This window comes from Phoca vitulina, unplaced genomic scaffold (assembly GCF_004348235.1).
Source record: "Phoca vitulina isolate PV1807 unplaced genomic scaffold, GSC_HSeal_1.0 scaffold38, whole genome shotgun sequence".
In the NCBI taxonomy this organism is placed as follows: Eukaryota; Metazoa; Chordata; class Mammalia; order Carnivora; family Phocidae; genus Phoca; species Phoca vitulina.
In genome coordinates this window covers 16,771,049-16,915,227 of record NW_022589741.1, presented here as the reverse complement: position 1 = coordinate 16,915,227, position 144,179 = coordinate 16,771,049, and the positions used below count along the sequence as shown (strand labels likewise).

At 43.6% G+C, this 144,179-nt stretch overlaps 1 protein-coding gene across 1 annotated transcript; it reads right to left on the bottom strand.

Moving 5' to 3' along the window:
• Window positions 1–76,216: 76,216 nt before the first annotated feature.
• TECTA (tectorin alpha) lies at window positions 76,217–143,745 on the bottom strand. The gene is made up of 23 exons (XM_032428027.1): window positions 143,682–143,745; window positions 140,347–140,480; window positions 137,393–137,680; window positions 133,481–133,618; window positions 132,966–133,131; window positions 128,982–129,394; window positions 122,864–123,434; window positions 120,302–120,894; window positions 118,376–118,949; window positions 111,866–112,467; window positions 103,832–104,393; window positions 96,164–96,363; window positions 92,034–92,417; window positions 89,833–90,119; window positions 88,101–88,396; window positions 85,264–85,374; window positions 83,895–84,097; window positions 82,723–82,886; window positions 82,022–82,270; window positions 78,559–78,721; window positions 77,314–77,401; window positions 76,923–77,039; window positions 76,217–76,317 (listed from the first exon to the last, which is right to left on the bottom strand). Exons 1-23 carry the CDS (start codon window positions 143,743–143,745, stop codon window positions 76,217–76,219), a joined length of 6,468 nt encoding a protein of 2,155 aa, XP_032283918.1.
• Between the last annotated feature and the right edge of the window lie 434 nt (window positions 143,746–144,179).

The window sequence follows — 144,179 nt, the reverse complement described above, 5'->3', positions numbered from 1 at the left end:
TGGCCTGCAAAATGTCTGCTAAAAAATCAGATGATAGCCTTAAGGAGTTTCCCTTGTATGTAACTGTTTTCTTTTCTATTTCTGATTAAAAACTCTCTTTATCATTATTTTTTGCTATTTTCATTACTCTGTGTCTTGGTGTGGACTTCCTTGGGTTGATTTTGTTGGGGGCACTCTGTTCCTCCTGGATCTGGATTTCTGTTTCCCTCCGGGTTTGGGAAATTTTCAGCTATTATTTCTTCAAATAAATTTTCTGCCCCCATTTTCTTTCTTCCTTCTAGGATCCCTCTAAGGCAAATGTTATTATGCTTGATGGTGTCACTGAGTTCTCTAAGGCTATTTTTGCTTTTTATAATTCTGTCTCCTCTCAACGTGATTTCTTCCATTGTTCTGTCTTCCATGTCACTCATCTGTTTTTCTGGCTCTAGTCTACTATTTATTCCACCTCATATATATATACATAATACATGTATTATGTATATATATGTATATATATACATTTTTGAAGATTTTATTTATTTGAGAGGGAGAGAGAGAAAGAGAATGTGAGTGGGGGAAGGAGCTGAGGGAGAGGGACAAGCAGACTGTGCTGAGCACAGAGCCCAGTGCAGGGCTTGATCTCACAACCCTAAGATCATGACCTGAGCCAAAACCAAGAGTTGGACACCTAGCTGACTGAGCCACCCAGGCGCCCCTCCACCTCATATATTTTTAATTTCATTTATTGAGTTCTTCATCTCTGATTGGTTCTTTTTTATGTTTTCGGTCTCTTTTCTCATGTCCAGTGCGTATCTTCATGATCATTACTTTAAATTCTTGATCAGGCATATTATGTGTGTCCATTTCACTTAGGTCTCTTGCTGTGATTTTGTCCTTTTCTTTCATTTGGGACATATGAAGATGTCTCCTCATTTTGTTTCTGTCTCTGTGTCATAGGAAAGTCAGCTATGTCTCCTGCTCTTGAAAGTTAGTGGCCTTATGAAGAAGAGGCCCTGTAGTGTCCTGTAGCCCAGTGCCCCCTGTTCACCAGAAACTGGTTCTTCAGGGGTGTCTCCTATGTGTGTTGCATGCACCTTACTCTTGTGGCTTGGCCACGTTTTCCTTCAGTCTACTCCTCTGTGATGGCTCTCTTTTCCTGTTGTGTGCAGCGTTTGGTCTCTGTGGTGTTAGTGGGCCAGACTACAACTGCCTTGAGCTTGAGTTGAGTCAGAGCAGGCGTTTGCCAGAGATGCAGTAGTACCAAAGTTCAGGGCACTTTCCATGTGTTGTCCCTTAAGAAGCTTTCACTGATGCGTGGGGCATGCAGCCAGACTAGATGTCTGCCTCCAACATAGTGCCGAGGCAACAGTCGGACTTTTGTGTGTGCTCATCTTCCCCTCTTTCCGGGGAAGGAGTCACTTTGGAGTGGTGCCAGCCGCTGTTGGGGCTGCTTGCACACTGCCAGGCCTATGGCATCACCCTGGATGGGCTCCAGGCAAACAGTATTGGAAGGCTCGGATTTGCCTTGTGGGCGGGGGAGCAGGGTGGCAAGTGTGGTGGTGTTAGCAAGGCTTGTGTGCTTCTTGTCCTCTGTAGGAAGGGCACTTGCAACACTGGGCCTGAGATAGGACTGGCTGCAGGGGTCACATCCACCAAACGGCAGGGGCAGTACACGTGGTGTTAGCAAATTAGGCTGCGAGTATAGGCATTGCACTGGTTCCCACAGGTGGCCCTGTGTTTATGCTGGGGGGTTGGGGAGGGAAATGATGCTTGCCAGCTCCTTTGTTCCCGGAGGAGCCTCCCAGCCATCTCTGTCTCTCTGGGGACATGCTCTGAGATTAGTAAGTAACCCTTCCGTATGTCCCAGGTGTTTTTGAAACTGCTGCTTATAATCTTCATCTCCATAGGGCTGTTTGTTGTGTTGTTTCTTTAAGGGTGGGGACTCAGTTTTCTATCCATTTTCCCAATCCTCCCAGAGCCAAGCCCACTGATTTTTAAAATTCCAGGGTTTGGGTGATGGGTATTAAGGAAGGCACTTGTTATAATGAACACTGGGTGTTGTTATCTAAGTGATGAATCACTAAATTCTACTCCTGAAACCAATATTACACTATATATTAACTAATTAGAATTTAAATAAAACTTTGGAAAGTTGGGGCGCCTGGGTGACTCAGTCGGTTAAGCATCTGCCTTCGGCTCAGGTCATGATCCCAGGGTCCTGGAATTGAGCCCCGAGTAGGGCTCCCTGCATAGCCGGGAGCCTGCTTCTCTCTCTGCCTGCAGCTCTCCCTGCTTGTGCTCTCTCTCTCTCTCTCTCTGACAAATAAATAAATAAAAATTTAAAAAAATTTGGAAAGAAAAAAATAAAATGAAATTCCCGGGTTTAAGTCCTACTGGTTGTAAGAACTCGTGAAAATTCATCCCCTCTTATTTTCAAAGCCAGATGTTATGGGGACTCATCTTCCTTGTGTGGGCTCCCCTGTGTAAGGATCTGTTTCTCTCCCCTCCCTGCCTGTGGGTCCCCCACTCCCAACAGACAGTCCTGTGGTCTGTTTAACTCCCCACTGCATCTCTGCCCTTCCTGCCTTCTTTGATGTGGCCTCTTCTGTCTTTAGTTGTGAAGTTTGTTCTGCCAATCTTCGGGTCATTTTCTGGGTTATTATACTGATGTGAGTGTTGATCTCTTTGTATCTGTGGGAGGAGGTGAGCTTAGTGTCCTCATACTCTGTCATCTTCCCTGGAAGTCCATTCCATAATCTTTTAAAGAAATGTAGCTATAAATGTATAATTCTCTCTTTAAAAAGATTAAATTTGTCTTTACTTACCCACATAATTTTCTTGTGTTCATTCCTTTCTTCAGCTCTGAGCTTCCATCTGGTATCATTTCCCTGTAGCCTGAATTACTCTTTTAGTGTTTATTGCAATGCAGCTCTTCTGGAGATGAAATCTCTCCTCTTTTGTCTATCTTAAAATGTATTTTTCATTTGTTTTTGAGTGATATATTTTGCTGCATATAGAATTCTAGGTTATCTTTTTTTCTTCTTCAAGCACTTAAACACTTTCCATTGTCTTCTGGACCACCTGGTCAGCAGTAATTCTCACTGTTGTTTCCCTGTATGTAATATATGTGGCTGCTTTTAAATTTTATCTTGGTTTTCAGCAGTTTGAGTCTGATGTGCCTAGGTGTACTGGGTACTCTGTGTGTGTGTGTGCGTGCATGTGTGTGTACACACACTTATGTTGCTTGGAGTTTGCTAATTAACATCCTTCAACAATTTTGGAAAACTCTCAGCCATTGTCTCTTCAACAATTTCTTCTACCCCATTCTCTCTTTTTCCTGGTATTTGAATTACATATATGTATCTCATAGATCTCAGATACTTCATTGCATTTTCTGTCTTTCTAATTTTTGTGTTTTGGTTTATATAATTTCTACTCTCTTTGTTATAGATCATTTTCTTCCTCTGTGCCCAGGCTGCTTCTGATCCTATTGAATGAATTCTTCACTTAGGATATTTTCCATTTCTAGCACTTCCATTTCCTCATTTTTATCATTTCAGTCTTTCTGCTGACATTCGCCATATGTTTGTGAATGTTGTCTAGCTTTCCTATTAGATCCTCTAACATTTTCATGGTTATTTTAGAGTCCCTGTCTCATAATTCCAATGGCCAATCCATCTCTTGGTCTGCTTCTTCCCTCTCATGATCATGAGTTGCATTTTCTTCTTTGTATGTCTCATAGTTTTAATTGTACATTGCACACAGTGTATAAAAGAATAGTAGAGGTTAAAGGAAATAGTATTTTCCCTGGAAAATTAATCAGCCCTTCTTCTGTCAGAATGCCTAGAATCCCTAGCTCTATAGAGGCACCAAGTAAGTACCAATAAGACCTCAGAAATTTCTTTGTTAATTTACAGACTAGACACCAGCTTTTTGAACCATGAGAGATCTCTCTCTGCTTCACAGCCTATTTTCTAGCTTTTTGAGTCACTAGAAATTTCTGTTGGCTCTTCAGTTCCATCCTTATGTTTATATACCCAAGGAGAGCTCTCTCTGTTCTACTATTCTGCTTTCAGTCTTTGGAATTTCCTGCTTTGCCCTCAGTAAAAGCCCAGAGTGCCTGAGAGAGATTTCTCTCCTCTTTCTGCCTTGCTCTTACACTTCACTGAGCATTATATTTACTTGGGAGAGGTCTGAGCACCTTATATGGGATCACTCTGAGCTCTTCTGCTCTTCTCTCAGCCTTTAGCATGTTATCCACGTGCCCTCTGTGAGGGCCTATGGTAAATAGCAGGCAGGTGCACACTCTGTGGTTGGGGCTCCTTGGGGTTCTAGTTCATCATGCTAGTTTACATGTAGTCATTAAGAATTCATTAAAACATGGCTGGCTTCTCCTTATCACCTACTATGATGATTCTTTCATCTTTCAGTGTCTCCACTAGGATGAAAACAACTATAGTTTTCTACTCTTAAAGGAAGGACTCTTTACTTTCTTTTCATTTAGTTAGATTTATTTTCTGTCCTCAGGTCTCTGTTGGGTTTAAAAACTATGGTTTTGTAGCTTATCTGGTTTGTAATAATTAGGGTAGCACCAGCAATCTTTCGTGATTCGAAGTTGGAAGGTCTGGATTTTGCATTTTAATGGCCTCTAATCGACAGGAGGCAAAGTCTGGATCCAAAGAAGGGTAGGAAGTAGAATCCAAGATTCTAGTATAAGCCAGAACTCTAGAAAGGGTTGATGTAGAAACTAACCACTCAAAGGGAAACTTATCTGTTTAGGTTGGTTCTAGAATGAGTAGGAAAAGAAAAAAAGAATCTACTTTGGAATTTTGAACCATAAGCCCACACTCATGCTGTTTTGGGGACAAAATTCATGCTAACTATGTGGTCTGAATACTATCAAGCCAGATTTCATTTTAAAGTAGCTATAGATTGGTATTGTCCCTATGCTCCTGGCCTGGCAGGAGCAAAGCAAATCTTCCCTGTATGATTGATGAGTGGGTTTCAGCTCTTTCTGTACCTAGAATAGTCATGACTCATGGTCCTGAAGCATATAGCAGCTCCAAAGCATTAGATACTAAACATACTAATGTTTTTGTCCTTTATGCATCCACTGGGCCCTCTCACTATTTTATTAAAGAACAGACTCAGGTGTGCTCTGAGAGGAGAGAAAGTAGATCTGCATCCAGTGATTCCTTAAGCTTGATGGCAGGCTGCATACCAAGATAGGATACCCTGCCAGTTTTATGAATGTCTTCAACATTGACAAGAGTGGTGAGGATTTCCATCTAATCTGTGACCCAAGGGTCACTTTGCTGTTCATCATTATGCCTGAGGAGGCCAAGTAGAAGTTCTGTGACATGAGAAAGATCTTTGTGGGCACCACCCAGATTGACAATCCTCTAGATTGATTTGGAGCTTGGCCAAATCAATTAGGCATTCCATCAAGTTTTGCTAGTCTGTGTATGTTGGCTGAATGTGCTAACGTGGGCCACAGAGAGAGAGCAAGACAAGCTGCTCTTGATGGGTCTCATGTGAAAGATGGCAGTAGCTTTGCCACCAGGCTTTCCAAAATACTCATCTTTGGAGAAGACGACAAACCATGGATTTCCCTGCCCAAAAGAAGGAGTAATTGCCCCACCATTGCTCAAGACAGACAGAGACTGTTATTCAGACAGAGCAATGGGTGAAATGATTTCCAGATCAGAGAAATTGAGATCTCCTTGCAGTTAATTAAGGATATACTAGCAGGGGTGGGGGTGGGGGTAGGGGGCACAAAACATTATTTTGAGAAAACTGCCGCCTAGGGAACAGGCACTCACAATTTTTTCTTAATTACTAAAGCACATGAAGAAACAAGCCCGAGTAAATGAAAATCAGCAGGAAAAACAAACAAAAAAACCCCTGAAGGGTCAGACTCCCAAGACTGATATTGGAATTATTAGATACAGATTACATATCAACAATGTTTAGTCTGTCTAAATTTTAGCTGCATAATGAAAATGAGAATCTTAAAAGTCACAGTACTGAATGAAAAACAAGTCTAAAATTGGTAACACAGATAAACAAATTTTAGTCTATTCGTACAGCACCATATCATAGAGCAGTTTGAAAAAAATGCACTGGGGCTATCTATACATACCAACGTGGATGAATCTCAGAAGTAGAATGAAGAGTGAGAAAAGCATTTGAAAATACATATAATAATTCTTTTAGATAAGTTTCAAAACCTAGAAAAATTAAACCTATTGTTTAGTGATACATCATATATTGTAAAACTATTAAAGGTATCTGCTAATTTATAATTCAGAATATTGGCCTCATATGGATGGAAGGAAAGGGAGAAGATCAGAAAGGGAGCTCAGTTAGCTTAAAAGATTTATTGGGTTAAGTTTTATTTCTTAAGACAGGAGGTTTAACACACAGGTGTTTGTTTTTATTAACATTATTTAAGTATGTGAGTATATTTTATTCATTATTTTGTATGAATGGTTTACTTTTTAAAACTCAAATCTTGTTTTAAGATCAGTGATCTAAATCTTTATTGGGACGATTTCACTGACTGTAGAACTGCTTTTTCTCTGAAGACAAAATATCAAATAGGTCCATCTAGTGGTGGATTGCAGAATCTCAAACAGGGACACTCCAGCTTACAGGAATACATGAGGATGTAAGGCTTTCGCTCAAAAATAGCACCTTCAACAAATAATTCAGTTAAAAAATGGGCAGAAGACATGAATAGACATTTCTGAAAAGAAGACATCCAGATGACTAACACACACATGAAAAATGCTTAACATCACTCATCAGGGAAATACAAATCAAAACTACAATGAGATATCACCTCACACCTGTCAGAATGGCTAAAATTAACAACACAGGAGACAACAGGTATTGGTGAGGATGCAGAGAAAGGGGAACCCTCCTACACTGTGGGTGGGAATGCAAACTGATGTAGCCACTCTAGAAAACAGCATAGATGTTCCTCAATAAGTTAAAAATAGAGCTACCCTACAATCCAGCAATTGCACTACTATGTATTTACCCAAAGAATACAAAATACTGATTCGAAGGGATACCTGGACCCTGATGTTTATAGCAGCATTATCAACAATAGCCAAATTATAGAAAGAGCCCAAATGTGCATCAACTGATAAATGGATAAAGAAGGTGTAGTAAATATATACAATGGAATATTACCCATCCATAAAAAATGAAATCTTGCCATTTGCAATGCCGTGGATGGAGTTGAGAGTATTATACCAAGTGAAATAAGTGAGAGAAAGATAGATACCAGATGATTTCACTCATATATGGAATTTAAGAAACAAAACAGATGAACATGGGGCAGGGGGAGAGAGAGGCAAATGGGAAAACAGTCTCTTAACTATAGGGAACAAACTGAGGTTTACTGGAGAGGAGGTGGCTGGGGGGTGGGCTAAACGGGTGATGTACCTTAAGGAGGGCACTTGTGATGAGCACTGGGTGTTGTATGGAAGTGATGAATCACTAGACTGTACATCTGTAACATACACTGTATGTTAACTACCTGGAATTTAAATAAAAACTTGAAAAAAATAGCCATGAGTACAAATAGAAAAAAAAAAAATCATGAATCAAGTGACGAACTCTTTGTTTTCAGAAGCATGGTAAAACTTTCAGTTTCTCTCTAACTTGTTGAAAGATTAAAAATCAACTTTAGGCAATTTGTGGGGCTCCATCCTCCCATCTGCATCACTTTTATCCCTCATTGGCAGATTTTTCCCCTTAGTTCCCAGTGCTGTGGCCCTTTCCTCCAGACCTTCTATTCTTTATTGCATCTTCCTTGCCTGAGCATTGGAGAACTCCTTCCCACCCCATTTTTTTGCCTAAGCTCAAATGCTGCCCTCACCTCTACTTTAAGGTCATGAGATATATTCCTGCAGCTATTCAAGATTCAGGACACTCTATATGTGTGAATAAATTCTCAAATGAAAATGCACAGAGGACAGAACTGTTTGCAGCACATGTTCCCATTTTTTAAAAGATTTATTTATTTATTTGAGAGAGAGAGAGAGAGTACACAAGCGGGTGGAGAGGCAGAGGGAGAGGGAAAAGCAGTCTCACCACTGAGCAGGGAGCCCAACGTGAGGCTGGATCCCACGATCCTGAGATCATGACCTGAGTCGAAGGCAGACGCTTAATGGACTGAGCCTCCCAGGCGATCCCCCCATTTGTATTTTTTAAAAAGATACGTATGTATTTTCATATATAGAAACTATCTGGGGAAGAACACACAAGAAACTGATAACCTAGGCCTTTGGGGTGGTGGGGGGAGGACTCTGGGGAAATTGAGAAAGAGACTTTGTTTTTCTTTTACTGTCTGTTGATGTTGATTGAGTTTTTTTGCAATGTGCATATATTACTTCCTCATACAAATTTTAAAGGGAGGAAATGCTATGTATTCTATACATGTAGATGCTATGACACTGATAAACTTCCTACAGATAAAATACATTGATACTGTCTAACAGATTTTATTTATATCTTCTGCACTGGATATATTTGTGTAAACATGTATATATTCATGCACTGTGGCTGGAGTGTAAGACAGACTTGGGTTGTGAGGGCAATGGCCTTGCCTGGATTGAAAGGCTCTCTCTTGTGTGTCTTTGGACATATTCATTGCATTTAATATTTAGCTGTGACTTTTAGCTTAGAATGATTTATCTTACAATCTTTTTTTTTTTTCCAATTAGGTCAAAAAAACTTAGTTTACACTTTTTATTTACGTTTGAGGCTTGATACTTTATCAACTGCGTGAGATCTAACAGCAAACTCAGACTGGCACATAATCTTTGCAAAGATCTTATTTTAGACACTAACTGGAAGACACACCATAATTCCTTTTATCTTCGCAAACTCCAAAATGAGTGTACAATCAAGTATCACCAGTGAAAATGCAAGTGTTTCTGAGCAAATATTTTGTAGTGGGTGGAGTGCTTGATTCTTCAACACTCAGTCTCCCCTTCCCATTGTATGGCAGCAGTAAGCTTTGAGGAACTTCCCTGAGCTCCACTGATAGGCCCGGTTAGGAAGCCAGTGATTGTCTCAAGGACCTAGCCCTACCATTGTTTGGGGGAAAGGTAAATTGGCCCCCAAAGACTGAAGATAAAGACCTCCTTTTGGTGGCTTAGGGAGAGGCAATTTCTCTCCTCTGCCGGCTGTAAACAAAGGCCTAAGGAGGCCTCACTTAACTGGCAACTGTCCTACAGCCTGGAGGGGAAACAGTCATGGATGGATACAGATCCTATGGTTATAGAGCAAAGAGAGGGAAAGAAGCTATATTCTTGATGACACGAGCCCCTCAACCAACCAACCCTGGAGCCTGCCCCATCTCTGGACTTCATGTAAAAGCCAGCTGGTCAGTTTTCTATTGTTTGAGTCAGATTGCTTTGGTTGTTTTTTCCTATTCCAATTGAAAGCATCCTGATGCGTATTTCAGTAGAACAGTTAAGAAAAACCCTCAGTAAGTAAATGACACAGTACCAAGGCTAGATTTTGAGTACCATTCTCCTGTTGAATTACTTGAATATTTTAATTATAAAAGCACAAATATATTTCAGAGCATGGGTATTTATATGAAGGATTGGATTGTACATTCTCCCACTAGCATGGTGGAGTGTCTTCCAGCCGCCAGAACCATGAGAACTAAAGGTCTGCTGTTGGAGCCGCCCAGCCTGTGGTATATTGTTAGAGCAGTCCGAACAGACTAAGACACCCCACCGTGCATGGGTGCCAGCAGGGTCAAGTTCTTGGTGAGGCCCTCTTCCTGGTTTACAATGGCCACCTTCGTTATTGCATCCTCACATGGCAGACAGACATCATTTCTTTCATGGCTCTTTTTATAAGAGCACTGATCTCCTTCACGAGGGCTCCACCCTCATGACCTTATTATTTCCCATGGTCCTACCTCCCAATCTCATTACGTTTGGGATTAGGACTTCAACATAGGAATTTTGGGTAGTCCTAGACTTCCAGTGCATAGCATGGAGTGTAACATGGATAGTATTAAACGTTAAACCAGATATTCTATCGTGAGAGAGAAAGAACCCTAGATTAACCATTTAAGCCAAATCAGCACATGCTTAGGTGTTCTAACAAAACAATTATAACATAATGCCATATTATTCTATAAAAAAATACCATAAACTGGATGGCTTATAAACAACAAATATTTATGCCTGACAGTTCTGGAGGCTAGGAAGTCCAAGGTCAAGGTACCGGCAGATTTAGTATCTGGTGAGTCCCCTCTTCCTGGTTCATAGGTGGCCATCGTTTTGGTTTTTGTTTGGTTTTCCCTATGTTCTCGTATGGAGAAAGAGGTAAGGGAGCTCTCTGGGGCCTCTTTTATAAGGGCACTAATTCCATTCACAAGAGCTCCACCCTCAAGACCTGTTCACCTCCCAAAGGCCCCTCCTTTTCATATCCTTACATTAGGGTTCAGCATATGAATTTTGGATGTATTTAGTCCGTAGCAGTAGGGCACTAGAGAAAGAAGGATGTCATGGAACTTTTCCAAATTGTAATAAAGTCCGTTTTAGATCAGGTTTTAGGAATTCAGTGTGTCCTGATGCTTAACCTAGAAATCAGCTCTGTGATTCAGAAGCTCCACATAAGTTGGCTGGTTTTTCATCCATTTATCTAGCCACTCAAGTGATTGTAGATTGTAAACTCCTAATTCAGCTGCTTTCATGGTTTTAGATACATTCAAACTTTCTGTTTGCCTTTGAGTCAGTTTTAACAAATACCATTTGTATCTGTAGGAAATGGTCCATTTTGTCTGCATTTTCTAACTTAATGGCAGAAAAGTTGTTCACAGTGTTCACTTATTTTTAAAATCTCCGCAGGACGTGTTATGACCCCTTTTCTCTTCTAACAATTTTGAATTTTTTCCTTGTCTTTTTCTTTACCAGTCATGTCAGGGCTTTTATTTTCTTCCATTTTAGTAGTCTTTCTAAGCAACTATCTTGATGGTGTTAAATAATCTTAAAAAAGAGTAAAGAAAAAGGAATATTTCTTCCACACATTAGAACGTATTTTAAACCTAGGACTGATACAAAAACAGAAACTTCCAAGAGTATGACAGTGTAGAAAATCTATTAATATATGAAATTACACATGAAATTTAATCTATAATGAGTGTCATAAATGAGATTAATGTGTGTACATGTTTGTGTACGTATATGCATATACTTTATAAACCTCATCAATAAAGTACACGAACAATTCATTCACACAGAAGGAATATCAACTCATAACATTTTAAAATCTAATATTGTTAATCATAACACAAATCCAAATGGTAATAAAATACCATTTACACCTAATGAGAGAAAAAGTAAAAAAGTAAGTGTAATATCCTAATTTACGTACGTCTTCAAGATAACAGGTTAGCTCAACATTTGTAAGAATGTTAATTCATTTTGGATCCCTGTTTGACAATATGCATTAGAACCCATAGAAATAATATCCACATCTATTGTTCTAATGAAGCACATAAGGATTTATCTTAAAATAATTCAAAAGATAAAACTATATTCATGGTGATGTTTAATGCAGCATTAATCATAAAATTGAAAATGGGGGGCAAAACCTCTAAATGTTCAATAGAGGGAGTGGTTAGGAAAAGCATCATCTATAAACCGGGTTAAACATGTGCTTCTTAAAAACTACAAATGTAGAGCTTGATGTGTATGTATCACCATTTATTGAGCACTTGCTATGAAGCAGGAAGCAGATAGTTGATATAGGTTACCTCTAAATCTCATAATCCCTCTGTAAATTAAGTACACTTCGTTCTCAGTTTAAAGGTTCTAGGCCCGGTGCTCTATGACATTAAGTCACTTGTTCAGGCTTGGTCCCATGCCAGTGTGGTGCCTGCCACTCCCAGGGCCCAGTGAAGGGGGAAGAGGCCCTGCTCACAGTCCCTACCATGTGATTTCTGCACCTGTACCCCAACCACCCTTCCTACTGCCATCAGGGTTCGGGTCTTGCCCAAGGGCAGCCAACCCGAGGTCAGGCTAGTATTTTGTGATATGGTCCATCACGGAATGTTCTGCTAGAGAGGAGAGGCATTATATCCGTTCTTGCTCTTTGTTTACTTTTAGGAATAATGAGCCAATCAGGCAGTTGTTGGGAACTGAAACTAGGAGAATGTGAGAAAGCTTAGAGGGCATTTGAAACTGGGTGCTACAGAACTAGACTGCTGGGTCACCCATGCCAGAAAGACTTGGTGGGTTCAAATGGTGCAGAAAAAAACTAATCAAAATATGAAGTAAAGAGAAATGGTCGTCAACCACACTAAATTCTGCAAACAGTGCCTACACCTATAAAATCACGCTCATTATGTAGTCTAGTCCCTTCACAATCTTGTCGCTTCTCCAGGCTCATCTCTTAACTCCAGCTAGGTCAGACAACTCATGCGTCTATAAGCACACTGTGCTGGTTATCAGGTTATTGCTTCTCAGCTCCAGATTCACCCTTTGCCTGAATTAGTAAGTACTCTGTGCAGTCCTCTCCCTAGAATGCATTTTCGTTTGCCTAGCTTATTCCTTTGCATCTTCCAAGACTTGGTTCAAGAGAAACTTACTCTAAAAAGTTTTCCATGATCTTCTCCATCACACTGAATCCACCTGAGCACAACTCCATGGAGACCCTCTTGGCTGTAAAGGCTTTATATCAGGAGAAGCTCATTTGAGTAATGATCAGATGTGCAATAAGCAGAAAACAGAAGAGAGGATTAAGTAGCAGCTGTTACAAGGACTGACTCAGGAATGAACATATCAGCCCCTAAAAGTGCTTCCTCAAGAGAGGGAGGCAGACATATGAGTTATAATGGTTTACACATCCTTATTTTACCTCCTGAGTTAAGGTAGATATATAGTATATATGGACATATGTATTGTATGATGTATATATAAAATACTAATTATTATACTTCAATATATATGTATATAATTGAAAGCCTTAAGTGGACAGACTTTTTTTTTTAAAATCCATTTGTAACTGGGGCAAAACTGATCTGGCTCTAAATTAATGAGAATGACACACTATAATAGCAATTTGTGTTACAAACTGTTCTTGAGGCAACCATCTGTACTACACAAATAAATTTGCCTCTGAAACTGCAAGACAACACTTTCTCAGAGTCCTACAGAGAATCCAGATGCAAATTTGCCTGGCTTGCTGCCTTTGCTATATCTCTTTGGCTCACCACTTTGTGAGCAAATTTATATAGAAAATTTACAAAGCTGGCTCAGGACTCTAGTGTGAGGCAGAAACATAATAACAGCAATTTGTATTTATGAAAGTAGAATATTTGTCCTAAATGATCATATCATTTCAAAATATGCTCTCATTCATTTACACCATATTATCAAAAGCTGAGAAGGCTTAAATAAATATTTTAAAGTGATTTAAAGTAAGGGGTCTTTTCAACAGTCTACAGTAGTTTGAACGAGACATGGGTGTTGTAATTTGTATGTTCCTTAGGGAATGTTCCTATGGAGTAGTTCTTTCAACCCAGAAATTTTCTCACCAACTGATTGTTTGAAGTCCCATAAGGTTTTATTTCTTCATCTATTATGCCTATGATCTACCAAACACTGAGCTCAGAACTAGAAATAAGCGAAATCATAAAACCCAAACTTTGGAACACATAAAACTTACAGCTTAATTATTCTTTTCTTCCCCCAACTTTATGGAGATATAATTACATAGAACATATATAAATTTAAGGTGTACAATTGTGATGGTTTGATAGGTATATCTATTGTGAACCACAGAAATGTTGGATGAACACATCCTTTACCTCACATAATTACCATTGTTGTTGTTAACCTAAGAACACTCCAAATCTACTCTTATGGCACCTTTTAATATTCAGTATGGTATTGTTAACCATGGTCACCATGCTGTGCATTAGGTTCCTGGAACGTATTCCTTGTATAACTTGGAAGTTTGCACTCTGACCATCATCTCCTCAATTCCCCACCTCCAGTCCCTGGCAACCAAGGTTCTACTCTTTGCTTCTGTGAGTTCACCTTTTTAAAATTCTACATTTAAGAGGAGATCATATAGTATTTGTCTTTCTCTTTCTGTCTGACTTAATTCATTTAGCATAATGCATCAAGGTCCATCCATGTTGTTACAATGGCAGGATTTCCTTCTTTTTAAAGGCTGAATAAACATTCTGTTGTGTGTTTGTGTGTGTATATGTGTGTGTATATATAGTATATATATAATTTATTAATCTGTCAATGGACACTTTGGTTGTTTTCATGTCCTGGCTATTGTGAATGCTACTGCAGTGAACACAGGGGTGCAGATACCTCTCGAGACAGTGATTTCATTTCCTTTGAATATATAGCCAGAAGTGAAATTGTTGGATCGTGTGATAGTTAGAGTTAAAAAAAATTTTTTCCCATTTTTGATTTTTGGAGTAATCTCTACAGTTTTCCACAGTGGTTGACACCAGGTTACATTCCCATCAACAATGCTTAAGGGCTCCCTCTTCTTCACATTCTTGCCAACACTTCTTATCTCTTGTCTTTTTGATGCTAGCCATTGTAACAGGTGTGAAGTGGTTTCTCATTGTGGTTTTGATTTGAATTTCCCTGATGACTAGTGAGGCTGAGCACCTTTTCATGTACCTGCTGGCCATTTGTATGTCGTCTGTGGAACAATGTCTATTCAGGTCCTTTGCCCATTTTTTAATTGGATTGTGTGTGTGTGTGTGTCTTTTGTTTTGCAATTAAGTTGTATGATGTTTTATATTTTAGATACTAACTCCTTGTTAGGTGGTTTGCAAATATTTTCTCCCATTCCATAGGTTTTCTGTTCATTTTATTCCTTGTTTCTTTTGCTGTGCAGAGCTATTTATTTTTATTTTTATCATTTTATTTTATCATAGTGTACTCTTAATCCCCATCCTCCCCACCCACCTCACCTCTGGTAGCCATCAGTTTGTTCTCTATAGTTAAGAGTCTGTTTCTTGGTTTGTGTCTGTCTCTTCTTTTTCTTTGCTCATTTGTTTTGTTTCTTAAACTCCACATATGAGTGAAATCATGTGGTATTTGTCTTTCTCTGCTGACTTATTTCACTCAGCATGATACTCTCTAGCTCCGTTCATGTTGTTGCAAATGACAAGATTTCATTCTTTTTTATGGCTGAGTAATATTCCATGGTGTGTGTGCGTGTATCACATCTTCCTTATCCATTCATTTATTGGTGGACAATAATGAATGTAGAAGTGTCCCCACCTCTTCAATTTCTTGGAAGAGTTTGATAGGGATTAATATTAATTCTTTAAATGTTTGATAGAATTCATCCATGAAGCCATCTGGTCATGGGTGTTTCTTTGTTGGGAGGTTTGTTTTGTTTTGTTTTGGTTTGGTTTTTTTAAGTACCATGCCCTTTGTGGAGCCCAACACAGGGCTTGAACCCACGACCCTGAGATCAAGACCTGAGCTGAAATCAAGAGTCAGACACTTAACCAACTGAGCCACCCAGGTGTCCCTGTTGGGAGGTTTTTGATTACTGATTCAATCTTGCTCAGTATTGGTATGTTCAGATTTTTGATTTCTTCCTGATTCAGTCTTGGTAGGTTGTATGTTTCTAGGAATTTATTTCTTCTAGGTTGTCCAGTTTGTTGGCATAATTGTTCATAATTGCTTCTTAGGATCTTTTGTGTTTCTTTGTATCTGCTGTAATGTCACCTCTTTCATTTATAGTATTATTTGAGTCCTTTTTTGTTGGTAAGTCTAGCCAAAGGTTTATCAATTTTACCATTTCATGACACCAATTCCTAATTTTGTTGATCTTTTCTATTTTTCTGTTTTTTATTTCTGCTCTGATCTTTGTTATTTCCTTTTTTCTGTTAATTTTGGACTCTGGGCTTAGTGTGTTCTTTTTCTGATTCCTTGATGTGTAAAGTTAGGTTGTTTATTTGAGATCTTTCTTTTTTCTTAATTTAGGCATTTATCACTATAAACTCTCAGAACTGTTTTTGCTACATCTCAAGTTTTGTTTCATTGTTTCCTTTTTTTGTTTGGAGATTTTTTTATTTCCCTTTTGATTTCTTCTTCACTAGCTGTTCAGAAGTGTGTTGTTTAACTTTCACATGTTTGTGAATTTCCTAGTCTTCCTTTTTTTATTGATTCATTACTTGGTATGATTTCAATATTCTTTAAATTGCTAAGGCTTGTTTTGTGGTCTAGCATATGATCCATCCTAGAGGATGTTCCATGTGCACTTGAGAAGAATGTGTGTTCTGCTGCTGTTGGATGGGATGTTTTGTATATTTGTATATTTCTGTTAGATCCATTTGGTCTAAAATATAGTTCAAGTCCAGTGTTTCCTTATTAATTTTCTGTCTGGATGCTCTTTCCATTGTTAAAAATGGGGTATTGAAGTTCCCTATCATAATTGTATTGTTGTCTATCTCCCTTTATATCTACTGGCATATACTTAATACATTTATATATAAGTTTATGTATATTAACTTTATAGGTTTACTATGTTCCTTTGGTGGTAGCATGTTTCCCTGATTTCTTCACCATCCCTCTAGCCTTGTATTAGATGTCTGTGCATTTGAAGACACAGTCATCTCTTCCAGACTTTATGGACTGATTTTGGTTGGGAAAGACCTTTACCCCTGTTGGTGGGGACATGCCAGAGCATGTTGGAACCCTGGGTCTAGCAGTATAGAGCACCACATGTGGGGACTTGTGATGGTCCAGCTCAGGCTTCTGGGGTCCATGACATCAACAGCTACATGGTTCTAGACAAGGACTGCAGAGGGATTGCAGTGACTACAAGGCATATTGGAGTCCTCAATGGTGCCTCCAGGTCCAGTGGCCAGGGACCAGGGTGAACAGAGCTGGTGACGTGCAGATGCTCGGTTTTGGGGACCAGCTGTAAATGCCTTGTAGCGGCAGGGGTTGGATCAGGCACAGAGGTGGTGGCCAGGGCCAGCGGCATAGTACTGCAGTTAACTGTGGGTGCGCTAGCAGCTGTAGGGGGTCCTGGCCGTCGGCGTGCACCCTGTACTTGCAGACTCACCCTACAGGCACAGGACAGCAGTCTAAGCCAAGGATGGGGGTCAGCCTGGGGGCATGCTCATGCATCATGGGAGGGGCTAGCTGCAGGGGAGCCCCGTGGTGCAGACCAGTGCCAGCGACAGGGCCGGATCCAGGCCCACAAACAGCTGTAAGGGCCCTGGCTTTTGGTGGTCACTGTTGTGGCTGCAGGATCTCTCCAGGGGTGTGCATGTGCTGGCGGAGGCTGGCAGTGGGAATCAGGCCAGGGGCATGTAGGTGCCCAGCTGGGGGGGCTAGTTAGCCCCAGATGTGCACGCAGGGGCAGGGTGTCAGCCACCAGCATCTCGGCTGGCATCTTGTACTCACGCAGCCACAGAGGCCAGGGCGGGCTCCCTACGTAGATCCTAGTTCCGGGAGGGGGGCCAGATTGGGCCCAGAGCAAGGAGGGCATCAGGTAGGTGTTGGCTGTGATGGGGAAAACCTTTGGGGGAAACCCTCAGTGGTGAACTCTGTAGGTTCCACATTGGCTGTGTTGGTCATTGGTTTCTTCAGTGGCAAAAGCTACTGCTGTCCCCTGTGGAACAGTTCACTGGGGACCACAGTCCCTCCTGCTGTGTGGCTGCTACTGGTAGCCCTACTCTTCTTCCTTGCTCCTAGCTACCGCTATATGTCACAGCCTTTTCCGCCTCTGGGTGTGTTGAGACCAAACTGGGTCCCTTGTGCAGTGCCCCCAAAAGCTAGGGGAGCTTGTCACTCTCCCTGCTCTCCCTTTGCCAGTGAGGGAACTCTTGGTACTGTGCAGTATTGGCCTGGGGGGGTGCCATGATGCAGGCAAAACAATCCTGTTCCTCCTTCCTCTTTTGTGTGGTGGTTCTCAGGTTTTTTTGTTCTGTTGTGGTGCTTGCTGAAGTTTAAGTGGACCCTGAACTCTATCGGAGCTATTTTTTGTTTGTGGATAGCTGTCTAATTGTTGATCTTTGTGGGTGGATGGAGGCTTGGGGTCCCCTACTCTGCCATAGCAGCGATGACACCCAGCTTAATTATTCTTAGCAGTAACTTGGCACCTCTTCTAAAAATCAGATGTTTGCTTTTAGCATGCTTTTTAAAGTATTATAGATTTAATACAGACTTATTTTAAAAATCTGAAAATATAAAAAAGCAAAAGGAAGAATATGAAGCCATCTGCAATCTTAACATTTAGGAATAGCTACTGTTAAAAATTTGGTACATCTTGGGCTGCCTGGGTGCCTCAGTCAGTTGAGCATTCCACTCTTAATTTTGGCTCAGGTCATGATCTCGGGGTCCTGGGATTGAGCCCCATGTCAGGCTCCCTGCTCAGCGGGGAGTCTGCTTGTCTCCCTCTCCCACTGCCCCTCCCCCTGCTCTCTCTCGAATATAAGTAGATAAATCTTTCTTTAATTTTATTTATTTTTAAAGATTTTATTTATTTGAGTGAGAGAGAGAGTATGAGCTGGGAGAGGGCAGAGGCAGAGAGAGAAGCAGACTCCCTGCTGAGCAGGGAACCTGATGTGAGGCTCGATTCCAGGACCCTGAGATCGTGACCTGAGCCGAAGGCAGATGCTTAACAGACTGAACCACCCAGGTGCCGTGGTAAATCTTTTTTTAAAAATTGGTACATCTTGTAGTCTTTTAAAGTACTCACATTAAAATATAAATTTTATGTAGTTTATACAGACCTTGTTTTCCAAATGAAACATAATGTGAATTTTCAAAAGTGGCAAAATACCCTTCACAAACTTTATTTTAATGACTGCATGGTCATTTACACAACCATTAAATATTTTTATACATCTTATTATGTCATTTCCTCATTTCTCGCAGGTTTAAGTACAAACTTGGCAACGCCTCCAAGACTATTATTAAACTTTGCCTTGCCTCATCTCATGCTTTCCTCCTTCACATTCTAGACTAGCTGTACTTAGTTTCCATGTATCATATTCTGTCTCATCTCCTGGACTCTATATATGTGTGTCATTCTAAGACATTTTTATTCTTTTTCCTCCTCATTCCCTCTCTCCACTTCTCCCACTCCTTTTTTCTAGTTAACACCTACCAATCTTTGATGGAGGGAGAGTGTGTGGATAGAAAAATAGAGGGAGGTCTAAGACTAAGTCCTTGATACCTCACTTATAAAAGCAGAGAACCAGGAGAAGGATGAAGAAAAAAAAGAATGAGAACTGGCCAAAGAGGAAAACCAGGAGAATACAGTATCACAGAAAGTAAGCAAGGAAAAGAAATGTCAAAATTTATAGGCCAACAGAACAGAATAGAGTCCATAAATAGACCCATGTCATATATCGCATATATTGTCAATTGATTTTGACAAAAGAAATAAGGTAACTAAATGAGGGACATAAATAGTCTTTTCAACAAAGAGGGCTGGAACAACCAGATATCCATATAGAAAGGAAGAACTTTAAACTTTACCTCACACCGTATACAAAATTAACTCAAAATAAATCATGTACCAAAATGTAAGGATTAAACTACAAAATTTCTAGATGAAAACATAAAATATAATCTTTGAGATTTTGGAGTAGGCAAATAATTCTTAGGACATAAAAGCATGAATCATAAGAAAAAATTTCATGAACATCAGAATTAAAATATTCTCAAACACCATTAAGAAAATGAAAAGACAAGTCATAAAGGGGAAAATGTATGAATGTGTGATTTATTTAGAATATAAAGAACACTTGCATCTCAGTAAGACAAATAGCCCATAAAAAAATAAGCCAAAGCTTTGAACACTTTATAAAAAAGATATGCAAATAGTTAATGAGCACACGAGATGTTCAGCATCATTAGTCATCAGGGAAATGTAAGTTATAACTACAAGATACCACAAAACATCTATTAGACCAATTAAAATTTTTAAAAGTGACCATGACAGGGCGCCTGGGTGGCTCAGTTGGTTAAGCGACTGCCTTCGGCTCAGGTCATGATCCTGGAGTCCCGGGATCGAGTCCCGCATCGGGCTACCTGCTCAGCAGGGAGTCGGCTTCTCCCTCTCCCGCTCCCCCCTCTTGTGCTCACTCTCTCTCACTCTCTTTCTCAAATAAATAAATAAATAAAATCTTAAAAAAAAAAAAAAAAAGTGACCATGACAAGTGTTGGTGAGGTGTGGAGTAACTGGAACTCTCATCATTGCTAGTGAGAATGTAAAATGGTACAACCACTTTGGAAATAGCTTGGTATTTCTTATAAATTAAAATATGCACTTATTTTATGACCCAGCAATTCCATCCTAAGTATTTATTCAAGTGGAATGAAAATATATGTCCACACAAATACTGATACATGAATGTTCATGACAGCTTTATTTGTAAAAGCCCCAGACCAGAAACATCCCAAATGTCTATCAATAGGTAGATAAACAAATTGTAGCTTGTCTATACAATCTCCATATTACTCACTAATAAAAAGGAATGAGCCACTAATACATGCAGTAACAGATAAATCTCAAAAATATACTGAGCAAAATAAGTCAAAACAAGAATACATCATGTATGATTCCATTAATAGGAAGCTCTAAGAAAAATCTAAAATACAGTAACAGCATTATCAGTTGTTTAGGGTCAGGATGATTGTGGGGATGGATTGGAATGGGCACAAGAGTCCCTTTTGTGGTAGTGGTTGGTACAGAGATGAATATATTTGTCAAAATTCATCAAATTGTACACTTAGTATGTGTACATTTTATTGGAAATTACACATCAATAAACTTGAGTTTAAAAAATTGTTTCAATTGCTCTTGAGACTTTAGGTAAATCAAGGACAGAGAAGGGGCTTTGGAAATGGCAATATTAGAAGTCATGGGTAATGTCATTAAGAAGACTTTAACCTGATTGAAGTGGGTTTATTTTGTTTAATATTGTTTTTTAATTTCAATATAGTTAATGTACAGTGTTATATTAGTTTCAGGTGTACAATATAGTCATTCAATTCTGTACATTTCTCAGTACTATTTAATCCCATCACCTGTATCACTTATCTCCCCCCCCACCCCGTAACCATCTGTTCTCTCTTGTTAAGTCTGTTTCTTGGTTTGTCTCTTTTTTCCCCCCTTTGCTCATTTGTTTTGTTTCTTAAATTCCACATATACATGAAATCATATGGTATTTGTCTTTCCTGACTTATTTCACTTAGCATTATTCGCTCTAGCTCCATCCACTTCTTTATCCGTTCATCTGTCGATAGACATTTGGGCTGCTTCCATAATTTACCTATTGTAAATAATGCTGAAATAAACATAGGGGTGCATGTATCCCTTTGAATTAATGTTTTTGTATTCTTTGGGTAAATACCCAGTAGTGCGATAATTGGATCGTAGGGTAGTTCTATTTTTAACTTTTTGAGGAACCCCCCCCCATACTGTGTTCCAGACTGGCTGCACCAGTTTGCATTTCCACCAACAGTGCAAGAGGGTTCCTTTTTCTCCACATCCTTGCCATCACCTGTTGTTTCTTGTGTTGTTGACTTTAGCCATTCTGACAGGTGGGAGGTGACAGCTCATTGTACTTTTAATTGCATTTCCCTGATGATGAGTGATGTTGAGCATCTTTTCATGTGCCTGTGGGCCATCTGTCTGCCTTCTTTGGAGAAATGTCTGTTCATGTCTTCTGCCCATTTTTTAATTGGATTAGTTGTTGTTTGGGTGTTAAGTTGTATTAACTCTTTATATTTCTTGGGTACTAACCCTTTGTTGGATATGTCATTTGCAAATCTCTCCTCCCACTCAGTAGGTTGCCTTTTAGTTGATTGTTTCCTTCACTGTGCAGAAGCTTTTTATTTTGATGTAGTTCCAGCAGATTATTTTTGCTTGTTTCCCTTGTCTCAGGAGACCTCTAGAAAAATGTTATGGCCAATGCCAGAGAAATTACTGCCTGTGCTCTCTTCTAGGATTTTTATATTTCAGGTCTCACATTTAGATCCCTAATCCATTTTGAGTTTCTGTGTATGGTATAAGAAAGTGGTCTAGTTTCATTCTTCTGTATGTAGCTGTCCAGTTTTCCCAACAACATTTGTTGAAGAGAACTGTCCCATTGCATATTCTTGCCTCCTTTTTTGTATAGTTTCAGATCTCACACTTAGGTCCTCAGTCTATCTTGAGGGTTTTTTTGTGTGTGTATGGTGTAAGAAAGTGGTCCAGTTTCATTCCTTTGCATGTAGCTGTCCAGTTATCCCAGCACCATTCGTTGAAGAGGCTTTTTCCCTTTGTATATTCTTGCCTCCTTTGTTGTAGATTAATTACCATGTAATTGTGGGTTTATTTTTGGGCTCTCTGTTCTGTTCCATTGATCTATGGGTCTATTTTTGTGTTAGTACCATACTGTTTTGGATTACTACAGTTTTGTAGTATATCTTGAAACCTGGAATTGTGATACCTCCAGTTTTGTTTTTCTTTTTCAAGATTGCTTTGGCTATTCAGGGTCTTTTGTGGTCCCATACAAATTCTAGGATTGTTTGTTCTAGTTCTGTGAAAAATGCTGTTGGTATTTTGCTAGGGATTGCATTATATCTGTAGATTGCTATAGGTAGCATGGACAAGTTAATATTTTTTCTCCCAATCCATGGGCATGGAATATCTTTCCATTTGTTACCTTCAGTTTCTTTCACCAGTATTTTATAGTTTTCAGACCACAGGTCTTTCACCTCTTTGGTTAAGTTTATTCCTAGGTATCTTACTGTTTTTTGGAGCAATTGAAAATGGGATTGCTTTCTTAATTCCACTTTCTGCTGCTTCATTATTAGTGTGCAGGAATACAACAGATGTCTGTATATTGATTTTGTATCCTGCAACTTTACTGAATTCATTTATCAGTTCTAGTAGTTTTTTTGGTGGAGTCTTTAGGGTTTTCTATATATAGTATGTCATCTGCAAATAGTGAAAAGTTTTACTTCTTCCTTACCAATTTGGGTGCCGTTTATTTCTTTTTGTTGTCTGATTGTTGTGGCTAGGACTTCAGGTAATAGGTTGAATAAAATTAGTGAGAGTGGCCATCCTTGTCTAGTTCCTGACCTTAGAGGAAAGGCTGTCAGTTTTTCTGCATTGTTAGATGTGAGTTTTTCCGTATAAGGCCTTTATTCAGACCTACTTTGTTGAGGGTTTTTATCATGAATGGATGTTATATTTTGTCAAATGCCTTTTCTACATCTACTGAAAGGATCAAATGTTGATTGACTTGCGAATATTGGACCATTCTTGCAGGCCAGGAATCTCTCTTGATTGTAGTGAGTGATTTTTTTTTTTTTAATGTGTTGTTGGATTCGATTTGCTAGTATTTTGTTGAGGATTTCTGCATCTATGTTCATCAGAGATATTGGCCTGTAGTTGTTTTTTTGTGGTGTCTTTATCTGGTTTTGGTATCAGGGTGTTACTGGCCTCATAGAATTAATTTGGAAGTGTTCCTTCCTCTTCTATTTTTTGCAATAGTTTGAGACAAATAGGTATTAACTCTTTTTTAAATGTTTGGTAGAATTTGCTTGTGAAGCCACCTGGTCCTAGACTTTTGTTTGTAGGGAGTTTTTGATTACGGATTCAATTTCATTGCTGGTTATCAGTCTGTTCAAATTTTCTATTTCTTCCTGTTTCAGTTTTAGTAGGTTATATGTCTCTGGGAATTTATCTGTTTCTTCTAGGTTGTCCAATTTGTTGGCATATGGTTTTTCATGATCTTCTCTTAGAATCCTTTGTATTTCCGTGGTGTTGGTTTTTTCTCCTCTCTCATCTGTGATTTTACTTGGGCCTTTTTTCTTTTGATGAGTCTGGCTAGCGGTTTATCAATTTTGTTGATCTTTTCAAAGAAAAAGCTCCTGGTTTAATTAATCTGTTCTATTGTTTTTTGTTTTTTGTTTCTATATCATTTATTTCTGCTCTAATCTTTATTATTTCCTTCCTTCTACTGGTTTGGGGCTTTGTTTGTTCCTTTTTACCTCCGTTAGGTGTAAGGTTAGGTTGTTTGAGATTTTTCTTCTTGACGTAGGCCTGTATTACTATAAAATTCCTCTTAGAACAGATTTTGTTGCATCCCAAAGATTTTGGACCATTGTATTTTCATCTCCATTTGTCTCCACATATTTTTTTTTATTCCTCTTTGATTTTTTGGTTGACCCATTCATTGTTTAATAGCATGTTATTTAACATTCATATATTTGTGCTCTTTCCAGACTTTTTTCTTGTGGTTGATTTCTAGTTTTACACCATTGTGATCAGAAAAGATGCATGGAGGACTTCAGCCTTTGAATTTGTTTAGACTTATTTTGTGGTCTAACCTGTGAACTCTTCTGGAGAATGTTTTATGTGCACTTAAAAAGAACGTGTGTTCTGCTGTTTGGGGATGGAATGTTCTGAATATATCTGTTAGATCCATCTGGTCCAGTGTGTCATTCAAAGTCATTGTTTCCTTGTTGATTTTGTTTGGAAGATTTATCCACTGATACATGTGGAGTGTTACAGCCCCCTGCTTTATTCTGTCAGTATCAGTTACCTTGGTACTGCTTTATGGATTTGGATGCTCCCATGTCCATGTTGTGTGTGTAAATATTTACAATTGATATATCTTCTTGTTCTCTCGCTCCCTTTGATTATGCAGTGTCCCTTATCTCTTGTTAGTCTTTTTTCTTTTTTTTTTAATTTTGTCTGATCTATTTCTATGCTGGCTTTCTTCTCACTTCCATTTGCATGATAAATGCTTTAACATCCCTTCACTTGTAATCTGCATGTGTCTTTAGGTCTGAAATTATAGATGGATCTTGCTTTTTTATCCATTCCATCATCCTATGTCTTTTGATTGGAGCCATTTAGTCCATTTACAGAAAAAATGGCATTTAAAATAACATAATGTAGCCATTCGGGAAAACAGATTCTCCTCACTCTTGGGGTTTGCTATATATCTAGGGTTTTTCTGAATTATGTAGTCTAATCTTTGTGTGGCTGAATTCTCTGATTAGCTTAGTGGTGAGCCAATAATTGGACACAGATTTCCTTAGATGCCTAGAACCATTGTCTTCCAGTCTTTGCAGAAGGGCTGTGTATGTGTATGGGGGCAGGTCTTCAACATCCAGCCAACCTGTTTACAACTGTTTTAGCCTTTACTTTCTGCTTGAGTGGAGCCTCAAGGGTACCCAGAAGTGAGTTCCTAGGACCGTCTCAGCTCTTTCCTGAGCATGCGCATGGTGCTGGCCTTGCACACAACTTTATGCATCCGTATTGCCTTCTAGAGTCCTAGGAACAGGTCACAGCATTTCAGAGACTGTCAATAGATATCTTATTCATTTTTCTTTTATCCCCCTGATTTTTGGTTATCCTGTTGTGTTTTGAACAAACAGCTCCTTTCTGTGTCTCTAGTAATTGCCAGGCTGCTGGCTTTAGCTGTGATTGTGGGCTCCTGGTTTTCATGGGCACCATAGAGCTGGAGGAGGGGGTGGTGGTGGAATGGGAATAGGGCAAGTTAAAATGCCACAAGGCTTATTGTTCTTGCCAAGATTTGGCCATTTTTTCTTGAAAATGTTTCCCGATTGCTTGACAGTTTCTGCCAGTGTTCTCATGGCTTTTATAGAGAACTTTTAGATGTCCTGACTCTGCCATTTTTAGTAATATCACCTGTGTCATCTTAAGTTTTTTTTTAAACTGAAAATATATTGTCAAATAGGTTTTAAATAAGAGGTCTATTTATACTGAAAAGAACAGTGATGTAGTCTTCTAATAGTCAACTTTTTGTTTATTTGACAGAGACACAGCAAGAGAGGGAACACAAGCAGGGGGAGTGGGAGAGGGAGAAGCAGGCTTCCTGCAGAGCAGGGAGCCCGATGCGGGGCTCGATTCCAGGACCCTGGGACCATGACCCGAGCTGAAGGCAGACGCTTAACGACTGAGCCACCCAGGTGCCCCATAATAGTCAAATGTTTTATTGTGGAAAGAGATGTTGGGAAAAAGGCAATGAGGAAAGGATGAATTTTACATCCTGATTCTGTAAGTGCTCTACCTGGTTAGGAGGTACATGTAAATATCAGCTTGGAGGGAGGGTTATGTATTAAATGAAGTGGAAATATCCATATTCCTCAAGATTCATTAATAATAAATTGGGAATGTTATTAGGAATTAAGGTGGTCTCTGGCTATGTTAAACATGGAGGAATATTTTACTCTGGAAAATTCAACCTCCCTAAGCGCTTGAAAAAGTAAAAGGGCTTCCTTTTTTCCAACAAATCACAAGTTAGAACAAAATCTCTCATACAGTGTCTCTTTAAGATTCTAAACTATCAGGCATTTAATCTTTAAAAGGTGTACTGGGTCACACCATTATCGGGCTGGTAGATAATAAGCACTGAAATGCAATGTCTACCCTCTAAAGCAGTGGTTAGTTCTGAGCCTTTTGCTGCCATGACATGCTTGATAAATGATGCTCTTATGTGGGAAACACTCTCAAGGGCACATTCATATTTTGACAAACATCTCCCAAATTTGGAAGTCATGCACTGTGATAATTTGTAATCATCAGAACAGTTAACTGCCCATCTGTAGTGGTGGCTCTTTGTGATCAATTGCAGAGATGAACTTGGGCTGTAGGGCAGGACCATTCTCAGCATTCTGTCTATAATGCCTTTCTCTTGTGTCCCGGAATTCATAGTTATGTATATATTTATAATTTCAGCACTTTGGGCTCCAAAGACAAGAAGATGACACCTACTCACCACACTCTTGCCTAGAAGACAATCAGAAATATTTGGTAGGTTTTAGATTATTTTGAAATATGAAAGTTAACCACAAGCATTCAGTTCTGTCTTTTTGTATTTACTATTCAAGAACTAAGACAAGTTTCTGGTGAAGCATGACCCTTTGTATAAGCAGATGTTGAAAGGGGAATTCTTGTTTTCCATGCTTGAGCAGCAAGAACGGTAATAGAAGTTCCTGTGAATGGTTTTCATTTCTGTTCCTTTTAAGGTGTAATTAGAATGACTGGTCTATCATGTAGGTTACAATATTTGCTGGTAAACAACTTATTCACATGTTTCTTCTGAAATGATAAGAGTGATTAAAATGCATGAGACCGTTTTCTGGAATGAATCATTCAAGCATCCTTTCTGATGGTGGGAACTGAATTAGAAAAGTGAGAGCTTATACAACTTAAATATACTTAAGTATCTTCATATGGTGTTTTTTATGTAAGAGGATTTTTCCCCACCTCAAACATTTGCTAACACCAATAATTTGTTTTATGTAACATCCATTTTGAAAAATAAAAGCCATTTCCTGACCAGTGCCTCATGGTCCTTGGTGTAGCATTGTATCCTGGGCTTTCTCCTACCTTTTCCTGATCTTTAATTTAGGTGGAAAAAAGAATGGAGGGTGAAGGATTTGGGAACTGTGGAGAAGGGAATTCTAATAGCTCGTGTGTACTGAGAATATTGCATGAAAAGTGAGGATTCCCTTTCTGCTTGGCAATGCAACAGAGCCTAGCTGACCTCCAGGTGTCTACCGTACAATATCTACTCTGTGGAGGGAAAGCACTTTACCACAGAATGACCAGACTATGTATCTTTCATCTTTACTGTGTAATAGATCAATGTTTTTAATTCCAAGGCCTCACAATATAAAAGTCTTACCCCTCTCAGATTGCAATGATTCCCAAGAGGAATGCACATTACATCCTTTGCAAATTTCTACCAGTCAAGATGTCAGTCTTTTGTATAGTCTATATTATAAAAGAAAAGATAAAATTATACATTTGGAAAACAAAAGTCATCTTAAATATGCTTTTATTCTATAAACAGTGCCCCTTCCCCAAAAGGACAAAATGCATTGGGGGATGATGTCTTATTATCCATGGATGAGAATTACTGCTACAAATGAGTGGTCCCCAAATTCACTGGGGGTGGGCAGAACCTGTTAAACTTGTATTAATATTTTCAGCTAACAAGGGAAACAAATTAGACTTTACTAATAGTGAAAGTTAACACTGATACCAATCAGTTGAGAGTAAGTCAACACCTGAGGGTTTTGAGGAAAGAAAGGGAATTTGAGTGTGGAAGGTTTAACAGTGGTACTTTCCTTCATTTGCTACTTTTTATCACATTGTGACTTAGGCAATTTACATGAATTTAAGTGGAATTTATAAGCCTGAGCACAACACAATAATTAGATTAAAATTAAGCATCTTTAATGTGAAAATACCTGTACCATTGAGTTTTAGAGCCATGGAGTATTTAAGGAAAAAAACTTAGGATCAAGCTAAAGCAGTTCTTAAAAACTTATGTTAGAAAAAAAGCATTAGCTAAGCCTACACTTTGAGGAGTTAGGAAAAATAACAAAGAATGTAATAAGAACAAGCCAAAGCTAATAAAATAGAACACAAATACAATTAGAAAAGCTTTACAAAATATTATTTGAAACAATTGACAAAACTGCCACGATGGATTTAAAAAAGTAGTCTAATAAACCTCAGGAATGAAAAGATTGCTGCAGATGCAGACATTTAAAAAGAGATAATCAACTTAATGCCAATATTTATTTGAGAGAGAGCACAAGCAGGGGGAGTGACAGGGAGAGGGAGAAGCAGGCTCCCCACTGAGCAGGGAGCCCGATGTGGGGCTCCATCCCAGGACCCTGGGATCATGACCTGAGCTGAAGGCAGATGCTTAACGACAGAGCCATCCAGGCGCCCCTAATGGCAATATTTAGAATTTAAATATGATGGAAAAATCTCTAGAAAAGTAACTGCTAGAAGTCAGTTCTATTAAAAGTAAAAATAGAGAACCAAAATAGTAAAAACTATTAAGGGAATTGAAACGATAGTTAAAAATTCTTCCACAAAGAAAACCCTGCGGCTATATGGTCTATAAAACAAAGGAAAATTTCTAATCTTCTAAAAATAATTGCAGAGAATTTTTAAAAATAGGAACTATCCTGGAACTCATGAAGATAGCATAATTTTGGTATACAATTCCAATGAGGACAGTGTAAGAAAACGTATAGGCCGTTATAAACTTAGCAATAGTGTTCAAAAAGATTAATATTTCACAAGTTTTATGTATCCAAGGAATGCAAAATTGGCATAATACTAGGAAATGCACAATAAGAAAACCCATATAGAATTCTATAGATGATGGGAAAGCATTGAGAAAATTCAACATCCAGATGTAAAACATAGTAAAAATAAGGGACCTTCCATAAACTAATAAAGAATATTCACAAAGTTTAGAAGCAAATTTCATAACTTAATGGAGACAAGAAAGTTTTCATTTGTATCAGCAAGAAGACAAAAGCACCTGCCATCACTCCTATTGAAGAGTGTCCTTGATATCCTACTTAACAGTAAAATAAAAAAGGACTGGAATGAAAAAAATTTTAATAGACAAAAGGCAATCGTATTTCAACATAGCACCAGTTAGAAGATCTATTTAGAAACAAATACTACTTACATTAAAAAAAAAAAATTAGGAAATTTTTTTTTTTTGAAGAACCTCAGGAAGGGAACGAAAAGTGCATTATTTGGAAAGATTTAAAACCTAAATAGAACATACTATGTTCATGGCTAGGAAATCTCAAAGATAGCAGTTTTCAAATGGATCTTTGGATTCAGTGCACCTCCAATCAAAAACCCAACAGAAATTTCCCAAACCACCACAACAAACCTAAGTTTTGTTTATATGAACGCCACACCTGTTATGGAACAGCAAATGCCAAAGAATGGCCAAGACACTCTTGATAGAAACTGTCGTCAGGAAACAAGAAGTCCTGTCCCCTTCAGGGTTCCAGGTGGACTAAGAATCAAAATGGACATGAGACAGATCAACAGGAAAAAAAAAAAAATTTAATAGTGTCCATATGGGGGAACCTACCCGGACATGGAAAGCCCAGAGACAGGCAAAATGGGGTGAACAGGTCATTTGAACTAAGGAGAAAAGGGTAGGGGGTCTGGGATTTCGGGGGAAAGGATTGTACTTCACAGGGTGATGAGAGAATTGTTTGGTAATTAGATGTTTACCCTGCCATACCGATGGCTCACTCGGATACACTTAATCTCTGCCAGTAACTCTTGTTCTGGGGAAGACTACCAATTTAGACTCTTACATGTAGTTAAGGGAGGAGCAAAAATTTCTCCTGATCTCATAGGGTCTTGATTGCCTTCAGCTCGGAATAACCTTTATGCCAAAGTGGTTCGTTTTGGGGCAGCCTGCCCCGGGCCCCTACAGTTACCTTCTTTGAAACTTCCATGAATTTTTAGACACGAAAGTTGAGCTGGTGCAGATATACCGAGGTAACTGCCACATCAGCATAACCCAGAAAATCATAGCGGCCACACTGAAAATGGGAGGAAGGCCAGAGGTGCCGTCAGCAACCAAACTAATCTGCGAGGCTAACCACCAATGGGAGGGACCCCACAAGCAAGGAGAGGAACAGACCCCTCAACCAGGCACCCCAGACAGAGGGGTATCTACGTGGGAAGACAAGTCCTCGTTTGGCTTTAAAAACCAGAGGGGCTTAACTTTGTGGGTGCTTAATAAGTGGGGCTTAACATCGGGAACCTTAAAAATCAGTGGGTTCAACTCAGAGCTGGAAAGCAATAGGAAATGAAGTCCCCACCCTTAAAGAGAACAGCATAACAAACCACCACCCCCAGGTACAGCATAGAAGCAGCAGTTTGAAAAGAGCCTAGGGTCTATGGGGAAGGAGTTGTATTCACTCATCTCAGAACTGGTGGTGAAGGGGCAGGGATCTTTAGGAGACATCTCAAGGACAAAGAGCTGATGGTGTCTCTTCTCTCCCCTGCCCCCTGCCCCCAGCCTAGATACACAGACACCAGCGGGAACCAGTGTGGAACACTCGCCACCTAGCTTTTGCTAACAGCATGCCTTGCTCCTGAGTTCTGAAGACTGTCCCATCCAACCTGCCTCACTCCAAAGGCCTCCCTCCAAAGCGATACCACAAGGGCCTCATTGCACAAACAGCCTCAACAGGGGTCAGCGCCACTCCGACGTGACTCTTGCCCTGGGGAGAGGAGGAGATACCCACACACACAGCAGTTCAATGGCAGCCCCAGCAAGGGGCGGCAGGCAGACGTCTGACTGCCTGCCCCACCCCCAACAGAAACCTCATAGGGTGGGGGCAGCACAAAGAGAACCCAGTAGTTCAGGGTCACTGCAGCCACCATAGAAGACTGGGGACAGACATCTGCTCTGACTCCTGACCTTGCCCACCAATGAAAGCCTCTTGGGGACAACAGAGGGAGAGAACCCTGTAGTTCGGTGCAGCCACAGTTCCAGCAAGTGGGCTGAAGGCAAGCATCTGGTCTGACCTAACTCGAGCCCAGAGTGGCCCCAGACTGGCACCTTAACAGCACAGGGACCAAACCCTGATGACAACAACTGGCCTAAAGACAAATGTGGCTCAAGCACAACAGTAGGGTGCATGTAACACCCATAGGAGACACCCCCAGAGCACCAGGTTCTAGTGAGGAGGGGACTGCACTACGGGGCATTTCAGGATCTCTTCATAAGGCCACTTCTTTCAAGATCAGGAGACAGAGCTTACTTTAATACATAGAAGCAGAATTAGGAATTATGCCCCAAATGAAACAACAGGACAAAAAAGACAATTTAATGTAATTGTCATAAAGATACTCACTGGACTTAAGCTTGAAAGATCTCCACGTGACCTTCAACAAAAATAGAAAATATAAAAAAGAGGGGCGCCTGGGTGGCTCAGTCGGTTAAGCGTCTGCCTTCGGCTCAGGTCATGATCCCGGGGTCCTGGGATCGAGCCCCACGTCAGGCTCCTTGCTCAGCAGGGGGCAAAGGGTTCTGAAACTAAAAATACGCTAGAGTGAATAAGTAGACTAGAGGAAGCAGAAAAACAGACAAGAAGCTAGAAGACCGTAATGGAGAGGAACCAAGCTGAACAGGAAAAAAAAAAAAAAGGTTAAGAGAACTCAGCAACATCATGTGTAATAACATTCACATTCTAGGGATCCCAGAAGGAGAAGAGAGAGAAAAGGGGGCAGAAATTTTGATTAAGTATCTGAAAACTTTCCTAATCTGGGGAAGTATCTAAAACTTTCCAAAATCTAGGTCCAGGAGGCACAGAGAGCCACCAAAAAGAAAAAAAAAAAAAAAATCAAGGAGGTCCACACCAAGACGCATAATTAAAATGGCAAAAAGTAGTGAGAAATTGGGCGCCTGGGTGGCTCAGTTGGTTAAGCGACTGCCTTCGGCTCAGGTCATGATCCTGGAGTCCCGGGATCGAGTCCTGCATTGGGCTCCCTGCTCAGCAGGGAGTCTGCTTCTCCCTCTCCCGCTCCCCCCTCTTGTGCTCTTTCTCTCTCTCACTCTCTCTCTCAAATAAATAAATAAAATCTTAAAAAAAAAAAAAAGAAAGTAGTGAGAAATTTAAAAGCAGCAAGAGAAAAAACAATTACATACATACAAGGGAACCTCCAGAAAGCTGTGAGCAGATTTTTCAGCAGAAACTTTGCAGTCCAGAGGGGAGTGGGATGGTATGTTCAAAGTGCTGAAAGAAGAAAAACCTGCAGCCAAGAATACTCTATCCAGCAAGACTATCATTCAGAATACAAGGAGAAATAGAGTTTTTCAGACAAATAAAAGCAAAAGGAGTGCATGGCCACTAAACCAGCCCAACAAGAAACACTAAAGGGAATTCTTTGAGTGGAAATGAAAGGCCATAATCAGGTATAAGAAAATTAGGGAAGGAAAAAATTTCTCAGGCACATGAAAACATAAAGTAGATTAACCAGTGTATAAAACCAGTACGGAGATTAAAGCACAAAAGCAGTAAAATCAATTAGATCTATAAAATAGTAAATAAAGGGACTCACAAAAGAAGGTAAAGTATGACATCATATACATAAGCGTGTGGGGGTGGGGAGAGTAAAAGTTAACTTGTCCGTGCTACCTATAGCAATCTACAGATACAATGCAATCCCTAGCAAAATACCAACAGCATTTTTCACAGAACTAGAACAATCCTAAAATTTGCATGGAACCACAAAAGATCCTGAGTAGCCAAAGCAATCTTGAAAAAGAAAAACAAAACTGGAGGCATCACAATTCCAGGTTTCAAGATATACTACAAAACTATAGTAATCCAAAACAGTATGGTACTAACACAAAAATAGACCCATAGATCAATGGAACAGAATAGAGAGCCCAAAAATAAACCCACAATTACATGGTTGGTTAATCTACAACAAAGGAGGCAAGAATATACAAAGGGAAAAAGCCTCTTCAACAAATGGTGCTGGGAAACCTGGACAGCTACATGCAAAGGAATGAAACTGGATCTTATACACCACACACACACACACACACACACACACACAACCTCAAAATGGATTGCGGACCTGTGTGAGATCTGAAACTATACAACAAAGGAGGCAAGAATATGCAGTGGGACAGTTCTCTTCAACAAATGTTGGGAAAACTGGACAGCTACATACAAAAGAATGAAACTAGACCACTTTCTTATACCATACACAAAAACTCAAAATGGATTAGGGATCTAAATGTGAGACCTGAAACATAAAAATCCTAGAAGAGAGCACATGCAGCAATTTCTCTGCCATTGGCCATAATATTTTTCTACAGGTCTTCTGAGGCAAGGGAAACAAAAGCAAAAATAATCTGTTGGAACTACATCAAAATAAAAAGATTCTGCACAGTGAAGGAAACGATCAACTAAAAGGCAACCTACCAAGTGGGAGGAGAGATTTGCAAAGGACATATCCCACAAAGGGTTAGTACCCAAGAAATATAAAGAGTTAATACAACTTAACACCCAAACAACAACTAATCTAATTAAAAAATGGGCAGAAGACATGAACAGACATTTCTCCAAAGGCGGCAGACAGAGGGCCCACAGGCACATGAAAAGATGCTCAACATCACTCATCATCAGGGAAATGCAATTAAAAGTACAATGAGCTGTCACCTCCCACCTGTCAGAATGGCTAAAGTCAACAAAACAAGAAACAACAGGTGATGGCAAGGATGTGGAGAAAAAGGAACCCTCTTGCACTGTTGGTGGAAATGCAAACTGGTGCAGCCAGTCTGGAACACAGTATGGGGGGTTCCTCAAAAAGTTAAAAATAGAATATCCTAAGATCCAGTAATCACACTACTGGGTATTTACCCACAGAAAACAAAAACACTAAATCAAAAAGATACAATCATCCCTAGGTTTATTGCAGCATTATTTACGATAGCCAAGATGTGGAAGCAGCCCAAATGTCCTTCCATAGATGATAAAGATGTGGTATAAATACAGAATGGAATATTACTCTGCCATAAAAAAGAAATTTTGACATTTGCAACATAGAAATATAATTATATCCTCTAGATCCATCTGAGTGAAATAAGTCAGAGAAAGACCTATCATAGGATTTCACTCATAAATGGAATTTCAGAAATAAGAGAAACCAAAAAACATACTCTTAACTATAGAGAACTGATGGTTATCAGAAGGGATGTGGGTGGGGATATGGGTGAAATAGGTGATGGGGGTTAAAAGTACACTTACTGAGCACTGAGTAATGTATAGAATTTTTGAATCATTGTATTGTACACTTGAAATATAATACTTTGTTACATTTGGATTAAAAATAAAGATATAATTTTCTTTAAAAATTGAGCTGGTAGTTTCACTGAATTGGTCTCTTGGTCATCCTGACAATAATCTCTTGGTCATCCTGAAAATAGTCAAACTCACTTTAGGAGGCAGTAAAGCAGGTGTATTCTGGTTCAAGTAATCAGGTATTAAATAGGAGGCATTTCTATTGTCTATACATGAGCTGCTGTTGTGATTTCTCTGAAGTTTACATCAAGTCATTTCTACTTCGTTCACAGGCCTTCAGGAAAAAGGGCAGTTTTAATTCTCAAGTTATTCCAAGTCAGCAAGTTGAGAGAAAAATAAAAATGTTTGGAAAGTTATAGCCAGACATTGGAGGATACTAGAAGAAATCAGGATCTAGTCCAGTTTATAATGGATAGCATTAAAATCCAATACCTACAAAGATGTAATCACCTGCATTTTTAAAAATGAAAGAGTTAAATTAACACGGTTTGTTTGCAAAATTAGTTTAAAAACAAACTTGGCCTGAATATTTATGTAAGTGTAGCAGGAATACTGTTGGGTTAGGTGGATCTGAGATCTGGTCTGCCTCCGACTCCTCCCCCAAGATTGCCTTTATGCCGAGAATGGGATTCCTCATCAGACACAGAGAAGTCTGGCTCCTTTTTTAAACCCTGCTTTTCTGGAACTTTTCATAAGGTACCTCTAGACTGAACTTCTAACAGCACCTCATGGCCTGAAACCAAGCTAAATACTTGACATCAGACTTTGCCTACAATACCTATGGATTTGAGTAAATTCATCTCTTTGAGGTTTCTGCAACTGCCAGGAAGGGACCTTCTTTACTCACCTGGTAAGGCTGCTGGGAACTCTGCAATGAAAGTGTCAGGCTGAGATTTCCAAGGGGCTTCACTTGCTCCATAAAGTCAATCTTAGTTTTTTTTTTTTTAAAGCTGTCTGGTCATAAATGAATCTATGTATGTCTCTTGCAAATATTAAATTACAGTCAAAGCCATATTTCTGGTGTGTCCTAAGGAAAACATACTCTTATTGAACTTATGCAAATAAATATTGCCATTAAATCTAAGAAAACTGAGAGACTGAATTCTCAAGGGTTCAGGTAGGGAGAAAAGATCAATATTTCAATTTGTTCAAGGGTATATTTTATCAAATTGCTGTAAGTTAGCTTAAGAGAAAAAGTTCACTTAAATCTGGAGAAAAAGATTGCTGGGAAGATGGCAGTGTAGGAGGACCCTAAGCTCACCTCGTTCCATGGATACAACTACTTAACTCTCACATTAGTGTAAATAACACAGAAATGACCTGAAGGCTGGGAGAACAGACTCTACAATTAAATATAGAGAAGCCACATTAAAGAAGGTATGAAGGGTGGAGTCATGGTGGGTTGCTAAAGGGACCGTGGGCCATCTATGGGAGGGAGGGACCCATAGGCACAGACAAGGGAGAGAAACAGACTATCACACTGGGGGGAGCCCACATGGGGAAGACAAATCACCATAACATTTGGCTTTGAAAACCAGAGGGATCAAATTCTGTGAGTTCTTACAACCAGCATGACTGAAGACCTGGAATTTAAAAAATGAGCAGGCTGAGTTCTGGGAGAGTCCAGAGGGTGATAGGAAGCTGAGTTCCTACCCTTAAAGAGACAGTACAACAAACAGCCCTGGGAGATACAGCATAGAAGCAGTTTTTGAAAATGGCCTGGGACATTTGGGAGGGAGTGTATTCATTTTGGAGCAGGTCCCAGAGGAGCAGGGATGGCTAAGAGAATTCTCCAGGAACAAAGTTGCTGGCAGCTGCCATCTCCCTTCCCCATGCCACACCCAGCATAAACATGCTGTCACCTGTGGGAACCACAGCAGTGTCAACATTTACTACCTAACTTGCTTACACCAAGCCCCATCCCCTACCCTTTGGCAGATCTGTCCTTTCCAGTCACACCTGTCTTAGTCCCAGTGCTGTGGGTCCCCTCCCCCAGGACACTGGTATAATCCCTGCCAACACCCCGTGCATTTTGTGGGGCCTCGGTCCTGACAGCGGGCCCTGCAGAAACTGGAGGTGCACCCTGTGAAAATTGCATGCCACACCCACGCACACTTTGCCGATATGCCCAGGCTGGTCCTCGTCCCTGCTGTGGCAGGTCTCATTGCGCAAGCAGGACCAGCACACCACACCCCAGCTGGGGACCAAACACAGCCCAAAAGTCAGAGAGCACTGATGCAGATGAGGGGACTGATAGAAAAAAAGGGCCAGGACACAACAGCAGGGCACAAATAACATAAATAGCAGACAGCCGCCAAAGTGCCAGGTTCTGAGGACCAGGGAACATTGCACTGCAGGGCACTGTGGGACCTCTTCTTCATACAGCCATTATTTTCAGGAGCAGGAAACATAGCCGACTTCCTTAGCACACAGAGTTAGACAAGAGGAGACAGAGGAATAGGTCCTAAATGAAAGAACAAGATAAAGCCACAGCAAGAGACCGAAGTGAAATGGGTATAAGAAATATGCCTGATAGAGAATTTACAGTAATGATTATAAAGATATGTACTGGACTTAAGAGTACAGGACATCAGTGAGACCCTTAAAAGAGATAAAAAAGAACCAACCAGAGATGAACACAATAAATGAAATTAAAACCCCACTAGATGGAAGTGTGCCTGGGTGGCTCAGTAGGTTAAACGTCCAGCTCAATCTCAGCTCAGGTCTTAATCTTGGGTCAGGAGTTCAAGCCCTATGTTGAGCTCCATGCTGGGCATGGAGCCTACTTAAAAAACAAAACAAACAACAAAAAAATCTCCCCACACTAGAAGGAATAAATAGCAGGCTAGAGGAAGCAGAGGAACCAATTAGTGCCCTGGAAGACAGAGTACTGAAAAGTAATAAAGCTGAGCAGGTGAGAGAAAAAAAAAATTTATGAATATGAGAACAGCTTTAGGGAACTCAGCAACCGCAACAAGCATTTTAACATTTGCATTGTAGGGATCCCAGAAGGAGAAGAGAGAAAAGGGGAAGGGGGCAGGAAATTTGAAGTAATAGCTGAAAACTTCCTTAATCTGGGGAAGGAAACAGATATCCAGATCCAGGAGGCACAGAATTTGCCCAAAAAAATCAACCCAGGGAGGTCTACACCAAGACATGTAATTAAAATAGCAAAGAGTAGTGATAAAGAGAATTTTAAAAGCAGCAAGAGAAAAGACGACCCTTACATACAAGGGGAACCCCATCCCCTCAACCCCTTGCCCGAGGCTGTGAGATTTTTCAGCATAAACTTTGCAGGCCAGAAAGGAATGGGATGATCTATTCAAATAGTTGAAAGGAAAAAAAAAAAAAAAAAAAAAAAACTGCAGCCAAGAATACTCTATCCAGCAATGCTATCATTCAGAATGGAAAGATAGTCACTCAGACAAACAAAAGGTACAGATCATGACCACTAAACCAGCCCTACAAAAAACATTAAAGGGGACTCGGAGTGGGAAGGAAAGACCAAGTAAGCAAGAAAAGTAGGAAACACAAAAGCAGTAAAAATAAGTATATCTGTACAAATCAGTCAAAGGACTCACAAAATAAAAGTACAGTATAGAACCACATACCTAAAATGTGGGGTTTGGAGGTAGGAAGAAAAGAACGGGTTCAAACTTAAGCAACCATCAACTTAATATAGACTGCTATATGCAGAAGATGTTATATACAAATCTAATGGTGACCACAAATCGAAAAACCAGTAATAGAGGTGCCAAGAATAAAGAAAAAGGATTCCAAGTATATCACTAAAAACAGCCAGCAAATCATGAAAGAGGAGAGCAAGAAAAAGAAAGGGTCAGAGAAAAACTATAAAACCCACCACAAATAGGGGAAAGATGGTGGAGTAGGGGACCCTATTTCAACTGGTCCCCGGAATTGAGCTGGATATCTACCAGACCACTCTGAGCACCCACGAAATCAGCATGAAATGTAAGATCTGGATCTCTACAAACAGAATATCGCAGGTGGTTGGTTTTGAGGTACGAAGTGGAGAGCCATGATTCTGCGGGCAGATATTGGAGGAAAAATGGCAGCGGGAGGGTGCCTGGACGTGGGGATCCTACACCGCCAGTGAGTGACAGCCTCCCGTGCTGCGGACGGGGCACAGACTCGCAGACCGGTAGTGGCGGGGAAAGGACTGTAGGGCAGCCCCCGGGGCGGAAACCTGGAGCTGCGGGGCCGTGTGCGCACACGAACTGGGAGCGGCTGGCGGTTTTAGAAGCACAAAGGGCAAAGACGGCCCCGACCTGGAGGCAGGACTGGGGGCGCTGCAGAGGGGCGCACAACCCAGGACGCTGCAGTTTATAGCAGCACGGACAGAGATGGAGACGGTGTGGCCTGGAGAGCTCACTGAAGAACAGACTGCGGTCTCTCTGCTCTGAGGCAGAGGGTTGGAAACGGTCTCTTCTGCTCTGACTCGCGGAAGAGACGCGAAAAGCCGCCAGGGAAAGGAGCCAGAGAACAAAAGCCCCAAAAACTGATTCCCACTGAGCCCATCCACCGCCACAGGGGCGCAGGGCAACTCCGCCCAAACAGGGTTGCCTGAGTAACAGCGCGGCAGGCCCCTCCTGCAGAAGACAGGCTGGGAAAACAAGAGGCCAGCAACCCTAAGGTCCCTAGAAAACAGGTGCATCTTGCTTGGGTTGTGGTCAATAATTTGGACTCTGTACATTCCCTCAACCACCCCTCAACAGAATGACTAGGAGGAGGAACCCCCAAAATAGAAAAGACTCAGAGATTATGACTTATGCTGCAGATTTACAAATGGATGCAGATATAACCAAGATGTCGGAGATGGAATTCAGGCTAGCAATTGTGAAGACAATGGCTAGAATGGAGAAATCAATTAATGGCAACATAGAGTCTCTAAGGGCAGAAATAAAAGGTGAATTGGCAGAACTTAAAAATGCTATCAATGAGATCCAATCCAATCTAGATAATCTAACAGCTAGGGTAACTGAGGCAGAAGAGCCAATAAGCCACCTGGAAGACAATATAATAGATAAAAAGGGAAAAGAGGAGGCCAGGGAAAAACAACTCAGAATCCATGAAAATAGAATCAGAGAAATAAGTGACACCATGAAGCGTTCCAATGTCAGAATAATTGGACTCCCAGAGGGAGTGGAGAGAGAGAGAGGACTAGAAGGTGTATTTGAGCAAACTGTAGCTGAGAACTTCCCTAATCTGGGGAATGAAACAAACATTCCAGTCCTAGAGGCAGAGAGGACCCCTCCTAAGATCAAGGAAAACAGGCCAACACCCCAGCATGTAATAGTAAAACTCGCAAATCTTAGAACCAAGGAAACCACCTTAAGGGCAGTTAGGGTGAAGAGATTCCTTACGTACAGAGGGAGGAACATCAGACCTATCCACAGAGACCTGGCAAGCCAGAAAGGCCTGACAAGACATATTCAGGGTAATAAACGAGAAGAACATGCAGCCAAGAATACTTTATCTGGCAAGGCTTTCATTTAGAATGGATGGAGAGATGCAGAGCTTCCAAGACCGGCAGAAAGAATATGTGACCACTAAGCCGGCCCTGCAAGAAATATTAAGGGGGGGGGGGTTCTATAAAAGGAGAAAGACCCCAAGAGTGATATACAACAGAAATTTACAGGGACAATCTATAAAAACGTCTTCACAGGCAACATGATGACAATCAATTGATATCTTTCAATAATCTCTCTCAACGTGAATGGCCTAAATGCTCCCATAAAATGGCACAGGGTTGCAGATTGGATAAAAAGACAGGACCCATCCATATGCTGTCTACAAGAGACTCATTTTGAACCTAAAGATACATCCAGACTGAAAGTGAAGGGATGGAGATCCATCTTCTATGCCAGTGGACCTCAAAAGAAAGCTGGGGTAGCAATTCTTATATCAGACAAATTAGATTTTAAACTAAAGTCTGTAATAAGAGACACAGAAGGACACTATATCATTCTTAAAGGGTCTATCCAACAAGAAGATCCAACAATTGTAAATATCTATGCCCCCAACATGGGAGCAGCCATCTACATAAGCCACTGTTAACCAAAATAAACAGTCATATTGATAACAATACGTTAATTGTAGGAGACCTCAATACTCCACTCTCAGCAATGGACAGATCATCTAAGCAGAAAATCAACAAGGAAACAAGAGCTTTGAATGATACACTGGACCAGATGGACCTCATAGATATTTACAGAACATTCCACCCTAAAACAACAGAATACTCATTCTTCTTGAGCACACATGGAACCTTCTCCAGAATAGACCACATACTGGGTCATAAATCAGGTCTCAACCACTACCAAAAGATTGAGATTATTCCCTGCATGTTCTCAGACCACAATGCTCTAAAACTGGAACTCAATCACAAGAAAAAATTTGGAAGAAATTCAAACACTTGGAAGCTAAAGACCACTCTGCTCAAGAATGTTTGGGTCAACCAGGAAATCAAAGAAGAACTTAATTCATGGAAATCAATGAGAATGAAAACACATCGGTCCAAAACCTATGGGATACTGCAAAGGTGGTCCTAAGGGGGAAATACATAGCCATCCAAGCCTCACTCAAAAAAATAGAAAAATCCCGAATTCACCAACTAAGTCTACACCTTAAAGAACTAGAGAAAAAGCAACAAACGATGCCTAAGCCACGCATTAGAAGAGAAAAAATTAAAATTAGAGCAGAAATCAATGAATTAGAAACCAGAAACACAGTAGATCAGATCAACGAAACTAGAAGTTGGTTCTTTGAAAGAATTAATAAGATTGATAAACCACTGGCCAGACTTACCCAAAAGAAAAGAGAAAGGACCCAAATTAATAAAATTATGAATGAAAGGGGAGAGATCACGACTAACACCAAGGAAATAGAAACAATTATTAGAAATTATTATCAACAACTATATGCCAATAAACTGAGCAATCTGGATGAAATGGAGGCCTTCCTGGAAACCTATAAGCTGCCAAGACTGAAACAGGAAGAAATTGACAACCTGAATAGGCCAATAACCACTAACGAGATTGAAGCAGTGATCAAAAACCTCCCAAAAAACAGAGTCCAGGGCCTGATGGATTCCCTGGGGAATTCTACCAAACATTCAAAGAAGAAATAATACCTATTCTACTGAAGCTGTTTCAAAAAATAGAAACAGAAGGAAAACTTCCAAACTCATTCTATGAGGCCAGCATTACCTTAATCCCCAAACCAGGCAAAGACCCCATCAAAAAGGAGAATTTCAGACCGATATCCCTGATGAATATGGATTCCAAAATCCTCAACAAAATCCTAGCTAATAGGATCCAACAATACATTAAAAGGATCATCCACCACGACCAAGTGGGATTTATCCCCAGGATGCAAGGGTGGTTCAACATTCGCAAATCACTCAATGTGATAGAACACATTAATAAGAGGAGGGAGAACCATATGGTCCTCTCAATTGATGCAGAAAAAGCATTTGACAAAATACAGCATCCTTTCCTGATTAAAACTCTTCAGAGTATAGGGATAGAGGGAACATTCCTCAAGTTCATAAAATCCATCTACGAAAAACCCACAGCAAATATCATCCTCAATGGGGAAAAGCTGAGAGCCTTTCCCTTAAGATCAGGAACACGTCAAGGATGCCCACTCTCGCCACTATTGTTCAACATAGTACTAGAAGTCCTAGCCACAGCAATCAGACAACAAAAAGAAATAAAAGGTATTCAAATTGGCAAAGAAGAAGTCAAACTCTCTCTTTTCCCAGACGACATGATACTTTATGTGGAAAACCCAAAAGACTCCACCCCCAAATTACTAGAACTCATACAGCAATTCAGTAATGTGGCAGGATACAAAATCAATGCACAGAAATCAGTTGCTTTCTTATACACTAACAATGCAACTGTAGAAAGAGAAATTAGAGAAACGATTCCATTTACAATAGCACCAAAACCCATAAGATACCTCGGAATAAACCTAATCAAAGAGGTAGAGGATCTTTAGGAACTACAAAACACTCATGAAAGAAATTGAAGAAGACACGAAAAGATGGAAAAATATTCCATGCTCATGGATCGAAAGAATAAACATTGTTAAAATGTCTATGCTACCCAGAGCAATCTATACCTTCAATGCCATCCCAATCAAAATTCCAATGACATTTTTCAAAGTGCTGGAACAAACAATCCTAAAATTTGCATGGAATCAGAAAAGACCCCGAATCGCCAAGGAAATGTTGAAAAAGAAAATATGGGGGCATCACGTTGCCCGATTTCAAGCTATGTTACAAAGCTGTGATCACCAAGACAGCATGGTACTGGCACAAAAACAGACATATAGACCAATGGAACAGAATAGAGAGCCCAGATATGGATCCTCAACTCTATGGTCAAATAATCTTTGACAAAGCAGGAAAAAACATGCAATGGAAAAAAGACAGTCTCTTCAATAAATGGTGCTGGGAAAATTGGACAGCCACATGCAGAAGAATGAAACTCGACCATTCTCTAACACCATTCACAAAGATAAACTCAAAGGGGATGAAAGACCACAATGTGAGACAGGAATCCATCAAAATCCTAGAGGAGAACATAGGCACTAACCTCTTTGACATAGCCCACAGCAACTTCTTTCAAGACACATCTCCAAAAGCTAGTGAAACAAAAGCAAAAATGAACTTTTGGGACTTCATCAAGATTAAAAGCTTCTGCACAGCAAAGGAAACAGTCAACAAAACAAAGAGGCAACCCACAGAATGGGAGAAGATATTTGCAAATGACACTACAGATAAAGGGCTGGTATCCAAGATCTATAAAGAACTTCTCAAACTCAACACCCAAAAAACAAAGTCAAAAAGTGGGAAGATATGAAAAGACACTTCTCTGAAGAAGACATACAAATGGCTAACAGACACATGAAAAAATGTTCATCATCATTAGCCATCAGGGAAATCCAAATCAAAATCACACTGAGATACCACCTTACACCAGTTAGAATGGCAAAAATGGACAGGGAAAGAAACAACAAATGTTGAGGAGGTTGTGGAGAGAGGGGAACCCTCTTACACTGTTGGTGGGAATGCAAGTTGGTATAGCCACTTTGGAAAACAGTGTGGAGGTTCCTCAAAAATTTAAAGATAGAGCTACCCTATGCCCCAGCAATTGCACTACTGGGTATGAACCCCAAAGGCACAGATGTAGTGAAAAGAAGGGCCATATGCACCCCAATGTTCATAGCAGCAATGTCCGCAATAGCCAAACTGTGGAAAGAGCCGAGATGCCCTTCAACAGATGAATGGATAAAGAAGATGTGGTCCATATATACAATGGAATATTACTCAGCCATCAGAAAGGATGAATACCCAACTTTTACATCAACATGGATGGGACTGGAGATTATGCTAAGTGAAATAAGTCAGGGAGAGAAAGTCAATTATCATACAGTTTCACTTATTTGTGGAACATAAGGAATAGCATGGAGGACATAAGGAGAAGGAAGAGAAAAATGGGGGGGCGGAATTGGAGGGAGAGATGAACCATGAGAGACTATGGACTCTGAGAAACAAACAGGGTTTTAGAGGGGAGGGGGGAGGGGGGATTGGTTAGCCCGGTGATGGGTATTAAGGAGGGCACATACTGCATGGAGCACTGGGTTTTATATGAAAACAATGGATCGTGGATCACCACATCAAAAACCAATGATGTATTGTATGGTGACTAACATAATAAAATTAAAAAAAAAATAAAAATAAATAAAAATAAGTCAATCAGAAAAAAATGAGGGGTAAAATATCAAAATTTTAAATAAAGACGTTTACTAAGTTAAAGAAGTAAATAAAACCCACCAAACAACAAACAAAATGCTTATAATATATATCAATAATTACCTTGAATGTAAATGGACTAAATGCTTCCATCAAAAGACATCTGGTGATGGAATGGATTAAGAAACAAATCCCATTTATATTCTGACTCCAAGAGACTCATTTCAGACCAAAGACACCTGCAGATTGAAAGTGAGGAGACAGAGAAACATCTATCATGCAAATGGATGTCAAGAGAAAGCTGGGCTAGCAACACTTATATCGAACAAAATACGCTTTAAAACAAAGACTGTAATGAGACAAAGGACACTTTAATAATAAAGGGGATGATCCAACAAGATAGAACAATTGTAAATATTTATGCACTCAAACCTGGGAGTACCCAAACACATTAAACAGGTAATGACAGAAAGGGACTAATCAGTCATAATGCAGTAATAGTAGGGAACTTGAACACCCCATGTACATCAATGGACAGATCATCCAAACATAAAATCAACAAGGAAACAGTGGCTTTCAGTGACACCCTGGATTAGATAGATTTAACCTATACATTCAGAACATTCCATCCTAAAACAGTGGAATACACATTCGTCTCAAGAACACATGGAACATTCTCCAGAAGAGATCACATATTAGGCCACAAAACAAGTCTCAACCAATTCAAAAAGACTGAAGTCATACCATGCATCTTCTCTGACCACAATACCATGAAACCAGAAATCAACCACAAGAAAAAATCTGGAATAACACAAATACATGGAGGTTAAATAACACGTTACTAAACAATGAATGGGTCAACCAAGAAATCAAAGAAGAAATAAAAAATTACATGGATAGAAATGAAAATGAAAACAGTCTAAAATCTTTGGAATGCAGCAAAGGCAGTTTATAGCAATTTATAGCAATACAAGCCTACTCAAGAAGACAAAAAAAAAATCTCAAAGCACCTAACTTTACACCTAAAGGAGCTAGAAAAAACAAAAAAACCCTAAGATCAGCAGAAGGAAGGAAATAAAGAGTAGAGCAGAAATGAATGATATAGTAACCAAAACAACAACAAAAACAAACAGATCAATGAAACCAGGACTAACACCACAGAAATATGAACAATTATCAGAGATTATGAAAAACTACATGCCAACAAATTGGACAACCTAGAAAAAAATGGATAAAATCCTAGAAACATATCAACTACCAAAACAATCAGTAAGAAATAGGAAATTTGAACAGACTGATTACCAGTAATGAAATGGAATCAGTAATAAAAAAACTCCCAACAAACAGAAGTCCAGGACCAGATGACTGCATGGGTGAATCCAACCAAATATCTAAAGAGTTAATACCTATTCTTCTCAAATTATTCCAAAAAAAATAATAATAATAAATAGAAGAGGAAGGAATACTTCCAAATTCATTCTATGAGGCCAGTAACACCCTGATACCAAAACCAGATAAAGACAACATGAAAGAAGAACCATAGGCCAATATCTCTGATGAACACAGATGCAAAAATCCTTAACCAAATACCAGCAAACCAAATCCACAACACATTAAAAAAAAAAAAAATCACTCACCACTCACCACAATCAAGTTGGATTTATTCCCAACATGCAAGGGTGGTTCAGTATTTGCAAGTCAATCAACGTCCTACATCACATCAATAAGAGAAAGGATAAAAACCATATGATCCTTTCAGTAGATGTAGAAAAAGCATTTGACAAAATACAACATCCATTCATGATAAAAAACCCTGAACAAAGTAGGTCTAGAGGGAACATACCTCAATACAATAAAGGCCTCATATGAAAAACCCACAGTGAACATCATAGTCAGGAAAAATAGAGCTTTTCCCCTAAGGTCAGGAACAAGACAGGTATGTCCACTTCTCACTTCTATTCAACGTAGTACTGGAAGTCCAAGCCACAGCAATCAGACAACAAAAAGAAATAAAAGGCATCCAAATTGGTAAGGAAGGAGTAAAACTTCCACTTATTTGCAAATGACATGATACTCTATATCTAGAAAACCCAAGACTACACCAATAAACTGCTAGAACTGACAAATTCAGTAAAGTTGCTGGATAGAAAAATCAATGTACAGAAATCTGTTGCATTCCTATACGCTAATAACAAAGCAGAAGGGAAATTAAGAAAACAATCCCATTTATAAGTGCAACAAAAATAACTAGGCATAGACTTAACCAAAAAGGTGAAAAACCTGTACTCTGAAAACTATAACACACTGGTGAAAGAAATTGAAGATAATACAAACAAATGGAAAGATATTCCATGCTCATGGATTGGGAGAATATTGTTAAGAGGTCTATAATACTCAAAGCAACCTACAAACTTAATGCAATTCCTATCAAAATACCAACAGTATCTTTTCCACAGAACTGGAATAATCCTAAAATCTGAATGGAACCACGAGAGACCCTGAATAGTCAAAGCAGTCTTGAAAAAGAAAAAACTGGAGGGATCACAATTCCAGACTTTAAGTTATATTACAAAGCTATAGTCATCAAGACAATATGGTACTGGCACAAACATAGACACATAGATCAATGGAACAGAAAACCCAGAAATAAACCTACGATTATAGGGTCAGTTAGTCTTCCACCAAGGAGGCAAGAATATGCAGTGGGAGAAAGACAATTTCTTCAGCAAATGGTGTTAGGGAAACTGGAGAGAACATGCAAAAGAATGAAACTAGATCACTTTCTTATACCAGACACAAAAATAAAACAGATTAGGGACCTCAATAGGAGACCTGAAATCAGGAAAATCCTTGAAGAGAGCACAGGCAGTAATTTTTCTAACACTGGTTATAGCAACATTTTTCTAGGTAGGTCTCCTGAGGCAAGGGAAACAAAAGCAGAAATAAATCAACTATTGGGACTACATCAAAATAAAAAGTCTTTGCACAGTAAAGGAAATGAAACTGAAAGGCAACCTACTGAATGGGAGAAGATATTTGCAAAAGACATATTTCATAAAGGGTTAGTATCCAAAACATATAGGGAGTTTATACAACACCCAAAAAACAATCTAAAAATGGTCAGAAGACATGAATAGACATTTAGCCAAAGAAGACATCCAGATGGTCAAGACACATACATGAAAAGATGCTCAACAGCACTCATCAGGGAAATGCAAATTAAAAGTACAACGAGCTATCACCTCACACCTGTCAGAATGGCAAAATACAAGAAACAACAGATGATGGCAAGGATATGGGGAAAAAGGAACCCTCTTGCACTGTTGGTGGGAATTCCAACTGGTGCAGCCACTTTGGAAAACAGTATGGGCGTTCTTCAAAAAGTTAAAACTAGAACTACCCTACGATCCAATTATCACACTACTGGGTATTTACCCGAAGAATACAAAAACACTAATTCAAAGGGATACATGCACCCTTATGTTTATTGCAACTTCACAACAGCCAAATTTCCTAGTGTCCATTGATAGATGAATGGATAAAGAAGGTGTGGAATATATATACAACAGAATATTATTCATCCATAAGAATGAAATCCTGCCATTTACAACAACATGGATGGATCTAGAGAGTATAATGCTACACCATATAAGTCAAAGAGAAATACCATATGATTTCATTCCTATGTGAAATTTAAGAAACAAAGAGACAAATAAAAAACCAGACTCAACTATAGAGAATCAAGTGAGGGTTAACAGAGGGGAGGTGGGGGGAGCAAAACAGGTGAATGGGGTTAAGAGTACCCTTGATGAGCACTTAGTAATGTATGGAACTGTTGAGTCACTATACTGTACCTGAAACTAATATAACACTGTAAGTTAACTACACTGGAATTAAAATATAAGTATCTGGAGAAAAAACTTCAAAGAGTGTTTCAAACAAAAAGTCATAAAAAGTATGATGAGGGAACAGAAGGCAAGCTGAGGACAAAGCAGAACCTGACACCCTACACGTCCCCCTCCACCCGCTTTGGGATACAGGTGACATTCCTCAGGCATTCCTGGCCGCCCTAAAAGAAAAACAAATGGTTAACTGATAGAGATCCCAGTCCTGCAGGACAGAAGTCTCCCTCAGTTTACAAATGTCCTGGTGATTTACAAGGAAGAAGCTTTCTTATCAATAGCCTAACTTTCAGAGACCCATAACTCAGTTCCTGAAGCCCCAACATCACCCTCCCCTCCATAAAATTAAGGGAGGCTGAGGTGGAAGGAAATGTAAATAAAATTGAATTTCTTCTAAACCTAAACCCCATTGGCAAGGACGTGTGATAGGAGGAATGCAACATTCCTCCAGGAAACTCCCAACTGTCTTCATGTTAGTGCCTCATTAGAGGGGAAAACAGCCTTGGCTTGACAAACAACCAGGCCTCCAGTATCCAGAGAGTCTTTAGCATAGTTCAGTCCTTCTGGACACCCCCTTTTTCCTCACCTCCCCAGCTCCTGAGTATATAATCGGCCACCCCTCACAACCCCGGGGCAGCAGGTCTTTCTGCCCACGGGTCCTGTCCCTGTGCTTTAATAAAATCACCTTTTTGCCCCTGTAAAAGAGACGTCTTAAGAATTCTTTCTTGGTCGTCAGCTCCGGACCTCACTTATATTCTAAAACTTCAAGTATAATCATCTTTCTTTATTCAGTCCCATATTATTAATTCTTGTTCTGCCTGAATCCAGTTTTTCTACTAGTTCTGGAAATTTTTACCTAAGTTCAGTTTTAGGATTTTGAGGTTATTGGAAACCTGTATGCTGTTTCCCCCCCCCTCCATGAGTCCCACTGAAGATGAAGCACATTTGTAGGAATATTTTTATTCCTTTATAGGTCTGTAAATAATAAGACAAAATGGCTATGGCTAAAGATCTGATTAGAGTTCATTACAAGGTAACTGACAAGGAAATTGGTAACTTTTGTTACATACAACACTTCAAGATACCATACGAGAACATCAGATTCCTAGACAAGTTAGAACACTGAACATTGTAATCTACAATGTAATCTAAGAGGGTTTAATGTCATTTCACAATGCTTCCCATGTAATTTAACATATCAGATAAACCTAATTAGCTTAATTTCTCACAATTCTTTTTTCCTTGAAATGTGCCAGGGAAATTTCAGTTAGACTGGTCAAAACCCTTCTGTTTAGAGTTTGATTTGAGGAAGTAGAGACAGACACACAGACACACAACCCTTCCCCCAAAAATGGTTTGGACATTTAATAGGATCACCAATCATTATGAAACAATAATTCTACACTGAAAGCTTACGGTCACTTTGGTTAAATGGCAAATACAGAAAGTTATATATTTGTGAGCAAAATTTAGTGATTTTACTCTTAAGACTCCATTTTCTTAAGTAGTCAAAGATCTGATAAGTATAGCAAATTATTACGGGAAACAGAATCATTTTTTTAGGTAGATAACTTAAAAAGAAAAACTTGTTTACAATTTCTTATGAAGAGCAGACCAATAGTTCAAGAAAACTAAAGATTTGCGAGAGAGAGAGAGAGAGAGCGCGCACACAAGAAAGCAGGAGGAGAGGCAGAGAGAGAGGAGAATCCTCAAGCAGACTCCCCACAGAGCGTAGAGCTCAACTCCGGGTTTGATTTCACGACCCTGAGATCATGACCTGAGCCGAAATCAAGAGTTGGACGCTTAACTGACTTAGCCATCCAGGTACCCCAAGAAAACTTTATTAAAGAGAAAACAAAAACTTTCCATCAGTATGATGAGGGAACAGAAGGCAAGCTGAGGACAAAGCAGAAGCTGACACCCCACGACCTCCCCCGCCCCATGGGATATATGTGACATTCCTCAGGCACTCCTGGCTGTCCTAAAGGATAGGAAAAACAACTTCTAGAGATCACAATCCTGCAAGACATGAGTCTCCTTCGGTTTACAAATGTCTTAGCAATCTACAAGAACAAAACATTTTTATCAATAACCTAGCTTCCAGAAGGAAATGTAGATACAATTAAATGTCCTTATAATTTGCTGCCCATTGACAGATACTTGAAATGGGCAAAGTGCAATGTTCCTCCAGGAAGTTCCCAACTATCTTCATGTTAATGCCTCACTAGAGGGGTAAACAACCTTAACCTGACAATGGCAAGGCCTCCGGTATCCTGTAGGTCTTAACATATGAAAATCCTTTTGAAAACCTCCCTTTTCCCTCACCTCCCCTAATCCCATAGTATATAATCAGCCACCCTTCACAACCCTGGGGCAGCAGCTCTTTCTGCCCGTGGGTCCTGTCCCCGTGCTTTAATAAACCACCATTTTTGCACCAAAGACATCTCAAGAATTCTTCCTTGGTCGTCGGCTCTGGACTCCACCCCACTGAACCTCACTTATATTCCAAAACCACATCAAGTATACTTTTGATATTAAAACTCATTTACTTCCATTTATCCTAATCTTAGCTAGTACTGACTATACACAAAATTTCTTTCCAAAGATTCTTTCTGGATAAACCTCTTCGCTACTTACATTTAAACTTTGTCCTAAGTTTTCCCTCTTTCAAAATTGAGGCAAAATTTTCTTTTCCCCAACAAATATGTATTTTTATTCCTCAGACTTTCTCTCAAAAAACCACCTAAAAAACCACATCTTACTTTCCAGAGTTGTTTCCCTTATTATTTCCAGTAGTCTTATTAGAATTCTTAATACTTCGAAGCCTCAATTTCCAGTGAAAGCTAAGTAGTAAGTAATTGTGAACTATTACACCAGAACTCTTTACATTGGCAAATTTATGAATATATTTCACAATTTTTAGAAACATTTTTTCATTGTATAGTCTTGATGGGAGAAGCAAAGGCAAAATTAATTAAATGTCCTTACTGCCTACAGCCTACTGACAAGTCCTTGAAATAGGCAAAGTGACCTTCCTCTAGGGACTCAGCTGCCTCGATGTTAATTAATACTTTGCTAAGGGCAAAAGGCAATCTTAGCCTGACTCCCAGGGTCCTGTGAATCTACTGTAAATAAAATTTAATTAAAAATAAAAATTCCTTTAGAAACTTCCTTCATCTCTACCCACCGAGATACATGTTTGCAATCATCCCAAGCATATGGCCCATCGATGCACATCTGAAGGGTCTCATGACTAGGGTTTTATTAGACGGTAATAAATGACCTTTTTCTAACAATAGCCAGCCCCCTCAAGGTCCTGGAAACCTTGCTTCCAAAATTCCTTAGGGACTTACACTATCCCTAACCCCCTCCCAACTTGAAAGTATATAATGGGCCACTCCTCATGATCCCAGTGCATCTCTTTTGCCCATGGGTCCTGTCCCTGTGCTTTAATAAAATCACCTTTTTGCATCAAAGACGTCTCAAGAATTCTTTCTTGGCTGTCGGCTCCGAACCCTGACTTCTTTCCTACATGAGTCTTTCAGTAAAGCATAGGCTTAGTAACAAACCCAAATTTATCTTTAGATTCTCTGTAGCAAGACAAAGGGAGATAAAATAATGCAACATTAAGTACTGAACATAGTTTATCTTATTTAGAAAGGATCTGGATGATCGATGAAATTAACTCATTTAACTTAGCAAAACTTAAAAATCTTAGTTACCAAAGGCTATTTAAAAGATTATACAGTTTTCTTATTTACGTCTAATTCACTTGTTCTTAACAATTATGCTTAGACTACCCATAAAACTTCATGAGGCATTAGATAGTCAACCATTATTTTAACATTTTCTGACAAATTTTGCAAGAGATACCATGAGCTTTGACTTTTAGTAAACACAAGCAGAATATAAGTTTTATATTTAATGCTAACTCCCAAATACAGGTCTAATTAAACCAACAACCTTAAATTAGTTTTAATACCAAATATTTTCCCAAATCACATGAAATTGAGAAACATTTGGGTTAGTTTCTATCCTTCTGAGTTTTAGGATGCCCAATCCTTATAAGTGCTTGCTTTCAAACCAACTAAAGCTCTTTTATGAATTAATTTTAGCAGTACTATCTGGAGGTAGAGAAAATCTCCTATTTACAACATACATGAACATACAAAAAAATACAGACAAGATGCAAACAAAATCTTAATTTTGTTTCTACTAATATTTATGGAGAGGTCATTACAGGTGCAATTTTTGAATACTTCCCTCTTTTTCTTCAGTCTCAGGAGACTGTGGGCTGTGTTTACATTCCAAAGACATAAAATTTATCATTTCAATGGACAAAGAAAAAAAAAAGAATTTTTAGAGTTTCAGGGTAATTTTTATTTAAAATTTACTTTTAAGTTCAGAACAATTTTGTAACAGCATCCTGATCTTTCATAACATTTATAAGCATTTTGAGAGGTTGGCAGACATAGGTGGGCTTTAACTTGTTTCCAGCGTTTTAGTTCTGGTTTTGTCAAGATTCGTAAAATAAAGACAACTGTTCCTAATTCCCCAATGACCTGGATTGCAGCCTGAATATCAAAGGATTGGCTCATCCTTTTAACTAAATTTGCCTGTTTCTATCAGGAAGAATGTTAACTAAAATGGGAACCAGAAGATTTATGCCTCTATGAAGTCCGTATAAAGCATTTTAACAAAAGCCTTTTTTCCTGGGTGCATAACTTAATCTTGGCTTCTATTAGCCCCGGAGTGTCAGCCTTTTGCACATCTATGGGAGGGTTTAGGAGGGATTTGGGCCTTTCGTTTCTTGTGCAAAGGGAAGGTTGTAAATATAGTCAGATAATTTTTCTAGTTACTCTCTAAATTCAGAAGAATCTTTTGAAAGTAGAGGTAAAAGGCTTTATAACTTAAAAACTCCGCTGCTGTCTAGGGATGTGAATTCTTGCCCAGCGAGGAGGTGGGCGGGGGGTGGGGGGGTGAGGAGGCTAGGATACGCCTGCAAAGGATGTGGTGTGGAAATGCCCAAGGCCTGACAGAGCCCGATTCCAGCGCCCGGGGAAAGTAGGAGCAAAGCCAGCCTTCTTGCCAGTCTCAGGCACTTTTGTTAAATTCATTTTCTGGCTTCTAGCATTTCCACATGCAACCTATTACCTCAAACCTAGAGATTCAGGCCAGAGTGATCTGTCAATCTTGTAGGGAAAGGGAAGTTAAAACAGGCAGAGATGAGGGCAGATTTTTAAGAGGGGGACTTTACCTTGGATGGGGACATTTCTTTCTGTTTCAGGTCTAATTTGTTCTTTTATCTGATCAAAGGAGTCCCTAAGGCTAGCTGTTATACTAATAAGACAATGGAGAACTTTCCATTTTAAATATAACCAATTTAAAGGATTCATCATCTGGCCATTGAGGAGTAATATCTATTAATAGCGACCCATGCCAACAAGCCTTTTAATGGCTTAACCAAAGATGCAAGAGGCATCCAGAGGCACGGAGGATGCAGACCCACGATCTGCAAGTTTACTCCCGGAAATTAGTTTAAGAAAGCAAAGACCTTTATTTCACAGGCTACAAGGATCATGTAGTGAAAATGGGGTCTCCGATCTCCCATGAAAACGTGAGACACCCCTTGTCACATGGGAAGATACTTCTGGAATGGAATTTTCCCTGCACTAACGAGCAGTGAAGGCGGAGATGACAAGGGTTGCGCTGGGCTGAAACCTCTCATGATAAACACCCCTAAGAACGGGCACAGCCAGACAGACAGCCTCAGGTCCCCGGTCTATTCAACTGGCCACCAAGGTACATCCCAGTCAGCGCACCCTCCGGATGGGGGAGACCAAAGAGGATATTCTCACTGGTCAAAAAGCCAAGCTCTCAGGACATAGAAGAATATCGAAGAAAAAAAAAAATGTAAGTGCTTTCTCTAAGCCTTGGGTCTTTTGCAGCCACACTAATCGCAGGGAGGGCTGTGTGGGAGGGCTGGGGACTATGTGAGTTCTACAACGGACCCCAGCACGCATGTTTTCTTGAGGTTGGTGGCTGACCTAGAGTCCATCTAACCCCATCCTGCAACCAACGTACCCTGTCACTGGGGTCTTCTCGGGTTGGTGAGCACGCTTATAGCTTTCAAGTGCTCAACCCGTGCCCACCAATTTTGCAGCTTTGGCTTGTCAACATGTCCCCTTAGCGACAGAGGACAGACAACCTACGACACAGACAAAGGAAAAACCATCCATCTCTGGGAGGAAGTGGATCAGTAACCAAAGAGCACGCTACCCAATTTAACCAAAGAGGAACCAGTTCCACAATTATGTTCTCCTGCTAATCTAAGTTTAGAAAGAGAACAAAGGACTCTCACCCCTCTCTCTCCATCGGACTCTGCAGACAGATATTCTGGGAAGCTTACCTCCTGCTGGCCGTAAGTCAGATTTCCCAAGGACTGTTCAGCGGCAGCAGCGTCTGGGTGTGTGCAGGGAGTTAAAGTGTTCTGACGAGGCCACCTGTCGGGAAGAAAGGATTCCTGTGGCCTCACAGGTCCTTCTAGCTGGACTAGGAAGTGACAGGAGACAGATTAACAGGGGAAAATAAAATTTAATAGCGTACAAATGGGGAATCCACACAGACATGAAAATTCCAAAGGCAGTCAAGCAAAATGAAGTATATAGGTCATCCTGAACGAAGGAGAAGGGGGTACGCGTCTGACACCCAGAGGAAAGGAATCCAATTCACAGGGCGTTAAGAAGAGCTGTTGCCCTGCCATACAGATGGGTCACTCAGATAAAATTTCTACTAATAATGCTTACTCAGGGGAAACCCACCAATTTAGATTCTTCTATGCAGGTAAGGGCAAAAGTTTCTCTTGAGCCTTAAGGTCTCGATTGCCTTCAGTGCAGAATAACCTTTGTGCCAAAGTGGTTCATCTTGGGGCAGCCTGCCTTCAGCCCTTACAAAGGAGAACGGGGTGTCCTTCTAGGTATCAAGATTATAAAGCCATGGTAATTAAGACAATGTGGTTTTTAGGGCAGGGATGAAGAAATAGGCCAAAGGGTAAAACAGAGCTCGGAAGTAACCCACACATACAAAGCGGGCATTGCCAATGCTTTTGGAAGGTGGAGGTGGTCAGTGAGCTATCCTCCAACTCGAGAGGTCACCTTAAGACAGAAAAACAAAGCAAGCTGCTCCATACCATTTACAGAGCTTTATTCAGGGTAACTTAATGATAGGGCATTGGGCAGACGGACAATCCAGGTGGTAACCAGCCATTCTCTGCCCAGTCCAGATCTTAGTCCCCAGGTTTTATGGAGCGAGGGGCATGGTGGTCTGTGCACCAGTCAGCTCTACCAGTTACCAAAAGGGACACCTTCTGTGTGCCAATTTAGGGAAAATCAGAACAAGCCTTCCCTCATTCTGATCAGGGCCTACATTAACCTCCACAGGGCCAGGGACACGTAACCCCGAGGGAAGTCTTCTCTTGGGCATGAACAAGATGGAGGACCGAAGATGGAGTCCGTGTTGTCAGCCATCCTACCCTCCACCCCTGAACTCTTTATGGCCTGTATAATCTTTTACATACCATTTTTCTGGGATGACCCTAGAGCCAGAGGGAGGGGACTTGCATCCCTATGCCACGGTGGTAATGGAACACCAACAGGAGACTAACCAGTACCACCCCCGGCTTTTCACCGTTCCTCCTCCTTGAGAGAGAGGGGCGACGATCACTCTAGCTACTTCCTGCTGAAAGGGGGCGTAGATGGGGATTTGAGGAATGAAACTGCCTTGCAGCCCATTGCAAATGTTCCCCAGTACGAAGCTGAGCTCCCATCCTTCGTGGAGCCATCATGTTGGTGCTCTCGTGTATAGTCTTAGCATCTTATTCCACATTTCGTGACGAGGTCCATTAGGTCTGTTCAGTTAAACAGTGGCCCCATTTCAGGAGGTGGTCCAGCCAGTGGGCTTTCAAAGTCAGGCCTGTTGTGGTCAAAAATTAGCCAGATATACAAGGAAACCAGAAGAATGCAGGATCCAGCCTGGTTTTATAGGTAAACAAATATATGAAGGATAATTATCAGAACTAGAATCTAACAACAACTATAATGGTGTGTTACTGAAATAATTTTTCCCCCTCTCTAAAATCATCCTGATTTCTGGTTTTTCGTAAAACAAGTCCAGTTTTAACAAACTTGGCTTATTTATATAAGTGCAGCAAGAATAGCAAGTTGAGTTCTTTTAAAACTCATAAGGAATTTGAGATCAAGCCCCTAACAGCCTTTCAAGGCCAAGAGCCAAGCCAAACACATGCCATCAGACTCGCCTTCAATATCTATAGATTTGAGTTACTTCCTCTCTTCTCAAAGTCCCTAACGTGTCCTGAGGTTGCCAGGACGTGACCTTCCTAACTCACCTGATAATGCTCCTCGGAACTCTGTGAGCAAGGTACCAGGGTGAGATTTTTCCCAAGGGGCTTCATTGGCTCCATAAAAAAAAGTAATAATCAACCTTAGTTCCTTAAAGCCATCTGGTCATCTGAGCCTATGCAGGTCTCTCTTAAATAGGACATTCCAGCCACAGCCTGGGTAATATAACCAGTGTTTCCAGTGGTGTCCTATTGTAAGAATACATTCTTATTGAATTTATGCAAATAACCAGAATTTATTTCCCATTTAGCCACTATCACAAGCCCCAGCCAAACCCTCCTGGATATGAGCTTACATCCAATTCACAACTCACATCTGGCATTAACGCCCCCAGGGACTACACTTGATTTACTACCATTTTTAACTTTAAGAGAGCCTCTTGTTGGTTAGCACCCCAATCCCACTGGCTTCCTTTTCTTTCTTTTTTTTAAAGGCTTTCTTTATTTGAGAGAGCAGGAGAGAGCATGAGTGGGGGAGGGGCAGAGGGAGACGCAGACTCGCCGCTGAGCAAGGAGCCCGATGCAGGGCTGGATCCCAGGACCCCAGGATCATGACCTGAGCCAAAGGGAGACGCTTAACCGACTGAGCCACCCAGGTGCTCCCCCCCCCCCATTGGCTTCCTTTCTTAGCCAAGGTTTATAAAGGTCTTGCTATCTGTGCTAGATAGTGAAAAAAGGTCTCCAGTAACCCAAAACACCAACAAAGGCCTGTAATTCCTTTATCAAGTTAGGGATTGGGGAAGGCTTGTATTTTCTCATCGACCAACCCCAGCATCACTTCTGTCTTACCTGCCCAGATGAACACCCAGGATCTTTCCTGACTAACCTGGTCCTTGGATCTTGTTGGTATTTACCTCCCATCCTCAGGACTCAGTACGCTTGTAATGGTACGGCTGCCTGAGACAGGGAGGATAAATCACAAGGTAACATCATCTATAGAAGGATAAAGCACCATCTCCACTGGCAACATTTTTTTCCAAATCTGGCTACCATCCTGTGACAAATTGTGGGACTATGGGGCAGTGCCTGGAAGGTCCATGGTCTCCCATTCCACAGAAAGGTGAATTGGTCTTGGGATTCAAGTCCTAGTGGAATGCTGAAAAAGGCAGTACTCAGGCCCAGTATGAAAGGATGGGTCTTAATGGATGCCGTGGTGTTTTGTTTTCCCCTAACAATAAGGCTACATTAGGTGGCATGGGCAGGTGGGGTAAATTTGTGGAGTTTCCTATAATCTGTTGTCCTTCACCAGGTCCCATTAGATTTCTTTATAGGACAAACTGAACTACTGAATGGGCTTTGAGCAGGTCTGATCCCCCCCCCCCACCTTTGTAATTCTCTTGTGGTGGTAATCTCGTTATGCGTGCCAATCTGTAGGTACAGACTAATTGGTCTCACCTAGATAGTTTGTCCCCCATAACCATCAAAAGCCTGTATGTCTCCCTCAAATTTCGAGGGGTCCCCATAGATAAGTGTGCATTCAGCTCCAGTGTTTATTAGAGCCAATACAGCCTGTTAGCATGAGATCAATACACGGTTAATTCCACATGGGGCCCCTGGTGGCCCCCTACTGCACGCACTCGAGGGCAAAATTGGCCAAACCCCTAGCCTGCAGGGCACGGGCGTATCCAGGCCTGAAACTCCTCTGCGAGCCCTCTTCCAGGGAATGAGCTGCCTTCCTTCAGGCAAAGCCTTTCCACAGTCTTGGCAAGACCAAACTGGGTTGTCTGTCTAGATTTTCTCTCGGGGTCCCAGATGATATTAGATCTCACCACAACTGCTTAAAAGACACCTCGATGGGCCCCCTTTCTGCCATTTTATTGTTGGCAGGATCCTTTCTTTTTCCTTTTTCAATCCCTCTCTTTCCCTTAGGCTGGATTCCTTCTGTTCCACTTAAATCAGCCCCTGTAGAGGCCACTGTAACCATGGGCCAATTAGCCACGGGCAAGGACAGATTAGAGAAGTCCCGAACCATGCCCCAGGGCTGGCTCTGAGATTGGTCTTTCCTACCAGAGGAAAACAATTCTTTGGGCTTCTAAAATGCTGGGCATGCAAGGCAAGTTTCAATCCCAGTTCACACACAATTCCATGAAGTTCTTCCACAGAAGTCCAGCGTAACGATAGAGGGGAGGGCACATGCCCTTCCTCGGGCCAGGGTATCTTACTGCAGCGTTTACCCAATTGATCAAATCAGTTAAGCGCCCGCGATTCTCACCCACGCCGGCGCACACCATCTCCACCACAGGGCAGGTGGAACAGCGGCTGAGGCCATCCCCGACATCCCAAACCCATCCAACACAACCCCATGTCCCCCAGTACCCCCCAACCTCAACAACCAAGCTGCCACCCCTCGCTGGCCCCCCACCCCCACTTAAAGCAGCTGGTTAGCTCCACCAGCCCTGCGGCAGAACATTCCCCACCCAGAGCCAACCCTCCTCTCCTCTGTCCGGTTCGTTCTTTACTCAACGGCTCCCCCGCCGTGGGGACTCACAATGCACACAGCAATGGCCAGGCTACTGCAAGACTTCATTCATTGATCCCCTGGGTGTTCTCTGGGTGTCCTCTACTCACACGCCAATCCCCAAAGCTCCAGAGACCTGGCTGTCTTCCCATGTGGCGGTGGCTGGCCAGTGTGGGACTCCCCCCGACAGTGACCTCTCCCCCCAGTGGCCCCTCTACCCACACTGGTTCCCTTTTCGCTCTCCTGCCTGGCCTGCCAGGGGTTAGAAAGTGGAGGAGAGCCAGTAAAGTATCCTCCAGCCTGAGGAGTCACTTGAAAAACTGAAGAACGAAGCCAGCCACTCCCCGCCACCCGCACAGTATTATGCAGGGTAACTCACCGACCAGGACTCGGGAGGGCGAGGACCCAGCCTGCAACCCGCCGTTCTCCACAACTCCTCGCCCTGTCTGGCCCTCAATCCCCAGCTTTATGGAGCAGGGGCGTGGTGGTGAGGTCACGGGGTAGTTATCCAAATGGGCGCCATCTGTGGGCCAGAGGGTCTATACTCATTACCTAAAGTGGGGCCTTCTGTGCGCCACTTCAGAGCGGATCAGAACAAGCTTTCCCCCCATTCCAGTGAGGGCATACATTAACCTCCACGGGGCCTGGAACACGTAGTCCCAAGGGAGGTCGGCACGGAGGGCCACAGACGGAGTCCGTGTTGTCAGCCCTCCCACAGCTGGAGCAAGGACAATTCGATAAACGGTGCTTGGGCTATTTGTTACCAACTGGAAAGAAAAAGTGAACTTATCCCAATCTCACACAAAAAATAAAACCTAGTAAATTAAAGACTTAAATATATAACTTGAAATTTTAAAACCTTTAGCAGAGCTTCATGAACTTGAGGTAAGAAAGGATTTCTTACTACTAACCATTGATTGGTAAATCAATTATATTAAAATTAAGAATGTGGGGCACCTGGGTGGTTCAGCTGGTTAAGCGTCTGCCTTCGGCTCAGGTCATGATCCCGGGGTCCTGGGATTGAGTCCCGCATCGGGCTCCCTGCTCAGCGGAGAGCCTGCTTCCCCCTCTCCCACTCCCCCTGCTTGTGCTCTCTCTCTCTGTCAAATAAATAAATAAAATCTTTAAAAAAAAATAAAATTAAGAATTTATATTGCTTGCAAAAAAATAGAGGGAGGGTAAAAACAGTTCACAAATTGGGAGAAGATTTTTTTTTAAGTAGTTAACATGCCCAGTATGGAGCCCAACACGGTGCTTGAACTCACGACCCTGAGATCAAGACCTGAGCTGGGATCAAGAGTTGGGACGCTTAACAGACTGAGCCAGCCAGGTGCCCCAGAAGGTATTTTCAACATATGTAATCATAGAGATTACAGTCCAGAATATAAAAGAACTCTATGAATCCATAAAATGACAGTTTATTAGAAAAATGAGCAAAAGACATCAACAGATGGCACAGAAGAAGAAACAAAACTGAGTCATAAATTCATGTAAAGATACTTAACCTTAATAGTAATCAAGAAAATTTAAATTAGAGACACAAGATACTATTTCACACTCAACAGATTGGCAAAAATAAAAAAGCTTTCCAAAACCAGGTGTGGGCAAGGAGTCCAGTCGATGGCTTCTCTCATGCATTTTCCTCAAGGGAACAGTGGGATACAATCACTTTGGAAAACTGTTGGCATCACGTTGTAGAGCTGGACATCCCCTATGAGCCGGCACATCCACTCCTGGATATATACCTGCAGAAACAAAAATGTGCATGGTGGCACTGTTCGTAATAATAGTAATAGAAACCTGGATGCAATGAAAATGTCCTTTTGTAACAGAACGGTTCCTAAGTTGTGGGTTGTTCCTCTAATGAAGTACTATACGGAAGTAGAATGAATGAACTAGAGCTATGCACGTGAACACGGATTGCTCTCCAATGACGGTGCTGAGTGAAAAAAAGCAAGTCAGAAAACGCATATGGTATGATCCATCTTATATGTAGTTTGAACACAGGAAAAAGGAAGTGTTGCATTGTTTGGGGATACATATATAGTGGTAAAAATATAAGGAAAAAAGAATGAATGATTAAAAAGATAACGGGTATGTGCGGAGGAGGAGGGTTAGGTGCATAGGTTTGCTGGGGAGAGCCAGGCGAAGAGGTTTCAAGGTACTGGTAATATTCTATTTTGTGACCTGTATAGTTGGTTCATGAGCCTTTAGTTTATTATAATTCTTTATTTATCGTTATTCACTCTCGTATATAGATGACATATTTCACAACAAAAAGTTTAATTAAAAGTTTACAATTCTGCAAAGTGCGTATTTGGACACTTTCTTTGATTATTTACCAACATGCATCTCAAAGCTTTTTAATAAATTAGAAGTCACATTCATAAGCAAAAATAACATTAACACTAGAAAATCTTATTAATTTGCTGGTATTTGCCTGATGATTACAGAATTCCTGGATAAGTATTTAAAATCTTCAAAAATAATGAAGCCTATTCTATCACTTTGTTCTACTCAGATACTACTACATAATAATCATTTAAAACCTCATCCTTTAAAAATTTATGTATGCTTTATAATATACATAATAGTAAACTAGTACGGAGATCTAATTTTTTCACTAAATCACCAATACTAAATGGAGGCCCGCCTAAAAAATGTCTTACTGCATAGGCAATCAAAACATTTAGAGACCATTGCTCAAGAAACAGGCAGTGTGGGTGCCTGGGTGGCTCAGTCGGTTAAGTGTCTGCCTTCGGCTCAGATCATGATCCCAGGGTCCTGGGATCGAGCCCCGCATCGGGCTCCCTGCTCAGCGGGAAGCCTGCTTCTTCCTCTCCCGCTCCCCCTGCTTGTGCTCCCTCACGCTCTCTCTCTGTGTCAAATAAATTAAAAAAATCTTAAAAAAATATACACAGGCAGTGTTTCTCTGACTGAAGATGCCCACGAGTCTCCTGAGCACCTGTTTATTTATTTATTTTTTAAAAAGATTTTTATTTGAGAGAGAGAATGAGAGGGGGGAGGGGCAGAGGGAGAGGGAGGAGTAAACTCCCCACTGAGCAGGGAGCCCGATGCGGGGCTCCATCCCAGGACCCGGAGATCATGACCTGAGCCAAAAGCAGATACTCAACCAACTGAGCCACCCAGGTGCCTCTCCTGAGCACCTGTTTAAAATGCTGTCTCCTGGACATAACCTCCAGGATTCTGATTAAGTCGGTATGGAGAGAGACCCTGGGTCATGTATTTTTAATACACACCCCGGGCTATTCTGATGCTTGTGGCTCACTGGCCCCAATTTTGCAAGTCAAGCCACATCTTTACAGAGCTAGGTCCCCAGACTGTGCAGAATCGCTTTTCCTGAATGGAACTTTGACATGATGCCACTGACTTTCACGGAGGGGCTCTGTAAGAACGGAATGGCCCTTCTAAATTCATACTAGCACCTAGAATAAAGATGTAATTGATGATATAATATATGTAGAGGGCAGATCATGGAGCCTAGTACAGAGTGCATTTTCAATAAATGGTGGCTTCTTATTGTTATAATTCTGTTTTATGTATTAATTCTTCTTATGAGAGCACTTAAGAGCAAGTTCTTTCTCTTAGTAGAGGGAAGAATTATGCTGTTCTTTATACCATGGCAATTTGACAGTCTGGTTCTTAGTTCAATTTATTTTGATACTTGGTTTAAACGGCTATCAAAGCTGACAAAATGTATCTCCCACGGATATGTAGATCTCAACAGAAGAAGTGACTCATTGGTTGGACTTACTAAATGATTATACCTATTTTTCCTACCTCACTAGTTATTCTAAGCAATTTGTGTGTGTGTGTGTGTGTGTGTGTGTGTGTGTGTGTGTGTTTACAATAGACACTCAACCGAGTGACGTTTGCATTATTTTCTAGGGAGCTTGGAACCAAATCAGTGGCTCTTAGCACCCAGGTAGAATTTTATGACGTGCAAAAAAGCATCTAATTTTTCATACTGTTTTATATTCTTACCCTTCTCACCTACTTCTAAATAATGCTATTTTTTGGTTATTTCTGTATTCCTTTTATTGCTGAAAGAGTCGTTGGAAGGCAGTGAGAGGAAAGAAAGGGAGAGAGGAGTGGTGGGGAGGAACATGGCTGAGCGTGGCGGAGAGCAGGCATGGGTAGGCAGGAGGGAGCGAAGTGTCTTGGTCAGCCGGTTCCTACATTGTCCTGGTACCGTAATCAGAAGTCGGGGTCAGATATCCCATCCATATTACAGTCTTTTGTGGCTATTTTGCTTCTTCTCTCATGGGTATTTATCTACCAATTCTATATTCATTACATAAATACTACCAAATTAAGAAGCTCTTTTGTGGAGAATTATCTGTGATTTTTGCTTATGAAGTGGTCTCCATTGCATCCTGAAAGGTTTGAGATGCAGCTTTTCAACTGCTTGGGGAAAATTTCCAAGTGTTCAATTCAGACAGTAACAGGAGGGGCAGTCCTTTGCCCGTTTCTCTTGGATTCTTTTCCTGAACCTAGAAAATTTATTTTAATTAGTCTTTAAGTTTTCGTTGGTTGAATTTTCGTAGGTTAAACTATACTGTTACCATTCCAACTAGTCCTAATAGAACTTTGTGAGGATAGACGGTTTTGAAAAGAAGTTTCTATTTTTAAATGCTAGTTCAGAGCAGATTTTCATCTTACATTTCTACCTGCTGGTAACATTTAGCAAAAAAAATATCCAAGTGCAATAATAATGGGTCTGAAATGAGTGTGTTTACATAATTTTTAATAAATGAAAGCTACTCATTTTCTTTTCATCAATGCTTCACTGTTTTTAATGGCTTTTAATTTCTCATGCCTTTTTGGAAAGCCTGCATGCTTGATAATTTTCCTTTTTAAATAGTACTTCATTATTCAGAAACACCAGCCAGCTGTAGAGAGTATTCCCATAAGAGCTATGTATGAACGCTTTTACAGTAAGTGGGCTAGTATTTTTAAGATGTTAATAACTTTGCTGAATTGGTCCCTCCTCAGGTTGCAGCTAAAATTAATGGGGGGAAAAAACCCAAACAATCATCGACTTTACAGGACAGCCAAATAGTATAAGGAATGGTGAACAAGCAAAACAGGTGTGAAATAATAATGGTATACTCTCTTGCTGACAATGAAAAGTAGTTTTACAAGAAGAAATTTATTCTTATACCTTTTTAATAGTTGATAATGTCACTAAGGAAAGAGAACTTGTAAAATGCCAGTTTTATTGGCATTCTTCTTTTTTTTTTTTAAGATTTTATTTATTTATTTGACAGAGAGAGACACAGCGAGAGAGGGAACACAAGCAGGGGGAGTGGGAGAGGGAGAAGCAGGCTTCCCGTGGAGCAGGGAGCCCGATGCGGGGCTTGATCCCAGGACCCTGGGGATCATGACCTGAGCCAAAAGCAGATGCTTAATGACTGAGCCACCCAGGCGCCCCTACTGGCATCCTTCTAAACACAATTCTCTACTAGCTTCTGGGCACGTCTATCGTACAAGGCTAATTGATGACATTGAGATAATAATAAAGATTGGAAAAAACCCTACTATCCACTTATTATATACAAAGCCCATGTTAGGTGGCTTAGATTTGTCACTTCACTAAACACTCTGAACAACCACAGGGGACAATGGTATTATCCCTACTTGGTAGAATTTATGGGTTCTCAGAAAGATTAAAAAACTTGCCCAAGATCTTCTTGTACTCAACATAGTTGGCGACTCTGTTCTGCTTGAAATACCCTCTTTCCTGGGTACAGTCACGTTTCCTCTTGGGCTCTCCTTGGCTTTTTCTGGCCATTCCTCAGTTTCTCTTCAGTCATTTCTCCCTCTCTTCCTAACCTCTCAATGTTGATCCTGTAGATTCTCAGGCCCCTTGAGATTGAGGCTCCATCTAGTCTCTCTCTCAACTCTGTCTTCAACGTAAAATGCTATCTAGATGTACATGATTCCTATATTTGGTTTATCACCATCCCAGACTAGTCTGACGAGTTCCTGGCATATCTCTTACTGCCTACTTGACACCTCTACTTGGATCTCTTACAGACATCTCATGCTCAACATGTACAAAATTGAACACTTGATTTCTCCCTGAAACTATTTCTCACTAAGTTTCTCCATCTCGGTAAGTGACATCATCATCCACCCAGTGGTACAAATCAGAAACATTTTTGATTTCTATCTTTCTCCTATCTTCAAATCCAATACATGACCTAGTCCCATAGCTTGTTCCTCCAAAATAGAGCTCAAAGCCGTCCCTTTCTTTTCATATCCTTGGTCCTTGGGCTTTTGCCAATACTCCAGCCCTACACAAATATAGTAGTCACTGTACTTTCTGCTTCCTCCTCTCTCCAAATCCATCCTCCATATAGTATTTGGAATTGTTTTTAAATTGTAAATGGGGGGGATAAGTAGGCGGAGCATGGAGGATTTTTAAGATTAGAGGATTTTCTATATGCTACTCTAGTGGCAGGTACATGTCATTCTCTATGCTTCAAATCTGCACCTTGTCAAAACCCATCGGATCTACAACCCCCACAGTGAATCCTAATGTAAACTATGAACTCTGGGTGATGATGTGTCACTTAAGGTCATTGACTGTAACAAATGAACCACTCTGGTGGGGGATATTGATAGTGGGGAGGCTGTGCAAAGGTGTGGGCAGGGGGTATTTGGGAAATCTGTCTTCTGCTCAGTTTTGCTGTGAACCTAAAACTACTCTAAAAAATAAAGTATTTTTTAAAAAGATTTATTCATTTATTTTAGAGAGAGAGAGAGAGCATGTGCAAGCAGGGGGAGAGGCAGAGGGAGAGGGAGAGACAGAATCTCAAGCACACTCCCTGCTGAGCATGCAGCCCGACGCAGGACTTGATCTCATGACCCCAAGATCATGACCTGAGCTGAAATCAAGAGTCACAAGCTCAACTGACAGAGCCACCCAGGTGCCCCCAAAGTAAAGTATTTTTTAAAAAGTAAACTGGATGATACCACTCTCCTGCTGCTTATAATCTTCTAGTGGCTTATAATTTGCCTTTGAAATAAAATCCAGGTGCCTTTTCGTGGCTGCCAAAACCCCTGCCTATCTCTCCAGCCCCAGCTATGCCAGTCTAGAACTTTCCGCCCATGCGGGCTCCTTCTCATCTCTGTGAACATGCCACTCGAGTCTCCCGGCCTTGCCTTTGCTCCAGCCTCTGTCTGAAATGCCTCCTCGGATGTGCCCTCCTTCATCCTTGCTTGTTTCCTTCTTTTTTCTCAAATCTCAGCTGAAGCAAGGCCATCTCCGAGGGCCTGCCTGACCGCTGTATCTAAATGAGAACTCCACCCCCATTTCTTCTCGAAACGTCCTCTTTGTTTTCTTCACAAGACTCTTCTCCACCAAACTCTAAATTCTATTGAGGGCAAGGACTATATCTGTTCTCATTTACCAACTGTAGACCTGACGTCTGGCACAAAGTGGGCCATCAGTAAATATTTGATGAATCAATGAATGAAGGAATGAATGAATGAATGAAGTGCATCTGGCTAGCAAGTGGTGAAAGTAGGGTTCAAACCCAGAAACTGTATGACTCTATAATCTGTGTTCTGTACCATTATGCTGTGAGTAAAATTAATTCATCTTCGGTGGCATTGTAGTGGGAAATGAATTTTATTATAAAAATCTAAAATTCTTTTGACATGGGATAATCCATCTGATAACCCTTCAGTGACAACAGAATGCTTGGCTAGCCTCTATCCTCCAAATGAACGGTGCTGTTGGATAATGTAAAGTATGCCATATTTGGCATTTTGTTTATTAAGATGCCTAGACAAGGTCCCCCGCCGTGATTCTTTCAACTCGACCAAATCCTCTGTGAAATCAGATAAAATGACTTTGGGAAAGTTATTTAACCTCTTCCGACCGCCGGTCCTTCGTCTATAAGATAGCGAAACAATGACTTCGTGGGATCGCTTAGGAGGACTAAAGGAAATCATAGATGAAATGTCCTCACCACGGGGTTCGTCTAAGGTGAGCAAATAATAACTGTGGTTCTCTTTTTTAGAAAAAAAAGTCTTAATTCTTCAGTTGATTGAAAAACTCTAATAATCCTACTTTAAGGCTAACTAACCAGGGTTCCTTTTTAAAGCTATTTCTAAGCTCTGACATGGTTCAGATGCACTGGATTGACATGCCAAGTCATCAAAAACTAACAATGACATAGGGAGAAGACAGGCGGGAGGGCTGCCCTCGCAGGGGACCTTCGAAATCCGCAGGCAGGCTCTAAATCTGGACCAACCAGATTCTCAATCTCCTCTGAGTTCACACTTTATTCCACAGGTAGCAACCGCCCTGGGTTTGAAGTCGGTACCATTCCTGCAGTTTGTGTTTGGCTCCTAAGTTTACATTCCCACCAAGGCACAGCTTTGAGGAATGTACAAGAAAAATAGGGCAACATACCTGCTCTTTGCTAAGTTACTTTTCAAGAGAAGTTTGGTTCTGTTCATTGATTCTGCCTGGAAGAACAATAACAACAAAGTAAAGCAAAAACTGATATTTAGGGATGGGAAATTGTCTTTCTTTTTTTTCCTTTTGCCTCACAGAACATTGCTGTCCAGGATTTGCCAAGCGCTCTACTTCATGTGCTTAATGAAAGTCGTGGGTCCCATTTTTCTTGAGATCAGTTGGAAAGGGATATTTCTTTCCTAGGAAAAAATGTCAGAATTTCTTTTCTCTCTCTCAGGTTTGGGATGTTATCGTGACAAAACCAGACAAGCTGGTGGAAGAAGCCACAGAGTTTTTAGAGAATGTGGAAATGTAAAAAACGGAATTGAATGGATTTAAAAAATTTAAATTTGTCATTGAAGTATAGCTGACATATAACATTAGATCAGTTTCCCGTGTACAACATGGGCAATCCAAAAGTTCTATACCTTACGAAATGCTCACTACCATTAGTGTATTACCATGTCATTGACTATACTCCCCATGCTGCACTTTTCATCCTTGTGACTTATTTATTTTATAATTGGAAATTTGTACCTCTTAACCCCCCTTCACCCACTTTGCCCATGCTCCCACACCCTCCCCTTTGGCACCCACCAGTTTGTTCTCTGAATTTATGAGTCTGTTTCTCTCTTTGTTGCCATTGTTGCTATTTGTTCCTTGGTTTTGTTTTTCGGATTCCACATAAAAGGGAAATCATATGATATTTGTCTTTTTCTGTCTGGCTTATTTCACTTAGCATAACACTCTCTAGGTCCATCCATGTCATTGCAAATGGCAAGATCTCATTCCTTTTATGGCTGAGTAATATTCCTACTGTGTGTGTGTATATATATATATCCTTTATCCATTCATCTATGGATGGACACTTGGGCTGCTTCCATATTTTGGTGATTGTAAATCCTGCTGCAATAAACATAGGGGTACAATCTATGTTTCCAAATTGGTGTTTTCATTTTCTTCAGGTAAATATCTAGAAGTGAAATTACTGGATCGGATGGTACTTCTATTTATAGTTTTTTTTATTTTATTTATAGTTTTTTGAGGAAACTTTATACTGCTTTCCAGTGGCGTGATAAATTCCTAGTGCCTTCTAACTCCAGAAAAATTAAATAGACCTTTTGCTAAGTACTTACTTGTTTTGGAGAAGAAAAACGTAGAGCCACGTACTGCCAATTTTAAGATTTATCATAATGATATTATTTCTTACAACTCACCCTGAGGCCTTATGTTGCTGAATACACACCCACACCCACACCCACACCCACACCCACACACAGAAACTGTAAAATTAATGATACCTTAGCTGCCCCTGATGACTGGAACTTGGGCAAAAGGGGATGGCCAAGGAAATAGTTTAACAACATCCTGGGGGAAAACTATTGGTGTTGCTATGTCTCTTATGGATTGGCTTTAATATTTATTTACTTACTGTTCAAGGTAATCAGTTTAATTTCTTCATTTATAAAATCAGTGAAGTCTATTCAAAGATAATTGTATCAAGACCCTTTGTTCTTCTCTTCACATGAGTTTAGTGTCTACAAGGAATATTTTATTAAATTCAAACTTTCTTCCTTAGGGTAATCCTGTCTTTACATTTCATTTCTCGGTTCTGGGCTCCATTCGATTTTTACTCACAGCATTAAATCTGAGAGAGTCATTGTTCTGCTTCGTACAGTATTTCCAAATATCTCAGAAAGACAATTAAGATTATTTTCTTCTACCTTTTAATAAAGTCTACTTAGGGGTTTTGTAGTAAAAGTGAACTTTCTTTTTTTGACATTTTTGGAAAGGGAAGATATTTGGATGCCATCTGCTCAGTCTGGCTCCCTCCAGTTCCCATGGGAAGTCAGGACCAGCCCTGCCCCCTGCGTGCTCTCTACCATCCCCAGCTGCGCTTTGTTACGCACCAGAATGAAATGTTTCTTGGCCTTGTTACCTACAGGAATGAAATGTTTCTTGGCCCACCTTCACAAAACTGAAAGGTTATGCCAACCATGTACATTTACACCCTTCTGGTGAGAGGGAAAAACCCAGAATGGGATTGGAATAGATAACGTGGGAATTGGTGAAAATGCTTACAATTATTTACACCAATAAAATAGCCATAGAAAGACTTTGCCAGTGATCAGTGACTCAAGGTCATGGTTTGGGGTGGCATTTAAAGAACCCATGTCTAAGAGTAGACTCAAAGAGAAGGCATTTTATTGTTTTTGTTGTCATTTCTTTAACAGAGCACTTCAGAATGATGCTTCTTGGTAGAAGACTTAGAAATTCACCCACACAGCTTACGACATTTTATTATGAAATTTTAAAAATCGCCATCCAGTTTTAAGTTCTATAGTTTCATCCTCCCATCAAAGTATAGAAAACTCTAAAGCAGAGGAAGTAGAAACAGTTCACATTGATGTCGCTGTGAGGTTCTTTGGTGTCTATGAGTCACGGGTGCCTCTTTGGAGGTCTACCAGGAGAGTTGATTTGTGATGAATTTGTGTTTCTAGAGCATAATGCCTAGAAATACCATGAGGTCCTCATGTGTTGTGACTGTTGGAAACCGCTTTTCCTAAAATAAAAAATATTTAGATCCGTATAATGATGTGTTTCCCAATGATTTAGGCAGCCTGGGCTTTTCAGGGTGATTTGCCTAAATAGCATGCATTTAAACTGATTGCAGTCATTGGGTAAATTGTTCACTGTGGTCCAGGGCTAAGATTTCTCTCCCTCTCTTGACTCAGTCCTTGGATTCCACTTAAAGTTAATTAACAAAAGTCATGGTTAATGAGAAGGACGAGGCTAAAAGTATGATTCAAAAATGCCAGCACTTGGGAGATGGGAATAAAGTCTACAGTGGCCGAGCATCTCCGGGCTCTGCTGACCTTGACTTAATATTCAGAATATTCTCACAGCTCTTCTTCGCTTCATTTTCTGCCTTGAATATTCCGATACGACACTTAGACATTTTCACATTATGTGTTCAATCATTTTCCCCTTGTCGAATTAGTTTGCCAAATTGCTTTCTGATCAGGATTCTGCAGGAGAGCAGGCTCCCTCCTTTGTGTGGACGCAGCTATTCCTTATAGCAGTTTGTGGTCATGGACACAGAGACTCATGGACAGCGTGATTGAATATACACTTTGTACCTCTTTGATTTGAATGGTCCATGTAGATATGTAGAATACGTTTAAAGACCAGGACAGCCGGTTGCATTAAGAATGTTTATGGCAGTTCAGAGGAAAATACTGGGAACCATATATTTTCTGCCTTTGCTTAACATATAATTAATAGCATATTTCTATGTGAATATAGTCTTTAAATCAAAAACTTCCATAAGTTCTGGATAGATCCAATGCAAAGACTTTCAAGACCTAAAGTAATGAAATATGTTCTCCCTTTTGATAGATTTTTGCCCAACTAGAAAAGGGTAATATCTGTGGATTTTGCTAAACTATCCCAGGAAGAAATTCAAGAGTAAGGGGGAAAATTTCAGACTTGTGTGTCTAGGTTTTTGGTTCCTAAAAGACTTAAAAGGCTACTATCATCCTCATTGTCTCATGACCAGTTGGAAATTATGAGATAAAGCTACAGGCATGAGCACACATACATGGGTGGGTGGGGCTTTCTTCTTCAGTTAGTACTTTATGCCGGTGTATGTGAAATACCATTTCGAGTTAACACCCTTCCTCTAATTTCCCTGTCAAAATGCAGCATGATTTAGTATTGAACAATATTAAATATAGGTAGGATAGCACTGAAAGTTATGAAAGATGCTACATGAACATAAGGTACTGTGATTTCATCTAATGAGAACACATCTTAGTTTTGAAACTATTTCACAATCAGTGTCATACGCTAACGGATAAAACAGTGGCTACCCCAGAGGCTACATGCAAACAGAAACAACGAAACGTACAGTGAATGCTCTCCCTTCATTTGTTTCCTTAGCAAATAGAATTTGATTGCCGAGTTCTTCACGGAACGATGAGTCTTTTTGTGTTTTATTTCTATCTATAGACACAGAGCCCTGTCCCTCTGCCATGGAGTTGTCTTATATGAGAATCGTATTTCAGCAAACATAATTAAACCATCACAAACAGAGAGTTCCATTAGTCAGACCAGAGTTATTGCTGTTGTGCTTTGGATGCATTTGCAAGTATTTCACATTCTGCTGGGGGAAAAGAAAGACCGCTAAATATTTCATGGGCTTTTCTTGATCACATTGTTTATTTCTCAATGTTTTAAAGAGATACTTAATTTTTCCCGACAGCTATTTTTGTCAACACGTTGGAGATATAGATATTAAGGGCAAAATTTGCATTGGATGCTAAAAGCTGGTATTTTCCTGGAATGATGCGTACTGCGTGCATTAAAATAAATCTCACACTGTTCCCCCAGAAAATATCCTTGGCATTTGATGTGTTCTCTAAAGCTATATTCTGGTAATGCTCTGCATCTAAGGTTTCGAGGAGGGGGAGAAATCATATTTTGATTGGTGTGGTTCAATAGACATTTGGGTTTCATGCAAAAAATAAAAAGAGGACACTAGAGGGCGCTGTTTGATTTTCTTTTTTCCCTCTCTTGTGCCTCAGATACCAGTGCATCAGGGCACTGAAAAATGCCATCGTGTTCTCCTAACCAGGGCCAAACTGCAATGAAATACAGGGTGTAGAAATCCCCTGAGTTCCAAGAGGGAGGCTGGAAGCTTCAAAATGGGGTAGATGCTAAATTAATTCAGCAATAGTAAACAAGTAATTCTTTATTACACTAAACCTGCTTGATTGTCATCTTTTGAGAATTACTTAATTCCTTTGGTTGAAAGAAATTTTATTAGATTTCAAGCTCTCACTAAATGTCAAATGGTACTAAAAATAGCTAGAATATTAGACAATGTAAAACAATTAGTGCTCTCAAGTTTTGCCATCAGGACTTTGAGTAGCTCACATACCTACTACTGGTTAAGAAACTAATTATAGAATTCCCAATTGTCAGAAATGCCAGACCTCAAGATGTTGTTTCTTTTGATATCAGACAAATACCAAGTTAATAAGATTCCCAATTAACTTCCTTTTTAACCTTTGCTCAGCAAGCGCCTTATTTTTCCTCCCCTTCCTTGAGGCAAATCCCTTTGAGTGGCAGGAAAAGGCAATGTTCTGGAGTTAATCTAAATATATACTGTCGTATGATTTACATTTGTATAGTGTCACTTTCTAACATAAGAATATTTGAAAAGAAGCTTAATATTCTCCTTTTCCAGAAGGAAAGTTTAGGTATCACGCTGTGGAGTGATTTGTTTCAAGCAGAGAATTAGTAGAAGGGTCAGGATCATCTTCCAGTTCTGCCTTCCCGATAGTCAGCTAAGGGGCCTGTTTGGTTTTAGTTCTGTAAAAATATTTCCTTTGAATACAGATAGGAGTGATTGACTCAAAGATCACATGACAGCTGTCCCCAGGATTTCCAGTTCTTCTGCCTTCCAGGCTCACCGGAAGCTCGTTCTTCCCTGCTCTCATTACAGCCATGCAACTTGCTTCGGACAATGAAATGCGAACAGAAGTGATATGGCGTCCCTTCCCGGGTGTGATTCTCCCCTGGCCTAGGTGAACCCCCAAGCCTGGTGTTGAGCCGGCAGCATCACTAGCTAATGAAGTGTCAAGAGATAACAAGTGTTGGCAAGGATGTGGAGAAAGGGGAACCCGGGTGCACAGTTGGTGGGAATGCAAATTGGTGCCGCCGCCGGGGAAAACAGCATGGAGGTTCCTCAAAAAACTAAAAGTAGGACTAGTGTACAATCCAGCAATTCCACTTCTGGGTAATTATGCAAAGGAAACAAAAACACTAACTTGGAACGATATCTGCACCCCAGGTTCACTGTGGTGTTACTTACAATAGCCAACCTCCGGAAACAACTAGAGTCCATCGAGGGACAAATGGATCAAGAACTGGTGATACACACACACACACACACACACACACACACACACAATTATTCAGCCACAAAATAAAGAAGGAAATCCTGCCATTTGTGACAATATGGATGGACTTAGCATTATGCTAAGTGAAATAAGTCAGAGAAAGACAAATCCCACATAATCTCACTTAGACATGGATTCTTAAGAAAAAGAGAAAAGAAGAAGAGTTCATAGATAAGGAGAATTGCCAGAGGTGGGGGGGGGCAGTGGGTAAAATGAGTGAAGGGGGTCAAAAATGTACAAATTTCCAGTTATCAAATAAATAAGTCTTGAGGATGTAATGGATGACTATAGTTAACATCTTGAGGATGTAACGACTATAGTTAATAATACCGTGTTGCATATTCTAAAGTCAGTAAGAGAGGAGATCTTAAAAGTTCTCATCACAAGAAAAATATTTGTAACCATGTAAGGTAACAGATGTTAACTAGACTTATCATGATGATCATTTTACAGGACCAGAGCCCACTGGCATAGGCAAGAAAGAAACCTTAGTGGTTTTTTTTAAAAAAGATTTTACTTTTTCATTTGAGAGAGAGAGAGAGAGTGCACACAAGCAGGGGGAGTGGCAGAGGGAAAGGGAGAAGCAGACTCCCCACTGAGCAGGGAGCCCAACGTGGGGCTCGATCCCAGGACCCTGGGATCATGACCTGAGCTGAAGGCAGACGCTTAACCATCTGAGCCCCCCAGGTGCCCCAGAAACCTAGTGTTTAAGTCACTGAGATTCTGGGGCATTCTATTACGGCACCACAACCTAACTTCTCCTAATGATAGACACACTAAGGATGTCAACCAAGTGACAAAACCAAAGGCCAAGAATAAAAGTGTGGCAAGAACAGGTTTAATTAAAAGAGTTAAAAAAAAAAAAACCCAAAACTCAACAAACTATAGTCTTTTATTTAGAACTTTCTAATGACTTTGATAAGAAAATCAACAAAGGGAAGTTGTTAAATATGAAAACACTTCCTCCTTATGTGTTTTTAGTTGAGATTCATTTCAGGAAATCAAGTAAAATAATCGATGAGATATTCTTGTGTTCAACTCAGAATCTGTCTGATTGTGAACACCTAAACCTTCAACTGTGTCAACGAGACGGTTTTTCATGTGAAAATAGGACATGCACGGAACATTGATTTCTCTCTTGGTGAGAAAGCAGCATTGTGTCTCACTTGCAATAGACAGTTGGGTTCCTTAACCCCTCCCAATGCTCAGCATTTGCCCAGATCTCAAAATGTTCAAGCTGAAGTAGACACATCTTTTTTCTCCAACACCACCAGCTACTCTCTTAGCCACCATGTGTAACTGGCAAGACACGCTAGAATTTGTTGACCCTCCCAGACGACTGGGAAGTCAAAGGACCTCAGCACAGACTCAGTCTACACCCTAACTTCTTCAGCCCAGTGCCAGTGCGGTGTGGTGCCCATTACATGCAAGACAGCACCAATCGTGTCCATACCCACGGTTAAGGACGCAAGGATTTATGCTCAGCTTTTCACAGAGTTCCCAGAAAAATGCAAAAATACCATCAGCTTAAATCCAAAACAACTTCAAAATAAACTTGAAGTGGGTTTTACTTTGTTTTGAACCTGAAAAAGAGAGGCAGTCCAGGGATTATATTTAGCAGGCCTCCGGTTTGCAGTTAATCACAGCGAATGCGTGTTTACATACTATATACAAAAGAGGATGCTGTCTCTCTTCTGTCCTGCACCTTCATGTCCTGCTAACTCTCTGTAAGTACACACGACAAAACACATTCAAGCTCTGGCCAGTGGGGTCTACCTGGTCCAACAGCCGCTGCTTTTTTTGAAATCAGAGCATGCTATGTAGTATGCAAAGCTTAATATCAGTAAGAAAGATTCCAGTCACCAAGTACTGAGAGTACTTGAACATGAAGTTTATTTAAGCATAAAACACATTAAAAATTATTTGGTTGATTTGTCAGAGAGAAGGGTCTGGGTCTGGGATGGGAGGTGGGGTTCCCCAGGTCTGCAAACAGTATCCCAAGTGGCCAAGCTGCCGTGGCAAGGTTGAGGGACGTGAGGGTAGGGAAGGAGCTCATCACAAACAGGAGTGAGCAACACATGCATATCGTAGATCAGACACTTCCAAACATCATAAAGATTCCTTAAACCTTCCAGTCATTGCTTCTCAATATTGTTCCCACAGGCCCTTTCTCGGTAAAAAACTATGATCCAGAAACAGCACCGGTTGGACAGATTTCCCTGGTTAGACTTCTCTAACCAGAAGTTTTTTTTCCTTTACTGGTTTTTCATGGGAACCAAAGTTTCTAGTGACAACTGTTTGGACATTTTAGGCAAGATACCTGCTTTTGGGAGCCCCGTTGTGTACTTTGAAACAGGAGCTGGGAATTTCACACATTTCTGGGACTCTGACTATTGGAGGCAGGTGGTATCACTTTGAGATGCTGGACACTTTCAATCAGGCTTTGACTTAAGGGCACACACCTTTTATCCTACAGGGAATTGAAGTGAGTAAATTACAGTACTTTATATAGCAACCTTGAGTTAATTATGAGGTCGTGCCTGATTTATAGACAAAATGCCATAGTGAAATCTGGGTCATGATGAGAAGCAGCGTCCAGACTTGAAGTTCAATGGAAGAATTAGAGGCTGTGAACAGAGAGGAACATAGTAAGTCCTATGAAGAAAGATAGCTCTCTGACAGGAATCAGAACTCTGTGGTACTCAGCTAAATGAATGAGCCCACTTTCTTCATTGCCAAGAACTCACTTTATCCAAAAGGCGCTGACCGAGGCAGGAAAGAAGCAGAATTAACTCAACCTTTAGCAGAGTCCCGCTAACCTCAGGGAAACCCATGTGCTAAGGCAACTGCAAGAAATATCATTTGTTGGATCAACCATCCCAGTCCCAGCCACAGCCCAGGTAGACTTGGTGACCAGATTTAAGGCCAATATTTGGTCCTTAAATAGTTGGATAACTTTTTTTTTTTTTTAAATCACCTTCATCTTTTAGATAAAAGAACAGGGACCCAAAGGTTAAAAACATTATTATCTGTATCTATATCAATATCTATATCTATATCTCCAAGATGGTGCTAGAATTCCTTGGCATTCCCGTCATCTTTCCATCTTAATTTCTGGAATTTTCATAGGTCAATTGCTGACTGAGTGGGCTTCACGAATGAACGTCTCCTCCTCAGGGGAGAGGGCTCCCTGCACCCCCAGCTGCCTGCCCAGAACAGGGGGTGCATCTACCTCTACAGCTCTGGCCATCCGCCTGCAGGGTCCCCGTCACACAGCTGCACAGGGGCCCATCGACCCGGCTGGTGCAGATCTGCTCACACCCTCCGTTGTCCTCACACCAGTCCAGCCCTGAAAAAGAGCAGCTGGTCGGAACAAGGGCAGGCAGGTCAAATCTTCGACGCCGCTCTCGGGGCAATGCTTTAAAACAGAGGACAGCAAGAAGAAAAGCCCAGCGCCGCTGTGGTGTTTTCAGAATCAAGGTAAAGATTTCATCGGGGTGTCCCTCCACCTCTGGTCGGTCACCAGATTCACGTCGCAGTTGAAACACACCCAAGAGTTAGTCCGAGCCCTCAAATCCCATTGTTTTAATAATTTATAACGTGTTTCGGGGGGACATACATACTTTTTCTCCTAATAGGTCCCACTGAAATGATCTGTTCTTTAGGTTCTTTGGTATAATCTGTGGCAATCCTGGAATTTTGTGGGCAAGTCTGAAAGACAGAACACCAGAGGGAAAATTTCACACAATTAAGCTGATAACTTATTCTTCACCATGTTTCCAACCTCCAAAAGAGGCAGTCGTTCCAGCCTCGAGCGCTATCACTACTCCAATTAATTAGAACCAATGCATTCTTGATCCTGGAGCCCACCGGGACTCTGGGCTTTATGTTGAACAGAATTAAATATATTCTCCACATAAGACTTCGATTCAAAGAGGCTCCCTTCCCAAGGATGAGGACTGTTGGATTGCATCCGGCAACAGGGTAGACAGCCGCATGTGTAAGTGGCTTGACCACAATTCACAGCTTGATTCTGCAAACGCCGGGGAAGCACAAAGCTGGAATGTTAAAGGTTAGGGAGCAGATCCCGGGGCAGTAAAATCTTAGGGACACTGGAGTCTGTGGAGGGGATGTAAGCCTGGCACGGAAGAGAGGACTGGTTTGTCACCTCATTCCAGCAGCCCCTCCAGGAGCCCCTGCGGAGCCTCAGGCCCCGGCGTGGATCTGGATGAGCTGTAGGAGAGTCACTGTCTAAAGAACTCCTGGATAAAGTACCCTGAACCCAGGAGTTTGCTTCGATTGTGCGGTGGAGCTTGGCCTCCACTCTCCCCTTCAGATTCAGGTGGCCTGGCTCCTTGAGACTTGGGTGCGGGTGTGGTGGTCCTCAAACAGGGCCAGTTTTGCCCCTCCCTCCCCCGGGGCAGTTGGCAATGCTGGGAGGCATTTTGGGATGTGACAACCAGGGAGGAGGTGCTCTTTGCCTCTAGTGGGTAGAGGCCAGAGATGCTGCTACACATCCTACAAGGCACAGAACAGTCCCTACAACCAAGAACAATTGGGTCCAAAAGGTCAATAGTGCTGAGGTTTCAGAAACCCTGGTCTAGTGCTATGCCCACGACAGACTGACATTTCAGAGACAGAGAAGAGGAGGACATCATTCTACTGCATTCTCTCTCTCCTGTCTGACCAAAGAGGATTGCCGCTCCTAAGCATCTAGGGAGGATTTCGACTTAGCCACTTCCAGGGGCCGCGAGAGCCACAGAACTCCCAGGAGCCAGCCAGATCCTGGCGATCGTGATCCCCGTGCTGGGCAAACCGGGGGCAGTGAGAAATAGGGCGATGCATTTCATTATCACGCCCTCACTTACTATTTTACAGGAGTACTTTTCGGAATCACACAGTGACACCGCGCAATGAAGATGAACTTCATCGTAATCCCCAATGAACTTGAAGACAGTGACGTGAAAGCGACAGGTTAAGGAGACGCCGTTCTCCTCGATGCCAATGGTGTTATCTTTAATGTTCTGACACCTATTCAGGAGAAAACGGAATCTTTGCTTCACACATTGGCTTCTATTTCATCTAAAGCCGTCATGATAGGTAAGAATGTCTTTGCATTTGAGAGTGACCTCTGGACTGTGTGGGTTTCTCATTTACTCCCACTCCCGTCTGTTTTCATAGTTTGTTTTAAAAGCATCGAATAACACCTCAAATTAATATCCTAACTGCAACTAAAAGCAGGATGACTGCAGGGACTGCCCCCAGTCTCCCCACGGCTTCGGTTTCTCATTCTGCCCCTCACGGAGCCCTGGTTTACTGACACCAACTCAGCAAACGCCATCAGTCCTCACCTCGGCTGTACTTTCTCTGGTTAATTATCAGTGTGTGTATGTGTGTGGGGGGGGGTCCACTGATGAAAACCTTATTGGTCCATGTTAAAATAGGTGGGAGCTGGAGAAGGCAGAGCAGTCCCGGGTGAGCTAAGACGTGTGCGGCAGGCGGCCACCTCTCCTCCCCCCGCCGCCCCCCCTCGTGGTGCAGTGACAGCCACCAGCCTCCCTCAGGCACACGTAGAGTTCCCCAAATGCATCACAGCCCCTTCTGCCCCACTGTCCTTCCGTATGAAGTTTCCCTAATCTGGAAGTCTTCCCACGCATGCACACTCCTGCTCTTTCCCCAGAGCCAGTCTGCGGCTCCCGCTTCTCAGCAGACACGCTCCTACCACGGACCTGACCAGGCGGGAACAGGTGGCCTTTTCTGGATTCCCGGAGCGCGAGAACCCGGATGTCGCCCTCACTGGGTCTCGAACACACTGTAGGGTCTACAGGACGGATCTAAATATCTTTGTGGATGAATGCATGAGTGAACGCATGAACTGTGCCACCGTGGCCAAGGTTGGCCTATAGGGGCTGAGAAGTTATCTAAAAATGATGAAGATAAAGAGTGACTCTTTTTTTTTTTTTAAATCTTTCCTTCCCGTACCCACAGGATTAAATACCTTAGTGATAAGGAAAATTAAAAACCGGAGTTATCCTCCAGCATCCCCACACCTATTAGGTTTTGCAATTAGTCTTCAAGGCGATCGTTTCTTAAATGTTTTGAAGTTAAAGCTTACTTGCTGTACTTTTCCTTGTCACTGTTATTCATTTGAATAATCTAAATGGGTTCAAAGTTTCTAAAATGTTCACAACTCTCCAATCTTCACACAGGCCTTCCCCCTTAACCAGACCACCCCCTCCCAGACCGATGACTTGATATTCAGGTACCGGAAACGCATGGAGCAGAAGGAAGGGGTTGGGGAAGGAGCGACAGGCTCTGTGGATGCCTGCCTCCATGTGAGCACACAAGCCAAGCACTAGAACCCTTTGTCTACCATCAGAGGAACAACTGTCCTTTCCTCTGTCCAGGTGCACGAAGAGGAGACAACAGCGACGGGCATGGTGGGACTTCTGAGTCACTGGGAGATGGTGGTAGCATTGCTGCCCTCCACCGAGCTGACCCCCCAAAATTCTGAAGTGAAGCCATTTTGCTGCTCACACGTTCGTCACTGTGCATCAGTTTTCCCACTGGACAAGTTCACTGGGAACACAATAACCACAGCCCTCCAAGAAAGGTCAGAAGGACTCATGAACTAAAATTCCCCCATAGGACGAAAGCAAACAACAGTTTCATCTGGAAGGCCTTTGTTCAGACCCGGGGGAGGCTGCGATTTATGAACACGCGCACTCACTCACTCACTCTCCTCTCTGGGTCAAGTCTATCAAGCACTATTTAAAAACTGCTAAATGCCACTGCGTCCTCCAAAGGAGACACAGGCCCTCCAACCGGGCTGGTATCTGAGCTCTTTCACTTTAGGAAAGGACTTCGATGGGAAGGAGAGGCATCCAGGCTGCGAGCCACCGAGGAGTCACCACGTCCTTCCCTTTGCCTCTGAAAAGCCCAAGAAGCTCAGGAAGTCAAAAGCCTCCGCACCCCGTGCCACCAGTCCTGTCCGGCCGGTTAGGGAGGCTGTGTGTCACGATACTTGAAAGGGTTCCTCTCTGCCGCTGGCTAATTGAGTCCCCCTGGCTGAACCGTGTACCCAACTTCTCTGCAAAGCCATGGATATCCAGTTTGCCCAGAACCATACCTTCTTTTGAGAAACTATTCCTTTTCAACCTTGAAGCTAATTGTAGTATCCACAGAGCTCCCTGACCACCTCAGGGTAGGTGTCGACCCAGGCTAGTCATGGGGGTCAGGACACGGTACTCCCCAAAATCGGGCCCCTTGGCATACTGAGTATTTTAAGGTGAAGGAGTTTGAGAAAACAGCAGAGGCAGAAAGGTCACGGTGACCTTCCCCTGACTCTACTCTCCTGAAACAGGTCAAAAAGCCCTCAGGTGCCAGGGGCCCTCCCTCCTTCACAAAAGAAGCATCCTTACCTCCAAAGACAGAGGGACATCAGGAAGAATCCTAACCAAGAGGCTCTGCTAAGCTTCCCCCAGTTTACTACACTTACCACATACCCTTTGACCTCTCATACTTCTCCATGGTCCCTTCTTGGTCTAACCTAGCAGAAAGTTCTCAGGTTCGACCACTTCCTTTCTCCTCATTTCCTTATGGAGGCTTCTGTGTCACCTAAAACCCATATTAAATAAACGTGTATGCTTTTCTCCTGTTAGTCTGTCTTTGTTTAATTTTCACAGCTGGCCAGAACTACTGTTACTTGACATAACCAGTTTTTAAAAAATAAAAATAATTCTCATTATTGTGGTTTGGTCTATAGTCTTTTCTTCTGATTCATTCCTTCTGTAAATTTTGTTATATAACCACCGCGTTTCAGGAAACATAGTAGGTGCCAGGCATTTAGCAGTGAATAAGAAGAAACTCCTTGATTTTATAGGCTATTGTAGTTTCTTCCACTTACTCTCTTATTCTGTTCTATTATTCTAGTTCTTTTCAAATTTTGACAGGTGTCCTGTTCACCAACCTTTCCTTCTCACAATATGCTTTTGTGCAGGTGATCCACATTTCTCTCAAGCTGAAACTCGAAGTCGGCAGGACACAATCCCCTCTTGGATCACATTGCAAACAAAGCATTTTGTAGTTAATGCCACAAGGACTCGGGGATCTGCTACTAAGTTGCTCTGTGACTTTAAGCAAGTTGCTTGGCCTCCCTGAGCCTCAGCCTGCTCATTGCTCATCCAATGTGTACCTCACAGGCTGTTAAGAGCATTCTGGTTCATGGATGCAGAATACAACATTAGCTCCCACTCTCTTCTTTAAAACCTGACGTGGACCAGTATTTATCTGAAAGGCTCTGAGGCTGTCCTCTGATAAGAGGCCACTCACCCTCCTTCAATGATGAAGTATCGGAGTTTGTCATTGCTGTCGCGGGAGGGGGTAGCATAGCATTTGTTCAGTGTCAGGAGCAAGTGTGTGGAGTCAGCTCCAACCACAAAGACCCCTACGTACAGCACATCTCGAGTTGTCAACACCACCTCACCCTGGCGGTAAGGATGTTTGTAGGAAGCATTTTTGTAGAGCGCCATCTTGGTGGTGAAGCTGCCTTCTTGGGTTGGAACTGTGAGATTAATGACACTAAAAGGGAAACAATCATGAGGCAAGGGACCCCAAACAATTATATGTATTCAATTGCTACTATTTTCAAGCCAAAAACGCAGAGGGAAGGCAAAGCAGATGATAGCAAAGCGTAAGTCCAAAATGGTACCCAAAATGGCAAGCCACATGTGGCAATTAAAATGAAAATTAAATAAAATTTAAAAAAAAATCAATTCCTCAGCACCCCTAACCACATTTCAATTGCTCAATTTTGACATACAGCTATTGTATTGGATAGTAATACAGTACATTTCCATCATTGTAGAAAGTTCTATTGCACAGTGCTGGTCTGAGGCATTTAGGTGCAGAAAATATGAACTGTTTCTTCCCTAGTGTTTCAAAGACAAATGCTAGCAAACAATTTTGATTATGCTAACCTTGACTGTCAAGGAAAAGACAAAGCAATGCACACAGCCCATGAGATTCTTTACCTTAGCATAGGCTTCACAACAGAATCTAAAGAGATCTTGATATCCAGCTCATAAGCGCACGAAAATTCCACATTGATCGTCCGGTCCCTAGTGATGATATTGCCAGTGTTGTTGGCACTTTCTATCCAGACTGTGTTTTTATACATGATATGAGTGCCATTGGACTGCAGAGCAAAGGAAGGTCAGAAATCATTAAATGTGGGAGTATGTGGCTTGCATTTCAAATCCACAGCCCTGAAAGTGGGGAAATGGCTTCATTCCATACATAACCCAGAGGCTGGTATAAGTCAGGATGGAGCAAGCTTCAGCATTTACTAACAGTAATAACGAAAGTATTGCAATAGATGTCAACAGCACCCTTCAGTCTGATAACCTTGAGTGTCCACGGAGGCTGAATCCATGTACCCTGAATTCTAACTACAACCAGCCCTAGTTATCTGTGGGAACCCAAGCTGGGGACAGCATGAAGTATTGCCATCCCAGGGTAATATAAATCTTCTTTTTCAAGTCCTAATCCAAAATCTCTCCTGCACCAAATCTTCTACCAGACTTTCCCACAAGGACCACAATGAACAAAGGCAAGTTGCACCTGCTCACTCCTTTCATTCCCTGATAAAGTGCTAATGAACATGGTTATATATATATAAAATATATATACATATACATACATATATATTTTATAGGAAGGAACAGGAGGATAAGAAGGATAAGAAGGGTAACAGGAGGATAAGAAGCAAGATGCTTTGCCAACCTATACATTGGATAATCTGACATGAAAAGTTGGGACCTTGATGTATTTCTGCAGCCAACCGTTACATGGTGTCTGGGACACCCTTCCCCCCAAAAACTCTTCCTTTACCTGGAAGAACAAGAGAAGCATGAACAAGGTAACAAAAATTTGTCAACATGCAGGGCAAAGGATGACAGCGGACAGCGCAAACCGAGGACAGGAGCCTGTCACTTATCCTGATCTTTCAGTTCAATTAACCACTCAGCACCCGATGATTCTTCTCTCCTTGATGTCTTTCATGTCGGATATGTCTTGTGTTGTTTTCCACGGAGGATATTTTTAAGTAAACCACCCTGAAGTTGGCTTTAAAGATACCCAACGTGCAAACCCTCGGGGCTGTCACTACCTCAGCCGGATGTCCTTTCCGGCCCCAGGTTCTCACCTGCACGATGTTGCCACAATTCCCTTTGGTGTTGTTGATCTGAAAGGAGATGAAATCTTCCCCCTCGATGTGGGAACACTGTCTGTCGTTGATCCTCACACCCTCCCTCTCAAAGCCGAGCTGGAAGAGTCTGCACTTCGATATGGACACTTCCATCTGGGCCGCCTTGCAGGTCACCTCCGCATCAATGATGTCATGGGAGTCTGCAGGGAACAGTTAGTATGAAAGGCAAGTCGGGGGGGGGCTGGTGGCGCTGCAGGGGTGGGGGTGAGGCGTCCCACGACTGGATCCTTGAGAAGAGGCTAGTGATCTTCACACAAAGGCTGGGCGTTTCTAATTAAGCTTTGATCCAACCAAAAGAGCACATGAAGTTATTCAAAGCAATAACCAGGATGTTGTTAAGCTTTTTAAAAAAGATTAACATGCTAGTAAAGTGTGTTTTGTCTTTTCTTCACAAACCTAGGACCTTGCCACACTTTGGTTGGAGCTACTTTCCCCTAAGCTGTGTACCGCATCTGGATTATCCTAGAGAGGCTAAAAGATGTGCCCCGGGGTGAGAGCAGCTCCGGGCAGGCCACTCCTGGAGCCCCCACTAGGAGATTTTTGACACTATTAGGCCAATTGACATTTTCTAGGAGTACATAAAACACAAGCTAACGAGCACTAGAGAAACAGAGAGAAGGATTTTATCTGCTCAGGTGAAGCCCTTGAACAGCAGCCCTCCTAGGGAATCTTTCAGTCAAGTAGAATGCTGCAATTTAGCACATGCCTTCTGAGTTATTTGGTTCCAGCAAGGGCACGGGGCTGGGGGGGGGGGGCAAAGCAGCACCCCCTTCAGGCCGACATCATGGGTGTGCCCGGTGGGGACAAGGCCTTTCCTACCTTATGGGCACTGAGGTTAGGAGTGGGACATGGGGTCCTAGGTGTTTACTGTTTGCTTCAAACCCCGCAGTCTCCTTCAGGACCAATTAATCTGGCTTTCAACCAGTCTTAAAGCACCTGGCACTCTCGCTCTGAGGGTTTCATGTTTGCGTCAAACTGCCTGACTTCCCTGTGAGACTAAAACATCAATTTGGATCTCTCTGATGTTGAATGGGGCCTCAGATGGAATTGGCTGATTCTATTCATGTACAAATTTAGGTGTTATCATTTATTGAAGAAAAGGCTGTAGCTACGAGGAAGCGAACATTAGCCTACTTTGAAGAAGTCAGATTGCTTCCTCGTTCTGCTTCAACGCTCACGAAAGCTTCACAGGGTGGGTCTCTAACTAGGGCGGCTGCATGGGCTCCACCCTTGGAGTCCTTCTGCGCGGCCGCCAGGCCTCCGCATCAGGCCCAGTCTGGGTGGGGAGGCAGCAGGTGTCACTCACTGTTACCGTAGGGGGGCGGCTCCACGCAGCCACACAGCTCTCCTCCGTTTTCCAGCTCACAGGTCCGGTTGGGACAGTCCGCCCCCACACAGGGATCTTCAACCACTCCTGCTAAAAAGGAAAACAAACACAAACACGCACGACTTGATTTTCACACCCATGCTCGGCAGCAGGTGGCTGCACTCTGGACTTGCCACTTTCATGGAATTGGCCGTGGTCAGATGGCAGCTGAGGATGAACAGACAAGGCAACTTTCCAGAACACGATGACAACACTAGTGATCGGGGCCCTGGCACTGGGCTTTGGTATCTCCTCCAACCCTCACGATCGCTCTGCATGCGAACGAAGTACCATTTCACAGCTGCAACATGCCCAAGGTCCACACAGTGGAAGGTGAGTGGTGAGAATGGAATACAGAGACACAGCGAACTGCCAAGATCTACCCCGATCCCTGTTCTTACCACACTGGTCTACCATTACACGCATTTGTATCTTTGCACTTACACAGAGTGGGGTCCAACCATTTATCTCCATCCTCCCTTGCAGCCAGCCTCCTCATAGTTGCTGCTCAATAAATATTTGTTAAGAATGAAAATTTTAGGGCCAGTAAAGTCCCAGAGAGGTCCTTCAGATAGGACTTGCTGGTCTGTTTTGATTCATGGTCTACTTTCCCCATAAACTTCTATGTACTTAATTTTATAAAAATAGACACACCCAAACCTACACACAACTCGCCGGCACTGACTTAGATTAATTGTACTGTTTTGCCAACAAGGGTAAAACTGTAAGTAAAAAACAAATGTATGTGGAGTGCCATCATCATCATATTATAAACAATTATTTCTGTAGCAGATGAGTCCACAGACCACCTGCAAGATCGTCAACTCCCCAGTTTAAGAAACACTAATTGAGAGCATTTTCTTTTAGATGCTCGTTTCTTTATTTAAAGAAACTTTCTCCCTATCAGATGTAATAATCCTCCTATTCATCATGGCATGGGATGGTGAGTGCTAAAGAAACAACAACTGTTCAATCCCAGCATGAGCCAAGTTAGCTTCAAGAATTTAAAAACAAAGCAAAACCCCGTGCTGTCTCAGATACTTCTCCTGACTCAGCTGCCACGCCCCTCTGCTAAGTAACTCACTGTGATACGTGGGAGTTTCGGGATGGCTTGGCATCACCCTGTCTTAATTCCCAGAAAGACCACTAACGGAGAGCCATCAGCATAATTTAAATACATTTATTTTTAAAGGCTTCCTTTTATAAAGATCCTTTCATTTGACCAGTGTGTCCAGTGCCTACACAGTGCACACAACGGCCACTCAGCGAATGTTACGGCTGATTAACACGACATGAAAACAGCCCAAGAGAATAGCAAAGTGGGGAGGCTATAGCCCACAGAAGGAAAAAAGCACTTCCCTTACCAATATGGTGGTCCATATACCAATTGGCAAATAAGACATGCCCTTATACAGAGAGAAGTTCTTAAAGGTTCAAAACAGTTAATTTTAAAATTATTGAAACTATTGCTTATTAACACAACAGGATAAAATATTAAAGTTATCAAAAAATGTATGTTGATTTCCAAGAGAGACTAGTAATTTGCTTGTTAAGAGTTTCTGAAATCAAGGGCGCCTGGGTGGCTCAGTTGGTTAAGCGACTGCCTTCAGCTCAGGTCATGATCCTGGAGTCCCGGGATCGAGCCCCGCATCGGGCTCCCTGCTCAGCAGGGAGTCTGCTTCTCCCTCTGACCTTCCCCCGTCTCATGCTCTCTCTCTATCTCATTCTCTCTCTCAAATAAATAAATAAAATCTTAAAAAAAAAAAGTTTCTGAAATCATTGGATACATATTCTAATCAACTACATTGTTTTTAGGTTCTGAATTAAGTGCATCCCTACTCCTGGTCAGGTTTAGTCTGCAAATTTACTGACATGCATGCAGTCTTGCAATGTGCCAGTTTTTGTGTTGGTACCTGGATGCACACCGGGTTGGCAAAATACACACACTGTTGGCCACAATTTCATACTGCATTAAAAAGACAGGTGATGACACATTTATATATGTTTATATACATATTTGCTCCATCTGTTTGATTAACTTAGTAAGAAAATGACCAAATAATATAATGGATCTACACATCAAAATGATTTTCTTACTACAGAAAAAAATATAAGAATCTATAGATCTACTGGGTGACGGGCATTAAGGAGGGCACGTGATGTGAGGAGCACTGGGTGTTCTATGCAACTGATGAATTACTGAACTCTACATCTGAAACTAATGATGTACTCTATGTTGGCTAATTGAATTTAAATTAAAAAAAGGAGTCTATAGATCATTGGTTTATCAGCTAATTTAATATATGTACAATCCCTTTATAAATCCAACCACAGCTTCCTTTCAAGGCAGGCAGATAGAGTTGGTGCAATTCCAACTCAGCTTGCCACTTGCCACATGCCTTCCCTTTCTGAGCTGGGCTCTGACCCATGTTCAAGGAGGCGAGAAGAGCTGGATTCGAGATCTGAAGGCAGTCAGTATGTTCGTCCCTCTACCTCATCAGTTACTAAACGGGTGCTCCTCCAACCCAAAGAACCTCATCTGCCCAAGCTGGTGTCCCAAATTCCATAGCTGGAGTGGAACCACAGGCGAGTGAGGCTCCCCTGAAATGCCCCCGTCCCCATAGAATCTCTGCTGTAGCTCTCAACTCTTTAAGCCTGGGGACAGACCTATGGCTAAAGGTGGAGGCCAGCCAGCCAGGCCTAGCCCAAGCGGTGTTGCCTGCAAGGCTGTTCTCTTAGCTCGAAAAGAACACGCAGAAATAAAATAATTCTCTTACAGCAATTCTCCTTCTCGATCCACTCAGTGCTGAGGATCCCGAAGGAGCGACAGGACTCCCCATAGGCTGCCAGGGAGCCACAGACCTGGAACTTGTGGTGGTTGTAGCAGCCGTCCAGGTAGCAGGACTCGTAGAAGGGGAGGGGGTCGAGAAGCCCGTAGCAGGGCTGGAAGAAGCCCTTCATGTCCGTGAGCTTCAGGCAGTAGCCGTCGCCCTGCATCTTCTGGATGTGCACATTATCACACATGGCCGTGTACTGAGAGAACTGCAGCTCGTTGCAGCTAGGAGCGAGACGTCTGGTCAGACGAAGCGAGACCCAAACAGCCCCCCGAGATCCCCGCTGGGAGGGAAGACCCCACCTGTTACCTCGTCTGCTAATCCGGAAGTCAGTGAAGTATGTGGATTCCAAATGCTAATTAGCTATGTGATCTTAGGTAAATCAGGGCTACTGGCCTCAATCTATCCATCTAAGAAAGCGGCACAGTAATTCCTATTGTTGCTATCGCCGGGAGAAGTGAGGGTAAACTAAAATAATGGGTCGGAGGCCAACGTGTCAGATGAAAGGCAGATACCGATATGAAAACTGTTAACCTTCGATAGGATTGATACCATAACCATGAACAGGTATTGATATAATAACCAATAACAACCATAATAATAATGAGAGTTACTATTATTATTAATCAATAATAGTAATAATGATAGTTGGTATAATAGTTGTCTAGAAGCCTTCTAAACTACCTCCCATATAGCTATCAGAGACCAAAAGCAAAACCGTCACAAGAAAATTGGTATCCAGCTGAAATAGTTTATAAAGCAAGAAAAGGAAGGGAGGAAGGAAGAAAGAGAGGAAGGGAGGAAAGAAGAAAGGGAAGAAGGGAGAAGCTCAAACAGAATCGTAACTCCTCAGGAGGAGATTCTGGACTTTGCCACTTAACAGGGCCCCTCATGTAATTCATTCTGCTCTAGCTTCCATTTCACCTAGAAAAGGAAGAGATTGGACTAGATATTGCCTGAGGTTTTTTCGGCTCTGGGTCCTATAATTCAGGATCGTCTAATTTATGAGATAGTATTCTGTTTATACCCGCGTCATTTCCCCATCTGGGCATTTAGCTGATGCTAAAGTACAAGGGATGGAACCTTTATAAAAGCAAAGAATTAGCATGAAAAAGAAGCATATCTATAGATCCAGAAATGTATTACAAAATTCAGCAGCTCAGAGGTAATCTGAATTAAGTACCTTTGGAATAACTTGTTTAACTCATTCTATCTCAACTGGCAAGAGAGGGGCCTCATAATAACTTTGGTGACTTCCATTTTTGAAAAGGCTTTCCTGATCTCTGCCAAACTCTACCTGCATTCTGGTGAGAGTCACGGACACATAATTAGACCCAGCCCTGGGAAGCAAGGGACTTTTTCTCCTAAGTCCCAGCAGGTGGGCAGCTGGTCAAGACCTCAGGGGTTAATCCTGGGCACCCTCTTCTGTTTGGCCAAGGGCTAGATGACATGAAGACTTGGAATCATATCATCTAAGCCCAGTTCCTTCCTCTGCCATTCAAGAAATTACTTAGGCCTCTGCTGTGCCTATTTGTCTCATGAAAACTCCCAAGACCTAGGGCTCAGCTCTTTGCAGGAGAGGAGTGGTGCTACTCTAGAGAGTGCATTCCTCATTAACACCTGTCATGGACACGGGGGGACGTGGGACACTGAGTCTAGCAGCTGGAACTCTCACCTCTTCTGCATGCCATTGGTTTTCCAGCTCTGGGCCAGCACCACGCTGCTCACCACTGGCTTCCCCCGCAAGGTCACATAGTCATCAGTTAAGTCCCCATTGAAGTTGCCACAGAGACCACACACTTTGTTCTGCAGCCTCTCGCTGATGCTGATTTTTATGACGTTGAAACCATTGTAGTAGATCTGGATGTCGGGGCTGGTGTCTATCACCAGGAACCCCTCACTGCTGTAGATTTTGGTTGCCAGCCCAGTTATAAATGGAACATTCACTTGTGTGCCATTCACCTGTGGGAGATGGGGGAGAGAAAGTAGATTATAGTAGGGGTTGGCAGTTGTTCCTATAAAGGGCCACTATAGATGTTTATAGGCTTTGTGGGCTATATGATCGCTATTGCTACTCAACTCTGCCCTCAGGGCATGAAAACAGCCCTAGACAATATGTAATTAAATTAAGGAGGCTGCATTCCAATAAAGCTTTATTTAAAAAAAAAAAAAGGCAGCAAGTGGATTTGGTCAAATTCTGTAGCTTGCTGAACACTGCCTTAGAGTTTAAAGGCATTTACTCATCATACTGTCCACAGTTCCCCCCAAAGCTGCAAAACATGGAGGCAGAAAGATAAGAAAACATTATAAAAGTACAACCCACTACAAATGGCTGGATTTTTGTATAAAACTTTCCCCAGCATAAACCAATTACTGAAATGAAATCCCAATCCTGTGCTAAGGAATGTCAAACACGGTTGAAATGAATCTGGGGATCACTGCCATGTTTATTGTTTTCTTGTGTATAAGGTCCAAACTGGAGGTCTCCCCCACCCCAAAGGTCCTATGGGCACAGTATTTTCTGCATTCATCATTCACCTACTTTCTAACAGTTTCTTTTCTTAGCCCTTAGGACAGAACATAATGTGCTTTTCCTGTACTTACCAAATAAATTGATTCCCCCCCGCCCCCGGTTATTAGTAACTTTTGTTTCTTAAAAAAAAGCAGAACCCTTTTGCAAAATATGATTCTTTACCATTTTGGCCAGCTTGGAGTATTTTATTCAGCAATAATGTCAGTTTTGCTCTCTCGGGTGGTCATTTTGACTTTCTAGCTCCCGTATTCGGGAGCAATGCAGTTGTGTCTATGTGGGCCAATTTGTAAGAAGAGCTGGAGTGAGTGTCAAAACCAGTAGCAGCTTTCACTGAAGTTAAAAACCAGTATTAAAATCCAGACTCTTCCTTTTAAGCTTGCAAAATACCGCCAGTCTTTTGCCTAACGCTGCACACTAAGCTATCTGATGATTTTCCAAACAAAGATATGCTCAATGCAATGAGCCAGTGGCGGAAAGCAGAATACACACAATAAGCTTAATTCTGGAAAACGTTAATGTGTGTGTCCTGGCTCTCTACCTGCCCCTCCCCAGCTGGACTCACAGCACTGGGGACTGGCGCCATCTTTCAGGTCTGCCGGCTTGTGAGCAGCCTGGTTTAGCTGAGAGGCTGGAGGTGGCTTTCAGGAGTTTATCAGAGCAGATTATATCTTACATGGAAGGGGCGGGAGGAATCCAAGTTGGGGAGCCGTATCAGTTATGGGGGTTGGTTGGAGATTCACATTTATTTAATATGCCAGTCTAAGATTCACCAGAGACCAGCCAGCCAGGCTAAGGGAGGGCCAACCTAAGAGAAATCCACCGTATTCAGCCTCCCATTTTCTTTCGCTTGCTCTGTCATCATGGAGCCCTCTGATAGTGGGGGATGCTCCATCAGGTTTTTAGCGAGGTCATTATTTTTATAGGCAAATGCTTGCCTTCTCCTGGCTTTTAGAAAGGATAGCGGAAATGAAAGAGCTCGGCTTGGTACAGCTGAGCAGAGCCAAGAATACTTTTAAGGGCTCTGAAAAACAAACAAGATGCTTTTTGGAAATTAATCCAGAGTCAAAGCTGACTTATCTACCGTTTTATCACCTGAGACTCTATTAGCAGCCACGCTGTCATTAGTGGCCCCAGAAGGGTCAGCAAAGGACAAAACAGGGCCGGTTCTCATGCCTGCAGAATCTTTAGACTTTCATTCCTGAAAATCTGGTCATCTGTGTAGGGCACATGCAGAGGAACAACCTACTATCCTCCAACTGGGTTATCCGGAAAAACCGCAAGGTCCCCTAGCCAGGCCCTTGTTCCGGGGCACGTGTCTGAAGAATCGACCACAGGCTTGTCACCTTGACGGTGTTCCGGTCGTTGATGAGAATCTGCTCTTCGTTAATGTAGAAGTAGACGGGCGAGATGATGGTGAGGTTGGGCGCCGACCACTTGTCGAAGTTGATGATGAGCTGGAAGGAGATGTCGGGCAGCTTCTGGCAGATGGTGGAGAGCACAAAGGCGCAGTTGGCGGGGAAGCGGAGGAAGGCGCCGTCGAAGGTGCGGAAGACGCCGCCGCCGGCCGCCAGGCAGTAGGAGGTCTTGGTGCTGAAGCAGCCGCGCACCCCGTTGCGCAGCGCGCACTCCTCGTCCGACTTGCACTGGCGCGGGTCGCACTGGATCAGGTTGCGGCGGAAGCAGCGGCAGCGCCGCGTGCAGTCGCTGTTCCAGAACAGCTGCTTGGGCTGCAAGAGAGGTGGCGGGGGTTAAATGCTGGCTGTGGGCAGTCCCGGGGGACCCCTTCCCCCCTGTGTCCCGGGGGGCGCCTCCATGTGGACCCTGTTCCGGGCTGGGGGCTGGGCTAGCCTCCCGCCAAGGGGGCTGGAATCTGCAACAGGGAGCAGGAGGGGGTTTGCTGCCGTGTAAACGTGACATCGGTTCCACGCCACTCGGATGCCAGACGACATGCAGTTTAGTCTTTATTGGTTTCGGTCCAGAACTTGGGACCCTTATACAACTGGATTGTAGACCTAATCACAGCCAACCTGTGAATGTCTAGCTGTTAGAGGAAGTAGGTGGAGCGGAAAAATATTTGGTAGGAAAGTACCAGCTCCACCTCGAGGATGAAATTTCAATTTGCTCAAGAATGATAAAAGTGGCCCTTCAGATCTTAACTAGGTTAAAAGAAAGTTATAACCACTTCCTGTGATGAGTCATTTCAACATTCCGTGAGTACAGCCATTCCAAACTTTGTCTTTACTTATCTACTTGGAATTTCCTGTGGTGGCAAGGACCTCCATTCCTACGTGTTCTGAAGGGAGGGATCTAGAGAACAGAGAGGTTCTGGGCTTCAGTTCCAGCCCTGGACCCTATGTGTCCACCCTGAGGAACACTACCAACCTCCCAGAGCCTCCGTTTGCTCAGATCTCAATTGGAGGTAACAATACAGTCTTGCAGGGCAGCCCTGAAGATTAAATTAAGTAAGACCTTATAAGGCATGTTTCCTGGCGTAGCATAAGCACTCAATAAATTGTAGATGCTATTCTTACTGGAGAAGAGCCACTCATGCTCTTTGAGAAGGTGAGAAATTACATAGTTACATAAAATACCTGTAGCAAAGTCTATATTCCATGGTGGCAGCCTATAATTTCCTATTCTTCCCCAAACAAGCAATCATCTGTAGACCCAGTTGTACTTGGTGGAGTTTGTGCTCTTGAACTTGCCCTTGTTCTAGATTGAGAACTCCAGGGAATAGTTGGAAATTGGTCATGATCGTCCAGGTGGGGTGTGGTCTCAACAAGTAGACCGCTTCGAAAGACCCGTGATGTAGGCACTAATTCAATTGACCAGAACAGCACTCCCCAGAGATGTGCCAACTAGGCACAGGAAGGCCTCTGCTTCTGTCTGGTCACTGTTTCCGGCTTCATGGATAGACTTATCAAAATCCCAGCTATCACATATGAGTAATGATCGGATTCGAAGGTAAATAGATAGAGAACGAGATCTCCAGGACAAGTTTTCTCAGTGCAGTGCACGTCAAGATGCCACTGCTGATTCTTTCGTCCTCAAAGTGAAGTTATTCCTGGAACCAAGGCTTTCCTCCTTCCAGACCTGAAAAATATTCCTGGTGCCAGCCGCCTCGCAAATTGACTTCATTTCTCTTATCAGATTTGCAGAATAATTGAGTGGATGGTCTGGCCTCTCTCTGATAAGAAGTCAGACATTACATGGGCAGAAAGAGAAAAATAACCTGGCATATGTGGATATGATAAAGGGTAAATAACTCATCCCCCAGGAGAACTTGATCATGAAGCTAGCTTCACAGGGAAGTCACTGGGCCCAGCGTGGCTTTCTTTACCTTAGTTAGACCTGGCAATGACAGCTGGGTGAGTACCCTACATGCTAATGGCTAGATGTGTTCTCCCTTTATTTCCAAAGAAATTTGTTGTATAACCAAACCCCCAAGCTTGTTTGAATAGTGGCAAGGAGATGTGGATTATTTGTTCTGTAAGTTTGCTACTTCCCAGATAGAAGCCGTTGTCAAAACCCACTGACTTTCTGATAAAAATCGGATAATCATGTTTATAGTGCTAATAGCCGCGGAGAGCTCTCTCTACCTGCGTTTCCTGAGAGTTCCAAGGGCTTTTATATGCATCATTTCATTAACACGCCTGGATTTTTTTATTGACAAAATGCTATTCAAGGGAATAAAAACAACAAACACAATAGCATCTCCCAACTATTGAGCTGCTAGGTGCCAGGCACCTGGTGGAGGTTATTTCTACAACAACCGTACGGAGCTGGTATTAGAGCCACATTTCATGGAGAGGGCACCCGAAGCTCAGGGAGATGACACAGCTTGCTCAGTGTCCCTCCACCAGCGGTGTGGTTCAGCGAGGCTCAAACCCGGCTCCGTTCCATGATGCCATGGACACCTGGCAACCCTGTTGAGGGGTGCATGACACCCCTAATGGATGCAGACTCTTCAGTAAGTCTCCGGACCCGGGAGCAGAGATTGCAAGAGTGCTTTTTCAGCTTTGAGTCTGGTTATCTCTCCTCCGAGACTGTGAGAAAAATAGTTATTTTGTTATTTTTTTCTCACAAGTTCTGCCTTTGCCTTTCAAATAAGCAGTAAGAGCTATTTGAAGGTTCTAAGAGCTAAACCCACCTCTCCCCGGAAGTCTTCCTTGATTACTTTTCTAATCTTCTGCCCCACTTCTGTCTCCCTACACTGAAGCAGATTTCCCATTGAACATGAATCTAAAGCAACCCCCATATTCCCTTTCTTTTATTTACTCTCAGAATAAAGTCAACCTGATGGTTCTAGAACGAGGCGATGCATTTTTACAAAAAGGAGACATTCTTTATTTTTTGCCTAATTTATTTCTAATCCAGACGGTTCAATTAGATTTTTTTTTAAGTGCTGCTGTTCTTTTTCATTTAAAATTGATTAGTTCTGTAGGGTATTATTTTTTACTCGTTGATATGTTATTTTGTAATCGTTCTCTTGTTCTTTAACGTGCACGTTTCTCTCTCCTGAATAGACTTTTAAGTTCCTCAAGGCAGGGGACATGCTTTATCATCCCCGGCAGCACCTCCAGCGCAGAGATCTGCAGATAGCAGATACTCGATACCTACGGTTGTTACCTCTCTCCTCACCAATATGAGATGTGCACGTCATCTCAGCAGAGACTGGGCTTGAGGCAGAACCACAGACTAAATACTTTGTCCAGGCAAGACCTTTTCTAGCTTAGTATTATGGCACATAAAGAAAGATTCCAAAGTACAAAAAGTAAATGATTCAGTGAGCTGTTACATAAGGTTTTACTGAGTGACATCTACAAAGGGCATCTTCATCAGCTCTCTGCTGAAGCCCCCATAGAGAGGGAAGCAGAGGGCAGAATGTGGGGGGCACAGAATTAAGCCGTCCAGACAGAGCTCGCTGGGGGACGGTCTCAGAGTGACAAATGGCACACGGGGAGATGGTAGCCTTCACACGCTTTCACGAAGCTTCAATAGCCCAGAGAAGGAAGGCCATTCCTCTTGGCCTTGAGCGCCATATTTTCCAGTTAAAAATGTCCTTAGCTAAGATAGCTACAAATGTCAGATTCACAGCCACCATATTTTCCAACTATAGACACCCCAGAAGCTTTCACTGAGATTTACAGGACAGGAAATCAGAAGGGCCTAGAGAAAGGCATGGCGGGGAGAGAGACGCAAATGCTAGTGGAGAGCGCGGGCAAGTGTAGGAGGCCTCCCAATGCCAAGGACAGGAAGGGACTGAGGCCCAAGCACGTTTCCTCATCCGCTCCTCAGTGAGCAAGGGCCTCACCCGACCTCTCCTTAGCCTCCTTGCCCCGTCCCACCTCCCTGCAGACAAGCACCCTCTTTTCCTAACCAAGGGGGACGACTGGTCAACCATGACCTAGCTCTTGGGGTCGGAGGGAAATCTGAGCTGGCAAGGAGGGACGGGCAGGGCTGGGCCGCCTACCTCGTAGTATTTGCCGTCCGAGTAGCAGCCGCAGCTGTGGGGCAGGATGCAGCTCTTGCCATTGAGGACGTAGCCCGCGTCGCACTGACAGCCCTCCACGCAGTAGTGGTTGCAGTCGCTCTTGAGGCGGATGGCGGCACAGCGCGGTTGGCACACACTGACGCAGCTCTCGTAGTGGCTGTTGGGAGGGCAGGTGACGGCTGGAACACAAGACACACGTCAGGCCTCGCCCGCTCACGAGGACCGTGCACGGTTTCCTTCCGGCCACGGCTTCCCCCACTCAGGGAGGCCTGGCGGGGGCTGAGCCGCGTCACTTTCGCACTACGACTCCCTCTGCTTCTGGAAAGCCTCCATCCGACTCATTCCTGCTTAAACGATGGACCACAGAGCGGTCCCTCACATAATCTTTGTCCTCTGCTCAGCCGTGTTTTTTTGAGGTGTGCTCTGACCTGCGACCTTCACCCCACCTCCCGACATGCATCTCGACTTCAGTCGGGCACCCCTCATGGCCGCCTTTAGACCCTCGCTCATATTGGTCTCCCTTGTGCATGCCCTCCTCGTCCTCTAGGCCTCCCCAAATTCCCCACTCTTCAAGTCCTAGGTGGAGACCCTCTTATTGGCAAAACTCCCCCCACCCTTACACCAATGGCAACTCGCCTTCACCCCAGAACTTCCCCAGAATCTTTTCTAAACCAGGTGTGCAGAGACTGTCCAAAAAGGGGCCCCTGGGCCCCTGGATTTCTGAGGAGGCAAGTGTGTGTTGTGTGTATGTGTGAGTGTGTGTGTGTGTGTGAACTATGTTCTACCATTTTCAAGTGCGCGTGGATGCTCTTAGGGAAGGCAGTTAGGGTCCTGGTGAAGAGCATGACTCTGGAGCCAGCTGCAGGAGACTGGAGCCAGTTACTTAGGCTCTCTGGGCCCCAGCTACTTCCCTGTGAAATGCACATACTTACAGCACCTACTTCATGGCTGGGGTGGGGGGAGGAATCATGTGAGCCTGCCTGGCTGGAACAGCGCTTAGCACGTAAGTGTTCAGTGTTAGCCAATCACTAAAGACAGGTTTGCTTAAAAGTTCTAGGGAGTCCATCGTCTCTCATGGTTCGTTTCCCCCTCCGATCTATAGAGGCTATTATTTTAATCAGTGTAAATGAAAAACATGAGTACTATTATGTTGGAACTTCTCTATACCATATACAGTACACATTTGGGGCACATTTTATTTTTTATATTACTTAATGGTAAAAATGGACTTTTTTGGTGCACAGTTCTATGGATTTTACATGTATAGATTCATGTAACCAATATCACGATCTACTATATATATTTTTTAAACATTTAATTTAAAAGGTACTACCTGCCTGTGGTAGACAATGTAAGCCATACAAGTAAAAGTGCAACAGAAAAGCAACCTCTGGTAACAAATTAGAGTTGAATCTTCTAGGAATCTTCTATGCATATACAAGTACCCAGGTGTGTGTGTGTGTGTGTGTGTGTATGCACACGTGCATGTGCATGCATGTGTGTATTCCATTCCCATTTTTTTCACATGCATAGGAGCATAATATACATATATTCCCGCTCATTGCTTTTTCATGATGGTATTCCTTCCATTACCCTTGAATTACAGTTTTTGCACTGCTACCTGGTATGTATATTTTCTATGTTTATGATGATGCTGCAGTGAACATCCATAGACATATATCTTTGACCTCATGAGTAAATGATTCTGTATAATAAAATCCTGGAAGTGGAATTACTGGGTCAAAGGGTTCGTACGTTTAAATTTTTGATAGATGCAACCGAATTGCCCTATGAAGAGGCTGTGCCAATTCATCCTCCTGCCAGTGCTACATGAGGAGGTTTATTTTCACACATCCTCGCTGACTGTTTAGCACCAAACCTTCTGACCCTTGGAAACGCAAAAGGTTAAATGTCATACATAAATATGACATATACATATCTCTGGATTACTACCCAGAATATATAGAGAACTCGTAAAACTCAACACAACCACCACAACAAAAACTCGATTCAAAAATAAACAAATGACTTGAATAGACATTTCTCCAGAGAGGATGATATATGAATGGCCAGTAAGCACATGGAAATATGTTTAACATTACTAATCATCAGGGAAATAAAGATCAAAACTACAATGAAAAACCACCTCACACTCGGTAGGATGGCTACTATTTAAAAAACTCAGAAAACCCGGTGTTGGCAAAGGTGCGGAGAAATCGGAACCCTTGTGCACTTTGGTGGGAATGGAAATGGTACAGCTGCTGTGGGAAGCAATATGGCAGTTCCTCAAAAAATTAAAAATAGAATTATCATGGGATCCAGCGATTCCACTTCTAGATATACGCTCAAAAAATTGGAAAGAAGTTCCTCAAAGAGACCTTTATATGCTTATGTTCATAGCAGCATTTTTCACAAGAGCAAAAACATGAAAGCCCTCCAGGCATTGCTGGACGGATGAATGGATAAGCCAATGTGGTCTATACACACACAATGGAATATTAGTCAGCCTTAAAAAGGAAGGAAATTCTGCAATGTACCGCAACATGAATGAACCTTGAGGATATTATGCTAAGTGAAATAAGCCACCCACAAAAGACAGATGCTGTGTGAGTCCACATAGAGGAGGTACCAGAAGTCTTCAAGTTCATAGCGACAGAAAACAGAACAGTCGGCTGCCAGGGGCTGGGGTGGGTGGGGCGTGAGGAGTTCGTGTGTCATGAGTACAGAGCTTCAGTGTTGCCAGATAAAAAGAGTTCTGGAGAGTGATGGTGGTGGAGGTTGCACAACAATGTGAATGCAACAATGTTGAGTACTTAATGTCACGGAACTGTAAGCTTAAAAATGGTTCAGAACATAAATTTCATGTTCTGTGTATTTTACCGCAATAAAAAAAATTGAAAAAAACCCCACTATATATCCTTACTTAGTTTGCAATTCTTCATGAGGCTGATCAGCTTTTCACTTGCTTATAATCCATTTGTATGTCTTCTTCTGTGAACTGCCTTTCTGTGTCCTCCTGCGCATTTTTGGTGTTGAATTTTTTTCTTACTACATTGTAAAAGCTTTTTAAAAATTAAAAATAGACTTCTGTCTGTCATGTGTTACAAAGTATTTACTGTTTGGCTTTTAAATTGCTTCTTCTTTTTTGGGGGGGGGAGACCTGTATTCGATTGTTTTTGCCGCGTGGAAATTTAAATTTTTAAAGTTGTCGAATTTATGAGGTTTTTCTTCAGGCTTTGGGCGTTTTGCTTAGAAAGGCCCTCTCTACTGCAAGATTAACAAATACAAAACAAAAATGCCTTTGTCTTCTCCTAGTACTGTTATAACTGACATTTTTATGTTTGATCCTGGTTCTGTCTGGATTTTATTTTTGAGTGAGAAGTAAAGCGGGGATTTAGCTCTTGCCCCCCCCCTTCTTCTTGTCCTTTGTTCCTTGCCTATTTATTAAAGAATACATTTTGTTTCCCCCAGTAATTTGAAATACCAGCTTTATGGAATACTAATTTGTCTTTAGTGTTTGGGCCCTATTTCTGGATTTTTCTCATCTTCCCACTGGTTGATCTTTCTATTCATGTCCCAGTGTTAACTTGGTTTTGTTACTGAAGCTCTACAATACATTTTAATATCCGAGAAGATACACCAGCTATTTAGAGATGCCCATTGTTCCAAGTATGCTGGTCCCATTTCCCCAACTAGACTATAACCTATTTTGTACTTCGGATTCTTCCATGGCACCCAAAACAGTCCTGAGAACAGGGCAGGTAGGGTTAATAAACATTTGATTCTTGAGAACAAACTTTAAAACTCCTAATACTGATTTTCTCCACCCAAATGAAGTACCGAGAGCTGTCGGGGCTGATAGCTCTACCCCTGGATTTCCACTGTGGTCACGAATGTGACTATTGTTGGGGCCAGTACACTGATTTCTTTAGCCTTTGTGCCTTGGGGGGGGCAGGATGACGGATCCCCCCGAAAAGCGATGCAGTGGACAAGGGCTGTGGAATTGGGCTGAGTGGTTTGAGTCCTGGATCTGCCGCTAACTAGCGCTGTCACCTGGGCAGGTTACCTACTCTCTCGAAACCCATTTCCTCCTCTGTCAAGTGCAGATAATATCTCCCTCACCAAGTAGTTGTTAAGATAAAATGAGGTGTATTTTGCACAGCTCCTAGTCCACTGCCTGGTACTTCAACAACAGTTTCTGCTATTAATAGTGGGAACAGTTGTAGTAGGAGAAGAATTTATTCAACAAGAATTTATTGGATCTGCAGAGAAATCTGTAAGAGAACCCCTAATGACCAGACTTGGGGCCCAGGACTCTGAATAAGAAAGGGAAAATGAAAATGATACTCAGCTCTGACTGAGCACTCACCAGGTGTCAAGCGCGGGGTGGCACGGGTTATGAGACATCATCCCACTTAATCCTCACAGTGGCCCACCCATTGTGGGGTGTGTGGGGAAGACAGAGGTCCTGTACACCCCCTGCAGCATCAGTGGGGGGGGGCAGTCCCCAGGGTCCGCGGTCTGCCCAGGGTCAGAGAGGCAGCCCCACCCAGCGGAAGGAGCACTGCCAGGAGCCACTTTTCTTGGGAAAGTTCCGACCTTTCTCAGAGCTTCACTTTCCTCCTCTAGAAAATGAGACTCTTAATGGCACCTGCTTTATGGGACGACTGGGCGGAGACTACGAGCGAGGACTCATGTCGCACTTAGAACAGTGCCGGGCACAAGTCACTGTTAGGCATTGATGGTTTCCTCTCCTGTGGCTTACTGTACTCTCACCAGCTACAACGCTAATTTAAGTCCCCCATTAAGGGGCTGAAGAATGACAGACTCAGCTGAATGAATTTTAAGGAGGGGTTAGTGATTAAGACAACGGACCTCCCTCTCCCCCTCTAAACCTATTTGTTCAACTTGGGTGAAGTTTTCCAAAGCATTTACAAATACGGTAATTGGGTAATAAATTATCCCATTGATAGGAACAGCCAATATCATTGAAAAACAACAGCACTCTGCCTTGTCACCAATAAGGGGTAAGTTTGACAGTTCTGGACTACCCCGTTTTCCTCCTGAAAACACCATGTCTCGTATCTAGACATGTGAGTGTTGAATTGGACTAATTCTTGGGGGGCGGGGGGACGTGAAGCCTGCCCTCACTTCTCAGACGTTCACGCCACATCCCCTGTGGTCACAGACCCTGTTGAAGACAGGCTTTCTGTGTTCACCAGTCTCTCAGATGGAACGGCTGAGTTAGAACTCAGTCTCCTGCAGCTTTTCTCTGCTTCTGAAATTCAAAATGGAAAACTCAGCTGCCTCCAACTGTGCCCGCCCCCCCATCCCCACCCACATACCTTCTTTAAAGTATAATTTTTCTCTTATTTTAGCATTTCTTTTTTTTCCCCAGTCACTACCAGCATCTATCTCCTCAGGAACTCTTTTTCGGATCTTTGCCCCCATCCTGAAATGCCAAGGTCGGGGGAGGTCTAACTGGCCCTCATGCATCCTAGCCTCAGCCCTGCTGGCAGGCAGCTGGTCTAGGCAGGGATGGGGCCCAAGGCCAAGGGTGAAGCAGGACAGACTCTGCTTTGAGTGCCTTGGATAGAGCTCCCCATTACTATATATGAAGGAGGCAACCCATGTCTGTGTAGAACTTGAGGAGCAGAGAGGGAAGGGTTGCTGGTGGAGAGGCAGAAGAACAAGAAAAAATGGTCTTCATACCCTACAGAGTCTTCCTTTTCAAAACTGTTTCCCAATCCTGCACCATTTTTAGCCCTATGGGTCCAAGCTTGATAGAGGTAGGGGCATTTTCTTCCTCCCGGGTAAGGAAGAGGCTTCCCAACACAATTCCTTTTCCTTCCCGTGAGTGACAACAATTGAGAACTGTCATTTAAGGTGAGAGTTCCTGACACTACCCCCCTCTAAAAACAGTGCTTGCCTATGATTTCCCTGTGCACGGCAGCTAGAAGCAATGGTTTTTGGCATCCACTGTGTCCTGACCCCCATCCCAGCTGCCCCAGGGAGTAGTTCAACCACCACGACCTGGCTACAGGAAAAGAGAGAACTCCTTACAGAAAGTCTCAGGAGGAAGCAGGCAGTTTCTTTCCCAATGGAGTTTCCCCATCCCACAAGATATCTAGGTCCCCGGGTCCAAAGCCCGGTTTTCTGATTTAGGTGGAGGCAAGCTCTCTGGCTACCCCCGTGCTGACCCCAATGGATCCAGAGTAGCTTATCCAGACCCTGACTTTTTTACAGGCATATTTATTTCACTGCAGTCACCAGAGGCCAATTCGTCCAGGACAGTGACTCCTGCTGGCATCATCCCCACAACCTCTCACTCAGAGACCAAGCCTGGCTGAAATGGTATTAGCATCTTTCCCTCCCTCTCTCTACTTCCTCCCGTCCTTCCCCCCGCCCACTCCCAATCTACATGAATCCAATTATGTGGGGTGTAAACCAGCCATGGGAACATTAAACTACAACCCTGGTTCTGGGTTTTCATCGAAATCACCCCTTTTCCAGGAAGGAAAGGGAGTTTATTCTTTGGGACCCCCACTGGATCACTTATTTAGAGTTCTGTGTGTTCAGCATCCATTTGTAACCTTTTCATACACTTAGGCCTAGAAGAAATTTGCTGTCGCTAATGAGATCGAGATGGGAAAATGGACCACGGCAGACCGGCCAAAGACCACTAGGGGTTTCTCCGCCCAATCTTTTCCTATTATGATGTGCTCAATGCAGACAAATTATTCCAGTACATAACACCAGTACAGTGTATATGAGTTGACAGCCTGAGCTTTGGGGTTAGAAGGTCGAATCCTGACTTTGCCACTGAGATTGTATGACCTTAGGCAAGTTATTTAACTCCTCTGAGTCTCTGTTTCTCCCTGACTAATTGGGTTATTGAGGAGAATAAACGAGATAATGTTGATAAAGCGTTTAGCACTGGGCTTGGCTCAGAGCAAACCGTTAATATAACAGCAACACCACTTGGCATGCATACAGTGTGTTATGCTTTCAACTACCTGATTTGATCCTCTGGATGTTTCTGTAGCATAAAGGGTGTAGGCAGCAGCATTATCAAAGCATCATCGGGGGAAACTAAGAACCGGGGAGGAAAAGCAAATTGCTCCCAGGTCACACCAACACTTAAGGACCGAGCAGAGCTAGAATCCAGGGGCTCTAATTCTCTTTCTCATGCTTTTAACGTTCTGCTATGTTTCGTAAACACAAAGACGGACACTTGACATATATGAATCCAACAGAATAGCACACTTAGAGAAAGCATGTAAATGACAAGCGCCGTGATGGGCCCATGAGGTTCTCGAACAAACGAACCTACTAACTAACTCTTCCCCCCATTAGTCCTTTCTTAAAATTGTTGTGCCCTTGCCGAGTCTAAATGCCACATACGGTGCTCTGTGCTTTATGCACGCGATCTTATTTCGTCTCCAGAGCAACACATGAAATAAGGGGTATTATTCCCATTTTACAGATAAGGAAATGGAGGCTCTGGGAGGTTACACATCTTGTTTCAGAGGTCAGATTCAATTCCAAGTGCATATCCTTAGAGGGCTCTGCTCCGTGGACTTCTGTGGAGCTGGAATAGTGGCCCGCCCACAGCAACGGAGGAGAGAGGGAGGGGGAAGGACTCACAGCAGGACGTGTAATTCCTCCAGCCGGTCACGGGGATCCCCTGAGTCTGGCAGGTGCTGGCGTAGTTCTGCAGCCAGCTGCAGGCGGTCTGCACCGCGCCCCCATCGATGCAAGAGTCAAACAGGCAGTTCTTGTAGAAGAAGGCGGGGTTCACTTTGCTGTGACACTTGGCGAAGCCGGCGTTCTGGTTGGGGATCAGGCTGCACAGCTGCTGCACCTTGGAGAACGCTTCCACCTTGGCGCACGAAGGGCAGCGGTCCCCGCAGCCAACCTGGCAGAAGGTGTCCCTCTTCACCCAGCTCTGCCCAAACTCACTGACGCTGGAAGCAAGCAGACCCATGGGCATCTCCAGATCATCTTCGGGGTTGCTGTTATAGCGGCCACACAGGCCGACCGTGCCATTCTGCATGCTCCGGGGGACCGTGACCGACAGGAAGCTCTTCCAGTCATACACGACCTTGAGGCCGAACTCCGTCTCCACTACCACGTGGAAGCCAAAGGAAAAGATATTTATTTTCCCTTGTCCCAGTTTCAGGGGCAGATACAAGCGTTCATTGTTGACCTACAGGAGAGAGAGGGTTGCGGGAGAGAAACACGGTTGGCCCAGAGAACACCCACCTCTCCGGACGATCTGTCTTGAGAGTGGCAGCCCCAGAGGGGGTCGGAGCAGGTTGAACGTAATCTTAGCAAGTAGTGTCGTTTATATCAGTCAACTATTATTATTAGGATCTGAACAGACTTAAATGGCTATCCTTTGTACACTAATATACCTATTTATTTCCGTGCCTTCTCTTTACATAGCATTATTTCCCCCCAGGAGTTTAAACTGTTTTCTCCAAGGTAAGGAGAGGGTAATAAGAATTCAATTAAAGTTTAGACTAAAATACCAAAATGTAGAACTCTGGTGTTTCTATTTCCAGCCGTATTGTGGATTTGTTTTAGGTAAACCCCAGTTTATTCATTCCTTTGAGATTATTTTTTTTCCACCCCCTAAAGAATGACTTGCCTTTGCTGGTCCTTCTACCTAGGATGCCATTCCTCACCCGCCAACCGCCCTCTCTCCCCCCAGACCCTGCTCCAATGTCACCTCTTCTGTAAAGCAAGACTGTTGGAGCCTGTGGTGAGAATTAATCACTCCCTCATCTGGGCAGCCAGAATGGTATTTATACTTGTGTTCCTTTTCACCTTTGGCCAAGATCAAGCACGTGTGCACTGCCGTGGAAGCACGCATCACAATCTGCCTTATACTATGGTTAGTTGTCTACATTTCTGTCTCACCTACAAGACCATGAGCAACTTGAGGGCAGGAACCACACTTTATTGATCTTTATCTCCATCTTCCCCTTGCTCCCTGCTGGGTGCCAGCACAATGCCTCATGCTGAGAGGGCCCTTGACACATGGTTCCCCTCATGTATTTTTCATTTGTAAAACAAGGAAATCCCTTAACATACAACCCTGGAAGTGCATTGCCCTTGCACTGCCCTGTTTCGATTCAGATGAGCCAAATCCTATAGCCCTGGCCTGGGTGGGTACATGATAGGAAATAAGACTACTGTAGGGGCCAGGAGAGCAGGTCTCCCTCTCCAGAGAGGCAGGTGGCTGCCAACACTGCTCCCTGACTAGAAACGCCTTCCCTTTTGACCTTAATCTCTCTTGTATCCGACAGCCCCCATCCCCACGGCTACTGCTGTGGTTCAGACCCTCACCACCTTCACCTTGACTACTGCATATTCTCCTGACTGGTCTTCCACTCTGGTATTGCCCCTCTCCTCCCTTCACTCTCCACTGCCACTCCAGCATCTTTTAATGCAATGGAAAGCCATTAATCCAATACCCTCTCCATGGCTTGAGTAAAATGTCTCATACACTCGGCAGATCACAAAGGGCTCTCCAGGAGCTGCCCCCACCTCTCTCAGACCCAACTCACTTACTTCCCCTAGTCCAGCAATGCTCAACACTTTGCAGTTCCCCAAATGGACCAAGCTGTGCCATATTCTTTGCTGAAAGTGTGATGGTGCTTTCTGGATCCTGCCCGGGGCCCTCATCCTCAGCCACCGTGACTATGGGCTAATGATAACTCACAGCTGGTCTTGGCCGATTGGAAGCCCAGAAGGTTATGACCCCACTCCATTGCCCCCCTCCACTCCAAGCGTAGCTCTTGGCCAATGACAAACCCACACAGGGGACCAGGGGACCAACTCTGTAGGCAGGTCATGTGCCAGAGCTCCTGGTGGCCCAGGCTGAATCTGGTCTCCAGCTCAGACCTCGTCCTTGCTGAGCTCTCTTCCCCTGGGGCATCCCCCACTTTCCTAAGGATCCCCAGCTCAGACTCTGCCTCTAGGGAACCTGACCTAACCCAGCAATGATGCCCTTCCCCTTGTCCTCCCTCTCTATGGGGTGATGTTCACGCTTCACATTGCAAGTCAACTATCTCCTCTTCTATGAATATTTGTCTAGGCAGAATTTATTTATTCATTTGGCACCATTGTGTGCCACGCATTGTGCTAAATGCTGGAATAAAGCACAGGGCCTTTGCCTTAGTCACACTCATGTGGCAGAGAGGAGTACATAAATCAATACTAAAAACATCATCTGATAAAAGCAATGATAAATAGATGCACAGCACCAGACTCACCCTGGGGACAGAATCAGGCATGCCTGCAAAAGATGATACACACACACACCTGGTCCTAAAGGATGAGTAGTGTTGGCCAGTCGAGGAAGAATGAGATGAAGAATAGGGAATCCCAAGAAAAGGGCACAGCCTAAGCACAGGTCAAACTGGAGAGAAAAAGCCTAATAAATAGGAAGAACCACAGCAAATTAGTGCTGCTAGAGCATAAAATATGGCCTTGGGAATGGTGGGACATAAAGATGGGGAGGTGGGGAGGGCCTGGATCATGGAAGGCCTTGTACACAATATCACACATGACAGAGGCCATGAGATCACACCCAACAAAGACCCCCTCATTTTGCAGAAAAGTAGTCACTGGTGCCTTCATAAGAGAACTTGAGTAGAGTGAGGAGACCAGAAGTCAGAGGGCACAGTTCAACAGCAAATCGGAGCTACGGAAGCAGATCTTCCAGGAAGATCTCTCTTTCCAAGAAACTAGAAAGGAAGGGGAGGAGAGGGACTGAGTAGAAGCTGGTGGTGAATGGGCGTCAAGGTTTGCTTTCAAATGAACATGTTTATGGGTTGAAGAGAAGGACCTAACCAACACAGGAGGGAGAGAAGATGACAGACAGGCAAGATCCCTGAGAGGCAAAACAGAGATGGACAGGTGGGAGTGGCTGTGGAGGGGAGGGGATGTCTCATTCTCTGCACCTGGAAGGGAGGAGGTGAAGAGGATGGTGTGACAGGTCATTTCAGGAGTGCAGGAGGACGGAGGAGGAGGGAGATTATGCCCGGGGAGCACAACTTTCTCAACCAAGAGACCCAGAGGTGGTGATGTGGTCCCCGTGCAGACACAGATCACAGATGCGGAAGGTCATGGAGGGAAGGGGAGACCCACACCAGTAAACTAAAAGCTGTGCCTCTAAAGGCTCACAAGTACCAGCCTGCTTTTCCTCCTGCGTTTCCTTGCATTCTGCATTCCTGGCCACGGGGTGCCAAGCAGGAGGCCATACCTTGGCGGGAGGCAATAGGATCAGATTCAAGCCAAAGGGCTTGCAAATTCTGTCACTGCCCAGGAGCACCCTGAGAAAGGAACCTCTTCCAACTCAGACAGGCAGGCTCGGCTTCTCTTTGCCTCTGAAGCCCCATGAATGCCACCTCCATCCCAGCCCTGCTGTACTGTCTCTCTTTGTGAGTGACAAACGGAGGGAAAGAGGAAGCAGAAGGAGAGGAGGCCCTGAAAGGAAGAGGTTGGTATGAAGCAGAGCCTGATGACTGGAGCAGGAAGGCACAGAGGAGAAAGAGAACAGGGCATGGGGCTGAGTGTCAGGAAATGTACTGCAAATACTTAAGCATTAGAAATAAGACCACATACCAGATCTTTAGCAGAGACCTTTCCTTTATGCAACTGGCCCTGATCTGCTTCTATAGCTTCTCCAGCTGTCCTGAGGTCTCCTCACCCCCCACACTTTGTTTTCTTTTCCTAGAATGCTTTTATCTCATTCTCAGCCTGCCTGACATACCCCTTTAAGGCTAAGCTCTGGGTTACCTCTTCCAGAAAGCCTTTCCTGAAGCCCCCGAGGCTGGTGGAGGCAGCCTGTGGGCTCATGACCCTCCATGTGGCACATTTTTGGAGCGCTTCCCATTACATCCAGATAACCTGCTAACACGTCTGTTTCTGCTACTAGACTCTGAGTTCTCTTGGGACAGAGGTCATGTCTGATTCATTCTGCTACCCCCAGAGCTTGGCATAGAATGGGTCTCAATATAAGCCCATCAAACTAACCTGAGCCAGGGTGATGCTCAAACCCTCTCTCTTCTCTGGTGGCCACAAGATTGCCAGTAAATAGAGACACTGGCTGTGAAGATCCTGACAGTCTTCCCCTTTTCCTGGACCACGAAGCTCCTGCTTGTGCTGAAGCCCAGGGGCCATGGCAGGGAAAAGCCCATCTCTGTGGAGCTCTGGCCATGGATGGCTGGGACGTGGACTGCTGTGGTGCCCCCAAGAGTGGCTCACCTTCTGCTGCTCAACCCCGTGACCCTCTCTGGGATATAGATAGCACGTTTATTTCTAGCATCCCTTGTCTTAGTGGTTTCCCTACATCCTTCAATACTGCGTAGTGCAAGGCAAGGTCAGAGTCATAGAGGGACCCTGCGTCCCAAGGAATCACTTCCATGATACCTCCAGTTCTGGGAGCACCAGCAGTAACCCGGGGGCCCCTGCTCTGTTTCCCCCAACACTTCACTGCACACTGTCATTGTGATGGTCATTATTCTTGTCTCCGGGAGAGATGGTGACTAATAATAACGTCACGGGAAAAACAAATGCAAATCATTGAACAAGCAGATCCTGTAATGCATATTAATAATTCAAAGTAAATGCTAAAATCTATCCCTCAGGCCCCCAAAGAAAAGAACCTTCAAGCATCCTGAACTCAATCTTCATGTCAGAGATTTGCAAGCTATACACTGTTTGCAGCTTGAGCACTTAGGACTTCTGGGTGACTTAGAAAGATGGACCCTGGGAGTGCCTGGGTGGCTCAGTCAGTTAAACGTCTGACTTCAGCTCAGGTCATGATCCCAGGGTCCTGAGATCGAGCCCCACGTTGGGCTCCCTGCTGAGCAGGGAGTCAGCTTCTCCTTCTCCTTATGCTCCTCCCTGCTGCTCGAGCTCGTGTGCGCTCTCTTTCTCCCTCTGTCTCTCTCAAATAAATAAAATCTGAAAGAAAGAAAGAAAGAAGAAAGAAAGAAAGAAAGAAGAAAGAAAGAAAGAAAGAAAGAGAAAGAAAGAAAGAAAGAAAGAAGAAAGAAAGAAAGAAAGAAAGAAAGAAAGAAAGAAAGAAAGAAAGAAGAAAGAAAGAAAGAAAGAAAGAAAGAAAAACAGACATGCCCTGGCTAGGACTCCTCCCTCCACCCCTTTAATCAATTCCTCCTTGATGCCCATTATTGACTCCCTGTTGTGGGTTGAGCTGTGCCCCCCCAAAAGATAGGCTGAAGTCTTAACCACCACCACCACCCCATACCTGTGAAGGTGACCTTATTTGGAAATAGGGTCTTTGCAGGTACATCACTTTGAGATGAGGTCATACTGGATCAGGGTGGGTGCTACACCCAAAGACTGGGGTCCGTAAAGTGGGAGAGTGACTTGCCCCAGAAAACAGAAGGTGCAGAGGGCAGAAAGCCACGTGAAGACGAGGCAGGGACTGCAGTGATGTTGCCACGGGCCTACGATCGCCTACAACCGCCAGAAGCTAGGAGCTGATTTTGGATTCTTAGCCTCCAGAACCGGGAGAGACTAACTTTCTGTTGCTTGAGACCACCTAGTCTGTGATACTTTGTGATGGCAGCCCCAGGAAATGAGTACTCTCTTCCCTCTCCATCACTTTATGGGGGAAGAAGCCAGCCGTGTGATGCCCATGGCTCTTGCCTTTAGCCACGAACACATCCCACGAGACCAGGGCAGGACATATGCCGGGAAGGTGAGCTGACCCATCAGGGCCTTGGCCCGACAGCAGGGAGCGAGGGAGGGAGACACTCAGGGAGAGCGGGGAATCAGCCATCAGGAGAGAGAGCAGGGACAGCCCAAAAGAGAGGAAGTGTTCACGAGGCTCCAGTGGTCTGCCTGTGAAAATAACTGGGTCAGAAAACAGCATGCGAGTCTCAGAGGTCCGTACACCTAAATGCCGAAGAGTGCGGAACGCGAGGCAGAAAATGCAATCTCCTAATACCCTGTATGAGACAGGACCTATGAGCAAATTATATTTTTAAAAGAAGAAAAAAAACCCCTAAAAGGTAGAATGGTGGAAGGGTGTTGAATGTCAAGGAGATAAGGAGCTGCATGAAAAGGTATAAACCTAAGGGTAGAAATAGATCAGATGAGGAGAAAAACAAAATGACCCACGTGTTTGTTTTAACACATATGATGACAAAATGGTATCGAGGACCATTACTGCGATGGGCAGCCTCCGCTATCTAGACGTCTGTGGGAAGCCTTATGTGGCTACAAGAAAGGCACCTGATGTCTTCCTATCTTGCCTCCATGGCAATTTAATCCCACAGATTGATGAGGACATGGCCAGCAGCAAAATGGTAAGTCCTGGGGACTGTAGGAGAGAGGGGCTATTATGTCATCTCATTCATCCCCTGGACAAATGTGTTGAGTGTCCTGACATCAGAGTCATTTCACATAAAGATGAACTAGGCAGAGCTCCTGCCCTCAAGAAGCCCACGACTAGTACCGAGCGAGTCAGATATGGGAACCCCCCCACCCCTGGAATGACAATACGATTCATGCAGTCATGGGTATGGACCAATAGTTCTGGAAAGCACCGAGGAAAGCAGTCAGGGGTTTGGGTATGATATCCAAGGAAGGGAAGAGGAATGGGCCCAGCGAGTCCCCTGCCTTAGATGCCAAGAAGGCACATTTTCGGATAAACGGGAAAGGGCAGGCAGTTAGGAAGCTCAGAAGCCTCTGTCAGAGAGGGAGGGTAAGGCGATTCTAAGGAAGGAAAGAGATCTGGAGAGCTGCTCAGGGAACTCCCCTGTAAGAGCTCAGCATTTTTCAGAGAATGTATACAAGGTGAAAAGGAGTCCCCGTAGAGATAAATTACACCACAGATCATCGAGGATCGTGCTAAGAGGCTCACGCCCCGTATCAGCCCCTCCCAAACCTCAGAGCAGGGCCACTGGCTGGTTCGTCAGTGCTCCCGGTTCCGCTCAGAGCAAGACCCAGGGGAAGGAGGGGCTGGGTCTTTTGCGGGGGGCTGATGTCCTCAGGCCTGACGGTGAGCACACAGAGCTCCTCCAGCCCTATCTGCTCCTGTCTTCGTCAAGGGAGTGACAAAGTTCACTCCTTCCTATTTGAGGCCCAAGTAGGAAGATTGTAGGAGGCCCCTGAGGGCTCCAGATGCCTGCAAGACTCTTGAACTCTCAGATCTCATGGGGGGCCAACGGGGAGCCAGGAAGTGGTGGGAAGGAGGCCAGAGCAGGGAACTATCATCCTGGGCTCCACAGAGGGGAGGAGGTGGATCGGGCGGTAGTACCACTGACAGGCATCTAAGCCGTGCTAGGCATGTGTTCTCTTTTGCAGATGGAGTGACCGCCCAAGGACACACAGCGGCAGCCCAGCTGGGATTCAAACCTCGGTCTGTGCTCTCTCCAATATACTCTGTTACATGAGGAAGGGTACCATTTCTGCTCCTAATTCGGTGCCTTGGGCAGAACATTTTTGTGTCTGAGGCTCAGTGTCCTTATCTGTAAGATAAAGAGAATCTCCAGGGTCCCTCTCTGCTCTAACATCCTAGGCTTCTCCTAGGATTCTAGGCCAGCCTGGTTCAGCTGCAGCCTGGCCCGCTGACCCAGGACCCCCATGCTCACATCCCCACAACTCCTTTCCTGCCGTCTGGCCTTGACTACTCACCAGCACCGTGTGCTTGTAGGCCCTGTGGATCACAATGCTGTAGCCAAACACGGTCACGTCCACCTGCTTGACCCACAAGGCCAGTGACGGGTCCCGGTCCTCGTTCTTGGCCGTGACGACAAACTTGGGCAAAGTGTCTGAGCTTGTCTTGCTTCCTGTGGTGCACAGGATGAGGGGGCAGCTGGTCTGGAAGTCAAAGGGGTAGCCATCAAAGGTCAGGTAGTGGCCGTAGCCCGAGACGATGCAGGAGGCGTCGGTTCGGGGCCAACAGTAGTACAGGCCTCCCTCCTCCATGCAGTACTCGTCCCCCTTGCACGGGATGCTCTCGCAGTGGACCTTGTTGTCTGTGCCGTTGCAGTAGCAGAAGATCTGGCAGTCCGCGTCCACCCAGAAGGTCTCATTGGTGGCAAGCTGGTGGCCCTCAAAGTTGCAGCCGCACTCGCTGCGGGTGACACACAGGTTGCCTTGCAGGGCATAGTCCTCGTCACAACGACAGCCCTCAGAGCAGCTGTCCACACAGATGGGGCCCAGGGCCAGCGTCTCACAGGTCTCCACACACATCATGCACTCCTCGAAATGGCTGTTCTCCGGGCATTCCAGAGCTGAGGGTGGCCAAGGAGAAGACAGGCTTGAGCAAGGGACAGGGGGCAGAGAGAGTGTGTGTGCACTCGCTAGATGCATGTGGTGTGCACGTGAACGCCGTGTGCTCAGCACTACTGTCATCCTCATTTGGGGTGATCAGAGGCTCAGGGAACCCCTCATGTGCTCCTGGGGCACGTAGCTTTCTGTGTAGAAGATCCCAAGACTATGAGCCTCCGTGAGCACCTGCTACATGCCAGGCATCCTTGTAGACAGTTTGGCGTAACTTTACTCAACAGCCTAGGAGGTAAGCAAAGTCTTCTCATCTCTGTCTTACAGATGAGAAACTCAAGTTCAGTGACTTAACCTAATCCAGCCCGTAAGTACCAGAGAGATCCCAATCTGGATCTCCCAATGCTAAGTCCCCTGACTCAAGGACTCTGGAGGGAGAGTATCCCAGAAAGAACCAGTGCTTTGGGTCCATAGAGACCTGTGGATACCACCTCTGAGCTCGGTTTCTTCTTTTATTAAATAAAGATGATACTTATCTAGCACAGTTGTTCTGAGGATTAATGACCTAATATATTAAGCCTACAGTAGAGTCTCAATAAATAGAAAACCTTTCCCCTGTTCACACTTCTTCTAGTAGGATATACTTTATGAAGGCATTTTTACTCTACAAATTGCCTTTCTCTTTGTCTTTCATTTCTTGGCTCCTGGTGCCCTCGGGCCTTTTCTACCTCCTCACCGCCTTCTGCCCCTGGTCCCTCCCACCTTCTTTGCTCACATTCTTTCCCATGCCAGATGGGCCTCACAAAGCCAAATCCTACACATCTGTCAAGATCACTTCACTTGCACTACTGGGTATTTACCCCAAAGATACAAATGTAGGGATCCGAAGGGGTATGTGCACCCCAATGTTTATAGCAGCAATGTCCACAATAGCCAAACTGTGGAAAGAGCCAAGATGTCCATCGACAGATGAATGGATAAAGAAGATGTGGTACATATATACAATGGAATATTATGCACCCATCAAAATACCCCGAAATCTTGCCATTTGCAATGACGTGGATGGAACTAGAGGGTATTATGCTAAGCAAAATAAGTCAATCAGAGAAAGACATGTATCATATGATCTCACTGATATGAGGAATTCCTAATCTCAGGAAACAAACTGAGGGTTGCTGGGGTAGTGGGGGGTGGGAGGGATGGGGTGGCTGGGTGATAGACATTGGGGAGGGTATGTGCTATGGTGAGCTCTGTGAATTGTGTAAGACTGATGAATCACAGACCTGTACCTCTGAAACAAATAATACATTATATGTTAAAAAAAAAAAAAAAGAAGAAGAAGAAGCTAGCAGGAAGGGAAGAATGAAGGGGGGGAAATCGGAGGGGGAGACGAACCATGAGAGACTATGGACTCTGAGAAACAAACTGAGGGTTCTAGAGGGGAGGGGAGTGGGGGGATGGGTTAGCCTGGTGATGGGTATTAAAGAGGGCACGTTCTGCATGGAGCACTGGGTGTTATACGCAAACGATGAATCATGGAACACTACATCAAAAACTAATGATGTAATGTATAGTGATTAACATAACATAATAATAATAATAAAAAAGATTCACTTCATATTGCACTTCTGCCCAGAAGCCTTCCTTGATAGATCGAGTCTCTGAGTCACAAAGGATAGCACATAATATGGTAACAGCCCGTGTTGCTCACCATGGAGTTCCAGGTCATCTTCCCATTTCTCTTTATTATATCAGCCTGCCAAAATTTGACCTGGGCAAGGCATGGATGAATCCAGGAGCCAGAAGAAATCTACCTAGAAGTCTGGGTAGTCTAGAGATCTGCGAATGTCCCCACTATCCCCCGGGACAAAAGAGCCAATTCTTTAAAACTTTCTTTAGCTTTTGTGCATACTCTCACTCCTTAATAGTGTTTTACAACCCAAGGACAGAGAGGACACTACAGAGAAATAAATTGCACGATAATAATAACTCTGCCCACAAGTACCAACTCACCAGTTCTGCACTATATACTGAGAGCCAATCTTTTTTCCTCTGGGCTAAAGGACTATCTCCACTCCCGTTGACTACAATACCATACGGCTTTGGAGTTGAAGGCTAGTTCAGCCCTGATTAAATATGTCCGTATAGAGGGATTTTCACATTTGTCTCTAAATTATGAATTTTATAACATCGACTGCAGGTTTATGGTGATAGCAAATAACATGACTTATTTAAATGGCTCTCACTTGATGACTTATTGTGTTGTCTGAATTTGTCTGAAAGTCTGGAACATACAGACGTGAAGTAATAAAACTTCCTCTGGCCTCTGAAATGCCTCTGTGAAATTATTTAATTGGGCAGCCTGGCTCTGCCAACATGAGGGCTGGTTCAAAATCTCGGAACACAGCATCAGTGATTGTCTGTCTCTCACTAGGCCCAGAGAAGATTGTGTTCCTGATTTGCAGCTGGTCTTCAGCCCATTCTCCAGCCTGCAAGAACCCGACCAAATTAACCCCTTAGTACCCGAGTCTTCCTTGATCAAACATGCACGCTCCGGTCCCTCTTGCCAGACCCTTGGCTGCTTTTGTCCACATGTCTCTCTCTCTCTAAAAAAGGCAGTGAAAAGAACTTCCCCCAGCTCTGCAGAGGAGGGGTGGTGAGAAGCTATTCTCAGCAACCATCACACCCAGGAAAAGAGGGAATCATCCCCATTCCACTGTGCTTCGCACCGCCGATGCGACCAAAGTATGCTCCGCGCACAGCAAAAGCCATCCAGAAACACTGCCTGTTGGATGGAAGTCATGGTCCGAAAGGACAGCAGACATGGTGACGAGGCGGGGCAACAAAATGGATTTGGTAGGGGTCGGGCTCAGTAACCCTGAACCGTGAATGAGCTGCAACCAGAAAGCTGAGAGCAGGAGAAGGACAGAGATCATAGTAGATAAGCTGCAGAGAGGACCAGAGAGGATGTGGAGGCAGATTAAAAAGAAGGTTTGGGGAACGTATTACAAGGTCCCACTAGATGTGGTGGTCAGGAGAGACCTTGAAGCTTTTCTCCTTGTAGGTGACATATGAATGCTCCCAGAATTCCAGCTTCAGGATTCACAGCGTCTGCTATTCATCCCTCCCCAGTGAGGTTAAGGGTCACCAAGAATATCACTGCCTTTTCTGAGATGAGAGCCACCAAACCATCCACATGCTCCTTGGGCTCCCAAAGCTCAGAAACCAGAGATGTAAAAAGACAAGCCTGTATGTATGTGTGTAATGTGTGTGTGTGTGTGTGTGTGTGTGTGTGTGTGTGTTAGTTCTTAGCTCTAAGATGTTTCTGTTGAAAGGGCTTAGTGGCAAAGCAAGAATACCCCCGTAGCAATGGATAAGCCTCACCCAGATCTTGGTTTCTAGGAACAGTCCCCACCGGGGGAAATTAGGGCTTTTTGGAGCAATGGCTGATTCTAGTCTGGGGCAGGGAAGATTACAGGATGAACGTGGAGCATCTTGTTAAACCAAAAAGTAAGAAAGTGACCAAGGCATGCCCAAAGGACATAAGAGGAAGCTCGAAGGGCTCCCGCAGGCCAAATCCAGAATAATTTTAACACCAAAATCATGAACAAATATAATATGAAATAAAAATAATTGAAAAACTATGAATGCGTGTGTCCATATTGATAAGATAGACAGACACTTAGGTTGTCATGTGTCCATCCATAGCCGAATGGATAAAGAAGATGTGGTATATATACATACAATAGAATATTACTCAGCCATCAAGAAAGAATGAAATCTTACCATTTGCAATGATGGAGATGGAGCTAGAGTGTATTATGTTAAGAAAAATAAGTCAGTCAGAGAAAGACAAACACCATATGATTTCACTCCTATGTAGAATTTAAGAGAAAAAACCAGATGAACAAATGAAGAAAAAAAGAAACAAAGAAAAAAACAGACTCTTGAATACAGAGAACAAACAGGTGGTTGTCAGAAGGGGATGGGAGGAGGGGTGAAATAGACAAAGGGGATTAGAAGTATACTTACAGTGATGAGCACTGAGAAGTATATAGAATTGTTGAATCATATTGTACACCTGAAACTCATATAACACCAAATGTTAATTATACTTCAATAAAAAGATGATTGAGTAAGATGGTTGGGTGGATGGGTAAATGGATGATTGGATGGATGGATGGATGACAGGCAGACACACAGACGAGAAGGCAAGCCTCTTGCTTATAGTAGAATGACATCTATACTTTGGTAAATAAGTGAACAGAGTACTGGAGCTGGAAACCATTAGCTTGTAATCATCATGCTAAAAACACTGATACAAGCAAAGATCATCAATGGGCACTAAATAGAGGAGGGGGATTTTGATATTAGCTTACAGTTAGCATTTTGCCCCATTTGCTTTATCATCCTCTCTCACACTTTCTCTGCAGGATACTTGCATTGTCTTAAAGTATCTCCCCACCTGTAGCTGATTAGTTGTAAGAGAACAAAAACAATGTGACCACAGAATGGAGACATTTGACAACACCTGACCAGGGGACCACTGTGCCCATCTCCACTGAGAGGTTAGACAGAGCATGCACTGCATGTGACTTGATACCATGAGGAAAACAGATGTCACCTACGCAGGAGTCTGAGAGGAACGCACAGCAGAACTTAATCACGAGGAAATGTCAAACCCAAATGGAAGGCCATTCTATTTTAAAAGGTGGGAGGCTGTATTCTTTAAAAATGACAATAAAAGAGAAGAAAGCTAAGGAATTATTCCAGATTAAAGGAGACTAAAGAGACATGAGAGCTCTAAACACAACATGGGGTCTTAGACTACATCTGTATTGAAGGGGGAAAGCCATAAAAGACATCATGAGTCAATTGACAAAATTGAAATGTGGATATTAAATGATTGTATCAGTGTTAAATTTCCTAAGGTCAGTAACGATACTGTGGCTCTGTAAATGAGTGTCATTATTCTAAGGAAATACACACTGAAGTATTTAGGGGCAAAGGGGTATGATGTATGTAACTTACTTTCAAATGCAGAGAGAGAGTGCGAGAGACAATGATAAAACAAATGGGGCAAAATGTTAACTGTGGGTTAATCTGGGTAATGGGTACACAGACACTCATGCAATGTTTCTATAACTTTGCAATTATTTCAAAATAAAAAGTTTTGAGAAATAAACTAGAGAGCAGGAGATTAGTCAAGAGAGATGAACAGATGCAGAGGATGGAATCTTAATTGTAGCATTGGTTTGGGTTTGGGGCTGATTTTTTGGTGGGAAAGGGATGGGTGCTGAAGCCCAGGTGGGGCAGTCCTTGCTCCGGGCATGGGTCCTGCCCTCTCGGCCATGCCTCCCGCCCCTTCTACCTCACTCCTCCCCCTGGCCTCCCCCATTGCCCCAGGTGTTATATGTCAGGGCTTCTCAGCAAGTATTCTAATTACTACTAGTACTGCTACCGCCCTGCTGAGAGGGGTCAGATACTTGGGGGACAAAATGAAAAAAAAGCAACGTGGGACTCTCTTCATAGCCATTGTCAGGCTTGCCCCAGGGAGCAGCGCTAATCTCTACTCCGTGAAAGGCGCTCTGACTGATCACCTTCTATGGAAAGAATGGAGCCGTTCTTTGCCAAGAAAGAAGGCCCTGATGGAGCCATCACAGAGACTTCTAGTCTTTGATATGACGCATATCCTCCACTAGCTAAAACCAAGAGTCAATAGGATGGCTAATCCCTCCACGATGAAGAGACACCGTGTAAGCAGAAACAGAAATAAAGGTGAGAACCAGTCGGGTTTGGGGTGAGGGGCCTTCCAAAGGACACACCAGACGAGGAAGGTACACACAAGCATCGGACTGTCCTTAAGCTCAACTCCTGCCTCTCCCAGGTGGCCTCCCACATCACGGAGCCCCGACTTACGGCAGAAGTCATAGGTCCGCCAGGGGCCCACCTCCACATCGGCGTTCTTGCAAGCGCTTGCATACCGTGCCACGGAGTCACAGAGTTCCGACTCATTACCCCCGCTCTGGCACAGGCGGAAGAGGCAGGTGCGGTAGTAGGCGGTGACATTGACCACCCCGTGGCACTCAAGGAAGGAGCTGTTGGAGGGGTCATTGATGATGCCACACCTGGAGCGGCTCCGATAAAATTTGAGCAGCTCCGAGTCATTGTTGCAAGCCTTCAGCAGGTCCCCACACTCCCCGTTGCAGATCTCCTCAAAGGTTGTCCAGCTTTCCAGGAACACCGCCAGGTTGTCCGTGCACTTGCCATTGGGGAGACAGAACTCATCGCTGACGTTTGCATTAAAGAAGCCACACAGCCCGCCCGTGCAATTGAAATAAACGGTGGAGAGCCGGATGTACAGCAGACCGATGTCCAAGTATTGGATGGTCACAACACCCCTGGACTCTACCGTCGTGCTGTTTTTGTTTCGATAGATTTCCAGCTTCCCCGAAGGATGGAAAAAAGGTAATTCCACTTCCTGACCATTCAGCTGAAAAACCAAATCACTATCATCAATTCCAGATGCACACAGTGTACCCACAATTTCCTAGGTTCTGAAATAAAGACACGGTTCTGCCCCGTGACTCTCCCTTTGAGAAATGTCAAGAAGCTGGCGGGCTATGGGAACCACACAGACATACACAAACTGTTTCTGCATGGGCATCTCTTGTTTCTTTCTTTCTCGGCTCCTCTGATTCAACACACTTGCTGTTTATTTGCGTATACATAAGACCCTAAGGTAGCCCAAAAAAAGAGTGAAATGTGAGCAGAAGTTGTCTTGACATATATGTGGCTTCTTCCTTCTGCCTGACAGCTCCTTTTCACTGATGGCACCCTTCCTTCCCCACATTTCTGGCTCCTTCCTTTCCTTCAAGTTTGACTGTTCTTGTGCCCCAGCCCCTTGGGAGCATAGAGTTTCTATCTAATTATCTAGTTGTCCACCCACCTATCTCTACCTTTTACTATTCTTTGAATAAATTAATCTCTGCCAGTGTGTCGATGGGAATGAAAATGGCCTCTTCAGTCCTTGGACATGTGTTTTCTGATCTCCTAGCACAGGACTGCATTGACTTCTGTTTTCTAAATTTGACTTCCTGTGATATTACCAAATACGTGTTGGGCTGGGAGTGGGGAGATCTGCCCTCCCGTCATGCCAGCTCCATCACCACTTAGCTGTGAGGTCCCCCATCCCTCACTGAGCCCTTTGGGATCTTCACGCACAAACAAATAGTGGCACTAGATGATTCCTAATGATCCTTCTAGAACGAATGATCTGGATGCCCAATGATGAATATTTTAGACCAGGTCAGAGGGGCAGGAGGTGCCCCTGCGGGTACCGTCTGCATTACCCCACATGGGTTCCCATCTATAGGTAGACGAGTCAGTATAGTACAGGGTAAAGAGCACAGACTTTGAAGCCAGCCTGCCTGGGCTCAAATGCCACTTTATGGCTGTGTGTCTCTGAGGAAGTTATGTAACCTCTCTGTGCCTCAGTTTTCTCATAGGTAAAATGTAAATGAGGATGAAAACATACCCCTCATCAGATTAGGTGTGATCCTGCTTAGACTAGTGCGTGGCACATAGTAAGTGTCCGGTAAGCATCGGCTGTTACAGAGAAAGCCAGTCCTGCTACAGCTATCCCTAATTTGTGGGATTCCAGCCTCACTCCGTTCCCCCTGAGAGACTGATTTGGTGCTGAACATTCGGAAATGCCCCCACTTCAGAGTCATTGCCTTCCTGGAATCCACTCGTGGTCAGAGGCAGAAGGGCACGCCTGAAGACTACGGCTCCTTCACTTGGCGAGACTCATCAGAAAAGCCGCAAGGGCATCAGGAGTCTTACCTTGACTTCCAAAGCCCCGACTCCTCCTATCTTGACCTCCTGGTCGGCCACTAGGATGCGAAGTCCTCGCAGCCACGCGGGCCCCGCATCGGGCTTCTTCTTGTTGATGTCGATTTCCAGGTAGTCGGGCCGCTCGGGGCAGGTCTTGAGGAGGGTGTAGGAGAACTCGGTGGGGAAGGTGTAGGCGGCGCCATCGAAGGTGTGCAACACCTGGTTCTGGCTGAGCAGGCACACGGTCTCACGCTTGGGAAAGCAGCCCTGGTAGCCGTCCTCCACGGCACACACCTCCCCACCCCGGCAGGTCTTGTTAAAGCAGTAGACGTCCCCACCCTCCTCACAAAGGCACTGCACCGTGCAGTTGGCCGTGGCCCAGAAGAACTCCCCCATGGTGTAGTAGTGGCCATCGAAGTCACAGCCACACTTGTGCAGTGGGACGCACTGGCTGGTGCTGAGCACAAAGCCCTCGTTACACTCGCAGCCCTCCGTGCACGGCGTGGTGCAGCTCTGGGAGGCCGTCAGGTCAGCGCAGGTGTCCGGGCAGCTGCTGGTGCACACGGAGTAGTGGCTGAAGCTCGGGCACTGCACCATGGACACTGACGTGGGGGAGAGGAGAGAGCGGGACAACAGGTGAGTGCCCCAGGTGCTAACCACAGGGATCCAGCACTCACAGGGAACCGCAGGAAGGGCGCTCCTTCTGGACCCGCTTAGCTCCTAGAATGAGGGCCCAGCAGCCACTCATCACGGAAGAGACTTGAGGTGGTATCTGTACAAACAAGCTCCACTGCTTTGTGATAGCCACTGGGAAACGCGATTGTGAACTTGACTCGCATTTGATCATCCTGGCCGAATTAAACTTCAGGTTGCTATCCTAACTAGACAGATTGTTCAACACTGATTTATTATTGGATGATCTACAACCAGCAAGATGCTTTAAGATCTTCGATTGATGGACATATAAGTTGATCTGATCTTAAACAGCATGGCCCACTCTTAGAAGGAAATAAATCCAACTTGCTGGACAAATGAAAAATGTAACCGTGGGAGGAGCCACTTGAAAACGTGGAATTTCTAACAGGGAGGTGCTCGAAATACCTAAGTGACGAAAGAAGACTGTGAAAATGAATACTCTGGGATCTTAAAAATAAGACAGAACCTTGGTTATCTGAAAAGAATGTGTGTGCCTGTTCCTCCAGGAGACTGGGTTGGAACTAAATGCCTCCTCAAGGCCCTTCTTGCCTCAGAAGCCTCTGGTTCTTATTTTAAGAACATCTGAGTCTACATAAATGTTTGAGTCTGGTTGAATCCAAGAGTCAGGGGCTCAAGGGACTGGTAAACTAGCTGTCTGAATCTACTAGAATTCCTCCCACTAACATGAGAGAGGGGTGGGGAATGTGAAAGATAGGAAAATAGTACCACCAGGGGAAAAAGTAGCTATTACAAGTGATTTAATTAGGCAAAGTGGATGCTCTTAGATTATACAAGGATCTTAGATTATACCAAAAAAGCCATCTTCAATCTCAAATTGAGTCAGGATTTGGATGTTCCAGGCATAATAGAGGTTGGTCAATCACACAACCAAGCAACAAGAAAACAGTGTCTTCATGGTTTCATCAATTCTCAAAGAACTGAATCTGATACATGATGATTTTTGAATCCAACCTATACTGATAGGAAAAAAAATCTCCCTTTAGCCTTGGAACTGAAAGAAACTTTGAAACCTTCTTATCTGCATAGGAATCTAAAATGCATGGATATAATGTTCTGGGTACTCTTGTGGAGAAAACCAAGGGCCAGGAAAAAAAAAAGACCCACAGAATTCCAAGAAGCTGTTATTTTGTTTGCTTATTTTAAAAATTTATATAAACAGGATAAGAGAGTTTAAGTGGGATAGAAAGAGAAAACAAGACAACTAAATGGTACAAAATGTTTAATGTAAAAGGTAATTCAAAAGAAACTGAATTTCCCCACACTGTTGGGGCTTTTCCTAACCACTTAGCATTTCAGATAAAGGGCTTTCTTTCCTGATGTTCTTTGCTCCCTGCCGCAGCCCTTTCCCCAACACCAGTGGGTCAGAGGAAGGCTACAGAGCCAGAGACACAGAATCTAGAGGGATGGAAGGTGGAGAAGAAAGAGCCACGGGACAAATGCTGTTGGTTCCGTTTAGGAGGTGAGTTATTTCCCCCAAAGCTGCTTTTGATTACTCAGAGCAGCAACTGTGTTTATTCAATGGCCACAAAGATCACCGCCTCCACCTCTGAAAACCCCACCATCTTGCCTAAGTCTGGAATAGCCATCCCTGGGACCAGACCTTCCTGTGGCCAAGCATTTCCTGCCACATGTTCCGTGTTTCTAGACCACTGAAGCTCATCAATGGCTTCTCGTTTTCTGACTATGGTATTGGGTGGGTGGGCATTGACCGTTCCTAATGTCTGGCTATATTCAGCTCACCCTCACTCTTGGGCAATTGGTCTCAACAAGGAGATTTTTGATGGAGCCCAGAAACCCCCTCCCCGGCCTCCTTGCACCGGCGCAGCCTTCCATTTGGGCAGGATGCCAGCTTACCACACCCCGTCTGGACTCGCCAGTCTCCGATCGGAATGCCCAGGGCTTGGCACACGAGCGCGTAGGCTTGGATGGCCTGACAGAGGAGCGTCCCGTTGTCCCTCACACTGCACAGGTCGTACACACAGCTGTGCACAAAGGCCGTGGGGTCCACGACAGTGCCGCACTCCCACAGGGGGCCGTCTGTCCTGTTGAGGAAGCCACAGTAGTCGGGGCCAAAGAGGAGCGCTTCGGTGGCCGCGTCACACATGGTGCAGTTGTCCACACAGCCCGTATCACACTTCCAGTCGGCGTGGTAGACCCGCCAGCTCTCTCCGAGGTCCAGGACGGACATGGCCGGCCTGCCGTCCGGGCGGAGGAAGTCGTCCAGGGGGTTTTTATTGTAGTTCCCACAGAGGCCACACGTGGAGTTTATATAGGAGCCTGGGATGGAAATGGAGGCGTAGTGCTGGCCGTCAAACGTCACTAAGAGCCCAAAATCTGTTTCCACGGCAGTAGACATGCCACTCTGGTAGATTTTCACCGCCCCCAAGTCTAACGTGACCGGCAAGGAAGTCACTAGGTCATTAACCTGCCAACAACAGTAATGGTAAAAGGCAGGTGAGCAGGTGCCAGGGCAATGGGTCCGGCTGAGGTCAGGAAAGGGAAGCAAAGCAAGTCACTGCTCCGGAGACAATGCCCCCCCCCCCCACACACAAACTGCTGGGGCTCCAGTAAGCTTGCCTTCCATGAAGCCCGAGGCCTGGGGGAGCCCACAGAAGCAGGGTGGCGTGGACCAGCTGAGCACAGTGCAGGCTACGGAGGAAGACATGCATGGCCACTACCACTCGAGACTCCTCCGGGGACCAGGTGGCTGTCAACCCTTCCTGGCTGGCTCTAGGGCTAGCTTCAAAGCTTTTCATGAAAGACTAGTTAGCCTGTCTTTCCTTTCCTCTAAATTCATTCCTTTAAGTCTCAGCTGAAGTCACATATTTCCCATGACCTAGTCACTGCCTAGAGCCCTCCCTGACCCTTCCACCCAGCTGAAATGTGTACCATAAACTGGTCCCCACACTTTAGCTTGGAAGCTGCCCTGGTATTATTCTCTGAGTGTTTCACTCTGTTACCTCCTGATGCCAGGGCTATGTCATGTAATCATTCCCAACAACCAACAAATTTAAATGCCTACTGGGTACCAAGCATTATGTGAGGTGCTGAAAAATAAAGAACAAAGAATATAGTTGTCCTGCCCCTCATGGAGGTCTCAGTCTACTGAGGAAGAGAGACACAAATAGGTATTTATACTGTTTTAAATATGCATTAATGGATCATGCAATGGGAGAACAGTAAATGAATCCTATATCCAGCCTCAGGGAGTCCTACAAGACTTTTTGGAGGCAGTTAAGCTTGCCCTGGGTCTTTAAAGATGAAGAGAAGTGGCCAAAGGAAGGGTGGGGCAGGGAATTCCAGGACAAGAGAATAAAGGCAGGGGTTTAGAAACAGCTGCGTGAGCATGGGGACATTCATCAGGGTGTTACTGGATGGCAGGGGGGGAGGGGTGGCCGGAGATGAAGCTAGAGACATGGGCAAGGTCCATGGTCCATTCATTCAATAAATGGCGATTCAGGCCTTTCTGTGTGTCAAGCACCGTTCAGAGAGTTGGGGATTAGCAATGAATGAAACTGACACAAATCTCTGCCCCACAGAATGTATATTTTGGTTGAGGAGACCAACGACAAACAAACAAAATAAATAAAATAGATGCTAGGGAAGTGCTAGGAAAGAGGGTTTTTAACTTGAAAGAGGATGGTCAGAGAAGGGGATGTTTGAGATAAGGAAGCAAGCCATGCTGTTATCCTGGGTGAGAGTGGATGCCACGGAGGTGACAGCCAAGCCCTAAGGTGGAGTGTGCCTGGGTGCTCCTGGGACCTCAAGGGCTGGCATGGCTGGAGCAGAGACAGCAAGGAGAGGGCGGTGGTAGGTTATGCCAGAGAGATAAGAGCAGCCAGAACAGGGAGACCTTTGTCGGCCATTGAAAGGACTTTGGCCTTGACTCTGAGCAAGATGGGGAGCCAAGAGGGTGTCCAGAGCAAAAGACTGACATGATCTGACTTCCATTTTAAAAGAATTCCTCTGGCCTCCGTGTTGGGAATAGACCTTGGAGGGCCCTTTAAGCCATGTTTTAAAACAAAACAAACTCCACAAAAACAAAAACAGAACAACTTGGATTTCTATTCTGCAGACAAGGCCCCCAAAATGTTTTAAGTAAGGGAATGACAGAGTCAGATTTGCATGTCAGAAAGCCCACTCTGACCAGCATGTAAAGATGAGAAGCAGAGAAAACAGACAGGGAGCGGATGCCAAAGTCCAGGGGAATGGAGCATGAGGGCCTAAGCTATATACTGACATTCGAGGGTGGGACGAGCTCATGGAGTCCACTCGGCAGGACATGTGGGTTTTTTGCAGTGGGGAGAAAGAAGTGGGGGAAACAGTTGAGAGTGAGTCCCATGTGTGTGGGTCATGTGAGTAGATGGCTTAGGAAGCCTCCAGCAGAGAGAGCTCACTTTCTTCTTTTTTTACACTTTGCCATGCCTAGCACCCATAGATATCACATCTGTGTCTGGGATGGGATGGTTAGCCCAGCTCAGTCCTCGGTGGGACAGCCTGTAAGTGCACTGAACCCATACTGATTTCAGGCACCCAGGAAGGACAAGGGTCTTCACGGCCTCCATTGTGCTACTCTCTGAGTTTTCTAGGAAGTGAGGCAGTAGCCTGTCCAAACATCACTCCAAAATTTACTGTGGTAGATGCCATGCACAATTGCCTGTCTCTAGAGATTAGTAGGACTAAATGGGGGAGGGGACAAAAAAGTAGGCTTGGGAAATAAGCCACCCTACAGAGAGCTACAAGTAGAAAGAAAAACCTGGGGATTGATTGATCCATCCTTGTCTTCTAGGTAGCAGGTTAGCCCACACAGGCGGGAAAAGCCATACTATGAGGAAGGTCGTCTTGCAAGAGCACTGGGTGACTTTTACGTGCTGTCCATGCTGAGATGGAAATGAAGTCTTCCTCAAGGTTGGTATAATTGTAAGTTCCAAATATGCCTGTTGCCAAGCGCCCTCCTCCACTCTCACTCAAGCTTCTGCTAACAAAGGGCAGTCTTCCGTGTCTCGAAATAGGAGCCATGGGGTGGACCGTCTCTGGATATTCCAACGGTCCCCTCCCCCACCCGGTTTCTCTGCATCGGATCTAGACTGACTTAAGCCCTGGGGTGACCACAGGCACCACCTGGCCCAGTTTTTACCTTCCTTCCTGGTATGTGTTCATTGCACTCCCGTTCACTCCCACACGAAACGTGTCTCAGTTTAAACCACAGATTAGAGTCACTGTGTTTGTCCCCCACAGTGCTCAGAGGAGGTGGTCCTGGGTGATTTCTTATTTCGTTCCTCCAGTCCCACGTCTCAACTCTCGACTAGCCAGCAGGAGATGAACCTCACCTCTTCGCCTCTCTTCTTCTCCCCATATTCAAGTCATTTCCTCTTTGACAGGATGTGGGTAGGGGGGAGATTAGGAGAGAGAAGGAGAATTGTAGAAGCCTAAGCTCTCAGAACTCAAAGGAATTTTGGTGGTGACGGCAATGTGGGAAGCGCCATGTACTGTGTGCCAGGCTTTGTACTAGGTATCACACATGTGGCTGTTCCTTTTCATCCTCGTGACAAACTTAGAAGGACCTTAGCATCTTCCCCTTTTGCAGATGTGAAAATTAAGGTTCAAGGCTTGAAGACTGGTAGGTGACAGGGCCTGAATCTCAGCAGCTGGGTTCCAAAGCTACTGCTCTCTGCTGCCTCGGTCCCAGTGATGGCTAGAGGTAGCCAAGCCCAAATATAGCCCTAGATCCCTGCCTCCTAGACACTATTACCCCATTTTACAGATGAAGAAAATGAAGCTCAAAGCACACTCAGCTGACAGGGGCGGCACAGATGCCAAGCAGATCTGACCCCAGGGTCTGAGTTCTTCATCACTACCTGCTATTAGGCCTCAATGGTCTTTTCACTGCAGCACCCTAAACTACTTGGGTTTATTTTGGGGAGAAATAGGAAAACTGAGCAGTATTAGCTAGAAGGAGATATCTATTATATACGGATTTTAGCTGGCTGGCTGTAGCCCCCATTAGCATATACAATCCTAAACTGCTTGTTTTGTTATTTGAGAACAATCCAAAGAGGGGAAATCCATAGACAGAAACCAGTCCCCAGCATATGGAGAAAGGTGATCCGTACTTTGCAAGAACAGATCTTGCTGGCCATTCCCGGCCAGGCCAAGCATGTCTGCAGAAGTCAGCTGCCTCACAGACATTTCCTTCTTGCTTCCCATCCCTCTCCCTGCCTGTCCCCACTTCACCCTGGGTGGGGGCTCCGCCGGCCACACAGCCACCCTCCCAGCAGAGCAGGTGTATCCAGAGACACTTGGAAGCCATTTGGCAAGAGGAAAAGGAAGCCATTGTTAGTTCTCAGTTGCAGTCACATAACCTTTTCTTTCTGAAACATTTACATTCACATCCACATCTCCCTATCGCTACAGAAAATTGAGGAATCCATGCCCTATGCTTGGACGACAGAGAAGAGCCACACAAAATTAGCAGAGCTGCTGGGCCTGAAAGAGATGACAGTGTCCCTTTCCTTCTGAAAAAAGAGGCTGACTGTGAGTGAAAAAGAATTTTAATCAAAATGGAAAATAGAAATAAAGCATAAAGCTTTCTTCCTCACCTACAGATATTGTACACATCATCCCCAGAATTCAGGCGAGCAGGGGAATGCGGGAGAACGTTTTTCTAGCTTGAAATCCTCTACAAGGATAAGTATCGAGCTCAACAGCATGATAGAAATTTAAAAGGGAGAAACTCCACACTTCTGTACCCAAAGTCTTACCTTGATTTGATATGCAGAGCTGCCTCCAGAGAGACTAACTAAATAACAGGCAAACTGGGATTGCAGCCACAGTAAAAGCTCACTTTTCTAATTATGACCATGATAAGCGGTACAGCCCTACGACGGGCAGAGCTGGGAAAAGTGGAATTGGTTCTTTGGTCCTGCCTTTTGTTGGACATGCTGTGTTAATTAAAACTACAACCCATTTTTAAAAAAAGAAATCCCTGCATTGGCTTCGGTTCTGGTTTGTAATCCCCATAATGACCTCCATGCATGGGGATAAGGACTGCACGGGGTTGAAGCCATCAACCCCGCGTGGTCTCGGTTATTATCGCTGGAATAAATACATGGTTGCAACAAGGTTGGCATGAAGATTATGAAAATTGGGGCCTCCACAAATTGAGTAGTTGCTAGCGGCTTTTTGCTCTCCCTCCTTTATGGATGCCCCTGCTTGAAATCCAGGTGGACAGTGACAGGAATCATTTGCATATGCTAAACAGACCAGCAGAGAGCCACCTTCTTTGCTCTTCTTCCAGGCAAGAGTGGGGATCCCGTGAGAGGGTGTTTGGACAAAGCTTTCACCGAACCTCCCCCGCCCCCGCCTCACTAAAGAGTTCACCAAGCCCACTCGCGGTGCCTGCACGTGCCTTTGGAAACACCGATCAATTTGGAGCTTTCTCTAACAAGGAAGAAGCAGCTCTTGGGCAAACAGGATGGGGGATGGGTGAGGATTGTTAATGACAGGCTGTACTGAGTTATTAGTGTGTACTCTGTGTTTGCACCATCTCCTGGGCATGAACCTGTGGCTACCACTATTGCAAGCCAGGTCCATGAGACACTGAGCTTACCTCTCTTCCCAGTTACTTCTGAGCTTGGACATGTGTGTGTCTATGTGTGAGTGTGTGTGTGTGTGTGTGTGTGTGTGCATGTGTGTCTGTGTATACCCATGTTTATGAGGTAACTAGGAATGTAAATGTACTTTAAATTATAGAGCAGATAGGCATATCAAGGAGAGAGCTTAGGTTGGCTCTTGTACAAATAAAATTTAGCCTCGTTAAAAAGTTTTACAAGATATTTGCAAGGAAAGAAGAGCCATGCATCTCTTCGGTATAAACATCACACAGCAGAACGAGCAGATCTGAGAAAGTCTTCCCCGGGCTGAAGAATCTCCAGCTTCTCCATCTTTCCAGGAGGGATAGAGAGGGTCTCACCTTGACTTTTCCGAAGCTTCCTTTGGGGATGAGAATCTTGTAGCCATTGACCTCCACGGAGAGCTCCTTCACCCAGGAGACAGCTGAGCCCCCGCGGTGTTCGTTCTTGGCCTCCACGCTGAAGAAGGGGAGGCTGGAAGTCTGCAAACACTGTCGGGCCAACAGGTAGGCACAGGAGCCTTGGAAGTGGAAGAGGAAGCCATCAAAAGTGTGGTAGTGTGGCTCCCCGAACACCACGCATGTGCTGGTCTCCACGGGGTTGCAGTAGAAGAATTTGCCTTTGGGTTCGCACACTTCGTAGGGGCTGCAGGAGGCCTCCTGGCAGTAGATCTCATTATTGAAATCCAGGCAGCGACACTTGTTGGTACAGTTCAGGTCATCCCAAAACACCTCCCCTCTCCGAAGGAACTGTCCTGGGGAAGAATGACATTAAAGCCAACAAACTGAGCACTTACCCTCTGTGCCAGGCATGGGGCTGAGGCTTTCCCTGCATCATACCATGTAATCCACACAAGAACCCTCTTTGGCAGGTGTTATCGACCTCGCTTGACAGAAAAGGGAACTGAGGCTTCAGAGCACTCAGCCACTCAGGGGTGAAGCCAGGTCCCAGACTGAGGCCATGGGCATCCAGTCTACCTCGTGGCATCATTATCTCCACGGCTGGTGACCACATGCTCGTTCAAGGAAGGACATGTCGCCTTAGTCCATGGCAAAGGCTACGACCCACAGGGGTCATATCCTTCCCTTCAGGAATAAGAGGAAGGGTATTCCAGAAACAGACCCAGCTTACCCTGGTAACTTAGCAACACAGTTGCTTCATGTGCTAATTTGTTGACTCGTTCACTCACCCATTCACTCAGCAAACATTTGTTGGGGGCCCTGTATGTACCAGAAGAGATCAATAAGCATGAATCAGGAGTCAGCCACACAAGTTTAAGTCCCAGGCTCCCCAGGAGGATTCTGAAAAGGGCTGAACTCTGACTTCAAGGGCTCGTAAATCCTGCAGGCACTGCTTAGGCAGAACCTGCATTATACAAGTTGTCTTCTCTCTCACCCCAGGCCTTGTCCAAATCTAGTACTTCTCTGTCTTTATCCATGGGGCAGAACTTCTCGACAGAATCCAGGTCAGGAGGAGAATGGAATGGGGGTGGGGAGGGGTGTGCTGATTTGAAATTATTTACTACTATGTATTTGGTAGACAATCAGTCTTTAAAACCATTTCCCTAAATAAATGATTTCCCCCCACCGAAAACTTCAAACTTTGCCAGTTGTTAATATCAGCCCTCAATGGAAATAGAAGCGTCTCTAGGCTGGGACCTGTGATCTTGTCCTTGGTTGGGTGTCAGAGCCAAGAGACCTGGAAAGTGGTCATAGCTCTGCAATCAGCTTCCAAGCCTACTGGCTTGCTTCCATCTGCCTCAGGTTTCCAACCTGTAAAATGTGGGCAGTGCTATTTGTTCATCCCTGTCCCATGGGGAACAGCGAGACTCTCACAAGCGGGCACATGTGGAGAGAGGGAGAAGCATTTGTAAATCGATACCTGAAAAGGGACATATCAAAGACACAGCATTAAGAAACGTAAATAATGTCATATGCCAGGAGTTCATGGTAGCTTGAAACTGTAGTTTGGAAAGATGTCTCACATTCTGCTACAAAACTGAATACTTAGTGAAGAGCATGGGCTGCAAGATTAACCCAAGCAGAAGGCATGGCTGCCTCGGGAACAGTCCATTCGGTGTCTGTGTAACAGCAACAATGATGTTTCATACCTGTTGAGAATAGAGCCCAAATATGGGATAATAGATTTATTCACGTTCCCAGCAGGTCATATGCATCAGCCCTGAAGGCAGGCGCTGAAGCTCAGTGCTCTTTGACACTGGTCCAGGCTGCATGCATTTGAACAGCCTCCACTAAGCATGGTTTCCAGCCTCTGTTTTTTCAGGCTTCCAATAAATGAGAGGAAAACGCCTTTGAACAGAGGAGGTTCGGACCAAAAGGTAGACTCACTGAGATAATTTTGTTTGCAAAATGATGATATAATAAACCAGCTCGATGCAAATTTCCCCCAGCTATCACCCAGGCCAAACCCAATTCTCATTAGATTGATATATGTACAGTGGTGCATAAAAATACACAGCAGTCTGTAGAAGGATATTGAATTTGTCCTGTATGTGAAACCCAAACCCATAACTCAGGGGGGGAAAGAATGAAGTCAAGGTGGAGACTTCATCTGTGGCTGGCATCTGACCAGCTCTACAGCTCTGCAAGCCAATGTTTTCCATTATCACGGCATTTCATTCCCAGGACTCGGGCGAGAGGCTGTCACCGGGCACTTAGGTTGCATGACCGTGGCCAGGCAGCTCCGTGAGGCCTGGACACAGGGGCGGAGGTGCTGGGTAGATCCCTAGTCCAGGCCATAAAGGGGAGAGAGATAATGTGGTATTGGTTTGGTATCTCTTGCAGACCTTAAGGGAAGCTGTCTTCCACTTTGTAAGGGAGGAGGGCACCATCTCTGAAAGACGGATGAGCTTTAGAGCTAGGTTCTTTCCCACCCAGCTCCAAAACATTTATTTGCTATTCGGAACATGGAGGACTTCACAGAGTCCACAGAGACAAGGATGCCCAGGCAGGGACATCTGCACAGATGACCTTTCATTAGAGCAAAAGTCCAGAGGTTTGGTAAGCCTGACCGCAATGCAGCGAATGGGGCCAAGAGCGTGGGCATTTCAGGCCCGGGGAATGTGGTTTTTCTTTATATTACACTGACTAAAGCCGAGTCAAAAGAGAAACCTGAGGCCTCCCAGAGCTGCTAAGACACGTGGGTCCCCAGACCATGCTTTCTATCGGAGGGGACAAGAGATCACCTAAAATCTGCATCCCAACCCAAAACTTTCTTAAATATCTGCAAACATTGTCTCCAGGGTCTTCCTCTGTGCTTCCGCAGCCCCCTCCCAATGCACCCATCACAGTATGTCCTATATTGTGTCATCCTTGTTCCCGTGGCTGTCTTCTCTACCAGCCATATTGCGGGAGTCAGAGCGCCTTCATCTCCAACACCTAGTGGAGTGGCCAGCACCTTTTTGGAGCTTTCAAATGTTCTTTGGAAAGAAGCAATGGCTGGCTGGCTAAATGGATAGATGAGTAGACGGTTGGGTAGATGGACAGAGAGCTAGATGGATGATTTCCTACTTCTAGTTGCTGTAGCCTCCACTCCAGAAATACCAACAGAAACACGGTTTCCTGAACACTTTCCGACACGTGAGCAGCAGGAGCCTCTAAGCCAGGATGTTCTTGGGAGAGTCCTGGGCTGTTTTTGCACAGGCAAAGAGGTTTTGATAGTTCAGAGAAGGCCCCAAACTTTGGATGTCAATGTAAAGAAAACTGAGGGAGGCTCTTACTACCTCTTGATCACACAGACCTGACACAGCTTTGATTGTCCCCCAATTCCTGCCTGTTTTGCTGCTACAGAGAGGAGTTGAGGAGAAGCCACCCTAAAGAGGATGACATTCTCTCCCCTTGCTTTCTAATCATACTAGGAAGTGCTGATTTGCTCTCGTGGAGACTTGGCAACGCTCCAAGCTCGCCCACTCCTGCAGATCTACAAAGTGCAGATGGCAGGGCAGGAGTAAAGAGGGGAAGAAAAATGGAAAGGCGAGGGGAGAAGTGGCAACAACAATAACAACAAAAATAATGTTAAACAGGAGGGCTCCCTTCTGTCCCTCTGGCTGAGCAATCACTCGAGAGCCATGTCCACGTTGGAGTTATTTCGGAGACTACAGAAACCACCGTGGAGCAAATGCAGGGTTTCAGCTCCTGATGTGATGAATGTGCATGCTAAAATTACCTTGATCTCCATCACCCAGCTGAGAGATGTCAAAAGAGGAAGGCATCGGGAATGAGCCCGCCCCCGTGGCTTAAAAGCCTGCCTGTCAATCTACACTAAGCAAACCCCACTTTGCCATGGAGAAGAGGAAAATCCTTTACCTCTGGAGGTGCAGCCATTGGCTGGGTCAATTTCCTTCCCATCAACTTTAAATGCCCAGCGGCCTGGAACGTTGACGTTCGTGGTCTCTTGGATATTCACGATATCAGGGGTTCTTGACCCTGGGAGGCTGAAGAAATTGGTGAGGTTTCCACCATTAAATCCTGCCTAGAGCACAAAAGGAAGACGAGACCTGAACACAAACACCACCCTTGTTGGTTAACTGGCCCCAGCACCTTATTTGCAGCATCCGGCACACTGAAATCAGGAGACCCCTTCTCCTGGAGTCCCCGGGGCCACCATTCCAGGTAAGAAAGGCTTGCCTCATTCATGCCACACCCCGAGGAAGATATCAAAGATGGGCAAGATTAGCCTCTTGCTCCACCTGCAAAATCAGACACATTTCTCTAGTTAAGAGCTAGAGAAGCTTGGGAGGATTCCCTCCAGGAGGCTGAGCAACATAAGCAGAGAGCAGTGCTTCGGAAACATGATGGAGATGAAATGGAGAGCCACCTACCTGTGCCATCACTCCCCCAAGGCCGGTCAGGGGGTCGCCGCCACTCGCCGTCCCAGTGGTCCAGTTGATTTCATAATAATTGAAGAGCGTGAATGTATAGGATCCATCGGACACCAGGACAGCCTGGAAGGTGTTCACCTACAGGATGGTTGAGAATGGACGGTCTCATGACTTCCCTCCCTAGAAGGTCCTCTCCCCAGCCCCCTCTCCCCTGCACCCTCCCTACCCCCAAGCAGCTCAGAGCTTCTCCAATGCCAGCCCTCATACTCTGCCTCCCCTCTGAATTTGTTCTCGCCCCCACTGGGGAAAGCAAGACATGTGGGAGCATGCACCTGAAAGAGAAATTGGCTGAGAAGAACCCAGAGGCTGACTCAGCGCCTCTCTTAACAGTCTGATTGGAACCAGACAGGAAAGTCAGAGGCCCGGCTCAGCTTGTGATAATGCATGAGCACCTATAGATGGCAGCATGAGAATAAACTATAGGAAGTGGTCCAGGCCGGGGAAGGGCTGCGCAAGCACCTGTTCCCAGAGCAGGGTGGGTGGGGCGTAGGGAGATGGGGAGGAGAGCCACCAAATGCTCCTCAGTGTGACTAAGGCCAAGGTCTGCAATGTGTGTTCCCTCGCTTCCTAGAAGACGCCACAAATCCTGGTGAGAGGTCTTCCGTTTTTAAAGTGGAAGTTGGAAAATGATTTTTAAAAAGCACTTTGTGGGAAAAAATTGGTCTTCTAATTGAGCATTTATGTATCACTTTGTATCTGCCAAAATCTCAACACCCGTCTGTACCTCAGATCAAGGATAAGGTGGGCAGTTTTCCCATCCGAGAGCTTAAAAACTGAGGGCTAAGGGAAATGAATTGCTGGAAATTACACAAGGACCCAGCAACAGAAAATGGGATTCGAGCTGGAGCCCCCAGTCTGTCTCTTCGTGTGTTGTCATTACGCGCTGTCTTCATTTTAACCTTCTTGGGATAGAAACGTTTTACAAATCCAAACAAGCCTTGCACAGTTGCCAGAAACAAGCTATAGCAAACTCTGTCCTTTACTATTTCCCTTTGTTAACCCCTACCCCTTGACACAGGTTTTCAGGCAACGTAAACAAAAGTAGAGTTAAAGGAGAGGCTGCTTTGACCTTTTCCATTCAAGCCTTGTACTTTTCCCAGCTGCCTGATACCACGCTGGTTAACATCCAGTCAGACACAGAGGAAGACCCAAATCCTTATCCTGTGTAATCAGACTGGGGTAGAGGATCTTGGAAGCCCCAGATCTCCCATCCTAGACAGTCCCAGGGAGGGAGACGAGGTGCAAGGGAAGAAAAGCCTTTTTTATAAATGAGAGCTCTTTCCTCAGGCTTTGTTCTGGCCACAGCCGATGGCGTTTATGATAGAGTCCTGGAGGTATATGCTTCCATTCTTGGGCCCAGCTCAACAAAAGAGTTAAGTGGGGCTCAGAGATGCACGAACAGTCAGCTCAAGATTGCTCTAAGATCACCGCAGGGTCAGGTTCTGGAGTCAGGCATCAAGTCAAGGTCACACAAGGTCTAAAGTGCAACCCTCCTCCAGACCAGGATTCTCCTTCAGGAAGTAAATCCCTTCTCCTAAAATAAAATTGGAAAGATCTCTGGACCAAGCGGATCTTGAGAACAACCCAGAAGTCACCTCAAAACCAACCAACTACCCTAAGAATACTACAAGGGATGGCTCACCTGCATGCACGTTCTGGCTTGCTCTCACATAACCTACACATATGTATCTCTTCAACATTTGCTCTAAGACTCCTCCAGATCCATTTTTGGACAGAAGGGAGGGGGGTGGGGGGATGGGGTAACCGGGTGATGGGTACTAAGGAGGGCACGTGTGGTGATGAGCACTGGATGTTATACGCAACTAATGAATCGCTGAACACTACATCAAAAGCTAATGATGTACTATATGTTGGCCAATTGAACATAATAAAAAATAAATTAATTAATTAAAAAAAAAGAAACTATGTTTTCAATTTTTGAAAAGCCCCTTTATACTTTAGAGGACTTTCAGTGATGCCTGGAGGAGCCAGGTCAGGAATTGGGAGTTAGAAGATGTTAGTTTGAACCTTGCTTGGCCTCCTGTGAGGTTCAAATCTCTTTGCTTGTCCCTTGGGCGAATCACTTAACTTCTTAGGCCTATTCCCTCACCTTTCAGGCAGAGAGAGTTCCGTTTACTACACAACATATTGTGGGATGATACACATAAATAGCTTATCACTGTAAGTCCTCAATAAATATTAGTTTTCCTTCCTTAAAGTAAACGTGTCCCCTTCCCTCTCTCTCGTTATTGGGCTTCCAAGGCACCCTCCGCCTCTAAGACACTTCTCATGCCAAGTGCTTAGTTGGCCTGATGATGTGTGTTCCTACAGAGGAGGGGAGTTCTGGGGTGATGGGAGATGGGAGACGAGTCAATTTCAAAGATCAGGATGGATGGACACGTACCATCTTTTCTCCAAGGAGCCCAAAGCACTTAGATGCTACCTCATTCATCCTCATTGAAAGAGTTCTTACCTAGCCCAGAAATTTACTCCAAAGTATAAAGCAGAAAGTATCTAAATTATCTTGCCATTTTTATGGCCAACGGAAGTTTTTTTGAAAAAATGGTGGTCAGCATTTGATGGGCACTTCTTCTCTTTTTTTTCCGCCTACTGACACTAGAATTTATCGATCACTGGCATCCTGCATTTTAACGTTGTAAGGTATGAGGTTTAAAAGACATAAAACATCACCCGAGGAGTCGTTAGCAATCCATAACATGACAGAGGGAAATGTATGCTTCTTGAGAGGTTATTTCCAGCCAATGCATCCACTGTTTAAACTTGTGTCTTTCTGTTCTCCAGAACCTCTTAGCGATAAAGTGCACCTTCATGCTCTGGTCAGAAGGTGCTAAAACACATCGTGCTCACCGAGGGGCAGCCAGGGATGGCTGGCCCTGCACTTGTCCACCTCTGTCTCTATCTCAGGAGTTTCAATTCCATCCCTAAACAAATGACTCATTGCCAAGGAAATTGGAAAACAGATGGAATTGGAAATAATGCTAAGAAAGCAGAGGGCAGATTTTTGAGTGTCTTTGCTTACTGGAAATTATACAGTTGGAGACGTGTCTACGACTTCAAATATCTCCACTGCCAAAGGCACCCAAATGAACCACAGGCTTTCATGAAAACCATGTTCTGTCCGTTTATGTAGAAAGTTGATTATCTCTATGATAATGCCAGTGATAATCTTTCTTATTTGACTTTTATTTGACTGCTCATTTGGGATTTCAGAGCAGATGTTGAAACTTTATTCATGAAACGCTTTAACTGCCCACTTCAATTAGCATCAAATATGAATAATTCCAGACCTGGTCACAATAAAAAAAAAAAAAGGTCATAACATAATAAAATGAGCCAGGTCATTTGTACCCAAATCCAGCCCTCTATTTCCTTCTTCCTACCAGGCTTTGTGAAAAAAGGGGAAAAAAAAGCGGGGGAGGGAGAAGGAAATTAACCGATGGAGAGAAGCATTTGTGCCTCTGGCAAGAATAAAGGACCTTTGGGTTCCTGATGCGTCCCTGATCATGTGGCCTGGATGAGGTCGCAGGGCCTCAATCACTCTCCTGCAAAATAGGAATGCTACCTCCTGCAAGAAAATTGTGGAGGGGCTCTTTGTAGACATTCATAATGATGAGTGATTGGGATGACATGTCTGAGATATCACAGCTGACTGGCCTGGTTAGGTATGATAGCTCCCTCTGTTTCCTGGAAAGTGGATGGCAAGACTCATTAGTTTAACTCAAGAAACTGACATTCCTCCGCTCTCACAATTAGACTGCGTCACAGTAGTGAGGATGGACAAGAATTAGATGTCAGGATATGAAGCAGAAAACAGAAAATGTGAATTATTACAGGTGTGGTGCTGCTCCCTCCATAAAACGTAACTTCCTCCCATGTCACAATGAAAACCCAAGTGGCAGAGAAGGTTGCCATGTCTTTGAAGTACTTCCGGATGTCCTTGGTGGCTCTTTTCAAGATGACAGGGTCCATGGTCTCTCTGTAATAGATCTCGCCTCGAATTCCATTGTGAACATCGGCCCAAAAGGGAGCAATGAAGGCCCTCCCATCCGTCAGGGGAAAGGATTCTGGCGTGAACTGGCTCACTAGCACATTGAAGGAAACTACTCCATTGTTATTGACCTGTGAAAATAAGACAGGTTTGGCACAGTGCATCTGAAAATGTGACAACTTCAGAGTCACAAACCAAGACAGACGTTCGCCTAATCATATGAATGAAAACAACTTTTAGGTGACCGAATTAGAACCCCCAAGCACCAGCTTCCATCGCTCAACTAGGAGGTTCATTTACTTCCAGACAACTCATTGGTTTTCTTTCACTTTCAATTTGTGGTCAGTTTCATTTCTTATTAATAATCAGTCTCATTTTCATGTTCTTTATCCTATCTCTATTTACACTTATCAAATGTGTGTGTGTGTGTGTCTCTGTGTGTGTGTGTGTGTGTGTGTTGGGCCAGGCAGGAGGTAATGTGGACCATAAAAAAGATCCAGCATCACAGATGCAAGACAGATAGAAAAACAGAAAAAACCCATGGAAGCAAAAAGTTTAATTAAAAAATTGTCGAGCTGTATATTAGACCTTGATTCCTAGTATATGACAAAAGAAGAGTGTCAGTAAAAGATAAATCAAACACTCCATTATCGAACTCAGATCTCAGGATCAACCATATCCTGCTCTGGATGAGGCATTTAAAGGACTTCTATTGATTTGATTGACTTCACAACCACCCTGTACCCAGAGCAAGGACGAGGTTACAACCTACAGATGCCCAATTCCATTAAAGCTCTTGCAGTGTGATTCCTTCTTTGTATAATCTCTGCATAAAAATGGAGACATGAAATCTTTACATTGTATGTATAAATGACTATCCTATGGTGATTTCTTCATGATTTGCAAAAGACTTAGTAAGCTTATTAAATGACTAAACCTGCTGCAAATCACAGCCAATATGTATACTCCATTGACGCAGACCTGTACACAATTCAGCCTCTGCCTGTGTCTGCAGCTCCACGAGATTGATTTAACCCTGTGGCTTGTATGGCTTCAACAGCAGAAATGTCTGGGATGGGGACACTTGCAATTCCTGCATACAGAAAACCTGGAGATCACTTTCCTATACATTTCAGTTGTTTGGTATGTTCCTATTAATTAGTGATGTAATGGACATTAACAGTGACCCAGATCCCAGAGGGAAGCTATCAGCACCTGGGCCAAAGGCCCATCAACCTGTTTTGGAAGCAAGGGTATGGGGTTTGGAAAGGAAGCTGGAGACCCAGCTGCGAGGATGTTAAGAATCTATCGTCTGCAAGAGATAGCGAACAACCCAGAGGCTTGAAAAAGATTGCACTACTCAAAGAACTGGAAACCCTGGGAACAATTTGCCCTTAAATAAGTCTGCTCCAAATTAAGGACCCTCCTTTTGCAAGGGCAATAATTGTTCAGACTCCATAGTACGACAGAGGAGAGAGAGGAGCTCAATGAAATACATATCTTCTAGAGCGCTGGGAGACTAAGGCTTCCAGAATGGAGGTCCTGTCCACCTCCCTCATCTCCAAAGTCAGCTCCACACATTCTGAAACTTACCATCAGCTATTATAGGACAAGAAGGCTCTGCTGTAAGTGGAACCCAAAAGGCATTTTGGGATGCCAGAGCAATGTGTTTGCTAGGGAGGAGCAGCTATCTTTAAAACACAGACTAGCAGAGGGAGTTGGTATTGACTCTGGTGTATTTTGCTTATATTCCGTAGTTAAGGTCGGGGTTCTCAAACTTTTGTGGGCATCAGAATCACCTGGAGGGCTCATGAAAACCCAGATGACTGGGCTCCCTTCCCAGTTTCTGATTCAGCAGGTTGCAGGTAGGCCCCGAGAAGCGGCATTTCTAACAGGCACCGAGGCGGTGTGGTTCAAGGATCACTGGTTAGGTAATGGACAAGGGAATTATTTTCTGATGGGAGTCAGTCCTGAGCTATACAACAAAGTTTGGGGAATATAGAGGTCCCAGATGCAGCGATGGCCAGAGACAGAGGCGTGGGAATTTCAGCTCTTCCTTCAAGGCAAGACGCAGAATAGAATAGGGTGTGACAGAATGGACGTAGGGCTCGCCCCATGCTTTAAAGCCCAAGATAAAGACAGGTTCAGTTGCTCTGAACCTTCTCAATGTGCAACAGTCTCACGAGCAACAAACTCAAGGATCCGAAGAAAAATAGCCTGAGAACACAGGTGCCCAGGAGGGCTCTGACAGCAAACGGTACCATTTCTTCTTGTAGGTTTGACGATGGGACCCCGTGGCATATCTCAGACCCAACAAGGACGGCCCATTCTGCGAACAATTTATATATAATAGTTGATTACCCCTCTCCTATGCTCTGGCTCTGTTCCAAATTGGTAGGAAGCCTAAGAACAACAGATGCCTAAACTTTTCACACCCCCAGAAGGGAAAGAAAAATGATATTGCTCCTATTGTGGTTCAGTGTATCTTTTTATCTTGTCGAGTAGCAGAAATAATGTTCATGGCATTGGGGCCTCTGCTTCACTTCTGTGTTTAATCACCCACAAAATCAATTTATTGCCCTGTATACTCCTCTACTATGAACATTAGCCATTAAATATACCTTTGACTTTCTTAATCATAAAACCTATCAGCTCATGAAATCTCAGAACTTGTCGTTCTGGCTGCCAATAAATCTTCCATTCCCGGAGTCCTGGATGAAGGTATTTAAAATGTTTTCCTTAATGACAAACAAAGGGGAGAGCCAGAGAGCCACAGCTGGCCTGCCCCTCCACTTACATAGACGGTGCGGTAAGGAACGCCAAAGAAGAAAATGGGGGTGGCCAACTTAATCTCAGATGAGCTTCCGTCGTCTACTTTAGGGGTTTTGGTGTCATTTTGCCAGAATGGATACATGAGCTCCCCGGGCTGAGCTGTCGAGAGAGATGGTGGTTAGATAGATGGCAGAGCCGTCTTCTGCTTGGCAAGCTACTTCCCTCCCACCCGCTAAAGCCAGCTTCTTTCAGTAAGTCTTACAAACAAAATGCAGTTCAGACTGCCTTTTCATTTATCCTAACCCTAAGCTGTACACAATGCATTATCTTCTGCCTCTGGAAAGGGGAGAATGGGAGCGATGCCATTTCTCCTTAGGAGAAATCACTTCAGGCTTCATTGCTATGCTTCCATACATTCTGGAGAGAGCAATGGTTAAAACTGGCTGGAAGGTTGTGGAAATCACCCCAGCCTGGAGCTCTCAGAACCCTGAGAGCCGGCCTCTCGGTCTGGCATGGTGTAGGACAGCTTCATCTCCCACCACAAGGCAGGTTGAGAGAAGGTGGCCCTGTGGCTATGAACCTCCCTGCTGGTTCCAGCATTCTACTATCGTGTCTTTTCCTGAAAGGAGTCCCCTCCCTCCTGCTACACAGTAGGGGAAGATACCAGATCCCAGAAGGAAATAAACAGCAGTTGGAACCAGGACAGAAGTGGGAGGAGAGGGTTTGTAGTAACTGGCCTGTGAATGACCTCCATTGAGCCCTGGCCCTGAGAGAGGGCTCTCTGCCCAGCTCCTGTTTACAAAAGACAGACATGGGAGCCTCTGGGACAAGGGAGGCTGGGCCCCAAGAACCCTTGGGAGAGGATGCATGGGGCTCTTACTCATTACCCTGGTGAAGGGTGAGAGTCATTGCACAAACACACACAGCTCCCCTCCGGTAAACCACACCACCACCCTTCCTGGCAACCTGGCTTATTCCTCAGAAGTTTCTCGTCCCAAGGCTTGCAAAGGGGGCCCAGTTCAGTGAGAGAAATTCAACAATTTTCCCAGGGTCTACGTTACTCATGATCAGGTCCAATGGCATCTAGGACATAACCGACATTTGGGGTGCATCTTTTCTCTGCCGCCATCCCTTCTTCTCTTGAATGAAAATAGAACAATAGAACATCATCTTTTCTTCCTTTTTCTTTAAATTGTTAGTTTTCAGGGACAGTGGCAAATCCACTAGGGGCTTCTGGCCATAGTACTCGAGGTATCTCCTCACTGTAATCCAGATGCTAACACCCCCTTCTCGGGTCAGGGCCTTTCCTTGGAAAGTCCCCGCTCTGTGCCGATGGAGCTGAGAGGCTGGCGAGCACCTGGCCGAGGACCATCCTGCTCCTTTGGGAGTTTTTATCGAGGATACAACAGCTCATGGAAGGGAGAATGCAGAGTGGTCAGAAGGCAGGACAGCAGTGCCTGGCCAAGGGCCAGCTTCTCTCCTTCTGGAGCAGGGAACCAGAGAGATCTGCCTGGTCGGAGAGCTAATCTGTTTCCAGTGGCTATCATCAGAGGAAAGTGGGGAAACTAGTCCAGTTCATTAGTGCATAAGCATTGATCCCCAAGCCCCGGAAGTTTCTGGGAAGCCAACCAAATCTGAATCGTAAGGAATGCTGTAGCTAGTGTAATTAGAGGGGCCCTGAGTCGACGTTCTTTATTTAATGCCACAATCAGTAGGCCAAAAGGGCTCTTTAAAATTCGTATTTACACAGAAGTAACAAATTCCAAATTCCTAGAAGGTAGGATTTTTTTTAAATCTCTTTATAATCCCTATCATATAGCATTATACACAGGTACTTATTATATGTGAAGGGCGATGTACTTTCTCAAATTAATAATAACAAATCAAATCATGTCATGGATTTATCCTCCATGGGGAACATTTCAGGAGTCATGCCCAAGCATGAATAAGAGCTGGAATTCACACTGAATTGTAATCGTTTTAATGAAAAGATTAATTCATGTTTTGGGAAGTGTTGGCCCATCTGCCTAGGAGCAGGAAAATCCATACCTCTCATGGAGGAGAGAAGAAAGTATGGTCCATGGAGGTTATCCCTAACTTCTTTCTCTGCTCCAAAAGTAAGGCAAATATGCAAGATTCTTCTCTTCATGAGTGATCCTAACTAGTTCATGATTTTAAACAGGAATGAATGGACTGCTCAAATTTTTCTATTTTAAGAAGAATACAAATAGTAAAGATACCCAATATCATAAATACTTGATCAATATGTGTTGAATGAGAAAGGTGCTTTATAAAGGGAAGGAGGTTGAAACTACAGTAGTTTCTACCTTCAAAGCCACTACTATTATAAAAATAGAACTTGTAAACAGCATGGCCTATCATTAGCATCAGAGTTAATAAAAGAAAGACTATCCCTACCCATGCTGGCTTTAGGCTGAGAATTTCACAATAAACTTAACTATGTTCCCAGGATTTTTTTTCCCACTGAATAAAACACAATTTTCTTAGAGCAGGAGTAGGAGGCTAGGGTCCGTGGGACTCTCATTGTTGTTATGCAGTTTCACATTGTCGTTTATATAATATTACTGTTTAAATTTATCCAACCCTGGAAAAATATTAGGGCCACGCATGTCTTACAGATCTGTATACTTAGACTTGTAATCACATGCCAGCTAACCTCAACAAACAAAACAAAGAAAGGTGCCTTAGAATTTTAGTCATAAATGTTTCAAATCTATATAGACCTTCCCATCTTTCTTGTCTAAAATACAAAAATCGTAGAAAGAAACGTTTGTGATCTCTCGCCTACCCCGGGGCAAAGTTACACAGAGAAGAAGGAATCACGGAGGGGAAGAATTTTCTTGTTTCACTTCCCAAAAGTTTTAGATTTTTGCCATTGTAAAAGGCCACTGATTCACAAGTTAAAGACATTAATGCCATCGGGACTTCTTGATTTGAGCTAAAACAAATGTATTTTTAGAATACGCTTTAAAACTTATGCCACAGTTAAATGTCCTAATTGGGATCAATCATCAGGTATGGGATGCACACATTACCTACACCATATACTTTTAATGAACACTATTCACATTATTTTTGAAGACCTCTTCCATTAACATGGGGCAACCTGGCATATATAAATTTTGTTTGAAGTTAAATAAGAAAAAGTAAGAATATAAGTGAACATCATTCAAAGTTAATGTATTTTGCCCTTGACAACAGAATTTGATTTACATTTTTCTTGTTGTATCTGCAGACACAGGTACAGCTGCCTTGACGGTTACAGTTCCAACCAAAGTAGCTCCTTATAAATTCAAGAACATGCTTATCAAGAGCTTTATGGAATTCTGTAGTACTCACCTTGGTGCCGTACGAGTGCGAAGATGAAAGAGACCCAAATTCTAAGTAATGATGAATAATTCATCCTGGAATTTGAAAAAGAAAAAGAAAAAAAAAAATCCCCAGCTTGCCAGAGTAAATAGAACACCAGGTGTGTTTGGTGGCAAATCCCAAGACACATCACAACCATCATAGAATAAATTCACATAACAACATCAACACTTCTGCGTCAGGTTGAAATTCCCCAAATGCTGGCAGGTCCTCCTAAGTTCAATGCTTCATGAACAAATTAGACTCCCCCCTAGGAGAAGCCAGTTTGGAAGTATAACAAGATCCTCCAAAATTGTCAGGAAATTATATGGAATCAATGAGGGTGGCAAAGAGTAAAGGAAACCCATCCATCCTGCAGCTACCAAGCACAAGAAATAGAACCAAACTCTAAAGATGCAGGTCCTGTGTTGTGTCTCTAGAACAAACATCCATCCTCTCTAAGACCTGGCTCTCCTAATTTTTAAAACA

What these genes read in the sequence shown, in the direction of transcription:
- TECTA (XM_032428027.1), bottom strand. Translation starts at nt 143,745, where the DNA reads ATGAATTATTCATCATTACTTAGAATTTGGGTCTCTTTCATCTTCGCA. An exon ending in GCGAGTCCAGACGGGGTGTG is followed by an intron (nt 120,895 to 122,863) that starts GTAAGCTGGCAT and finishes CCCCCACGTCAG; the next exon opens with TGTCCATGGTGCAGTGCCCG. An exon ending in GATCGAGAAGGAGAATTGCT is followed by an intron (nt 85,375 to 88,100) that starts GTAAGAGAATTA and finishes TTTCCTTTTTAG; the next exon opens with CAGGAGTGGTTGAAGATCCC.